Below are 144,179 nucleotides of genomic sequence, written 5' to 3'. Positions count from 1 at the left end.
CTAACGTGCTCGCAAACAGGGCGACCGCTCTGTTATGAACGTGATAAAGGCCAAGCCCTCCACGATCCGGAGGAAGGGTGAGACTTATTTGATCTTGAAAATCATTCCTTAACTCACAAATGCCTCCAGCATACGGCGAGCTAACGTCACCGTTATAGGTAATAGCTGGGCGATGTGCGGAATGCGTGACTCTAAATGTGTGTTGACATACTGGGTCCGTTGGACGATGTCCAGTGCTCGTAGGCGGTCGTTGACTATTCCAGTTCGAACATTTCATAAAAGCCGTCGACAGTTGTGAGCAGCGGTTTGTCATACATCGTCTGTGAAATCAATGCCGAGGCATTTCAAAGCATCTCTGAGTTATAGGGGGGTGACGCTGTCCTCAGGCAGTCCGACCCCGATGTTCATCGCCACTGATTTTGCGACGTTGATACGACTACCAGTGGCCATGCTATATGTAGCTGTCCAATTCAGTGCGCTGGCGGTATCGTCGCCATTGCAGATGACAGTCACCAGGTCGTCAGCATAAGCTTTACATCGGAAAGTGTGGCCCCGTAACGTTCATACCCGTTAGTCGTTGGCGCAGGCCGCATAGGAGTGGTTGCATGGCCACAGCGTAAAGTAAGGTGGACAGAGGGCAGCCTTGGCGTATCGATCGAGAAATGGTGAGGGGTTGCGTAGGTCGGCCGTCGACGGTTACATTGGATGTCGCGCCATGGAGTAGTCGCATGACGACAGTGACAAATGCCTGTAGGTATCGCGTATGTTGGAGGACTGCTTCCAAATAGTCGTGGTCTACGCTATCGAAAGCTTGACTGAAATCTACTGCCGCCAGCGCACCCTTCAGACGACATGCCCTCGCCTGTGAGATCAACTCACGATATTCACTGAGTGCTGTTTGGATGTTCTTGTCGCCTCCTAATAACGTGTTGTCGGGTGAGATGACGTGTTGTAAGGTCTGGTGTATCCGCGCAGACAACAGTCGAGAAAATATCTTAAGTCGCAATTCAAGCGTCTGAGGGCAGTAGTCCTGCATCCGTGAGCCACCGGACGGTTTGTGAGTAGGAATAATCATCCCTCCTACAAGGGCCACAGGGACTGGCACATCTGAGGATAGTCGTCCACGACTGATGTCCGTCCATCGGGTGGCCAGTAAATATTAAAAAGTTCGTAAAATTCCAGGACCCTCAGACTTGTTTACAGTTCATTCTCTAATGGCATTGATCACTTCTTCTGCCGTAATTTCTTCCATCAAGTCGTTTCCATTGCCGGTTTGAGGGTGCCTCCAGTACTGTCGGATCAGTGGTCTGAGCTGAACAGAGCTGGGAATAGTGATCGTAGAACGCTGTGCTTATGTCTTGTTGTGTGGTGAGGCGACGACCGTCCTCCGTGTCGATGAAGCGTATCAGCGCTCTCTGGCGTCGTTTACGTTCACGAAGTACGTGGAACATAGACTGACGTTCGCTCGCTATCCTATCCTGCGGCCTCTGGCGTATGACCTCCCTCTCCAGGTGGCGTCACACATTAGCAATGATCTGAGCCTTAGCACGGTGGACCACCATTTGTCGTTCCGGGGACGGCGCCATAGCATCGCAGTCTCGCCGTATCCTGAAGTAAACATCGAGTGTATGTCTACGTCAAGCAGTGTGGTCGCGACCGTAGGTTGTCAACATTCGCCTCAGTGCAGTCCAATCACCAGCGGATCGTTGTGGTATATGCGCGGACGTGATTTTCACACAAATGTCAGATATCCTCAACGGCTTGGTGACAATCCGGGTACGACAGGTGAGCGACGTTAAATTTCCAAGGGCTGCGGCTTCTCCGCACTTGTTGTCGCCGTCGGGCGATGGCATAGATGTAAGCTGAGTGGTGCGAGAAAGCTGCAAGTCTCAGTTCCGCATCCTGTGTCCCAGTGGCAAGAGAGCGTGGGCCGGCCGCTGTGGCCAAGTGGTTCTAGGTGCTTCAGTTCGGAATCGCCCTGCTGCTACGGTCACAGGTTCGAATCCTGCCTCGGGCATGGATGTGTGTGATGTCCTTAGGTTAGTTAGGTTTAAGTAGTTCTAAGTTCTAGGGGACTGATGACTTCAGACGTTAAGTCTCATAGTGCTCAGAGCCATTTGAACCATTTGAAGAGAGCGTGAGACATAAGTCCGGTCGATGCGACTGGAAGAGTGACTCGTAAGTGTGTGAATCCCGGTTGTCCACCATCTGCAGGTCTCGGATTAGCGTCGCGAGTTCCGGGCACGGATTACGTCCTGGGAGTTGGTCTCTGGGTGCTAGTACGCAATTATAGTCACCTCCAAACACCAGCTGGTCGTCGCGGCCTTGGAAGAGCGGGGAGACGTCATTGTGAACGTTCGCGACGTTTGTCTGTCCCGGAAGGTTCGTAGATGTTAAGGCGGTCACCCAGTACTGTGAGTGCCATTCCTCTTTCCCCAGGCAGAAAGAGTTTATCGTCTGCCCTTATGCCTTCCTGAAGAAGTACAGCGACGCCGCTGCTTGTGAGGGAAGCTGGAGAGACGCATGCGTCATAACTGTACATTGCTGGGAAGTCGTCGACGTACACCTCCTGGAGAGGGACTATATCGCTGGAAGCAGGATCCAACATATCCTGAAGCAAGGATAACTTAGCGCACGTCCGTATAGTGTTGATGTTTATAGTCGCAACACGATAAGCTTGAGGTCTATCCATAGCACCCGTGTTGGGCATCAGCACCCTTGTAAGGGGTGTGTGCACATGACGTCAGGCTGTCTCATTGCTGTCACTCATGGTGGAAAAGGATCAACAATAGTGGGGTGAATTCCCCCGCGTGAGCAAGGAGTTTTACTCACCGTCGTCCGCCCAGTTGCCATGAAATAAAATCAGCTGTTGGTGGCTGTTGGTGGTTGCTGCGGCACTCGGCGCAGACTCCGTCGGTGCTACTGGCTGTTAATCGGCAGCGTCTGTCTGCATGTGATCCTGCTTTTCTGTGGAGTCGGAGGGACTGAAGCAGTCACCATGGAGATCTGTTGGATTGGATGTTACTGCGGCCTCTCTACCGCCGGTACCGTCGTCGGATTGTACACAGTCCATGACAGAGGTTCGCTGCAAGCATTCGACCGATGGAGCACTCCGCCGTCTCTTGCGTTTCCGCGGGGAAAGTCGGCACAACCGGTGGGTCAATGTCCATACTGACATCCGTGGTTTCTTGCAAGGTCTACCCCCACGAAACCGGATTAGCGCATACAACTGTGTTTCGCATCCTTAAGAAACGTCTGGGTATGCGAAAAATTGCATCACGATGGGTTCCACATGACTTGACGGAAACTGAAACGCCAATCCATCGAATGACGTCATTACGGGTCGAAAGCCCCAGTATGGTGAAAGATATAGTGATTCTCGTGTACGACTGTGACGGTGTTATCCTTACGCATAACGTTTCTCTATGGCAGGACGTCAGTGCACAGTATTACTGTTCGTTTTTGGAGCACCACCTGCGACCAGCTTTTCGAAAGAAGCGGCGACACTTTCTGCGCAACCAACTCATCATTTTGCACGACAGTGCGCGGGCACATACAGCGCAAGCTGCTGGCTGCTCTGTTCGGTCGATGGGACTGGGAAGTACTGTACCATCCACCATACTCCCCGGACTTAAGTCCTTGTGACTTTGATTTGATTCCGAAGATGAAGGAACCACTTCGTGACATTCGCTTCAGAACTGTTATAGAGATTCTACAGGCAGTAGACCGCTCCATTCGCATCATCAACAGAACAGGCTCTGCTAACGGTACACTACGCCTTCCACATCGCTGCCAACGGGTTCTATATAACACTGGTGACTAGTTTGAAGACAGCAACAGGTGCTAACATGTAACTCTTCTGTATCGGTTGCGAATAAATAGTAGCCATTATTTAAATTCCAACATACGTTGTATTTCTATAAAAACATAGTCTAAATTTGGTGGCATTTGGCTATAGTCGGACCTCCCTGGGTACTTATTCACATCTATTGTAGGATACCACGTCACGGATAATGTAAGAGGAAACTGAAATGTCATGGAGATTAATATCTGGAGGTGTTTTAATGTTATAACAACCGGAAAGAGGGATAGAGAGTTCTCACAGAATATTAAAAAAGAGGAAACCAGTAGAACTGGAGAAAGGGTTCTGAAATTTGGCACACTACTCATTTACTTGCACTACATGACCCACAGTTCTCTCAAAGGGAACAAAAATACTCGGAGAAGTCCACAACACACACCAAGATATCTGAAAGATTATTTCATTAGACTAATTTAAGAAATTAATGTAGTATAAAAAGAAATATTTCTAATATACAAGTGGTGTCCCGTTTGGACAACAGCAAGTACTCTTTGAAGCCAGGAAAATACGAGTATGCAGTAATTCACCAGAAGCCAACAATTGAAATAGAATGTTGGTTCAAGGCACATAGGTACCTTTCAACATCGTACTACAATCTTTGAAAATTTAATTCCAGGTTCCACACAAAATCTTTGGATTCGTGAAGTCTTCGTGGAAGCACTGTAACACACTTTTGTGCGTAACGGAATTTTCTTGTCTCAGTAGATGTACAGCGTTCAGCTGATCTCAAAACAAAAACAGTGTTAGACGTTACACTACTATTTGCCCAGAACCTAGAAAAAAGATCGTATCGCCATACCATTTGCCGATAATAAGGCATTCTCTGTGCTAGGTAATGCCTGACCATACTTCATTGTACGTGGTAGTAAATTAGTCGCTATTGATTTTATACTTCTCTGCCCCGTTTAAAGTGTATGAATATTGCAACAGACGAAGCTGTTGTCTAAACCTTCGGTGATTATAACAAATGTTACGGGCAAATTATTGTGATATACGGCTACATCGGGTGCAGATATACTTGTAACGGGAGACTTGGCCCGTATTCGTTTCAGCCAGAATTAAACTTGTCCTTAGTCCGTAGGATTTGTTTTCTTTACATAATAGGAAGAAGTAATTTACTTCATTTTAGCCTGTGACACTTCAGCAAATATATGAGTAATATTATAGCTTGTGACTCGGGATGGTGATGTTGCTTGTAGAAACAATGGCTGCAAAGTAGAAATATGAAGTCGAAACATAAACTGAAATGTATGGATTTACTGACAACGAATAACAGAAAAGGAAGAACATACGTAGAAGAACACGTATTTATTAGATATCGTTTCCACTGTTATGGAGCTGATTCTTTGAATCAGACCATTCGTATTCAGTTTCTCCGTAGTCAAATTTAGGAATGATCCCTCTGAAAAAGGCAAAGCCGTTTTGCTTCCCTATCTTTCCCCATACGGAACCTTCTTTGTGTTTTCAACCAATCTATAATGACAAGAGCGTAAACACTATTCTTTCCTTCCTGATCCCACTTTGTACTATTAACAATTCGTCTCTGACTCCTCTTTCTTTCTGGTCTCCTCAGAATTTCGAACGCGTTGTCCACATTAGATGACACATGGCTTTCTCTAAGTCCACATATACCACGAAATTCTCCAGGGCATCTAATCTGCCAGAAAAACTAAGTACTACTTCGGATGTCACAAAGAAAGTGTCCTTGAAATACACTAATTAACTAAAAATTATAATTACCTGCTTGATAGAGAGTTGGTTCGCCTTTGGAACACAGGACGGTAACAACTCTGCGTGACATCGTGACATGGATACAACATGTCCTTGGTATGTTTCCAGATGTCTATCTACGTGCAGTTCAAACAATCCAGATAAATTAGGCGTCGAAGGTTTCTGGACATGGAGCTCGAGTGTCCCACGTGTGTTCCTTTTTTTTTTTTTTTTTTAACACTGCTGTTACTCAGCAACCGTAGCTAATTTAAACATCGGATTATACAGCCAACCGGTTGCACATAACTGTTAGATAAACTGACCTAGGTTTCGACACCTACTAAGGGTGTCTTCATCAGAAGGATATTTTGATAAATTGTAAAATTACGCCGCCGGAGTGGCCGAGCGGTTCGAGGCACTTCAGTCTGGAACCGCGCTGCTGCTACGGTCGCAGGTTCGAATCCTGCCTCGGGCATGGATGTGTGTGATGTCCTTAGGTTAGTTAGGTTTAAGTAGTTCTAAGTTCTAGGGGACTGATGACCTCAGAATCCCATAGTGCTCAAAGCCATTTTTTTGTTTTTTTTTGTTTTGTAAAATTACATTGCTATAAAGCGGAATTTAGAGCAGCTTTGCTCAAGCCAAAAGTAAAATAAAGCGTTCCAGCCTATGCCACGCAAGCCCAGCTGGGAACAACATCAGTCTTCAGTTTCATCTCAGCGTAGCGCTTGCAACATACGACCTCAATTATTTGCTGGATGTATCCCAATCTCTGCCTTCGTCTACAGTTTCTAACCTTTACAGCAGTCTCTAGTACCGTTTAAGTTATTACTTGATTTCTTAACACGTGCCCCATCACCTTGTTCATTTTTCTTGTCAGTGTTTTCCATATATTCCACCGAGCGAGGAGGTGCAATGGTTAGCACAATGGACTCGCATTCGGGAGGACGACGGTTCAAACCCGCTTCCGGCCATCCTGATTCAGGTTTTACGTGACTTACCTAAATCGCTTCAGGCAAATGCCGGGATGCTTCCTTTGAAAGGGTATTCTTCCCTCTCCCCATGGGATCGATGACCACACTGTTTGGTCCCCTACTCCAAATTAACTAACTATGTATCCCTTTCCCCGCCGATTCTGCGGAGAACCTCCTTATTGGTTACCTTATCAGTCCACCTGGTGTTCAACACTCTTACGAAACACCACATCTTAAATGCTTCTATTCGTTTCTGTTCTGATTTTCCCGTAGTCCATGTCTCACTGCCAGACAACGCTGTGCTCCAAACGTACATCCTCAGAATTTTCATCCTCAATTTAAGACCTATATTTCATACTAGCAGACTTCATTTGGCCAGTAATACTCTTTTTGCCAACGCTACTCTGCTTTTTATGTCCTCCTTGCTCCGCCGGCACGGTAGCTCAGCGTGTTCTGTCGCAGGCTTAGCTGCCCTCTGTAATAAAAAAACTGAGTTACTCGATCAACAACGAACTTAAACGGATGTCTTACGACGTCCGCCCCGAGCAGATTCATCGAACAAAAGCGGACAAAATGAGATTAAAAAAACAAAAAAAAAACAAAAAAAAAAACAGTCATGGATTGTTTTCCTTCCAAGTTATCAGAATTGGTTCAAATGGCTCTGAGCACTATGGGACTTGACTTGTAAGGTCATTAGTCCCCTAGAACTTAGAACTACTTAAACCTAACTAACCTAAGGACATCACACACACATCCATGCCCGAGGCAGGATTCTAACCTGCGACCGTAGCGGTCTCGCAGTTCCAGACTGCAGCGCCGTAGCAGAATTCCTTAACTTCATCTACTTCGTTATCACCAAATATGATGTTAAGTTTCTCACTGTTCTGTTTTCTGCTACTTCTCATTATTTTCGTCTTCCTTCGATTCACTCTCAGTCAACATCTGTACTCATTAGGCTGTTCATTCCATTCAACAGATCCTACAAACCTTCTTCACTTTCGTTGAGGATAGCTACGTCATCAGCGAATCTTAACATTAATATCCTTTCAGCTTGAAGTTTAATCCCAGTCTTGAACCTTTCTTTTATTTGCGTCATTGCTTCTTCGACGTATAAGGGCAGGAAATTACATCATTGTGTTACACCTTTTTTAATACATGCACTTCGTTCTTGGCCTTGCACTTTTATTGTCCCCTCTTGTCTTTTACACATATTGTATGCTACCCATTGCACTCAGCCTCGTGATGCTAATTGAGGGGCTATTCGACCGAATTTTAGCGGATCGGGTCACAGAAAACCATCATAATGACCGGGAGAGCGGTGTGCTGACCACACGTCCCTCCTATCCGCATCCTCATCTGAGGACGATAGGGCGGTCGGATGGTCCCGATGGGCCACATGTGGCCTGAAGACGGACTGCTGCTGCTGCTGCTGCTGCTGCTGTATACTACCCATTCGTTCCTACAGCTTCCCCCTATTGTTCTCAGAATTTCGACATCTTGCACCACTTTAGATTGTCGAGCGCTTTTTCCAGGTCGACAAATCCTATCAACGTGTCTTGACTTTGCTTTATTCCTACTACCATTTTTGTCAGCAACTTCGATGCATGAGTTGTTAAGCTAGTTGTGCGATAATTCTATTGCTTGTTGGCACTTGTAGTCTTGTGAATTGTGTGAATGATATTTTCTGAAAGATTCTGATGGAATGATATATATCCCATGTGTCTTATTTCATTTTAAGTTTCCCAAGCTCTTTTAAATACTGGATCCCCTATATCTTCCCTTTCGACTCATGTTCCTTCTTCTATCACATCATCAGATAAGTCCTCCGCCTCTTAGATGCCTTCAATGTACTCTTTCCATCTACCCACCCTCTGCTCTGCATTCAAAATTGGAACCTCCTCTGCACTCTTAATGTTACTGGCCTTGCTTTTAATTTCACCGAAGGTTGTTTTGACTTTTCTGTATGATGAGGCATTCCTTCCGACAATCATTTTCTTTTAGATTTCTTCACATTTTTCATGCAGTTATTACGCCTTATCTTTCCTGCCCTTTCTCTTTCATTCATTCCTAAGAGAAATGTGGAAGCTAAAATTCTTAGAGAGCGACCAAGAGATGAATGCAGTAAGCACATTCAGAAGGAAATGGGTTACAGAAGTTATTCGGAGACGAAGAGGCTCACACAGGATAGAGCACCATGAAGAGCTGCATCAAGTTAGGTTTTGGACTGAGACCACATCAACAAGTGAATATTGTTTCTGCATTTCTGAATTTCCGTGAGCATTTTTGTATATCCTTGTTTCGTCCATCAACTATAGTGCTCTTCTCTTATCCGTGGTTTCTTCGCCGTTACCTTTCATTTACTTACATTTTTCTCTTCAACTCCTGCGTTTACTCTTTTTAGAATGTCCATTCGCCTTCAACTGAACTTCCTACTGAGTTACTCAACGGCGCAGTATCTACTTCATACAACTTCAAGCGTATCTCTTCATTCTCTATTACTTCCGTATGTCACTTCACGCATTGATTCGTCCTGACTAGTCACTTGAATTTCACGGTACTCTTCATCACTCATCTGAGTCTATATCTGCCACTGGGTACTACTTACAATCCAATATCTGATTTTAGAATCTCTGCCTATGTTATAATGAAACTGAAATCTTCCTGTATCTCCCTGTCTTTTCCAAGTGTACCTCCTCCTCTTATGATTCTTGAGACAGAGTATTCGCAATTACCATCTTAGTCTTTCTCCTCTCTCATTCCTAATACCAAGCTCATATTCTCCCACAACCATTTCTTCTACTCCCCATACAAGGGCATGCCAGTCACCCATGACTATTATATTTTCATCTCCCTTTACATAGTGTACTTATCCGTTAAATATCTTCATATACTTTCTCTATCTCTTCATCTGTTGTTGCTGTTGGTTTGCTTGCGGTTCTGATGAGAAGAACCCTGTCACTGAACTGGTTACAGTGACTCACTCTCTGCCCCACATTCGTAATCACTACGAATCCTACTCTCGTTATACCATATTCTGTTGCTGTTGATATTACCCTATATTCGTCTGATCTGAAATCCTTGTTTTCTTTCAGTTTCACTTCACTGACACCCATTACTTCTACACTCCTGGAAATGGAAAAAAGAACACATTGACACCGGTGTGTCAGACCCACCATACTTGCTCCGGACACTGCGAGAGGGCTGTACAAGCAATGATCACACGCACGGCACAGCGGACACACCAGGAACCGCGGTGTTGGCCGTCGAATGGCGCTAGCTGCGCAGCATTTGTGCACCGCCGCCGTCAGTGTCAGCCAGTTTGCCGTGGCATACGGAGCTCCATCGCAGTCTTTAACACTGGTAGCATGCCGCGACAGCGTGGACGTGAACCGTATGTGCAGTTGACGGACTTTGAGCGAGGGCGTATAGTGGGCATGCGGGAGGCCGGGTGGACGTACCGCCGAATTGCTCAACACGTGGGGCGTGAGGTCTCCACAGTACATCGATGTTGTCGCCAGTGGTCGGCGGAAGGTGCACGTGCCCGTCGACCTGGGACCGGACCGCAGCGACGCACGGATGCACGCCAAGACCGCAGGATCCTACGCAGTGCTGTAGGGGACCGCACCGCCACTTCCCAGCAAATTAGGGACACTGTTGCTCCTGGGGTATCGGCGAGGACCATTCGCAACCGTCTCCATGAAGCTGGGCTACGGTCCCGCACACCGTTAGGCCGTCTTCCGCTCACGCCCCAACATCGTGCAGCCCGCCTCCAGTGGTGTCGCGACAGGCGTGAATGGAGGGACAAATGGAGACGTGTCGTCTTCAGCGATGAGAGTCGCTTCTGCCTTGGTGCCAATGATGGTCGTATGCGTCTTTGGCGCCGTGCAGGTGAGCGCCACAATCAGGACTGCATACGACCGAGGCACACAGGGCCAACACCCGGCATCATGGTGTGGGGAGCGATCTCCTATACTGGCCGTACACCACTGGTGATCGTCGAGGGGACACTGAATAGCGCACGGTACATCCAAACCGTCATCGAACCCATCGTTCTACCATTCCTAGACCGGCAAGGGAACTTGCTGTTCCAACAGGACAATGCACGTCCGCATGTATCCCGTGCCACCCAACGTGCTCTAGAAGGTGTAAGTCAACTACCCTGGCCAGCAAGATCGCCGGATCTGTCCCCCATTGAGCATGTTTGGGACTGGATGAAGCGTCGTCTCACGCAGTCTGCACGTCCAGCACGAACGCTGGTCCAACTGAGGCGCCAGGTGGCAATGGCATGGCAAGCCGTTCCACAGGACTACATCCAGCATCTCTACGATCGTCTCCATGGGAGAATAGCAGCCTGCATTGCTGCGAAAGGTGGATATACACTGTACTAGTGCCGACATTGTGCATGCTCTGTTGCCTGTGTCTATGTGCCTGTGGTTCTGTCAGTGTGATCATGTGATGTATCTGACCCCAGGAATATGTCAATAAAGTTTCCCCTTCCTGGGACAATGAATTCACGGTGTTCTTATTTCAATTTCCAGGAGTGTAGATTAAGCCATAGTGTTTTCCTTTTCAGGTTTTCTAGCTTTCCTACCACTTAAAACTTCTGACATTCCACTCCCCGATTCGTAGAACGTTAACCTTTCGTTGGTTATTCAGTCTTTTGCCCTTGGTCACCTTGCCCTTGGTAGTGCCCTTCCGGAGATCCGAATAGAGGACTAATCCGGAATATTTTGCCAATGGAGAGATCATGATGACCTGTGGATAAACGTTATGTGTCTCTAGTGCAGTGACTTCTATTGCCTTCTGCATTTTCATGACGATCATCATTGCTGTTTCTTCGTTTTAGGTGAAATTTTCCTCCCCCAGGGAAAGAGGGAGCCCTGAACCTCTATCCGGTCCTCCGGCCTCTTTGACTAATCTGGTGGTAGAACGAGGGTGACTTCTGATGCCGGAAGTCTTCAGCTGCTATTGCTGATGATTTTTTATTGAAAATACAGTGGTTAGGTTCGAACTCAGGACCGAGGACGGTGTGATTACCAATTAAACGACTCTAAACCTATACCACGGGTGCTGTCTGTTTGGTTCAGATCAGACGAATTTGGTGCAGTTCACTATTATGCTCTTCAAACTAATGTAACTTCTGGTCTTGTGTCACTGACAGCTGGTCTGCTGCAAAATGCCATCGCCGTCGGGGAAGACAAACATGAAGGTATGCAGGTGGACCGCAATGCCGTCCACATAGACCACAGCTGTCACGGTACGTTCGATTACAGCCACGGGCCACACTGAAGCCGAGATGAAAGTGTTGCGTTGTATATTACTGCCCCCAGACGTCACAGCACATTGCGCGGGGCTTGTTTCGAGCAGCCGTTCAGTTGGACAACAGGATATTCAAAAACTAACATTGTCCTGGTTTAACATGAAATGTGATTCAACCGACCACGCGACATGTTCCCATTGATTAACGGTCGATTGTCGATGATCACGTGCCAAAAGTAATCGTAATCGACAATGTCGTTGGGTGAATGTCAGAAGAGGTTGGAACCGTTTGCTGTGGAAGCCCAAGTTCAAGAATTTGCGCTGAACGGTGCGCTCGGAAACGGCTTTGTATCCACTAGCATTTGACGTCAGATCTGCCACAGATTGCCGCCTGTCTTGCTTTACGATGTGGGTAAATCTCAGTAGTCAGAAGCTGTTAGCTGTTAGCATTAGTGACATAAAAGTAGATATCTTAGGTGTTGCGAAACAACTCAAATCACTTAAGAAAGGCAAGTCTTCCGGTCCAGATGGTATACCAATCATGTTCCTTTCAGAGTACGCAGACGCAATAGCGCCTTTCTTAGCAATCATATACAACCGCCCACTTGACGAGAGGTCTGTTCCTGAAGACCGGAAATTAGCACACGTCACACCAATATTCACAAAAGGAAATAGGAGTAACCCATAGAATTACAGACTCATATCACTGAGCTCAATTTACAGTAGGATTTTGGAGCATATACTATACTCGAATATTATGAATCACCTTGATGAAAATGCCTTATTCATACATAACCAACATGGATTCAGAAAATATAGTTCTTGTGGAGCACAGCTAGCTCATTCTTCCCATGATGTAATGGGTGCTGTCGACAAGGGATCTCAGATCGATTCCATATTCCTATATTTCTAGAAGGCTTTTGATACCGTTCCTCACAAGCGACTATTAATTAAATTGCGTACATATGGAGTAGTCTCAGCTGTGTGACTGCATTCGTGATTTCCTCTCAGACAGGTCACAGTTCGTAGTGATAGACGGTAAATCACCGAGTACAACAGAAATGATATCTGGCGTTCCGCCAGGTAGAGTCATAGGCGCTCTGCTGTTCCTGATTTATATAAATGATGATAACCAGAGCAGCCCTCTTAGATTGTTTGAGATGACGCTGTTATTTACCGTCTAGTAAAACCATCAGATGATCAATTCCATTTACAAAATGACCTATAGAGAAATTCAGTATGGTGGGAAAAGTGGCAATTGGCAGTAAACAAAGAAAAGTGTGAGGTCATTCACATGGGTACTAAAAGAATTTCGATAAATTTTGGGTATACGATAAATCGCACAAATCTATGGGTGTCAATTCGACTAAATACCAAGGAATTGCAATTACAAGCAACTTAAATTGGAAAGATCACATAGATAATATTGTGGGGAAGGCGAAACAAAGACTGCGCTTTGTTGGCAGAACACTTCGAAGATGTGACAAACCCACTAAAGAGACAGCCTACATTACACTTGTCCGTCCTCTACTGGAATATTGCTGTGCGGTGTGGGATCCTTACCAGGTAGGATTGACGGAGGACATCGAAAAAGTGCAAAGAAGGGCAGCTCGTTTGGTGTTATCGCGCAGTAGGTGTGAGAGTGTCACTGATATAATATGCGAGTTGGGGGTGGCAGTCACTGAAACAAAGGCGATTTTCTTTGCCGTGAGATCTATTTAGAAAATTTCAATCACCAACATTCTCTCTTGGATGCGGAAATATTTTGTTGACACATACCTACGTAGGCAGAAATGATCATCACAATAAAATAAGAGAAATCAGAGCTCGAACGGAAAGATTTAGGTGTTCCTTTTTCCCACGCGCCATTCGAGAGTGGAATGGTAGAGAAGTAGTATGAAAATTATTCGATGAACCCTCTGCGAGGCACTTAAGTGTGAATTACAGAGTAACCACGTAGATGTAGATCTTCTGCGATCAGTTGTCGACGTGCAAAATCTCGTCGCTTAGTCGTGGTTTCGCAGTCCATCGAAAACTTTCCATAGACGGCCACAACAATATCACTTGACCTGCCGATCAACTTCGCCATTTCTGAGAAGCCCATTCCCTGGCTACGGGCCAATACATTCTACACTTTCTCAGCGTTGCTTACATCAATGAATTTATCTATTTCGTCTCTAGAATCATGCCGCATTTCCGATTATATATACCTTCTTTAGCGCGTCTTCCTCCCGCGACGGTACCTGGGTTCATTCTGCCGCGCGGTGTGCAGTGGTCGCAATGTTTTCACTGATCTGTGTACTTCACGAATTTGTCCCGGACACCTTAATTTTCAGAGAAAGTGTCCTTGACATATTCCGTAAGTTGTCTAAGAATGAATAATTTAGCTCCGTTATTATAGACACGATTTCTATCGCCAGATGGTGTCTTCATTAACAGCTAAGTGGCGTAATATTTGACGTGAATCTGCACGCGTAGAGCTTGGTAGGACTTGTAAGAGAAGCGTCCAGAAAGAGCAGAACGAACCGAGCCTGCGTCCCGGATGCGATGGGCCCGCCCAGCACTGGGTGCCACCTCGCGCCTCTTGGCGTGTAAATTCGCTGCGTCACTCGACTCTGAACACACAGCGCACACCGTTCCGTGGAAAACGACTCGTCAGCGTGAAACGCAATCACACCGTGGCGAGATCGTGACTCAGTAGATTCCTCCATGAATTTTCCATTCCATCAAAGAGAGTTCCATAAATACCGTTGTGTAAGGCGAGCTGATTTCTAACAAAATTATTGCCTGCTCATTATTTTGGATAAGTGAGACCTTTTTACTGGTCACACACGACAGCAAACGATTGACCAATACCTTTTTACTATCGAAGTGACTCTGTGGTTAGCACCCTGCTCTCTCTTTCTATGCGAGTGGGCTTTACATGGTGCCCTGGCTGTTGACCATTTAAGAAGGGTAGGACGCCAAACGGGCAGACTTCGAGCAGGAGATAAAGCACAGGACATTTTTATTTCCACTGCCTATACTTTTACAAACATATTCATAAAACTTTGTCAACATGACCAGGAATGATTCAGGATTCACACTCATAGCCGTGGAAGTTCAAAAACATAACTAAATATTTTTTTTACATGTGAAGTTTCATCATTTCTTCACTTACTATTGGCTTTCAGGGAGGTGGTACCCCTGCTGCTGGGTATTTCCTGTGAGTCAAACGTAGCACTACCAGAAGGAGCCGCAGTATGTCCAAAGACCCAGTGCCTGAAGCTAGTAATGATGATTCGGCTAATTGGCAAAGATATCTTCGGTGATGTGTGATAAAATTGAGTTCCTGACAGAGCAAAAGGTTGAGTTTAGGAAAAGTAACGGCACCAAGAGGCACTTATGACGTTGTACGTGATAATGCAAGAAAGAACTCAGAGACTTCAAGAAACATTCGTAGGATTTTTGTACCTATAAATGCGTTCCACAATTTGAAATAGTTGAAATTCTCAGGGAAATAGGTGTCAGGTACCATTCACTATGTATACATAAACAGAGAGGGAAAAATAAGAATGGAAGACCAAGAATGTAGAGACCGGATTGAAATGGATGTAAGACAGGGATGCAGTCTTTCTCCCTTATTGTTCAATCGAAGAAGCAGTGACGAAAATAAAAGAAAGGTTGAACAGTGTAATTAAAATTGAGGGTAAAATAATATCAATCATAAGATTCGCTGAAGACATCGGTATCCTCAGTGAAAGTGACGAAAGAAATGCAGGATCATTTGAATGGAATGAAGAGTCTAACGAACACACACTATGGATTGAGAGTAAAACTGAGAAAGAAGAAGGCTATGAGAAGTAAGAGAAATGAGATTAGCTGTAAATTATCAAAACTCTTGATCATGAAGTAGACGATTTGAAGGAACTCTGCCGCTTTGAGAGCAAAATAATGCAAGACAGACGAAGATAGCAGGACATGAATCATGGACTGTAGAATCTAAACGTTTGAAAGGTGTTGTAAAAAGAGTTTGAAAATTAGTGGACTGATAAAATAAGGAATTGTAGATTCTTAGCAGAATCGATGAGGAGAGGAACAACTGAAAAATATTGACAACAAGAAGGGACAGGATGACAGGACGCGTGTCAAGACAAGAGGGAGATGTAGACCTCAAAAGCTCTAGGGTAAGACAAAAATTGCAACATATCCTACAAATAGTTGAGAAACTTCAGTGTTTGTGCTACTCTGAGATTAATAAAGTGTGGCACAGGAGGGAAATTCCTGACAGATTGCATCAAAACAGTGAGAAGGCTGATGACTGAAGAAAAAATATTCCTAAAACTTAAATCGTATAAAATTATTAGATGCTTTCAAAATGTAATAGTAGAAGTTCATCCAGATCAAAATAAAATGCTGCGTTTTTTGATACTGAGATCTTGATATTTTGCCAACGGCCGCAATGGTACTAACTTGACTGTAAGTGACGGGTAGTATTTTCGCATATGGATAGGGGACGCAGCTGAATTCAACCTAGTTGTATAGACACGTTTGCAACGAACATCAGCTATGGTTGAAATCTTGCCAATGCAGGCATTGCCGGCAAGGGACACAGTTGCTTTAGCAATGAATTAAATACAAATCGTTAAAGGCCCCGTATTAAACATTTATAGTTTTCTAAGAAAATATACATTGAGCAACCAGAACATTATGACCACCTTTGGCACGGATAACAGCAGTGATGTGAACTGGCGTGTAAGCAATGAGGCCTTGGTAGGTCCCTGGAGGGAGTTGGCACCACACTTGCACATACAAGTCACCTAATTCCCGCAAATTCCGGGGAAGAGAGCGATGAGCTCTGCCGTCACGTTCAATCACATCTCGGATGTTTTCGATCGGGTTGACATCTGGCAAGTTTGGGGGTCATCACATCAAGAGGAACTTGTCGCTACTGTTTTCCTCGAACCATTCCATCACATTCCTGACATTTTAACATGGCGCGTTATTTTGTTGAAAAATACCACTGCCATCAGGAAACATGATCATCATGAAGGGGTGCACGTGGTCTGCAATTTACAACATTACTTCGCCATCATGGTGCCTTGCAGGAGTTCCACTGGACGCATGGAAGCCTGAATATTCCTCAGAACGTAATGGAGCCGCCGCCAGCTCGTTTCCGTCCCACAGTACAGCCGTTAAGGAGTTGTTCTCCTGGAAGACGACGGATTCGCGCCCTCTCAAAGGTATGATGAAGAAGGTATTGGGATTCATCAGACCATGCAACGCTCTGCCACTGCGCCAACGTCCAGTACCGATGGGCACGTGCCCATTTGTATCGTAGTTGCCGATGTCGTGGTGTTAACATTGGCACCTGCATCGCACGTCGACTGCGGGAGCTCATCGTTAGGAGTATTCAATTCACTGTGTATTGAGACACATATGTACTCTGCTCAGCATTAAAGTCTAATGTTAGTTCCTCCACAGTTCGCCGCCTGTTCTGTTATACCAGTCTGCCTCGCCTACAACATCCGACGTCTGTAAGGGGGACGTTGCCCACGTCTGGACCGAGCGAGGTGGCGCAGGGGTTAGTACATTGGACTCGCATTCGGGAGTACGACGGTTCAATACCGCGCCCGGCCATCCTGATTTAGGTTTTCCGTGATTTCCCTAAATCGCTTCAGGCAAATGCCTGGATAGTTCCTTTGAAACAGCACGTCCGACTTCCTTCTCCATCCTTCCCTAATCCGATGAGACCGATGTCCTCGCAGTTTGGTCTCCTCCCCTCAAAAATCAACCCAACTCAACGAGGTCTGGACGTGGTTTCACATGTTGAAGACATCGCAACACTCCTCGAGCACCCGACAAGTCGAACAATTCTCGAAAGGTTCGGGGCAAGCCTCCACGACATCACAATCTGCCATCGGTCAAATTCAGACAGATCGCGTACCTTCCCCAGTCTACACACGGACAGCACACTCACAAGACACTACGAGCATGGTGTGTGCGTCTGACTAGCAGCCATTCCGCGCCAGGTGACGCTGTTATCGCCTGGACGGGTTTATACCGATAGTAGGTCGTGGTCATAATGTTCTGGCTAATCAATTTCAAAACAATCATGGTTGTAATTTTATTTTTTTATTTTTCAACTACGCGTTTCGCCTTATTTAGGCATCTTCAGGTTATCTTTTCTAGATGGACGCGAGTGACACCAGGATGTGTATAACGCGTTCCCGTTCACAGAAGGAATATGCATATATGTATTTTCCATTCTATGCTTCAGTAAGTACACCTCCGTGTTCAGTAAGGTCTTCGAGGCCAATCTCTCTCGCCGTATTCACCGCCACCTTAACCAGCACCGCCTCCTTCCTGTTATACAATGTGGCTTCCGGCCTTCCTTCTCCGCCGACAACCAGCTCCTTAACCTTACCAATCTTCTTTCCCTCCAACTTAACTCCTGTCGCTCTGCTATCTTTGTTTCCCTTGATCTCCAGAACGCCTATGACCATGTCTGACACCCTGGGCTCCTCTTCAAACTGACCTATGCTCAGCCCATCAACTTTGTCCATCTCCTTCCTCTCCCATCGTCCCTCCTATGTGACTATCCACAATCCCAACTCCCGTACTTTCTATCCCTCTGCCGGCGTGCCCCAAGGTTCTGTCCTTTCCCCTCTCCTCTATATCCTGTACACTGCTGATATGCCCAAACCTCCCCCTCCTGTTCATCTTCTCCAGTTCGCTGATGATACCGCCTTCCTAGCCCTTTATCCTACCCTTCAACAGTCCCAACGTACTCTCCAAACCCACCTTGACCAATTCACTGCTTGGTGCAACCAGTGGTTCCTCCGTGTTAATCCCTCCAAGACCCAGGCGATCATGATAGGCCGCACCACCCGCTCCTTCCACCTCCATGATTTCTACCTCACCACTTAGGGCCGTCCTATCCACTTCACTCCTACCCTAAAATACCTTGGCCTCCAAAACAAAGCTCACAAGCGCCTCCGCCTCATGAAACTCCTGTCCGGCCGGACATGGGGTCTGCATCCTTCCACCATCCTTCACACCTACAAATCCCTGATCCGCCCCATCCTTTGTTATGCCAGCGTCGCTTGGATTTCCGCCCCTCCCCAGTTCTATAAAGCCCTCCAAATCCTCGAACGCCATGGGCTCCACCTCGCCTTCCACATCCGCCTTCCGTCTCCCACGCGCATCCTCTACGACCTCGTCCCCTTCCCCCACCTTCTCCTTTTCCTTGAACACATCTGCACGCTATATATTGTCTACCGCCTTGATCCCCCTCACCCCCTGGTGACTCCCTTCCTCTCCACCCCCAACCAGTTGCTGCGCCTTTAACGTTGTGTCCCACCCTCTCTCCATCTCCACACCCTCCATCTCCTTTCCCAACACAACTTCCACCATCTACCCCTCCCGGATGATGAGCTTCGCCCTGACATCTACCCTTCCTACCAACTCTAACCCCATCTTCCTGCCTCCTCCTGAGCCGCTTCCCCCTGCTACTCCTCCTCGATCTCTTGTGCCTTCTTTCAGTGTCTCTGCGATCCCTCCTGCCCTGTCTTCCCTCTTCCTCTCCCGCCCCACGTGTTTCCTGTCTCTTCATGAACCCACTGATGCCCCTCCTCTCTTCATCCCGCCACTTCCCCTGCTGCCCCATGCTCTCCCCTCCTTTTCCATCCTCTCTGCCCTTTCCCTCGGCAGTCCCAAATGGCTCTGAGCACTATGGGACTCAACTGCTGAGGTCATTAGTCCCCTAGAACTTAGAACTAGTTAAACCTAACTAACCTAAGGACATCACAAACATCCATGCCCGAGGCAGGATTCGAACCTGCGACCGTAGCGGTCTTGCGGTTCCAGACTGCAGCGCCTTTAACCGCACGGCCACTTCGGCCGGCTCGGCAGTCCCGCCTGGCAGTTTTATTATTGGCTGTGTGTGCTCCAAGTGGGTTTTAAGTGTGTTGTTCTGGAGTGTTTTTACTACTGTGGCCGACATTTAACGTGTGCATGTCCATTCAGTGTCTTCTCTGCTTTTTGAAGACTCTCCAACTGTGTTTTTTTTTTAATTTTCTGGTGACTTTGAACTGTCCTCCATGAATGTCTCTGTGTTAGTCTATTTTTCCCTCCATTTTCTCCCATTATTATGTTTTAAGTTCCCCTTTCTTGCCTTATGTATGTAACATTTTATTCTTATTTTAAGTTGTTATGTCACTCGGCTGAAGAGCGGTGGATTGTGCCACTGACAGCCCTCCCCTGCCCATATGGGGCATAGGAATGAAATCACAATAAAGAAAAAAAAATTCAGTAAGTAGAGCAGGTTGTTAAGAGTTCTGACGAGAGCGACGGTGTGGTGCATTGCATATTGTCTTGTACGTGTTGCAAGCCACTTGCGAGTTATGAGGATCTGTAAACGAGCAAATGGATGCACATGATCTGATTGTAGGTTACTGCAATGCACTGAAGGCATTCACGGTCTGTGTTTACTAACGTTTCGCCCCATCTTCTGAAGACACCTTCACAAGTGAAGTTACCAATTTTATCTCCCCTAAGATGTCACTCGCAGATGGGGACGAAACATTAGCAAATATTTTACACATTAATGACGTCCTCAACTTGGAAGTTTTTATAGTACTAGATAACTGTATTTTTTGCTGGGAGACGTTATGACGGAAATTTCAGAGATCTATTCCTTCCCTTCTAAACATTACCCACGTAAGAAGACATCCACAACTGCGTGAACAAAGTGGAAGCTATCGCCTCAAGTGTTTCGATGTATTCGTGTTCTGCCGTTGGTTTGTACTAGTATGTAAAGCGATTGATCAGTCCAGGAGAACTATTCCCATACTTCGAACATCCAGTGGCATTATTCTTGCACCCGTCAAATCTTTCTGCCCTGTGACTTTTGATGACCAACTACACGCATATGACACGTTTGGATCGGTATGCCGTAGCCAGGAGATGGTTCTGAATGCACGGACGCTCGCTGGTTGTTGTTTCGTTCAGCATTGAACAAGCGCTTAATTTGCTGCTCTGGGGAGCGTCTGTCCGCTGTTATAAGGAAAGATATCCCTTGATGACCCCTGACATCAACACATTTTTCTTGTTTCTCATGGCATTTTGACTTTTTCCACTTCGAAGTACTCGCAGTACACCCTAGATAGTTTAGCAGACGAAGAACACAGTAGCTGCATAGCCTTGGAGACATGGAGACATGTGCGGTATGAGGTCCCCCAGAGTTTGGCCGGGATCAAAAGCACTGCTACCACAAGCCTTGTTCTTCCTGCTCTCGACTGTTACGTCGTTTATGACGAATTAATTAAACCGCGCGGGTTAGCCGAGCGGTCTGAGTCGCCCTGTCACGGTCCACGCTGCTCCCCACGTCGGAGGTTCGAGTCCTCCCTCGGGCATGTGTGTGTGTGTTGTCCTTAGTGTAAGTTAGTTTTAAGTTAGATTAAGTGGTGTATAAGGTTAGCGACCGATGGCCTCAGCAGTTTGGTCTCATAAGACCTAACCACAAATTCCCAAAATTTTTTACTAATTAAATTATTCTGGAATGCACATATAAACTGCAACTGCTCTTGTGTATAAGAATACTAATATCAATCTAAACAATAATGTACTTCCTCTGTTGCAACTGAACGTAATGCGGATGTACCCTGACACCTCCTGAGGTATAATTGTACAGGGTTTAAGGGGCACAAGTGCAAATATTTCTGTTAGTGCCTGAAGGCAGTGTACTGAACCACGTTACGTCTGTATCTACTTCATTCGCAGAATAGTAATTAGAGCCATTACAAGTATGTTTTTAGGTAGGTTAGTACTTCCAACTACTTGTAGCAAGCGTATTTTCCCCAGGACAGCAGGTCCGGTGCTGAAGTGTGGACATGTGGATGCAAAATGATTAGCCTACGCTGACAGGCGGTGTACACTTAGTGGAGCACTTGCAGCCTTGCAGAAAACATCAGACTGTGAAGTATGTGGCATGACTGTTCTACAGATAGGTAAAAAAACCACCACAGTAATGTGTGTACATATAAAGGAGCCATGTAGAAATATATCTGCACTTATACACATTACATCATTTGCAATCCGTAACGTAAAGTTACTGATTACTCAGGATGCCTACCCTATATTTCAAAAGATACTAATAGATTCAGGTTCAAGTTCTTAAATACAAAATGACTGTACCTGTCTTTTTAAAAAATAGCTGAAATATATTCACAACGGCGAATACGAACTACTAGCAGCTGTATGATGGAATAACTACAGTGAAAGTGTGTGACGGACGAGGACTCGAACCCGGATTTCCCGCCTATAGCGAGCGGTCGCCTTTCCATTTGACTACCAGAGTACGACTCACAGCTAGACCCAAACTTACACATGTCGTCAACGACGTGTGTACATCTTGCACTCGTGCATCCGTTACGTATATTCCCTTACAGGGAAGACATACTTGAAAGTCGCTTGCCCGGTTTCGGCCGATAAATACGATATTGAATGCCTGTGTAATTCAGCGGCGCAAATTTGTGCAGTGAAACGTGTGTCCAAGCCACAGAAACATAACACGACGTAGTATTTACAAACGAACAGCTCCGCTACACAAAAACATGTTTGGTACATCAAAACAAACTTGCCACAACTTAGGACTAGCAAAATACTACAACGATCAAATGGTGTACTAATTTAGACCTGTGGCTGATTTTGTTTGGCAGCCACAGAACACACGCAATGTAAAGCAAAAGAAAGGTAATGAAAAGAAAACCCTGAAGATGGCATAAGTGTGACGAAACATGTCTGGGTGATAAAACAAAGGACAATAATTTGTGTACTTGCAAAAAGGGGGACCCACCCTTAATTCATTATTATCAGCGATTACGGTGTCATGCACGGAGCAGTAACTTTTTCGGTGTGGCAGGGGGGGGGGGGGGAAGGGGGCGGGGATGGCGGTCTAAAGAAACTGCTGCAGCCTTACACTAGGAAGATTGTTACGTTCTCTTGACGTCAATTTAGGAACCTAGGAACCTAGAAGACTAACTCAAACAACCATATTGGCATTTGGACCCCGCTCTTAATGCCACTGCACATCAACTGATGACATGTATTTTCTCGCACGACTAACATAGCGAAACACTGTCTTTACATAGTTTAAGCTTCCACTGTTAAACATTTCAGCAATCATAAATACCTTAAATTATGCGTAATCTATGCTGCTTCCAACAAATTTTGCGACGCTGCACCTGGGTGATACAAACGTCATGCAGTGTATGTTGGCTGGCAGTTATCTAATCTTAAGTTCATGGGAATTCGTCTTTTCATTGTTACAGGTTTCTCCTCACAGTTTGAAGCAAGAACGGTGGCCTCCACGCCTAATGGGGCCTGTGTGAAAAATATTATTGATTGGCGACTCCATGGAGTGTCCTGTGCACCGCGACCAGATAATGGATATACTTGGAAGGAGACACAGCATTGATCGTATTTTTTTTTTTTTTTTGCTTTTTGTTTTATTAACCGCAAAATCGATTTTCGGTCACTTAGTAACCATCCTCAGTGCTAGAAGTTAAAAAGTTTCACATAACGATCAGAGAGTATAGAACAGAAAATCACAACTACATCTGCATATGCACCTAACAGTTGGTAGGAACATACCTGTAATATACAATTTAAATTAGTAGGCACTGGTGTCAACAAGCTTAGAGCGATCACATAAACTGAGGCCGCTGTTTACATGCACTTGTTCAGCAGACCTCGGTGTGACAGGTCTTGGAACGCCCTCTATGTGACATGTGTCACGTGAATACTTAATATTACTGGTTTTGCGAGATATTAACACTAAATAACTCTTGTGCATTTGTGAATCATGAAGTAACTCAAATTTAAAATGTACATAAAACACATAGCAGACGAAGGGGGAAGGAAACATACAAAATACATTGGCGTATTGTTTTTAAAAAACAAACTTACAAAACATAAAACCGATCGATAATAAGTTGTCAGAGTGCAGGACAGATAAAAGAGAAAAAGACCATGAAAAAGAATAATACATGAATAACATGAAATGAGGTATACCACAGGTTTTTAAAAAACATAATACCCACCATCTGGCGTGGGAAGTTAGAAGTACAACGTTCGTGATTTACGTAAAATGTTACGTTAAGACTAAGGAGTCAAATATATATATATATATATATATATATATATATATATATATATATATATAAAGTAATAGTACGAAACTGCCATTACGCAATAATTAAAATGTGTTTCACGGTATTCCTATTTCAAGTGTTGGTAGAGTTCTTGGTGAAGTTCAAGCTGCTAGAGAATTTTTTGTGACTCTAATAAGACACGGCCGTGCTATCTTGTTAGGGAAAGCGTACAAATCTATTTTTCGAAGTTGCTTAGAAGGCAATAGTATACATGCGTCTTGACTAACACAACCTCCCGACTTAACGTCTATGCATTTGTTATTGCGCGGGAGGCGTGAGGTACTATGTGTATCCGTCACCAGCAGACTCTCTTCAAGATGTAGTTCCCTGCGTTGTTCAAATTGTAGACATGATGAATGTGTTACACAGTTGTCACTATGTTGATGTAAATTACGCTTTAGTGTACAGAGTAAGCAGCTTCACCAACAGCGAACACTAAACGCAACTGACCACAGTCTCAGAACATAAATTAGTAGTGCGCTACTTCACATAGAAGCAGTGTATCTCGTAACCTCTGTATCTAGGCACAAATCCAAAAGGCACATCTCATGTAAAAGCTTTTATATTTTTCCGTATAATACTCTCCAGATTTCTTAGCTGCCTTGAAGAGAGTAAAGTACAAAAAGTAATGCCTCAGAATTTTTTATTCTGTTCTAAATATCGGTTGAGGTGTCACACGTCATGCATATTACTGGGTCGACCTTAGCACTTCGCTGACGCAAGTTGCAACCCTCTACCGCTAGAGGCTCGGAATTGTAGCGCGTGACATGGCAGTGTGTTACGCATCTATGTCGGTAAATGAGAAATAGAGTGCTGGAATCGAATTTCTAACCACAGAAATGTTTCGAAGAGATAGTCCACACATGAAGCATTCTCTCCTTCAACATGACAATGCTAGACCACACACGAGCGGTGCTACTTCTTCAACAATCCTTGCCTTTTATTCACTGTATCGATCATCCTCCGTACAGTAGTCTCGACTTCACCCCGTCTGGTATTCATCTGTTTTCATAACACAAAGAACACTCTCGAGGACTTCACTTTGATAGTGATGGAGCGATGTAAGCAGAGGTGAGGTTTTGGCTCCGTCAACACAATCATATATGCAACAGTGACGGAATTAACAAACTGGTCTATCGTTGGGTGAAATGTGTTCCTCGTGAGGGTGACTACGTTGAGGAATAAAAATATAGCGTGAGGAATATAGATGTAGGGTGTTAATAATGTTGTATAAGAAGCTTTAAGAATTTTGCACATAAAGAATTTATAGGCATTGAAGCACGTCCTCGTTATATGAACATTTCAGCTAGGATAGCCTCCCATCCGTAGGCTGACCATACCTGCTGCCCACAAGAAATCTGACACGGTTCGTGAGTCCAAAGGCGGAACAGGCAAACCGCAGAGAGTTGAGTGAGGATATATATATATATATATATATATATATATATATATATATATATATATATATAGAGAGAGAGAGAGAGAGAGAGAGAGAGAGAGAGAGAGAGAAATAACTTCCACAAAGAAAAAAGTAACAGAAAGACTGACTTTCCAAAATCCAAAATATGAGTTCTAAAATATTCTCTCTTACTAATCTACCAAAAGCATTCTGCAATCATTTTGCCAAAGTAACGTATCAAAAGCATTCTGCACTCATACTGACAAGCTAATCTACCAAAGGCGTTCTTCATATTGACAAATTAAAAACACATGTTCAGAAATTGTTGGTTTCCCAGAAGTAATGCAGCTTAGTTAAACATCAGAACTGTCCTCTGACGATGGTGCAGAGCGTCCGAAACACGTCGTGTGCTCTTAGTCCGCAAATTTCGAACAAATTCTTTTCAGTTGATCTGTTTCCCAGAATTTCAATTTCTTGGAAGTTAGGTTAAACGACATACTAAGCAATGATAAAAACAAATTATTAATGTATTAAAACTACTACCTACTTCAGTTCGATACAGAAACAACCAAATTTGCAGGATTCACTGTTTGTTTAATTGATTACTAGTTTCAAGTTACTGGAACTCATTAAATTATTTACAGTATACCATATATACTTCTCAAAATTTCGGACAAATTCTTTTCAATTGATATATTTCTCTGAATTTCAGTTTCTTGGAAATCAGATTAAACGACATACTAAGCAATGATAAAAACAAATTACTGATGTATTAAAACTACTACCTACTTCAGTTCAATACAGAAACAACCAAATTTGCAAGATTCACTTTTTATTTAATTGATTACTAATTTCGGATCACTGGAAATCATTAAATTAATTACAGTATGAGATATATCTTCTTCTCAAAATTTCGGACAAATTCTTTCCAATTGACGTACTTCCCTGAATTTCAGTTTCTTGGAAGTTAGGTTAAACGACATACTGTTACTGTTGTGGTCTTCAGTCTTGAGACTGGTTTGATGCAGCTCTCCATGCTACTCTATCCTGTGCAAGCTTCTTCATCTCCCAGTACCTACTGCAGCCTACATCCTTCTGAATCTGCTTAGTGCTTGGTCTCCCTCTACCCTGCCCTCCAATACTAAATTGGTGATCCCTCGATGTCTCAGAATATGTCCTACCAACCGATCCCTTCTTCTAGTCAAGTTTTGCCACAAACTTCTCTTCTCCCCAATCCTATTCAATACTCCCACATTAGTTATGTGATCTACCCATCTAATCTTCTGCATTCCTCTGTAGCACCACATTTCGAAAGCTTCTATTCTCTTCTTATCCAAACTATTTATCATCCATGTTTCACTTCCATACATGGCCACACTCCATACAAATACTTTCAGAAATGACTTCCTGACACTTAAATCTATACTCGCTGTTAAGAAATTTCTCTTCTTCAGAAACTCTTTCCTTGCCATTGCCAGTCTACATTTTATATCCTCTCTACTTCGACTATCATCAGTTATTTTGCTCCCCAAATAGCAAAATTCCTTTACTAATTTAAGTGTCTAATTTCCTAATCTAATTCCCTCAGCATCACCCGACTTAATTAGGCTACATTCCATTATCCTCGTTTTGCTTTTGTTGATGTTCATCTTATACCCTCCTTTCAAGACACTATCCATTCCATTCAACTGCTCTTCCAACTCCTTTGCTGTCTCTGACAGAATTACAATGTCATCGGTGAACCTTAAAGTTTTAATTTCTTCTCCGTGAATTTTAATACCTACTCCAAATTTTTCTTTTGTTTCCTTCACTACTCGCTCAATATACAGATTGAATAACATCGGGGAGAGACTACAACCCTGTCTCACTCCCTTCCCAACCACTGCTTCCCTTTCATGTCCCTCGACTCTTATAACTGCCATATGGTTTCTGTACAAATTGTAAATACCCTTTCGCTCCTTGTATTTTACCCCTGCCACCCTCAGAATTTGAAAGAGCATATTCCAGTCAACATTGTCAAAAGCTTTCTCTAAGTCTACAAATTCTAGAAACGTAGGTTTGCCTTTCCTTACTATAGATTCTAAGATAAGTCGTACGGTCAGTATTGCCTCACGTGTTCCAACATTTCTACGGAATCCAAACTGATCTTCCCCGAGGTCGGCTTCTACTAGTTTTTCCATTCGTCTGTAAAGAATCCGCGTTAGTATTTTGCAGCCGTTACTTATTAAACTGATAGTTCGGTAATTTTCACATTTGTCAACACCTGCTTTCTTTGGGATTGGAATTATTATATTCTTCTTGAATTCTGAGGGTATTTCGCCTGTTTCATACATCTTGCTCACCAGATGGTAGAGTTTTGTCAAGACTGGTTCTCCCAAGGCTGTCAGTAGTTCTAATGGAATTTTGTCTACTCCCGGGGCCTTGTTTTAGTGCTCTGTCAAACTCTTCACACAGTATTGTATCTCCCATTTCATCTTCATCTACATCCTCTTCCATTTCCATAATATTGTCCTCAAGTACATCGCCCTTGTATAGACCCTCTATATACTCCTTCCACCTTTCTGCTTTCCCTTCTTTGCTTAGAACTGGGTTTCCATCTGAGCTTTTGATATTCATACAAGTGGTTCTCTTTTCTCTGAAGGTCTCTTTAATTTTCCTGTAGGCAGTATCTATCTTACCCCTAGTGAGATAAGACTCTACATCCTTACTTTTGTCTACTAGCCATGCCTCCTTAGCCATTTTGCGCTTCCTGTCGATCTAATTTTTGAGACGTTTGTATTCCTTTTTGCCTGCTTCATATACTGCATTTTTATATTTTCTCCTTTCATCAATTAAATTCAGTATTTCTTCTGTCACCCAAGGATTTCTACTAGCCCTCGTCTTTTTACCTAGTTGATCCTCTGCGGCCTTCACTACTTCATCCCTCAAAGCTACCCATTCTTGTTCTACTGTATTGATTTCCCCCATTCCTGTCAATTGTTCCCTTATACTCTCCCTGAAACTCTGTACAACCTCTGGTTTAGTCAGTTTATCCAGGTCCCATCTCCTTAAATTCCACCTTTTTGCTGTTTCTTCAGCTTTAATCTACAGGTCATAACCAATACATTGTGGTCAGAATCCACATCTTCCCCTGGAAATGTCTTACAATTTAAAACCTGGTTCCTAAATATCTGTGTTACCATTATACAGGGCTATTACAAATTATTGAAGCAATTTCATAAATTCACTGTAGCTCCATTCATAGACATATGGTCACGACACACTACAGATACGTAGAAAAACTCATAAAGTTTTGTTCGGCTGAAGCCGCACTTCAGGTTTCCGCCGCCAGAGCGCTCGAGAGAGCAGTGAGACAAAATGGCGACAGGAGCCGAGAAAGCGTATGTCGTGCTTGAAATGCACTCACATCAGTCAGTCATAACAGTGCAACGACACTTCAGGACGAAGTTCAACAAAGATCCACCAACTGCTAACTCCATTCGGCGATGGTATGCGCAGTTTAAAGCTTCTGGATGCCTCTGTAAGGGGAAATCAACGGATCGGCCGGCAGTGAGCGAAGAAACGGTTGAACGCGTGAGGGCAAGTTTCACTCGTAGCCCGCGGAAGTCGACGAATAAAGCAAGCAGGGAGCTAAACGTACCACAACCGACGGTTTGGAAAATCTTACGGAAAAGGCTAAAGCAGAAGCCATACCGTTTACAATTGCTACAAGCCCTGACACCCGATGACAAAGTCAAACGCTTTGAATTTTCGGCGCGGTTGCAACAGCTAATGAAAGAGGATGCGTTCAGTGCGAAACTTGTTTTCAGTGATGAAGCAACATTTTTTCTTAATGGTGAGGTGAACAGACACAATGTGCGAATCTGGGCGGTTGAGAATCCTCACGCATTCGTGCAGCAAATTCGCAATTCACCAAAAGTTAACGTGTTTTGTGCAATCTCACGGTTTAAAGTTTACGGCCCCTTTTTCTTCTGCGAAAAAAACGTTACAGGACACGTGTATCTGGACATGCTGGAAAATTGGCTCATGCCACAACTGGAGACCGACAGCGCCGACTTCATCTTTCAACAGGATGGTGCTCCACCGCACTTCCATCATGATGTTCGGCATTTCTTAAACAGGAGATTGGAAAACCGATGGATCGGTCGTGGTGGAGATCATGATCAGCAATTCATGTCATGGCCTCCACGCTCTCCCGACTTAACCCCATGCGATTTCTTTCTGTGGGGTTATGTGAAAGATTCAGTGTTTAAACCTCCTCTACCAAGAAACGTGCCAGAACTGCGAGCTCGCATCAACGATCCTTTCGAACTCATTGACGGGGGGGACATGCTGCGCCGAGTGTGGGAGGAAGTTGATTATCGGCTTGATGTCTGCCGAATCACTAAAGGGGCACATATCGAACATTTGTGAATGCCTAAAAAACTTTTTGAGTTTTTGTATGTGTGTACAAAGCATTGTGAAAATATCTCAAATAATAAAGTTATTGTAGAGCTGTGAAATCGCTTCAATCATTTGTAATAACCCTGTATAATGTATCTGATACCTTTTAGTATCTCCAGGGTTCTTCCATGTATACAACCTTCTTTCATGATTCTTGAACTAAGCTATGATTAAGTTATGCTCTGTGCAAAATTCTACTAGGCGGCTTCCTCTTTCATTTCTTAGCCCCAGTCCCTATTCACCTACTTCGTTTCTTTCTCTTCCTTTTCCTACTATCGAATTCCAGTCAAACATGACTATTAAATTTTCGTCTACCTTCACTACCTGAATAATTTCTTTTATCTCATCATACATTTCATCAATTTCTTCATCATCTGCAGAGCTAGTTGGCATATAAACTTGTACTACTGTAGTAGGCGTGGGCTTCGTGTCTATCTGGGCCACAATTCCCACTATATCTAACTTTAAACTATCCATTTCCCTTTTTAAATTTTCTAACCAACCTGCTCGATTAAAGGATCTGACATTCCACGCTCCGATCCGTAGAACGCCAGTTTTCTTTCTCCTGATAACGACGTCCTCTTGAGTAGTCCCCGCCCGGGGATCCGAATGGGGGACTATTTTACCCAAGAGGACGCCATCATCATTTAATCATACAGTAAAGCTGCATGCCCTCAGGAAAAATTACAGCTGCAGTTTCCCCTTGCTTTCAGCCGTTCGCAGTATCAGAACAGCAAGGTCATTTTGGTTAGTGTTACAAGGCCAGATCAGTCAATCATTCAGACTGTTGCCCCTGCAAATACTGAAAAGGCTGCTGCCCCTCTTCAGGAACCATACGTTTGTCTCGCCTCTCAACAGATACCCCTCCGTTGTGGTTGCACCTACGGTATGGCTATCTGTATCGTTGAGGCACGCAAGCCTCCCCACCAACGGCAAAATCCATGGTTCATGGGGGGAAAGCAATGATATAAACAAATTATTAATGTGTTAAAACTACTACCTATTTCAATTCGATACAGGAACAACCAAATTTGCAAATTCACTTTTTATTTAATTGATTACTGGTTTCGGGTTACTTGAACTCTTTTTCAAATCGTACTGGGAGATGGAAAGTTAAAATTACAATTTATCCTACAAACTGAAACAAAAGTTACTAAGATCATGTAACGAGATATAGAATGTATCGTACCAGGATAAAATAGTGTTTTCCAAAATAGCATATAAACCATGACAATATTATAAACATATGTGCAACGAAATCAAATTTAACCATTATCCTCTCTTCTTCTCTCCCCTTCCATACACCATGCTTCAATCGTCGTATAGTTTGTGGCATGTATCCTAGTTTATTCCCCGTCGGTTGTCCTTTTCCTTGTTTATGTCTCGGCTTTCTCAATAATCTCCCCCTCCCCTCCCCTCCCTCACTCAAAATCGCCTCACTCCCGTTTCCCTCACTCCCACCATTAGCAGTATTTTGGATATGCTTCACTTCTGTAATCTATTAACTTACAATCACTCTTGGTTGATTATCAGCTTTCCTCCCAGATGGGGCTTCATGGCTGATCCATTAATTGACGAAATCAGCCTTCGATTCCACTGTACGATACAGTCATTTGGTGCCTTCTGGTTGCTACACGTTCAAAGTTATTATGTTAAAAATGTTTTAGTTTAGTTCGGTTTAGTGTTAGTAAAATAGTCTGGGCCCTTTTTATTAACATATGGTTAATGTAAGAACTGTCCGCAATAAACTACGTGAATAATTTCCCGTGGCATTCCTCAGTATGTTCTATGGATCAAATGGCTCGGAGCAATAAGGGACTTAACTTCTGAGGTCATCAGCCCCTAGAACTTAGAACTACTTAAACCTAACTATCCTAAGGGCATCACACACATCCATGCCCGAGGCAGGATTCGAACCTGCAACCGTAATGGTCGCGCGGTTCCAGACTGTAGCGCCTAGAACCGTTCGGCCACTCTGGCCGGCCAGTATTTTCTATGGTTTTTAATTAATCGTAAGCAACGAACTGCATGATGAAGGATTATTTCTCCAACTGTTAACAAGATTATTCTCGCTACTGTTAGTTTTAGATTATTTTATATTTCTGTCAGGCTCTTCGTACGGCTTTCGTGGATTTCAAACGAATATCTGTCCTGTGCCAAACCTTTCATCTCACAGTAGCACTTGCAACCTATGGCCTCAATTATCTGCTTATGTATTCCGTTCCGATCTCTGTCTTCTTCTACAATTTTGGCCCTCTACAACTTCCTCTACTACCATAGAAGTCATTTCCTGAGGTCTTAACAGATGTCCCTTCTCCATATCAGTGTTTTCCACATCTTCCTTTCCTCTCCAATTCTGCGCAGAACTCCTCATTCCTCACCTTATCAGTCCACCTAGTTCTCAACATTTGTCTGTAGCACCACATCTCAAATGCTTCAATTGTCTCCTGTTTCGGTTTTCCCACAGTCCATGCTCCACTAAACCATACAATGCTGCGCTCCAAATGTACATTCTCAGAAATTTATTGCTCAAATTAAGGCCTACGTTTGATACTAGCAGAATTCTCTCCGCCAGGAATGCCCTTTTTTCCAGTGCTAATATACTTTTAATGTCCTCCTTGCTCCGTCCGTCACTGGTTATTTTGTTGTCTACGTAGCAGAATTCCTTAACCTCATCTACCTCCTGACCATCAGTCCTGATGTTCAGTTTCACTCTGTTCTCATTTTGCTACTTCTCATTACTTTCGTCATTCTTCGATTTACTCTCCTTCCGTATACTGTACTCATTAGACTGTTCATTTCGTTCAGCACATCATGTAATTCTTCTTCACTTTCGCTCAGCATAGCAATGTCTTCAGCGAATCGTACCCTTTCACCTCTAATTTTAATTCCACTCCTGAACCTCTCTTTAAGTTCCATCATTGCTTCTTCGATGTACAGACTGAACAAAAGGGGCGAAAGACAATATCCCTATCTTACATACTTTTTAATCCGAGCACTCCGTTCTTGGTCGTCCACTGTTATTGGAATTCGTCTCTCCATACACCTTGCCATATTTTTCTCCGATTTTGAACATATTGTACCATTTTACATTGTCAAATGCTTTTGCCCGGTCGACAAACCTTACGAACACGTCTTGATTTTTCTTTCGTCTTACATCCATTATCAACCTCAACGTCGGAATTGCCTCTCTGGTGCCTTTACCTTTCCTAAAGCCAGACCGATCACCATCTAACACATCCTCAATTTGGTTTTCCATTCTTCTGTATGTTATTCTCGTAAGCAGCTTGGATACATGAGCTGTAAAGATGATAGAGCGGTAGTTCTTGCACTTGCCGGCTCTTGCAGTCTTCGGAATTGTATGGGTGACATTTTTCGAAAAGTCAGATGGCTTATCGCCAGACTCGTACATTCTACACACCAACGTGAAAAGTCGTTTCGTTGCCACTTTCTCCAATGTTTTTAGAAATTCTGATGGAATGTTACGTATTCCTTCTTCCTTACTTGATCTTACAAAGCTCTCTGAATTTTTTATTCTAATGCTGGATCCCCTGCCTCTTTTTAATCGACTCCTGTCCCTTTTTCTATCTCATCAGACAAATCTTCTCCCTCATAGAGACCTTCGGTGTACTCTTTCAACCTATCCGCTCTCTCTTCTGCATTTAACAGTAGAATTCCCGTTGCACTCTTAGTATTACTACCCTTACTTGTAATTTCACCGAAGGCTGTTTTGACTTTTCTATATGCCGAGTCAGTCCTTCCGACAATCATTTCTTATTTTAATTGCATTACATTTTTCATGCAGCCATTTCGTCGTAGCTTCCCTGCACTTCCTATTTATTTCATTCCTGAGCGACTTGTATTTCCCTACTCCTGAATTTTCCTGAATATCTTTGTACTTTCATCGATCAACTGAAGTATTTCTTCTGTTACCCATGGATTCTTTGCAATTACCTTCTTTGTAACTATGTCTTTCTTTCCCACTTCTGTGATTGCCCTTTTTAGATATGTCTATTCCTGTTCAACTATACTACCTACTGGGCTATTCTCAATAGCTATATCTGTAGCCTCAGAGAACTTCAAGCGTATCTCGTGACTCCTTAGTAATTCCGTATCCCACTTCTTTGCGTATTGATTCTTCCTGACAAATCTCTTAAACTTCAGCTTACTTTCAAAAATTGCTCAAATGGCTCTGAGCACTATGGAATTTAACATCTGAGGTCATCAGTCCCCTAGAACTTAGAACTACTTAAATCTAACTAACCTAAGGGCATCACACACATTCATGCCCGAGGCAGGATTCGAACCTGCGACCGTATCAGTCGCGCGGCTCTAGACTGAAGCGCCTAGAACCGCTCGGCCACATCGGCCGGGACTTACTTTCACCACTACCACATTGTGATCTGAGTCTGTATCTGCTCCTGGGTACGCCTTACAATCCAGTATCTCATTTCGGAATCTCTGTCTGATCATGATGCAATATAACTGAAATCTCCCCTTCGCTCAACGTTTTCCAAGTTTATCTCCTCCTCTTAGGATTTTTATTGCCTAACATTTTGGGTAGTTGGCAACAATGCCTATTCTATGGTCCTGTATCTTCTTGTCATCCGCTTTTACCATTGTCCTGTTTTGACTCTTTCCATTTTCCGCACTTCCTCTCCGCCCAGACCTTCCAGCTCCCTCTCCCTACCCCGCCCCCCTTTCTGGCCGGGAGTTGTTCCTTGCCTCTCGCCGGTATGGCTGCTATCCTTTGGCCTTTTCCCTTCATATATTTTAGGTATCTGATATCCCTACTTTACTGTCTGATTACGTAGATAAAACAAGTTATTATGGGCCGTTGTGGGCCGTAACGTTTGGGATAGCGTATGGGACAACCTAGCGTTTAATTTCTGTCCTTACTTACGAAGGGTCATTTAAAAGGGTTTTTATACGCGTAGTTGTTATATTGTGTTAGATCTGTTTCTGGTATTTTAAGGGGAAGACTATTTCGGTAGGTGATGACGATTTTTCAGTATATACTATTTTGATTTCTTTCACACTGTTTTATGGTTCCCAGCGAATAATGTTACGTGTCGCTAAACCATAGGACTTTTTTTTTATACGCCCGATACGATGTTGGTGCTGTTTACTGTCCATTGGTTTTAGGCCCTGCTGTCCTTTAAAAAGTTTTGAAGGAACTTAAGTGTGGCAGTTGACGTGTACTGATGATTGAAAGTTTTAGTAAGGACATTTCTTACATCCTGATAGGGTGTCCCTAGCTGAGGATTCCTTATGGCAGTGGAGGAAGTAGTCTACCAGTTATGTGTTTTTTCAGTCACTCTTCAAAGATCAACAGACTTCGGTATACGTGTATGTATAATCTTGACATGATTTATATGCTATTTCGAAAAATAATACTTTGTCTATCTGGTACATATATCCTGTTACAATATGTTCTGTATCTTGTTACTTCTACTCAATAATTTTTGTTATATTTTAATGGATAAATCGTAATTTCATCTTCCGTTTCGCAGGATGATTTGAAAATGGGTTGAGGTAACCCGAAACTAGTTACCTATTAACGAGGAAGTGAATTTTGTAACTTTGACTGTTTCTTTATTTTATGGCTAACTCAAGCCGTTGTCCTGCAAATAATCCAGCAAACTGGAAATCCATATTACATATTTATTATTATTTGAATCGTAGGGATGTGCCACACGCTAACGGTATGGGTGACAATAAACTCTGTTGGCGTTGGGGGAGGGCCTGTAACTTATTAAGAACCCCCACCCCAGGAGCGACAGCTGACTAAGCACCGACCTCTGTCAGTCGTAATGCATGACTAACGAACTTCACAGTTTTAATAACAGAAGCGAATATACCACCCTTTCGTACTAAATATGTAACAAATTTTGAAAGAAAAATCAACTTATCGAATAGGAGGAACTGTCAAAAAGGAACGTTAACAGTTTGCTTTTCGCGTTAATTTTGCAATACCTGATATTTTATGATTTCGGAGGTGTGGTCTCAGTGAGTGATCGATCATCAATGAAGTGATCAGCTGCTGCAACATTCAGGAGGGTTGAGCAGCGCCGTGGGCCACAGCAGGTGTCCTCAGCAGCAGCAGCCGTAACGGGATGCCGCGGCGAACCAGTTCGCAGCAGGCCCTGGTGCCCAGCTCGATGGTCGGCAAGTGTCTGCCGGCCATTTCCGCAAACGAGACACCTGGAAATCCCACAGCAGCCGGTCTCAGGCCTGCGCCGTTCAGTTCTTTTCCACTGACCCTCCTGTGGACCTTACAACCCCTCTAGTGCCTCGCAGATGTTTCATCAGGGCCGGCCGGGTTGGCCGAGCGGTTCTAGGAGCTACAGTCTGGAACCGCGTGACCGCTACGGTCGCAGGTTCGAATCCTGCCTGGGGAATGGATGTGTGTGATGTCCTTAGTTTAGTTAGGTTTAAGTAGTTCTAAGTTCTAGGGGACTGATGACCTCAGAAGTTAAGTCCCATAGTGCTCAGAGCCATTTGAACCTTTTTTTTTTTTTGTTTTTTTGTTTCATCAGGTACATACGAAACTTTCATTTATTCATTTTGTTATGATGTAAAATAAATCCTGAAGTTCTATTTTGATGCCTAATAGTCAACATCCACTGCATAAGATTTAAGTACAAATATAAACACAACGTAACTAGTTTGTAAATTTTAAGTTTTATTTTATTTAAGAAGCATTTCGTAGGCTTTACGCAATCATTAGGTAGCAGTTCGCTCCCTGGCTCCATCTCACTAACCCACCAGAAACATCCTTCAATCAACATAATAAAGTGGAAACACACTAGATATTTCGACATAGTTGTTTCTCAGGAGCAACAGCTTTGTTAAACACCTGACGATGGAGGAAAGGTTCCGAAAGGCGTCGTAAATTCAAAAAAAATAAGTTATTGATTGGTTATCTTGTACCTAAAATTAAAACATTGGAAAAGCTACCAACCATGTGACGTGAAGTGATTTGCTTTTAAACTTTTACTGATGTCGGTCAGAAAGAAATCCAATTCAGCCGATGTCGATTTTCAGTTATCAAAAATGAAGCTCCTTCGAGCTTCAGGGCCAGAAAGTGTTGCAGATTCCATGTTGAACTACATAACACAGAAAGAAAGTGAGTCAGTTTGTTATGTAGGTTTCGCACTCGATACTTTTTCATTTGCAGTGAGCTAATTTCGTTCAACACTGCTGCCATTACGTGATGTAAGCACATAACCTATCTCTTTGTGTTATGTATAATTTTTATAATATCATATTGTTTGTAATTTATGTTTTGTTACTTCCTTGCTGCTGTTAATAACTTGTGTTATTGTTGTTACCACCAAATTGCTTGATGACGCCCAAGGGGATGGAATTAAATTGTTTTATTTCAAAAAAAATGGTAGGCAAACAACTTCTTTCAAGAAGTTTAAAACGACTGTACACCCTAGAATAAGAAAGACTATATATTTTCCGAAATATTAAAATAATATTACTCCATTCGCTAACATTTGAACAAGGTAGATTCACACATGTTGTTTTGACGATCACTAAATTTTATGAGCCTGTTGCAACACCGAACGGAACTCTATTTCACTTGCTCACGCGATCAAGGTTTTTATGAAGCATGTCGAATGAGGACATACCAAACATTTAAGGTACGAAACACGAGTGAACAAATATGAAACAGTAGTGTCCAGAATAAATGCGGCGACTGGCTTGCTTTCTGGAATGCATAGTTTATTCGAGCGAGTAGCCTACAGTTCATACAAGATAATTTTATTTTCAGTTCCAGTCGCAGATAACTTGTTCGGCAATCAACAACGTTTCGCCACTGTATTGCCAGTTTAACATTTCGTTCAACGGTGAAGTGTCATTACAGAATATGCAGATAGTCTGTTTGAACGCGTGGACTTTACACGTATCCGTACACCTTGAACAATAAACTTATATATATATATATATATATATATATATATGGGCCTTTCAATATCATATGCATATTAAGGATCATATTGTACAAAATTATCTCTTATTTGACATTTTTGGGCTCTCTCAGTTGTAGAATCTATCGTTTGATCACTTTACGTATTAAGTGTGTACACATCTCTTACTCATTTACTATCTCTCAAAATTATCAATAATCTTTACTTCCCCAAAGTGGCTTTTTGTTGAATCAGATTCATACAAACTGCTAATGACACAATGCAAACAAGATAATATTTGATATTCTTCGCATACCTCATAATTATTTATTGGGATGGCCTCCTTTATATAGATTCTAATATTGTACCCAACCACAGTTAACCATTGTAGCCAAGTGATACGTTTATCGCAGAGCTTTTCTCTTACTTCGTAGGACAGCTACGATAATATTCCGTGGACGAGTTTCCAAGCGGAAAAATTTTGTTTGGCATGAATTTCTAATAGAAGTTACGTATTTTCCTGACGAGAAAGGGATAGCCTTATATCGAGGAACAATTGGTGACCTCTAGAAATATCCTTGCAAATAGTGAACCAGATAATAAAAAACACGGAAAGTGACCCGTCTTGCACAGTACAGTGGCTTGCCTTGGACAAGAAGGGACACGATCATAAACTGTGTTCTCCAGGGAATGATCTCAAAAGTATATACATTCTCCGTTTAAAAATCAGGTAGAACTGTGTCTTAACTATTATCCGAATGTCTATCTCTCTCGCAGTAAAATCCTGAGTTCTGATTTAGTACTCACTAGAAAATTCTAGGAAAACGTCCGAAACGTTCCAAATATTGTATATTGATCATACGATGTGAAACGTAAATGAAATATGATGAAATCATTTTCTATCAAAATATTGTCTGGAACATTTAATAATATGCAGATCTTTCGCTGATGTATGAAAAAGGAGAATTCGGAATGTAAAGACAAAAAGGTTAAATGTAAAGGTACATACAGGAAATAGATGAAATTTTTAGGTCATATTTTCAACAAAATCAAGTTGCTAATTTAGTCTTTCATTGGCTTATTTCATGTCGACTTATCACACCGTCCACACCACTCAACAAATGTTCTTCGGATAGATGGTACCTTCTTTCCATAGAATTCTAAAATCAGTGCGTGTTCTGATCTTGTCTTTGGTAAAACTTGGATGGCGATGGAAATAGAAGAGGATGCGCATCTAAGACATGTTTCACGAAGTTCGTGTGTCAGGATATTTTACAATTGTTCTTGCAGTATAAGTAGTCACAAATCAGATTATCCACTAAAAATTTAGGCGAAATCAAATTTGGCACCCAAAAACTATATGCCCCTCGAAATCAAAAAGAGAAAGAAAAGTAACGCACCACGAAGAAATTATCCGATTGGGACGCAAATCGACAGATGTGATGTACATGTACAGGCAAACAAATGGTTACAATTTCTGAAAAAATTGGATGATTTATTCAAGAGAGAGAACTTCACAAAGTGAGCATATCAGTAACGCGTGTCAACCTCTAGCCATTATGCAGGTATTTACTGATAGAGTTCTGGATGTCCTCCTGAGGAATTAAATTAGAAATTCTTTGCAGCTGGCGTGTTACATCGCCAAAATCCCAACGGTTTTGTGGGGAGGGGTGGGAGGGGGAGAGAAGGAGGCGTTGCTGCCCATTACGCTCCAAACATTCTCAACTGAGAAGAGATCCGGCGACCTCGATGGCCAAGGTAAGGTTTGGTAAGCACAAAGACAACAGTACAAACTCTCACCGTGCGTGGACCGGTCTTGTTGAAATGGAAGCATAGGATGGCAAAAAAACGGGGCATAGAGTACCGTCGACGTGGTGTAAGGGTGCACAGATGACAACCAAATGGGTCCTGCCACGAACTGAAATCGCGCCCCAAACCATGTCCTGGTTGTCGAGCCATATGGCGGGCAACAGTCTGGTAGGTATCGCATTGTAGTCAGCGGCGTTTCCCGACAGTTTCCAGACAGGTCTTCTCTGATCATCGGGGCTCAGTGAAGCGGGTCTCATGACTGAAGGCAATTCTACACCATTCAATGAGAGTACAGGCTGAATATGCCGAATGCCAGTGCAGTCGAGCTCGTTGGTGTACAGAGATCAATGGTATTCGGCGCAAGGAATGCCGAGAGCTCAACCGCCTTTCTGTGAGCCGCGTATTAGTAGTCCTTGTGTTCAGTGGAGCACGATTTGCACGTCTGGATCAATGATGATGATGGTGATGATGAATAATTCATGGCCCTGAATGCCTCTCAGACGACTGTTCGGTCCTCACGTTCTGTCGTCTGTCTAGGCAGGCTACTTCCTTCTTGACGCTGTGTTCGGCCACGATTCACCCATTCCTGCCAACATCGTCGAATAGTGGTATCACTCCTATTCAAATGTCGATTGATTCGCCGATTCCTCCAGCTGGCTTCTTTGAGCTCAACTACACGTTATGCTGACATCTGCGTATACTGTTCACGCGCTTACTGTGACGCTTAGCTACTATTCAGCTGAGTACATGGAATGAAATTCTCAAAGACTTTATACTCTAGTTGCGACATGTTCCCTATTTACTATCCTTGATAGTTGTGCGGTGAAATTACTCTGCAATGTCACACATTTATCCATCAGCCACCAAAGTTTACAATTTTGCAATTTTCGGCGATACCTGTGTGAATATGAATTTGTGACCAATTTACGTAATCCTTATTTTTTCTGTCTTAAAGTGCATGTTTTTTGGCTTTCTTCGACCTGTATTTGTTGACAGTAACAGAAAGAAACGTGCCCCTGCAAACATGCTAATGACTATAATCAAATTATCACCATCAGAACTTTTCCATTCTCTCCGCGAAACCAGATGTTTCAAGGTGACTGCAAACAAACGCGTGACAGGAGCCATGCACTCGGCCTTTCACTCTGAGTGTCCTGACTCAATGTAACAGGGTTTTTCCAATTACAATAACAATTGTAGTGCATTACCTGACAGCGTCAAACCACCTAAATAATACTTCGTTACATGTACAGATTGTTATCTAGCCTGTCAAACGCACCTTCCATCTAGAATGGGTCAAACATAATTTTTATGTTGTATTACTACTGTACAGCACAAACTCTATAGAAATAAGTGTCTGATAGAGGTTATCATACAAGTGTAAGAATTGTTAGCCTGATATTCTGTGTTTCTTCACATCCATCAATCGTGAACTATGAGTTGTTACCATTAGCATAAATCCTTAAGTGCGTAACGTCGTAGTTCAGCTGTGGTTTTCTGGTTCCACTTGGTTTTGGAAGCTGTTATAGCTGTCAAAGTACAAAAAAGTGTAAATAAAGAACTAATATGGAACGTGAAGAAAATGAACTGCATAGAGACATATTAGGTTAACCCAAAAGAATATTCAGAACGGAGCTAGTTTCGATCAGGGTATTTATCAGTAGTTAAAGATCAAACATATCTAACTCAGAATAAATAATTTTATCATCTGTAGGAAATTGTGAGATCCAGCGAGGTATGGCGTAGGCCACCGTATCTTTTAGAAACTAGACGTTACACCTATCTACCGAAAGTATCGTACGTCTGTCAACTAAAATCAGTCGTATTTGTCATCAGAAATTATCCGCTATCGTTAATTATACAAAACTGTCCAAATTCAGTCTGCAGATCGCTTGTCTTTATTTTCACGTGACTTACTTCTGGTCAGCTGCCTATCTTCAAATCTGTTAGAATGAACTCAAATTGCAATTGGCTTAAATCAGAAACAGTTTAAGATTTATGTTTGGAAAGTTTCAAAATTACAATATAGCAGTTGAGCAACATGGCATGTGTTACAAAGTGAGCTGTCGGATATGGAACAGAAAGTTAACTGTCTTAATTAGCAATTCAGAAGCAAGCTGTGGCTTACTAATTCTTTTTTTAAAAAAAAACCTCATTGGTGCAACACTTTCCGCAATGAAAAGTGCTCTTTGTCTGTTGCACCAGTTGGGATTATTATCATTTTTTTTAATGTTTTGTATAAGTTTTATAATTTTCTTTTAATTCCACATCAGTTATTCATACTATACTTAGGAGCATTTTTATGAATTACATCAGTCCTCTTTACAGATAGAGGGCGCTTTTCAGCGCTGTAGGTGTTGCACCAGTTAGAATTATCAAAAATTTTTATAAAGCAGCAGGATACTGGTGTATGGCTAATTATGACAGTGAACTTTCAGTTCCCTATCCGGCAGCTTACCCTATAACTATAACATATGGCATGCAGCTGTTGCATTGAAACCACTTACGTGAGGTTTTCTAAACATAAATATCTGCGGCTGGTCCCTGCGGAGGTTCGAGTCCTCCCTCGGGCATGGATGTGTGTGTTTGTCCTTAGGATAATTTAGGTTAAGTAGTGTGTTAGCTTAGGGACTGATGACCTTAGCAGTTAAGTCTCATAGGATTTCACACACATTTGAAAATTTTTGTAAACATAAATCTTAGACCATTCGTAATCTAAACCAATCGTAATTTAAAGTTTTTATATAAATCTGAAAATGGACACGTGGCCCTAAAGAAGTCATGTCAGCATAGAGAAAAGCGACATGGAGACTGAACTTGGACAGTTTTGTATCATGTATCTTTTGAATTAGGTTTCCAAGTTGCACAACACTACAACAATGTCTCTATGAGACAGAAACATCTTATTTGATTGAACTTGTAACTAGAATTCTGTAGAGAGATCTACTTTTCGTAAAATAGAGAAGAGGGTCTGGTAAGATAAGAGAAACTCAAAAGCAAAATGGCACAACGCGAATAATGTAGAAAAACCATACGATTTACAAACGGATGTATGATGCACTGCACAGGTCCCAATAGACGAGAATTATTAGGCACGTGTATGGTTCACTGCCCTCTTCCATACCTAAAAGATAATTATCCACCTCATTGTAGAACGAGATACTTCTGTGATCCATGCTATATGGCGCTAAATAGGATATGAATGTGTTTGCAAATCTTCATTTGCTGCCCGTTTGCAAGCGAATTTTGAGCTGTTAAAAATTTCAAGAACACCGTCAACTGTAATTTAATCTGCAATTTATTGGCTGCCTGTAGCAAAATAAATTAGAGACGAAATTGCAGCAAACGTTCTTCCTGACATTTATAACATACGTATTTGTTCTACCATTGAGTAAAGCCCGAATGGACGCACCTAAGTTCTGAATCGGGATTCCAGTCCCGTACGTGATGGAAGAAGCTGTGAGAGAGATAGATTAAACTAGGAATTTGATCAACCTAATAAACTGTTAAAAATTTTAAATTATTCTGATGTTGCGCACTGAGGTGACAGAACACATGCGATAGCTATATTCACACATACAGATGGAGGCAGTATCATGTACACAAGATATAAAAGGGTAATTCATTGGCGGAGCTGTCATCTGTACTCGGGTGATTCATGTGAAAAGATTTTCGACAGGATCATGGCCGCACGACGGAAATTAACAGATTTTTAAGCTGAATGTTAGTTGGAGCTAGACGCATGGGACATTCCATTTCGGAGCTCGTTACAGAATTCAATATTCAGGGATCCACAGAGTCAAGAGCATGCGAAGAATATCAAATTTCAGTCATTATCTCTCACCACGGATAATGCAGTGGCCAAGAGACCTTCACTTACGCCGCAAGCAGTGACGTTTGGGTAAAGTTGTACAAACAGACAAGCAACACTGCGTGAAATAATGGCAGAAATGAATGTAGGACGTGCGACGAACTTATCCGCAAAATTTGGCGTTAATGGGCTATGGCAGCAGAGGACTGACACGAGTGCCATTACTAACAAAACAACATCGCCCTCGTGGTCATATCGGTTGGACCCTAGATGACCGGAAAACCGTGGCCTGGTCAGGTAAGTCCCGATTACAGTTGCTAAGAGCTGATGGTAGTGTTTGAGCGTGGGGAGAACCAATGAAGCCGTGGACGCAACTTGACAACAAGGTTCTATGCAAGCCGGTGGCTCCATAATAATGTCGGCTGTGGTTACATGGAACATTGATTGGAAATATATTCGGCTACTTGGAGACCATTCGCAGCCATTCATGGACTTCAAGTTTCCGAGTAAGTGCCGTGTCACCTGGCCACAATTGTTCCTGATTGGTTTGAAGAACATCCTGGACAGTTCGAGCCAATGCTTTGGCCACACAGATCACTCTACATGAATCCAATCGAATATTTATGGGACATAATCTGAAGGTCAGTTCGTGAACAAAATCGTGCACCGGCAACACCAACGCAATTATGGACGGATATAGAGGCAGCATGGCTGAACAGTGCCGCAGGGGACTTCTAACTACTTGCTGAGTCCATACCACTTCGAGCTGCTGCACTACTCCAAGCAAAAGGAGATCCGACGTGGTATGAGGAAGAATCCCATGACTTTGTCACCACTGTGTGCATTACTTGTTAGTTGTAATCTTTTTCAAAATATCTCTCAATCCTCCCATCTGCTCTTTCGTATCAGCCACATATAGTTCTTCTTCACAAATCGACAAAATATCCTTCCTAGTGAAACGTAATAACAATTGAAGCAGCACCAGAAAACTAGAGCATTATATGGCCGGACAGAGAAAATAGAGGACGATGATGCTGTATTTTTCAGCCTGAAGACTACTTTGATGCAGCTCTGGATGCTAGTCTATGCTGTGCAAGTCTCTTCATCTCTAAATAACTACTGCAACCTACTTCCAGTTCAACCATCTTGTTGTATTTAAGTCTTGGTCCTCCTCTACCATTTTTATGTCCCACACCTCTTTCATTACCACACTGACGATTCTTTGATGCCTCAAGATTAGTTCTATCAACCAGTCACTTCCTCTAGTCGTGTTATGTCATAATTTCTCCCTAGTTCGATTCAGTACCTCCTCATTCCCTACTTTTAAACTTTCCTTTGTATCACCAAAGTACAAAAACTTTTGTTTTCTCTTTGTCTGAACTGCTTATCGCCCACATTCCATTTCTGTACAAGGCTACCTCCCGAAAACACCTTCAGAAAAACTTACGAAGACTTTTATTTATATTCGATGTTAACAAATTTATCTTTTTCAAAATACTTTTCCTGAAATGACCTGTCTGTATTGTTATCCTCTTTACTTCGGCCATCGTCAGTTAAATTGCTGCTTAAATAGCAAAAATTCATCTACTACTTTTAATCTCTTATTGCTTGATTTATTTGCCTCAACATTGCCCGATTAAATTCGAGTGTATTCCGTTACCTTGTTTTTCTGTTATTAATGTTAATCTTATAGCCTCTTTTTAAGACCCTATCCATTCCGTTCAATGCTCTTCGAAGTCCTTTGCTGTCTCTGTGAAAATTACAAAGCCGTCGACAAACCCTAAAGTTTTTGTTTCTTCTCCCTGATATTTAATTTCCTTTCCGAATTTCTCGTTGGCTTGCATTACTGCTGGCTCAGTTTATGGACCGAATGACGACAGGAAGAGGCTACATTCGTGTCTCACACATTCTAAACAACTGTTTCCCTTTCATGCTCTTTGACTATTATAATTGCAGAATCGTCTCCCTACAAGTTGCCGATAAATTTTTGTTTCCTGAGTTTTGGTCTTGCTACCTTTAGAATTTTAAAGAAAGTAATGGAATCAGTATTACATGTGTGGTTCAATAACTAATGCAACAATTTCCTTTCTCGGTCAGTTTAGGTTGAAAAATGCGGAATTTACTGTGGGACATAGTGGAAAATTCTTGCTTCAACACCTATACTTTCGTAAAGTTGCGATAGGTAGCGACGCTATATATAGCCCTTCAAATGGCGTTTGTAGCGGAGATGCGTTCCATGAAAATAGTTTCTTTTGCCGGAAAACCAGACCATCGCAGCTATTCATAGGCGCTTGCAGATTATCCACGGAGACCTGGCGGTGAACAAGAGTACACTGAGTCGGTGGGCGAGGTGTCTGTCATCATCGCAACATGGTCGCGAAAACATGTTCGATCTCCGGCGTGCCGGTCGGCCGCAGACAGGTTTGGGTCCAGCAGTGTTAGACCGTGCGGACACTCTCATTCGAGGTGATCGACGGATCACAACCAGACACCTCAGCTGGACGTCTCTCTTCGTAATGCTGACACACTCGTCCACCAGTTGAGGTAATCAAAGGTTCCTCATCTACCTCACAGCCCGCATCTCGCTTCTTCCGACTTCCATCTGGTTGGCTCAATGAAGGATACACTCCACGGGAATCAGTACTTAGATGATGACGAGGTTATTGATTCAGCAAGACGTTGGGTTCGACGTCGACCGGTAGAGTCGTGCTACGCGGGCATAAAGGCCTTCCCAGTAATGTGTTATAAGGCCGGAAATTATGTTGAAAAATAGGGTCTTTTACCCAAAAGAGTAGGGAATTGTATACTGCAATCCTGAATAAAACCAACCTGCTTTCAGAAAAGATAGTGTGTTGCATTACTTATTGAACGGCCCTCGCGCCAAAGGTTCTCTTTAATCTACAAATGTTATACCATAGGTTTGACCTTCGCGAGTTTGTCTTTTAATGCAAGTCGTAAGGTCAGCATTACCTTGCAAATTCTTATATTTCACCGGACTCCATACAGTTCTTCCCCAAGGTTACCTTTATCAGTTTTGCTGTTATTCCGTAAATTATTAGTGTCAGAATTTGCAACCACGATTTATTAAACGGATGGTTCGGTAATATTCACACCTGTTAGCTCTTTCCTTCTTCGGAATGGAAATTATTACATTCTTCTTGAAGTCTGAAGGTATTTTGCTTGCCTGATATATCTGGCACAGAAGGCGGGATATGGCCGAAAACTAATAACACAAAAAAATCTGTCGATACAATTGTAAGGCGGTCGTGGCATATTCTGATCTTCAACTTACCCCTCGTTGAAACAGTCATTAGTTCGCTGAATGTTAAGAAATTCACAAGCTGTCTGAAAAGCTCTGAGTTGCCTATCCTTCCATTTTCTGGCGAAGGTTGTTGGGAGAGGATATTCGGAACCTCATTTTTCTGAAAAATGTAGAGAACGAAGTATGAATTGAAATTGACAGTGGACGTCGAATAGATCACTCGTTTTAAAATGTTGATTAAATGTTTAAGTAACGATTCATATAAATCGATAGCTTAATTTAAAGGCAATCGAAAGCATTAAAACGTCGAGCAGCCATATCAGTGGGTTCCTATACTTCTATCACCTCACTTTCAGATACTTACGAGATCAAATGAAATGATGAACTGTTCATTCCATAAGCTTTGAATTTCTTCGGCATGTCAGTGCACACCAAAACGACCACTGTGCATTGCAGATTTCCGTTAAACTGAAGAGACGTGAGGCACCTAACCGAAAACATTTAGTATTCTGAGATGAAGATACTGGCACAGTAGAAGAAGACGGGGGGAGCAAGTGCCTAGTCAGGAAACTTATGGGAAAAAAGTAAAGGAAACACGTTTGCCGACTTCTAACTTCTGCTAATGCATAGTTCCTACCAAACAAATTTAAGAAGACGTGTTTTTAAACGTCTTCTGCATTTTTTTATCTCCAGGAAATTTACTTATCGACATATCTGATTAATGTACAGCGTTTACAGTCTACATTATTTCATTATATCAACTGAAGAGAATGTCACATCCTTAGTCATCAACGGAGATATGTGTTTCCGGGAATTAACACTTTCTGCGTACAAGTTGACGTGAGCATAGCCGTCGTATTTACCGAGAAACTCAAACATTTACCGTGCTGCTCCACAGCATGTCTGTGTCGGAGACAAATAGTCATTGTATAATAGTGTGATAACAGTATGATGCTTTTCAGAAAAATGTATGTTCAAAACAGAAAGTTTCCTAGGTATGTAATTTTATCTGATACTAACATTACAAATGTGGTGTCCAGCCAGACTGTTAGCAGAGGTTCACAAAGCGATCCCCCATTTCCGATGGTAGAGTTGTCAGTCACTATTACCAGTATAGAACCTTATATCTCCACTTCTGCTACAATTCACATTTCGCTCCTTTTTCTTTTTAGGTATACACAGTTTACGTTAACAATAGTAATGGAGCTGTACCTTTACTGGTGCAGTCTGCATCGTTACCAAATTTCTGATAATGTCACTGATGATGCCATCTACCACTGTTGCCAGATTTCCACCTCACGCAGCCATGTCAATTGCCCTATTTATAAAATGGTAGGAAATTTAAAATGTTGTGGGAAATTAAAGGCTCATAGGCTTTTCCCCACTGCTCTGATGTCGCAGCTCAGAGCCCAAATGTCTTAATTATAAATTGGCTGTAATTTCAAAAACAGGCAACTGTCGTACTATTTGAACATCCAAGATAGTGGATCCGCATTGTCAGAATTTAAGATGGCGATCCAGTATGGCGACCTGGGCAAAGTAGGACATCCTAAGTATGTATGTGTCATAAGTTTAAGTCCGGTTGTCTTAATTTTATACAGACCCCCTCCATGTCACAGTTTGCAAGTTAAAATAATTTATCTCACCCCAGTTACTCTAAGTTTGAAACCAAGACGTGACTTGCCCTAAGCCTATTTGCCCATTGCTTAAACAATCCCCCTTTTTCCCCAACTGCCACCTCACTTGTACTGTGTAATAGGAACAGGATAGGAATTTTTTTTAACAAATGCCACGCTGGAAAGGAACCCACATTTTGCCGATGCTTGGCGCTGTGATTTTAGAGGCATTGCGGGGGGGGGGGGGGGGGGTGAGGGGATGAGTGTAGTACCATTACATAGGATATACTAATGGGAAAAGTTGGATCTTCTGTCTTGGACATTTGGTTTTCCCGCAATTTTTAACAGGCAGGTGCGTTCTTGGATCCTATACTTGAGACTCGGAACCGATGCTCTTCTTTGGAGGTGGCGGGGTGTGCGATGGCCCAGAACCAGGAACAGTCAAGCAGTAGGCGAGGCACTGTCAGCAAGAGTCGCTGGTCACCCAACACCAGCAAAGAGTGTCGTGATTCGGGACTTGGAGAGCAGCAAGTGTGGCCCTCCATGCGCAGTATTTGTTTAAATAAAGACGTAAACACTCCTATCCATTCCTCCCACATAGCAAAAGCGTGTTAGAATTTGGTGAGTAAGAATTATTTTAGAGTAACTCAAAGGCCTTAAACATAGGGCAAGTCAGCTCTTAGGATTCAAACTTAAGGTAGAAAAGGTGGGGCAAATTGTTTAAATATGCAAGCTGTGATTTCATAAAGTGAAGTAGGTTGTTTAAATTTAAGAGGACTGGACGTAAATGTAGGAGAGGATGTGGCATCAGCAGAAAACCCAGTAGTCATCTTGGTTCACCATCTTGATTTCGTGGCCCAACACGACACTTCGGTCTATCCTAGTACCAACAGATCGCGATCTTGGATGGCCATTTTGGTAAGTCTGACAACTACAGAGGCTGCACCAGTATCTCTGTACCTGCTAGCTTGTAGAGTCAAACAATTGGATAATTGCTTAGTTTTGCATTTCCTGCCAATTTCTACTTAAACACTTCGACACAGAGTAGTATTGAAAACCTGATTTTTTTTTTTACTTTCTTGCCTTTTTTTCTTTTCTTTTTTTTTAATTTTCCACCCTTTTACACATAGAGTAACTGGCCTATAATACCAGAGGGGTGGGGGCAGTGTGAGGGTATATCTGGCAAGCAACAGTGCAGACTGCTTCAGTAATCGTATATCCCCGACGCTAACCACCTTCCACATTTGGTTCGCTTGTATAACCCACCGAATCCCACATCAGCTGCATATTTTTAAGTTCAACATAGCACCACTCTGGAAACTGAAGAAAGAACACTACTCGACCATTGTCGTTGATTTCAAATTCACTAATATGTAAGGTGTATGACATCATACGGTAATAAAACATTACAGTTCGTATCATATCATTATGTAGATTTCTTATTATTTTCCTCAGTTATGTACCATTTAGATTAAAGTCATAACCGTTGTTATGAATAGTGCTACACTGTTCAAAAAGTTACCAATGTAACTTATCATTATCAAATTTTTAATGTTTCTCATCTGGACCTTAATCTATCTGCGTTTATTGCCATGTATTCAGTAAGAACAAGTGAATGTAACAGCAGATTGTGAATCCACAGTTGGTCCAACGACCTCATTTCTACAATCCAAAAGGCCGAAGGCCATAAAAGAGCTTGTGTGATTTTATACTATTGCTTCATTCGGAATTTCTGGAAATTTGATAAATAAAGCTGATATTACTTTATTTGATTAATGCAGGGAGGAAGAAACAACAGTGGTCTTTTGCCCACACCAAAACTAAATTTATTGGCAGTTTCACTCCCTGTTATTCTAGTAAAGATATCCTTAAAAATAGTTGGATACCGTTTACTAGTTACCTATTAGACACAATTTCTTCAGGCTTTAATAACCCGAATAGTCTGTATCTTTTGACGTCCTTAACTTCGCAATGGAAGATCAGATTTGGTACAGTTTCATCCTCCCCATCACATAAACTACGCTAGGCTCTTCTTCTCTATATCCATCAAGTGTAGGTGTTTCTTAAAGATTCCATGGCCAGTCATGAGGCCTATCATTATTTTGATTTGTCTCCTGTTCAAGTTCAGGATTACACAGCTTCTTTCGAAAGATGGTTTTGGCATCATTACCTTGCAGTGTTTCTGTTTTTGAATTACAGCCCGATGTTCTGCGTGCTAGTCCCTGATCCAGCTATGTAGTTTCTGTTCCTTCACACACAAGTATAAGAGCACCCTTGTCCAGATAGACTCTCCTGAATTTGGGGCCTGGACTTGCATCCTCCCCAGCCTTATTAAAGAGAGCCACATAAGCAAGCACCACCTGTCGCGAAGCTACATTGACCAGCGGATATCACTGTTTGATAACCTCCATCCTGAAAACCGAGGCTACAGTGCTACAGCTCTGTTTCCCTTTTTCTTGTTTCAGTTTTTTCTGGATCCGTTTATCCTGAGAGATGGGAGAATTAGACTGCTCCCTTGATCTCTGGTTTACTGCCTTAGAGATAGAAGGAGTCTGATTACCCCTTCACTCTGAGCCAATCCTTTTTTTGGAGGTCTTAGGTTCAAGACGTTTTAGCTTCTTCCATTTATGTTTAGCAATCCATTGGGCCTTCCTTTTCATTATGTTTTTTGAGAAGTTTCCTCATCCGACCCGAAGACAAGAATTTAATTTCGAACTTGTCCAATTTTGCAGCAACAGCTTCCACTTCTTGGACTGGCCTATCGCCCAATCCAATCGCAAAAACTACTTCTATCGACGATAACCCTGATGCTTGTTTGTATGAGGTCTGATCAAGCCCCTCAGTATTTGTTTTATTTTCAGTGTTCTCCATTCCACGAAAACTGGGGATCTATTCGGTCGACATCAGGGAACTCCACGCAACACAAGGATAATTACTCAGGGAGGTTGCCCGACATAAGAGAGAGATGATGCGTTGTGGGACGCCCTTCGTCTAGTTCATCAGCTGAAGCCTGTCCAGCAAGGGAGACTCTGCCACCACAGCTGGCGCAGCCCTCGGCTTCATGTGATTAAGCAAGCTTCTACGCGCACACGGTAGGTACTCCCCTGGGGAAGATAAATATTCTCATACCGTTTCACTACAGTCGAATGTGTACATGTTTGACCCATTAAAAGTTTTGTTTATTTTACAGTGTTTGTCTGACTGCGTTTTATTAAAGTGTCTTCACAGTCACACACAGACCAACGTCATTTACGAGTCATCGTATTTCAAGATATTAAAATCCAACTTAAATTTTATTAGCAGAGGTAGTTTTCTTAAAACACTTCCTTGCTGCAACAGGAATACTTAATGTCTATGACTCTCATACAAAATTTACAAAACTTCAGCGAATTCTTTTTTATTTCTAATAATTGTTTGGCATCAAACATGCTGTCATCTTTTGGTACCTATATTTACATCGTGTAGGCCTATTATATACTCTTAAAAAAAAGAAAAAACTTTTCTTAAATGTCTTCCAATGTGAAAGATATAATGATAATTTGGTAAGAGAAATACCTGACAAACTAAAAGTGTGCAGACGGAAAAAACAGAAACTTGTGCAGGGTGGGCATCAAATTTCGTCTGGTAAGTTAGCAGAAGGCTCAGGGCACAGAAACTGAAGATAGAGTAAATTTTAGTATCTGTTTTAAGATTTCCATAAGTTTTTGAATAGTTAACGAGATGAATCAGAAAAAAATATGTTCAAAACGGACATAATGACATTTCAGAATTAGTGCAAAATGAAATGTGTAATGCCAGTCAGAGTATAAGGAAACGAAAGGAGGCTGAGCTTCATGGTGTTTGAACATAAATGGTCCAAGTTGGAGTCAAAGTGATACAAACAGAAATTTGAAAATCGTTTGCAGATTTTTTGTGAAAGGAGACAATGCACCAAAGCTAAAACAAGGATATAACTGTTCCACTTCAAAAGGAAGAGAACAACCGAGACAAAAAAAAAACTGTGCGCTCATGATCCTACTTTCCGCAGTGTACAAGACAATGACTAAAATTATCGCCATCAGCACTGAAAAAATATTAGGTTTAGCTCTGAGAAAGGAACAAGCTGTGTGCAGAGGTGGATATAGCGCTGTCGACAATTTGCCTGTCGCGGTCGAAAATATGTACCGGAAGAGTGTCTATGAATCATCACTTTGAAATGAATAAATTTTGAGAAAAATTTTAAGTCAAAGAAATCTGAACCAACAGGTCCTGAGAAACAAACTTTTGTTTCAACACTCGTTAACACACTCAAGAAAATATATACGTCAGTCAGAACAGTGGGAATTGAGAAATTATAAAGGAGACGGACAGGTGACTCCCATACAAAAAAATTATCTCAGCACCGACAAAGGAACTAAGACCTTGAAAACGGTTAGCGGAAAGCAACACGTGCTAGTAGAACATATGGCAACCATCTCCGTTTTGTTTATGTACTGTTTGCTTCACGTTGATTAATTTGTTATTTACATCTTCTGCAGGCCATCTGAAAGTTTTTCAAGGAAATAAAGGTTTCCAAGACAAGCAGTTATATGAAGTCCACGTACGAGACAAGGACGAAGAGAAGAACATAAGAGTACATTTGAATGCAGGCGTGAAAAATCAACTGTAATAAATCCAAAATAACTTGCAAGGAACACATCGAACAAAAAACTAAAAGAGCTAACAATTAAGTCATAGAACGTATTGATAATGTAACATTTTTAACTTGTAAAAAAGACGGCTCAATAGTTATAAAAAACGGAAGAAAAAATAGTTTAAGTGCTTTTCGTATATACGCTTTACAAAACTAAATTTCCGAGCTACATGAAAACAAATCATCCCATTTAGTGTATATTCTCATTGTTCTGTTATAGTGTTGACACGTTGAGTTTAAAGCAAAAATCGTAGCAAAGCTGAGGATTGTTCGGTGAGTAATACGTACACGCAAGTTTGGAACTATGCGCAGGGACTATAAAAGTAAATAATAACACATCAGAGAACATAATCAAATAGATAAATTAATCTTGACTGTACTTAATCGAAATGGAGACGGGTGAGACATACACATCGCCGAATGAACAGAAGATTGACCAATGAAAGCCGCGACGAGGACCTAATGGAAAGTGGCTAAATAACATTGGAAAACGTGCAGGAACAACAGTGATTCCTGCTTACCTGAGGACCATAAAAATGGCTGGAAGAGAGAAGCCCTTTATCCTCCAAAGGATTTCAAATCGCTGACGACGACAATGATATTTATATCAGTTTCACCATCGGAAAAGCAATGACCATTTAGTACAACCTGCAACATCAACAAACACTGCAAGCAGTGCGTACAGCACACAGAATGTTCAAACAACCACCTGAAACTGTCAGGAAAGACCTTCTTTGAGACGTTATTCATCTCGCACGTCAAAGTCACACCTTCGTCGGTCTTGGCGAGTCATCAGAACCAATATTGCAGTTTGTCTTTTGTGGTAGCTTCGTACTCATAACACCGTGATGATTTTTACAGAAAATAATTGTCTGCGTTTTTCACTTTGATTAAGTGGCAGCAAGCGTCCACACGTCGTTTCTGTTCGGGAGTCAAGCTTTCCCACTCCTAAAAACATGCTAGAGAATGTCTCGAGAGCCTGATTTAGAGATGTTCAATTCGTTGTTCCATTGCGATTCACGACAAAACAGCTCTGACACACTATGGCGCACGTCCAGTAGAATGAACACCAGTTGCTTAGAGTTGTTAGCTCATGTTGCCTTTCTAATTACTGCGCCGAAATCGCTTAGGGGCAAGGAATAAAATCAGTCTCTGGAATTTTTGGACAGAGGGCGTGTTTTATACCACTGAATACTTGGTTCAAATGGCTCTGAGCACTATGGGACTTAACATCTGTGGTCATCAGTCCCCTAGAACTTAGAACTACTTAAACCTAACAAACCCAAGGACATCACACACATCCATGCCCGAAGCAGGATTCGAACCTGTGACCGTAGCAGTCGCGCAGTTCCCTACTGAAGCACCTAGAACCGCACGGTCACCAAGGCCGGCCACTGAATACTCTTCGCAATTAATTCAGTTGCACACAGACGTAACCGCAAAATCATTAATATACTACGATATTCTTCATTAGAATATTCTTTTATCTCTGCATTTTTCATTTTTATTGAAGAAACGAAGATGTAAATTTAACGTTTATGGACTAAATTCTACAGCGTATACATTTCTGTTATCATTTTCCCTTTATCCTCTGTAAAATAATACAACGATACATATTAGCACGTGCGATATTTTCGCAAACATTGCGGTGACTTCAACAAGAGGACAGGCAATGAACTCTAAAAACCAAGTAATTTTTTTTTAGTTTCTCGTTTCTTTTCTTAACGTTTCTGGAGGACTCAAACTGTAAATTACAAATTAATCATCCCGACGATCTCCGCTTTTCTGTCCTTTAGGAGCCGGCCGGAGTGGCCGTGCGGTTCTAGGCTACGGTCGCAGGTTCGAATCCTGCCTCGGGCATGGATGTGTGTGATGTCCTTAGGTTAGTTAGGTTTAATTAGTTCTAAGTTCTAGGCGACTGATGACCTCAGAAGTTAAGTCGCATAGTGCTCAGAGCCATTTGAACCATTTGTCCTTTAAGTTTTCTTGTATGCTCGACAGCCAGTCATCTGATGCTGGTAATAAGAGAATACTTCGATATAAAAAGAGGATATGCAATGGAATCATCTTCTTCTCAGTTTAAAGTTTATACGATAAGTTCCAGCGCTCCAGCTTCATCCATCACACATCTTTACAACAGCCTCCCAGCCATGGTTCAAAATGTTATCTCACGGGAGCGTCTTACGAAATATATTGTATCCTGCTTTAACACATTATTTTCAATAGCAATAATTGTTTAACTGCTAGTTAAAATGTCATGTGACTAGGGTCTCCCGTCGGGTAGACCGTTCGCCTGTTGCAAGCCACTTCGGCGACTTACGCGTCGATGGGAATGAAATGATGACGATTAGGACAACACAACACCTAGTCCCTTAGCGGAGAAAATCTCCGACCCAGCCGGGAATCGAACCCGGGCTCTTAGGATTGACATGCTGTCGCGTTGACCACTTAGCTACCGGGGGCGGACAGTTGCTAGTTGAGAGAAGTACTCCCGATATTACCAAATACAGACATTTTTTAATCTGCGACTAGAGCGATAGGCTGCTGAGAGTCGGTGTCAGTTTTTCATTTAGCAACTGAGCAATAACACGAATTGTACGTAGATTTTCAGCAAGCTAATTTTTATCTTTGCCTTAAGAGGACGTCCTTCTACGTGAGTTTATCTCCATAACAGGCTTTTCATTAGCAGTCCAAGACCGTAAAGTTCTTTCATATATTGTCGGTTTCGGGTTTACAAACATTATATCTTAGTTCTTTGACATCTGATTAATTCCTTGTATTTACAGTTTAAGCTCCGCGGCAGTTGGTACGTGCAGTAGTGGCTTCACGAAATAAAATATTTTTTCCCAGCTCCTTGCACTCAAACTATCACTACTATAAATCATCTAATGTGCTAATTCTGATTGGGTTCAGCAGTGCCACACATTCTCACAAAGCAAACGATGAATATCAACTTTGTGATGTATATTCTTTCAACAAATGATTTTTAGTGCACTTGCTTGTTACCTCTAGTGAGTCTGTGTTAGAGATATTGTCCTTTGGAGAGTGTGTAGGTAGTGTGTCAGCAGGTCACTTCCATTTAGCCTCATCCATTTGTGGCTAGGGTTCGCTGCCTGCTATCGTCATATCGAACACCTTCCTTAGGTGCACACAACAGTAAACAATTAGGAAAATTAGTACACGACACGTTCGGTTCTGATTCTAAATATGAAGTCCTTATAAAATATCTTGTTGATTTTAAACCATATCATTTTGTTGACCACTTTGGTAAGCACCATCACCTAATGTCATCAAAAGATCGTTGCATGAGGGCAGAGACATATCCCACAGTTTTTTTTTCTTTTTTAAGCTTCCCTGTTAGGCGACTATTTCGCAACACCGACTAGAATCCAGAAATCAGTGCTGGAAGTTCTCGGTATTATTTCCTTCTGTGGACGGCATAGCTCTGGAAGAGTTACTCTGAATAAGTTACCAGTTACCTAATTTTCAACATTTGACCGCAGCACCAAATCTCAAACGTTTCGATTGTCTTCTTTAACAGTTTCCCCACAGTCCACGAATCACTTTCACTTAATGCTGTGCAGCAAATGTACGTCCTGAGACATTTCTAACCCAGTTTAAGTCCAATTTTTAAACTAGTAGACCTGTTTTGGCCAAGAATGCCCTCTTCGTCTATGTTACAAGGTAACAGAATTCCTTCATTTCGTCTTTTTCGTTGCCTCCAATTATGATGATAAGCTTACCACTAATCTTATTTGTGCCATTCCTCATTATTTTTGTTTGTCTACGGTTTTACAATCATTTCCCCGTGTGTTCATCAGTCTGTTCGTACCATTTATTGGGTCTTGCTGTTCACCCTCTCTTCCCTTGAGTATAGCAATGACATCAGCAAATGTTATCATTGTTATTGCTTCGTCCTGAATTTCAGTACGACTCTTGAATTTGCTTTTGTTTCCGTCTTTGCTTTTTCGATGTGTAGATTGAACATAAGACACGCAAGACTACATTTGTGACTTAAACCCTTTCTAAGCCAAATCTTCGTTCTTGATCTTCCGTTCGTATTTCTTGCTCTTGGTTCTTGCGCATATTGCGTATTTCCTGTCTCGCCCTAAGGCTTACACCTATTTTCCTGGAGATTTCAACCATCTTGCACAGTTTTACGTTCACGAACGTCTTATCTAATTCGACAGATCCACGAATGAGCTTGATTTTTCTTACATCTTTCTTCTGTTATCAAGCACAAAGCCATAATTCTATCTCTGATGCCTCTCCTTTCCTAAAGCCAAACTGAACGTCGGCTAACAGCTCCTCAAATCAGTGAAATCGGATGAATCTTACACTGCTTTGAATGAAACATACACTGAGGCGACAAGAGTCATGGTACACTTCTCCTTTAATACAATGTCGGACCTGCTCTTGCCTCGCATAGTGCAGCACTTCGACGTGCCATTGTCTCAACACGTCGTTGGAAGTGTCTTGCAGAAATACTGAGCCACGCTGCCTCTGTAGCCAGCCATAATTGCGAAAGTGTTGCCAGTGCAGGACTTTGGGCACGAACTGACATCTCGATTATATCCCATAAATGCTCGATGGCATTATGTCGGGCGGTGTGGATGGCCAAACCATACGCTAGAATTATCCAGAATGTTCTCCAAACCGATCGCGAACAATTATGGCCCGGTACATGGCACATTATTAGCAATAAAAATTCCATCGTTGTTTGTTGCAAATGGCCTCCAAGTAGCCGAACAAAAGCATTTCCAGTCAATGATCGGTTCAACTGGACCAGAGGACTCAATGCCATGTGCACACGGCCCACACCATTACGGAGCCACCACCAGCTTGCACATTTCGTTGTTGACTACCTGGTTCCATCATTTCGTGGTGTTTTCGCCACAGTCGAACACTATCATCAGCTCTTACCAACTGAAATCAGGACTCGCGTTACCAAGTCGCGGGTTTTCAGTCGTCTAGGGTCCAACCTCTACGGTCACGAGCCAAGGAGAGGCACCGCAGGCAATTTCGTTTCGATAGCAAAGGCACTTACGTCAGTCGTCTGCTGCCATAGCACATAAACGCCAAATTTTGCTGCACTGTCCTAACGGATGCGTTCGTCCTACGTCCCACATTGATTTCTGCGGTTATTTGATGCAGTGTTGCTTATATGTTAGCTCAAATCTACGCAAACACCGCTTCTCTCAGTCGTAAGTGAAGGCCATCGGCCATTGTCTGTGGTGAGATGAAATGCCTGAATTTTAATATTCTTGGCAGACTCTTGACATTGTTGACCTCGGAATAATGAATTCGCTAACAATTTACGAAATGGAGTATACCATGCGTATAGCTTCAGCTATCATTCCGCGTTCAAAGTCTATTAATCCCCGTCGTGTGACCGTAATCAGATCGGAAACCTTTCCATCTGAATCACCTGTGTACAAAATCACCTGAGTACAAATGACTGCTCCGCCAGTACACTGCCCTTTACACCTTGAGTACGCGAAACTACCGCCAACTGTATATTCGGATACATCTATCACATGACTTTATCACCTCCGTGCAGTATAGTGTTACCAGTGGCAAAGTCCAACCTCCGCTTCTGCGTTCTATGTTCGGCCGTGACGGTCACGAGAGCGGCTTAGCCGCGTGGCAATGAGATGTAAACACACCGGTTGCTGCTGGCCTCGCAGGGATATAGCGAGGCGGCCGCGAGCTTCAGTCAGTAGCTCGCCGCCTGCGACCGCGGGCGCATCCTCTAGCGGACACTGCAGATACTACAGCAGGTAGGTGCCGCAGAGGGCTGCTGCTGGAGCGGCGGACGTCACGGCCGTGGAGTGTATTATAATACCTCGAGTAGTAGCAGTGCCTTATTTCTTTTATATGTGGTACATTATACTCTAGATCTAAAGGAGGCATACTTATCTCGAGTTGCAACACGTATCTGTCGAGCTCCAACCACCTATTTACGAAGTATAGAACGGCATCTAATGGAACGTACTATGCATTACTCTGGCATGTTGGTGCACGCATGTCATTAACTTTACGCAAATGGAACTGATATGTCTACTTAGAAATGTAATGTAGGGAATTGCAATGCTGCAAACATATCTTCTTTTTTTCACGTATCTTGACTTCTCTCTTTGACAGTTGACTATTCAACAGTGACACATTGTAGCACCAAAAAAAAAAAAACACATCAATTTTCACAATCTTTAAAGAATGCGAAAACACTGGCGTATTATTTAATTATTGGCTTTTGGGCTCAAAGGATACAGCCATCTCATAATTCTTTAAGACTTGTTTGGGGATTTACATCGTAAGATTACATTTATTTACAAGTTCCATAGTTATTTTAAAAAAATTTATTATTTTGATAGAGAGCTGCTATATTACTTGGTGAGGGTTGATGGGACCCTATTAATTGTTGCATGAAATCACTTTGCTGGCTGCACGAAATTTACATTTAAAAAAATGTGATAGATTTACTACATCACATTAACATTCTCGAGTATGCATTTAGTGAAGATGACTGGAAAATGATTCGTGAAAAAATCTCATGCGAAGTGTTATTTTCCTTAACCAGGGAATCAGGACTTCGAGCGAACCTTTTCCGATATTTGTCTCTATCATTTACTGTTGTTGTGTATCGATGATTGATATTCGTCTTCCCGTTGGCGTCTTGCTCTTCTATATAACACAACTTTTATGTCTGTAATAACATGTTTTATAATGCGCCATTTCTAGAGTCTGTCTTCTCCAAATCATCGACTAGTTCATCACATTTAATGTTAGCGTGTCCTTCGATCCATATAAACTTTATCTTCTTCCCTAGATGTTCGTTTTTCTTAGTGTATTTTCTAATCACATTTAATGAGAACGGTTGGCGGCTACATATATTGGAGCAAGTTTTTACAATTCCTTAAAATCAAAGTGATTTTTACTGCGATTTTCTTCAAGTAACGCCAGCCGGAGTGGCCGTGCGGTTCTAGGCACTGCAGTCTGGAGCCGAGCGACCACTACGAATTCTGCCCCGGGCATGGATGTGTGTGATGTCCTTAGGTTAGTTAGGTTTAATTAGTTCTATGTTCTAGGCGACTGATGACCAGAAGTTAAGTCGCATAGTGCTCAGAGCCATTTGAACCAGCCATTTTTCAAGTAACGTGGAGCTGCACGTATAGCTAAGACTTCTGCAGAAAAACTAAAAGTCCCAATGGGAAGTGAAATAAGACCTGTAAACAGTACAAGGACTCGGGAATGTTTAACCCTCCCTGTCATTACTTGTGGGCTTTGGAGCCATATGTATTACATCAGGGGAAATTATAGCTATGCAAGATTTTTACTAATTGTTTAGCTTCATCAAATGTTTCCGCTGTTGGAAAGAAGAAAACTTCGCTGCTAAAATTATTTTGTTATACTGGTAACCGGAGATTATGTAAAATTTGTTTTAAATTTATAAAGCTCGTACATAACTCTAGTTTTTGTGACGTGTTTATTCTCTGTCTATCCTTTAAAATATTACTTAACGTATTTATGGAGAGGCTAGTTTATTTAAGAAATGCTCTAAAAGTAGCACATTTACTGCCGTAATCGTGTTATACCTCACATAGAAAACGAATGCTTCTAACGTTGCTTGAAATAGTGATGCTCTATGTCTGTAGAAGACTGAGCTACGTAGTTGATATAGCGAGCATTAACCTTTGGAAAACAGTGAGATGTACTACACATTTTCCTTACTTTAGTCGGAAGAATGGGAAATTAAATAGCAAGTAATAAAAGCAATGGAGGGAAAGATAATGTGCAGATTACTTTTCGGGTTGAAATGTAGATAAAATCCTGTTGAGTGTCTACGTAACGTAAAATCCTACCCAAAACCTGACCACCATTCATTACAATCCTAACTTTCATTTGTCACTGAACAGCGGAAGGATAGTACTAATTGCAATAATGAATGTAATTTTCACCTACAGCTCGAAACAATTTCCGCGAATACAGAAACTTCAGATTGCTAGGTTTGTCGATAGAAATTATTTTATACGAAAAATTCTGCACTAATTTTAATTTTCCTTAACTAGCCACTGTCAATTTTCCTTAAGCTCACGTCGTCACATAGGTACGTAGTCAAAATGTAGATCGTCAAAATATCAATATTCTCGACCCAATTGAGAAACTATATTATCATGTTTCTTCAGTAGACACTGAAAAAAGAGGGAAAAGTGAAAATGCGTCCCACAGATAGTTCAAATTCCGAAATGCCCGAAAATATGAATTTGTTCCTAGCGAATAAGTTTTTTTAAATTTGTTCTTCTGTTATTAAATGTTTTCCGTCACGAATTTCTTGCAAAAGGATGTTATTCCTTCGCTGTGTAGATGTTCGTTTATACGGTACGAAAATGAGAAGTACATACAAGTAGAACAAAAGAACCAGTTCATGTTGTCCTATACATGAATTTCTATGCAAACTCAGCTATATTTTATTTCATTACTTAAAGTAAATCTACTGCAAACTACACATTTATTTAAATAAAGTAGAAAACAATGATAAAGCTGCAATACGCCTTTTCAAATAGAAAAATTCCTTCCAATTATTATCCTATCCAACATTGTCTACTCCTAAAAGATGCAAATTCGTGTTCTGCGCTTCAGACACAACAAGAAATTTGTCACCCTTCTGTCCTTTGACACCATCACCCACATTTAGCAAAGTGTGATACCTTGGCCCTCTAGATACTGCATGAGAAAGACTGTATTGCTGATGATCAAGTAAAATCATCAGCCGTAGCAACATCCAAAGTAAAGTAATGTCATATTTTATAGGATTCTTCTCGCACTTCTTGGTAGAACAATCTCATATTCTAGATTGAAAAGCAAACTAATTGCGTTCTTGTTTTACTAATATATTTTTTCTTACTTCCAACTGGTTTTTGGCTTATAAGATCATCGCCAAAAAAACCAGAGTAGCGTCCACAAGAGACGCTAGAGTGTACGTAACAAAGGTACTGTCAACATCCACAGGGTATTTGACCATTATATTCGGTGAGACAGGTCAAACTGAGCGTCCTTCACTCATATTACACACCAAACATGATAAACTACAATGCTAAATTACAATTTACGAGTTGGTAATATCAACCACACTATATAACAAAATTACCTAAAATGAAACTGTAAACTGTCTAAGTTGTACGGAAGAATTTTTAAAGTTTCTAAGGAAAATCAAAGAAAGGCATCGTGACTATTCTATTGTGATACAAGTTTTTGGATATGAATGTGAATTCGGACTGAGGCCTGTGGCTGTGTGGCTAGTTGATGGGATTAAGTGAAGCTTAAGAATGGATATTTTCTCAGCTGTAAATGATCACTTGCAACCAGAGGTGTTGATAAAATCACTTGCACTGTCTGTTTGTATATTAGTGAAACGGAGCAGGACTGTAGTATCTAGACTGACTGAGAATGCACAGAGCTGCAGATTGAACAAGTCTGCTGAACATTTGTTGAAGGAAGGCTATATACAGAAACACAGATGGGCTTAGTATCGCCAATAGACTTATTAGAAGCAGCTGCGACAAATAAGTATTTAGCTCAAAACCATCAATTGCTTGTAAACGTTTGTTTCAATTTCAGACATGACAGTAAGGGTTTTTCTTTTGCATGATTGCCAGGATTGCCTGTTTTTAGTAATCTTAGGATAATCGTTGGTAGCAAGTGAGCCACGCCAAGTGCTTCACGATTCGAGATGAATATTAATAGAGGAAACATTTCACGTACTTCAGCTTCCATCCCTAGAATCCCGATATCCATTATGTAACTTACTCCCTTAACGAGGTTTTCGAAGTAAGCCTACGTGCGACGGGACTCGTACTCTTGAACTGTTTCGTCATTTTATTACGATGTCCCGGGTGCGGCAAAACACGCGGAGTGCCACTGTCCCCATCAGTGCCGTTTCCCGGCTATTAGTTATCACACCTACCAATGACCGGTCGTTAGACGGAAACTGGAATACTTTGCAGCTAATGCAGAAATAAAGGAGCCACATGTAGCTTACTCCGTAGTTACGCGGTTTCAGCTGTTGTGTCCAAAGCACTTTACACACCGTAGCTTTATTACATACACTGGGTGAAGAAAAAATTATATATCTGGTGATTGGCATGCGATTCCTCATTCAGATCAAGACATAAGTAAATCTAGCAAAATCAGATTGGGTGTAATTCAAAAACACGTTTATGGAAACGACGTCCGTTCCCTAGTTCTCGTCGTTTATTGTCAAATAATAATAGCCTGTCACATGACTGATCCATTAAACTGCATCCATGTGTCTATTGACCGCGCAGTGCACAACCATAACCGGTCCTGTCAGGTTCATATAAGACGGCTTCCCGATGGAGTATACAAACGGTGATCATGTCCATATACTTTTGGTGCTGGGTGCATCCGATAACCAAGCTGCTCTTATTGTTCATGTGTGTGCTGCACGATACCCTCAAAGGCGCTGTTCCGATAAGTACGTTCTTCATCGCCTGGAGCAAGGCCTTCGGGAATCCGGCAATCTTCGCCACAAGTAATGGACAGAAATCGTCCAAGAATTAGCCGTACTCCACAAACAGAGGACATGATTCTTGAAACAGTTCACCAGCAACTTCAGCAAAGTGCCGGTGGTATTACAAGGCAGTTTCAGACACCTCAAAGACTGGTTGTGGAAGTATTGCACGATGAGGAACAGAATTCATATAATGGAACGTTAACTCAACACCTGATGCCAGAGGACTGCACTCAACAAGAACACTTTTGTGAATGGCTTTTACACCAAGTGGAAGATAAAGAAATTTTATAAAGAACGTGATATAGACTAAAGAATCTAGCTTGTCTCGTGAAGGTATTTTCAACCTCCACAACAGCCGTTATTGGTGGGAACACAACACACGTGTTACTTGTGAACGTGGCTCTCAGGCACGCTTTGGCATAAAAGTGCCAGCTGGAACCATGCAACCCGTGCTTTTGGGCCTCTGCCTGTTGCAAGACAAGTTGAATGCGCCCCTGTATCATACGTTTCTTTACAATATTTTTCCAGACACACTGAAAACGTTCCACTTGCGATTCGCCGACAGCTATGGTTTCAGCACGATGATGCACCGGGACACTTTAGAATAATGTGCGTAACTGTTTAAATGAGATGCTTCCTGGAAAACTGATTGATCGTGGAGGCCCAGTGTTCTGCCCTCCACGTCCTCAGGGACATTGATCTGGTAGACCTTTATTTGTGGGGACACTTAAAGGTATAAGATCTTTGTACTCCACCCATGGATGTACACGACCTAATAACTAGCGTGCATGCCATGTCGGCAATGGTGGATGCAGGTGTGTTGTGTACGGTCCAGAAAAGTATGATCCAGCGAGTATCTAAGTGCTTGCAAATGCAAGATAGTCCCCTTGAACATCTCTAATGTGAACATCGCTCATACGTGTATGTAACGGTTCTATAAAGATAAGCCTGGATCTCAAACGAACAGAATTGAATTATTGGGCAAGCAGAATGTGGATTCTAGTGTAGCCTTCCTGTTGTGTTTTTTGTACCTAATTTGACACATCCCATGTTACTGTACCCATTATTAACTTCTATTGGCTTTAATTGTGTCACGGAAGAAACAGTTTGTTTACGTCATGTTATGTCTTAATGCTTAAATTAGAGTAACAGTAACAGAAATAAATGCACAAGACATCGCTTTGTGGAGGCGTGCCGGCCGGAGTGGCCGTGCGGTTCTAGGCGCTACAGTCCGGAGCCGAGCTACCGCTACGGTCGCGGGTTCGAATCGTGCCTCGGGCATGGATGTGTGTGATGTCCTGAGGTTAGTTAGGTTTAATTAGCTCTAAGTTCTAGGCGACTGATGACCTCAGAAGTTAAGTCGTATAGTGCTCAGAGCCATTTGAACCATTTTGTGGAGGCGTAAAGTGGATAAATTTGAGGCTTTAACTGAAAAAAAGAAATGTTTAACTGCCAATGCTTTTCAAACGTCGGCGAGTCTACATGTCGTTCGTTACGGCATTGCCTAGTCTCGCTGATCTAATGAGACAGTGCAGAGTTCATGTTACCCGTTTTTGGCCATGCTGCACGCAGTTACGGCTTTGTAAGAGCCTCGTTTTCGTAAACTGCATGTCTATTAATCCTGTTGGTGGCACTAGGTTTTGCTAGACACGCTTTCGTCTTGAAATAGGATGAAGAATCGCGTGCTGACCGCTAAGTGCGGAATTTTCCTTCACCCTTCATACTTTGTTTTTTCATTCCCTACCTTTGAAACGTCGGAGATAGTTTTGGTAGTCTCTCTTAAATAACATTAGTGTAACGCGTTAGTACTTACATCACTGTTGTTGAAGTTCACATTATGCATATTCCACTGTGGGGAAATAATTTCAGATATTATTGTTCCTTTTGTTGCGGTCTTCAGTCCGGAGACCGAATTGAGGCAACTCTTTACTTTGGGATATCCTGCATAACTACTGCAAAATGCATTCGTTTGAATGTTACTGCTGTAGACGAGCCTTGGTCCCCCTCTATAGCTTGGCCCCACATTTTTCTTTTAGATCCAAACCGACAGTTCCTTGATGCATCAGAATGTGTCCTATCAACCGAGCCCCTTGTTTTGTGAAGTTGTGCCTTCGTAATTTCTTTTCCATTGAACTCGAATCAGCGCCTCTTCATTAGTTACATGATCCACCCATTTAATCTTCAGCAGTCTAGCGACAGACTCCTAAAGCTTCTAATCACTTCTTGTCTGGACTTTTAGTCATCCTTATCATCTTTTCACTTCCGCATGAGCCTGCACTCCAGACTAGTACCTTTAGAAAAACTTTCTAATCCTTAAATTTATGTTAGATGTTATCATTGTCTTTTTTAGCAAGCCTATACTTGCTTTTACCAGTGTACAATAGGCAGTTATTTCTCTGCCCAGATAGCAAAACAAATCATCAGCAGAATTAATTCGACTACATTAAACTACCTCTGTTTTGTTTCTATTCATCTGATAACTTCAAGACTCCATTCATTCCGTTTAACTGCTCTTCTAAGACCTGTACCGTCTCTGACAGAACTGCTGAGTCATCGGCAAGCCTCAAAGCTGTTACTCCTTCTTCCTGCACATTAATTACCTTTCCAAATTTCTTCTTGAATCCTTTAAGTCCTTTACTGATAGATCAGTGAATATGTTAAATAACATTGTGGATTGCTGAAACCTTGTAATACTCCACCCTCAACTACTGTTTCCCTTCCATGTTCTTCAATTCTTGTATCTACAATCTGATTTCTTTTCGCTGTCTGTGTTTCATTTCTGCTACCTACAATGTTTCAAACAATCTGTTCCAGCCAAGATTGTCATGGACCTTTTCCAGATTTACGAATGTTAATTATGTAGGTTTGCTTTCCTATATGTACCTTATAAAATAAGTCGTTTGGTCTCTAATATCTCTCGTGTTCCTATATTTCTCCGCCTGCCAAACTGATCTTCTCTGAGGCCGGCTTCTACTAGTTTTTACACTCTTCAGCAAACAATACGCGTCAATATTTTGCCATGACTTATTAAGCTGATTTGTAATACTCACACTTGTCGGCGTCCGTTTTTTATTACACGATCCATTGAAGTAATTACCTCCACATCTCGGTTTAAGATCGATAGCAACTGAATATAGTGTGCTAGTTCATGACTGGCACTATTTGTCTACCGTGTGTTTTACGTGCGAGGTGACGTCTTTGAGCAGATCGTAAGTGTGGTCGGGTAGCACCCTCTATTAATGACAATAAATGTTTAAAGCAGTATTGGGAGTTTTAACAACACGACATAACTAATAAAATTATAAAATTACATATATTTATTCCTCCAAAGTCGTTACTTGAGCGTTAGTAAAATGCTCTCTAGCTCCTTTTTTACGCCCGAAATTCAGAAGGACTCAGATTAATCAAAAACGTTGAAGGATTTATCTATGAACATTTTTGTCATGACCTCCTTCATGGATGTATTATATTTTCTCAGAATGCTCCCTACGAATCCCACTACGGAACCTGCCTTCTCACAATCATATTTATGTCGGTTTTCTTTACCATAAATCGCCCCGAAAGCATTCCCCTATATATGTTTGACGTTTGTGAAACAATCCACTTCATTTCTGATTAGGCGTGATGTATTGTATTATGTGGAGCGTCTTCCGCCATTGTTTACCCTCATGAATGAAATATATGCCAAGAATTGTTAAACAGAAAACTTTATCGTGAAACCGTAACAGTTATACAGTGACAGTTGGAAGTTTTTAGAGAACAAAAATTGTTTTCTGCTTTTGTAACCGGAGTTACCTCTGGTTTACGTATTGCAGCTAAATTTCAGCGTAGTGTTTGCTCAGCATTTTTCATTACACATACTGAGACTATCCTACAACGTCAGGAAAAATGAAGAAATTCATTTTGGCCAAAGACGTGGCCAACACTTCCCCCTGATCCTGATGATGCTACATGCAGAAATTTGTTTCGATGAAGTATTTTGAGTCCAGTGGTTCTGGCATACATGGAAGCCTGCTGCATTCTTATCTAGGCATATGTAGATTTATATTAGACAATTTTGTAGGCTGTGTGTTATCACTCTTAAGAAACGAGCTTTTGAACTGACTACTAGCAAATAGTTATCCTAATTAGAACACAGCTTTTTGTATACTACAAAAACGTATTACGTTTATGGTATCTCACACAGTGAGCAAATTGAGGGCGAATCCCAATCTTTCTAAAACGTTCGGAACTGCCTAAAACAATTTATTTTTATGATCTGATAAATAATTCTTAGAATCTAATAAAAATATTAATAGTCAATAACCAGTACTACTTAGAATGGCTCTGAGCACGATGGGACTTAACTTCTGAGGTCATCAGTCCCCTAGAACTTAGAACCACTTAAACCTAACCGACCTAAGGACATCACACACATCCATGCCCGAGGCAGGATTCGAACCTGCGACCGTAGCGGTCGCGCGGTTCCAGACTGTAGCGCCTAGAACCGCTCGGCCAACCGGCCGGCTACTTAGAATGAAACCTATTTAGAGATTTAGGGCTGTTATCACATGGCTAACTCAGCCTTTTGATCAAGTTTTTACTCGTGACCCGGACCTTTGGATGGATGATAACATCTAGACTGGACGATAAGATGATGTCTTATGATTAAAAATTTTCCAGTTCATCTTGTAGACCTAATACCTTACGCTTCAATGTTACTGAGTTAAGTACTACTGTCGTTATCCAAATAACGCAAGGGGAATGATTATCGTCGATAAAAACAGACTTGTTCTATATAGCCCCAGTCAGTTCACTTACAGTCGGCACATAAATGCAGTAGTATCTGTTTCCTTTGCTCTCAAGTGGAATAAGCCAGTCATATTACAAAACCTTTGACACAGCGGATACTGAAGTTTGCAGTCGAAGTTAGCAGTACCCCTGACAAACACAAGAATTATAGCCTACATGGAACCAAGTTTTAAGTACTTCTTGCCATTCACTCTACGTTCGAAAGGAATATGGTAGCAGTCCCTCAAGCGGCTCACAAGAATCAGGTTTACATGTTTCTTCTTATTCATTCGTCATTTCAACCACTTGGATCAATTCTTCCTGTATACTTCTCTGCCATGGTTTCCGGGCGTTGGTCCCACTTTTGTCGTATTAACATCATATTCGAAGACCCGAAAACTTAAGCTGTGTCTCCTGCTGGGATGAATATCTATATGAGTGTTTTGCCTTGTGGCAGCCTCATTACATTTTCTCCTCTGTTGACTTTGTTCATAACGGTGGGTTGTGAAAACCCGTCCATGCGTTCGTCATTATAACACTTTCCATGACTGAGCTCCAAGATCTGTTTCAGTAGATTTGCTCAGAAGAGGCTGTTCAAACTATATTCCTTTTTATCTTTCTTCTTACTTTTAACAGAGGTACAATACTTGTTTAGAAAATCAGTGTAATTTAGAAAATATGTCAAAGTGATCTCTTACTACGTGCGTGTGTGGGACTAAATGTGCACCGGTGGTTATCGACATTTCCAGAAATTACTTTTGTTTTTGTTTTAAGAAAAATTTTCTGAAACATATTCGTTGACGATTTCAAATTTTTAGGGCAATGTGTACATAGGATATGGATTACTGAGGATTGCAACCTGTTCCTCTTATTAAATGTGCTTAGGAAAAACTTTAAGGCGTTTGTTAAGGTGTAGAGAGACTACTAACTTCTGAGAACTGAGATGTGTAATGTGACTCACACTGTACGTTGGCTGGCCTCGTTGCAACAGTATTACTTGGAAACCATAATGTCTGAAGGAAAATGCTTCTGAGAAGGACGTTCACTCAGGCTGGCGTCATGAGCGATTTGTCTCAGACATTAAGAATAACAACACATGAGCCTCAGACTGCAGACGACATTAGCAATACCTTCTCAAATGTTGAAACAATAAGCTCGAGCCTTATTAAAATAACTTGTTGTTGACAAATAGCTTTTACAGAAAATTAATCAGGCAGAAAAGAACAACATCCTATGCACAGTCCGCTAAACCAGACTAATTATCAGAAATGCCTCACATTTTTCGGTGACAATTGTTGATATTTTTGTATAATGCGGGAAAAATTACGGCATACACTCCGATTTACAGCTAAATGGGGAAAGGCATCGTTACCAATTGGCACTTAATAAGCCATGCTAAAACGTTCCCTAGGAAGAGTGTGCAACTAGAGAGATCAGGTAGTTCAGTATTGGACAGATGTGGGATGCTAGTTTCCCATCATTACTCTGTCAAACGCTAAATTATTTTAATATTATAACGTCTCTCCCCGTTTAGAAAAACTAACATCTGCTTAGCCCTTTGTTTTGGATATCACAGTGTTTTAGTAGGCACGCTTGTATTAAAGGTGATAAGCCCCTATTTTTCTCTGACCACTGAATTGATTTACCCAGCTTGTTCAACGGTACAATTTATCATTTTCACATACTGACAGGGCGTTGTCGCAAGTGAAAGAAGCGACATGTGGCAGAAAATAACATTATAACAAATAAGGACTGAACTTTTGGACTTGTAGTCCGACACTTAGTCACTCCGCGACCTATCCGATCACTCGCAGTAGAGATGCGCAACATACGACACTACATCTCCTGTATCCGTGGGTTATACAGAAGGAAAAGTACAGCAAACACAGAGAGCAAAATAGAGCAGAAGGTAAACATTCATTTCTCCGCCATGATATAGCAAAAGAGTGAAGACGAACGCTCAGGTTCTTACATGCGATACGCTCCAGCAAATGTGTCCAGAATTCTTGCACACCTCTGGAAGATGGAAGTGCAGCATATGTCACCAATACGTGTTGATGTCCACTGATGCTTCAGGCACGAGACTCGGTCATTGTTGAATCAAAATACAATGCAGGACAAACTACAGACAAGTCGTCACATATATGGGACAAATAGCAGTTAATCATAAACGGGGGAGGCAAAAATGAAATATCGAACTATCATAACTAAAGGTTCATCCAGAAGCTTTCTTTGCCTCATTTCGCCTCCATCAAGCGGTCACCAGAAGTACAGCGAGTTGTCGTTCTGATGAGATCAGCCGCTGTCATATAAGGAAGACAAAAGAATGGATGGAGTCTCATTCGCAACACGTCGTCATTGCGGTTGTTAATTGCAGCTGCAAGACACTCACAGTTGCGTGTGACCGCGCATGCGTGAGCACGCATCCGCTCGGCTCTGGCGTAACCCGACATCCCCCGATCCTCCGCCCATTTTCCCCCTCCCCTCCCCCCACACGCAAACACCTTGGCGTTCTTCTTCGTACAATTTCAAGACGGTCACTCGCCACTTCCTACACTGTCGTCACTACGGCCAAGAACCGGCGAAACGCCATGCTGAGGTTTTCTCCGCTGCTTTTCTGAGCATCGGATTTGTCTGTTGATGCTGCGTGGACCTCGACTGATCACCACAGTGTGGTAGTACCTTAATCCGGCACTACCTATATACGGAAAAGTCTACGGCATCGGTTCTACACGTTAAATATCTCGCCTTCCCTAACAACAACCAGCATCTCCTACACCAAAATACGTAATTATTTCATGTACACCGAAAGACCAAGTGCAGTGGCTAACGCACTGGACTCGTATTCGATAGGTATAAAGTTCATATCGCTGGCCACCACACTGTTTCCATAAATCACATGTCGTGAAAGCTGATTTATTTATTATTACCACTTCTTGTGAATGTTAATTTATTGTTATTTCATACCGCGCTTTGAAGCAAGAAGAACCAGTAATTGTCTTTAATTTTCTTGTTTTCTTCTTAATCTTTTTCGTGTCACTATGGGTCTGTTGCAGTGCCCGCGCACTTTTGAGTTCCTGAATTCTTCATTTTAGATATTTTGACGTGAGCTTGTAAGAGTCGGTCTCCCGTAATCTGTCGCCAATGCATTTCGGAGTGTGTCATCAGACACTGACTGAGATCCTCTTGAGTGTCGGCTGGCCATCGTATCAAGATTTTTTGGGGCCCGTTTATGACGGCGAAGATTGTCTTTGATAATCATCATTCGTCCTTTCGTACTATTTGTTCTCCTCTTACGATGAAGAACAGTACATGGGCTCCAAACACGCAGACATGTGTTGCCTCACGTCAAGATATGATAACACCACAAAGGTTCAACACCTCAGGTACCTGGGTGTGTTTGTCACGAACACTGCAATTAAAAACGCAATCAACTCAAAACTGAAACTGCATGACCTAGATGTTAAAGAGATTGCCAAAGTATTCACATACTAAGAGAGGAACAGAGATCAAGCTTGATGACACAGACGTATATGACAGAAAAATTGTTGACAAAAGAAAGCAATTGGTCGTCAAGGGGAAAGATACAGACGACGAAGAAGAGAAAAGAAAGAAAAGATACATAAAAGAAAGAGAAAAAGGGAGATATTCGATAAGAACATCAAGAAGAGGAAAGGTGTCCCTTGACTTTCTCACTTTCGTTACAGCTTCGTACCTATCCAGCAACTGTTTACTGCTGTACAGTAAGAAATAAAACTTTTAACTTTTCTATAGTTATAAGCATGTAGATAAGGAACATTTATTACTGTAACTCAACTGAGCAACCAGCATTAAAAACAAGCAAAGGCTAGCGTCTTTGACAAGTAATCCAAACGTCATCGGTTCAGGGTACGAACCCAGCAACAGCATAAATTATGAATGAAAATTATCAACAGTAGCTTCTGATGACGTTCACTTGTCACCTCCGTTTTGCCAACGGCCTTGTCTAAGAGGGCGTAGGAGCGGAAGAGGTTCAGAGCAGTGTCTCGCGCTTAGGATGGGAAACTGTCCCTAAAGACAGAAGAATCAGCAATGATCAATGGCATGAGGCTGCTGAAGACAATGGAAAACATTGCATTAAAGACACATAATGTGTATCCTATACGGATTCCAGGAGAGAGCTGCCAAGGGGGAGGTGACCACGAGAAAAATGCTGGAAAACCAGCGAAAGGATGTTCTATGAATTGGAGCGTGGAATGTCAGAAGTTTGAATTTGGTAGGGACGCTAGGAAACCTGAAAGGGAAATGCACACGCTCAGTCGAGACATAGTGAAGGTCAGTGAAGTGAAATGGAAGGGAAACAAGGATTTCTGGTCAGACGAGTGTAGGAGAATATCATAAGCAGCAGGAAATGGTATGACCGGCGTCTGATAAGTCATGAAGAGGAAGTAAGAGTTGAAAGTAAGTTACTAGAATCAAATAAGGCATAAGGGATAGATAATATTCCTTCTAAATTTCATAAATCCTTGACATAAGCGGCAATCCTGCGAGTATTCAAGCTGGTGAGTAGGAACTATGAGTCTGGAGACATATCATCCACACATTGCTGAATATAGTAAGTACAAATCGCACAAACAGCTTAATAGCTCATGCATCCAAATTGCTGAAAGTAAAATATACAGAAGAATGGAAAGAAATTGAGGATCTGTTAGATGACTATTAGTCTGGCTTTCGGAAAAGTAAAGGCACAAGAAAGTTAGTTCTGACGTTCGACTGACAATGGAAACAAGGCTAAGAAAAGTCGTTAGACGAATAATAGCAAGATGTTACAAATTATGAGAAAAATGGATAAAATCTCTAAGGAAATACGGGTGATAAACGCAACATGTACAAGAACTAAGAGGAAAAGAATAATAATGGAAGACCAAGAACGAAGCGCTCGGACAGAAAAGGGCGTCTATTTCACCCTTACTCTCCAATCTACACATCGAAGAAATAAGGACGGAAAAAGAAAGGTTCAAGAGTTGCATGGAAATTCACGGTGGAAGGTTATCAATGATTAGATTCGCTGATGGCATTGCTCTCCCCAGTGAAAGTGAAGAAGAATTCACCACTTCAACAGTTCTATCATTCCGGAGACTCCCACACGGTCAGGTTCCCAGAAAAATGTCACTTGCGCTCAATTCTCGTGAAGGCGTAATTTCTGTTTATTTACTTTTTTTCACTTCAGACAAACGAACATATGTTTAGGTCAAGCAGGTACTTGTCTCACCCAGCTGTTCCATGCGTTACTGAAATATTGCGCTGAGTTTGACAGTACCAAGCTATTTGACTCCAAGCTCGCATTTTGTTCCAGAGACTGACCGAGTAGCCGACATGGCGAGAATCGCGACAGTGCTGCTTTTAGTGACGGCGGCAGCCGCCAAAGATGCTGTTATTGGCATACCAGGGGTGAGTACCTACATTTCCGCTCTGCACCACCGTAACTCACACTTGTATTAGTATAACTGCTGCACTTGTAGCTCCATCTCCCTCATAACCTGTTTTCTGATCTTATGCGATTCCCTTCGTTACGTGATCGTTGAGCAATTGGTATGATCTTTGACATAATTCACTCTCACGGCTGCGTTGAGCAGAATATCGAAAAAACTTGCAATGATATTTAGCGTCTTATATTAATATGAACGCCCTAATGGACTTAAGAAATATTTTCATTGGTAAGAATACTAAGCGAAAGTATTTAAAAGCAATAAGAAAAGAGTTTATTGAACAGCAATAAAAGCAAGCTCTGTAAGACAGAGGAGCTCGAGTTATGCTTGAAGTCGTGGCATCCTTTCTTAAGGCGGTTGCAGATATGCGGTAAAAATAAGGTTTTGTTTCACTCACTTCGTTAGTCGTCGAATGGAATCATTACATATTTTTCCAGGAATTATGCGTGCACTATGGCACCCGAGAATTCACTTCATGGTACTGTTTGTCTCACTATACTTCTGGCCTTACTTTATCTTCATTTCATCCTCCGCTTTTTCCAGATACAGGGTGGTCAGAAACAATCTGAAAAGCTTGTAACTATAGGTTATCCTGAGAACTCAACAAATTCGATACGTTGCGTCGTTTATGAATTAATTAGCACTGAAGTTACCCATCAGGCTGTTGCGCATGCAGACTCAAGGGTCCCGCCAGAGACAGTGTTTTCAGACGATCTTCATTTGGTTTCCTAACACTGAACAAGAGGGTAATACAAGAATTAGATTTGAGGAGATCGTAAGGATCGAAACCGAGCCGAAGGCGAATCAGTCTTTTGCGCTGTCATCTACGCTTGAATTTGCTAGCAACAGCCTGATTGGCTAACTTCAATGATAGTAATCTCGGAAACGGCGTGACATATCGATTATTTTTCTTAACAATTATTTCTCAACACAACTCACCTTACAAAGTTTTCATACTGTTTATGACCAACCTGTACATTTACTTACTGATCTTGACATTTGACCTCTTACCTAACTATTGTGCACGGCATGATACAAATATTATTACAATTTTGTACTGATTGTACATGTACTTTAAACAAAAATGCTATGTTTCTCTGTTAGTAAACTGTGTTTTGTGATAATTACCTGGAGCGATGGTATATGAGAGCACGCTAAGAGGTATTGTCCCCGAATTTTTAATGTGAAAACTCGGAAAGCTTTTTAAATAAAACTGACGATATTAACATTCGACATCTTTATTCATTACTGAAAATATCTGTAGACCTCTGGCCGGCTGCTGTGGGCGAACTGTTCTGGGCGCTTCAGTCCGGAACCGCACAGCTGTTACGGTCGCAGGTTCGAATCCTGCCTCGGGCATGGATGTGTGTGATGTCCTTAGGTTAGTCAGGTTTAAGTAGTTCTAAGTCTAGGGCACTGATTACCTCAGATGTTAAGTCCCATAGTGCTTAGAGCCATTTTTTGCATAGCTCTGCCGCTAGATGGCTACGAATTGTAGCATGTAAGAGGGCGGTGCGTAACGTAACTGTGTCGGTGCGTGACAAACAACGTGCTATAATCGAGTTTCTAAGAGTTCAACCACACATGGAGCACCCTCTCCTTCAGTGTGACAATGCCAGAACGCACACGAGCCATGCGACATCTGAAACAATACGACACCTTGGGTTCACTATCACCGATCATCCTTCATACAATTCCGACTTGGCACCATTCGATTTTCATTCGTATCGAAAACTTAAAAAAAACCTTCGACTACTTCACTTTGATAGCGATAAATCTTTGCAAGAAGAGGTGAGGTTATGGCTCCGTGAACAAAGTCAAAAATCAGTGAACCAGTCTCTCGTTTGGAGAAATGTGTCCATCGTCAGGGTGACTATTTTGAGACATGAAGAATAAAGGTGTAGATCGTTAGTATCGTTTGTTTTACTCAAAAAGCTCTAAGAGTCTTCCCATGAAAAAAATTATGGTCATTACCTTTAGCATGCTCTCGTGTCATTACTGAACAAGAAGTACAATGTACGGGTATCTAACATTGTTGTTGTTGTTGTTGTTGTTGTTGTTGTCTTCAGTCTAAAGTCTTGTTTGATGCAGCTATCTTGTGCAAGTCTCTTCATTTCCAAATAACTACTGAAACCTACATCCTTCTGGTTTTGCATACTATATTCATCTCTTGGTCTGCCTTTACGATTTTTACCCCTCCCCACTACACTTGTCTCCAATACTAAACTGGTGATCTCCTGACGTCTCAGAATGTGTCCTATCAACCGATCCCCACTTTTAGTCAAGTAGTGCCACAAATTTCTTGTCTCCCCAGTTCTGTTCAGTACCTCGTCATTACTTACGTGATCTACCCATCTAATATCCAGCAATCTTCTGCAGCCGGCCGGATGAGGCCGTGCTGTTCTAGGCGCTACATTCTGGAACCACAAGACCGCTACGGTCGCAGGTTCGAATCCTGCTTCGGGCATGGATGAGTGTGATGTACTTAGGTTAGTTAGATTTAAGTAGTTCTAAGTTCTAGGGGACTGATGACCTCAGTAGTTAAGTCCCATAGTGCTCAGAGCCTCTTTTTTTTTTTCCTTTGGCAACTTCGCGACGTTGACTGCCTGGCGTGCTATCGGTAGTGTACGATGCTAAAACCGTAGTATGCGTGCAGCTCTATAAACTCACCTGTTGTCATATTTGAAGACAAGAGTGTCCACTTAATAATGACCGTGAAGATGGAGAAGAAATGTGAGCACTACTTCACCATGAACGTTGAAATAAACCTCCTGATCCGTGTTCACGATAACCTCAGTGAGTGAAACCAACTCGCGGTAAAATAAACATCAGCCACACATTACATAAACACTTCCGACTTGAACTACTCTCTCCACTCACTGCGGTCAAGCGCTTCGTTTGACTATCGGTGCACTCAACGCCTTTCATAATTCTAAAAGAGAGAAAATCGCGATTCGTCGGATCCCACTACTACTACCCGATTTCCTTGTTCGTTAGATATGCAACTTGATTTGTGACTATGACCAATGGTCATTACCGGGGCTTCAAGTAATGCAGTACAAACAGAGTCCTTCACAACACTGGGTCGGAAACTGAGATGCACCTGCATTCACTGACAGTAGCAATTCCAGACGGACGTGGAACCGTCTGCTGTTGTCGAGGCGTGACACCCGTCTCCAGTCGCTAGCAGCTAGAATACTCTTGCGAACATCGTTCTTAAGTCATGTTACGTAGGTGCGAATGGTACACTACTGCTTGATACGCCAACAAATCGGGCAAATAAATTTACTTTGTGTTCCTGGACATGACCGTTCACGACAGCTCCTTGCCACCATTCTAGGAAGGCGCGATCAAAAGTAACACCTCCGAATTCTTATGTGAAAACTCCAAAAAGATTTTTAAATAAAAAAAGTTTATAATATTCTACATCTTTATTATCCATATCTACATTTTTCCCGTCAGGTACTCATCCAGGCGACGAACGCATTTCTCCCAACGAGAGACCAGACTGCTTGCACCGATTCATCACTATCAAAGCGAAGTCCTCGAAGGTGTTCTTTAAGTTTTGGAAATAAATGAACATCGGATGGGGACAACTCATGACTGTCTGTAGGATGATCGACGGCGGTGAACCCAAAGCAGGGTATTGTTGCAGATACTGCAGCGCCCGTTTGTGGTGTGACATTTTCAAGCTGAATGAGAAGTTGGCTCATGTGTGGAGAGCTGTTCTGCTGCCAGAGACCCGATAACAGACCGCTGCTTGTCTCGCACCAACAGGGGCTCAAGAGAAATACAGTCTCCGCAACGAACTTGTGATGTCACACTCGACGGCTTGTCCGCCACACTTCGGAACTGTCGGTTCCGTGCGAGGCCCACGGGAAATTGACATGTAGTTGAAAATGTACCCATCAAAGGTGTTAACTTTGTCGTGTGCTGTTGAGAGCTTGAATGCATTTAAACGCGTCTGAAATCGTTAGTCGCTCCCTGCCGGAGACGGCTGCTGGCACTCTTAACACCTGCCATGTCACGTGCTGTGACGTACGCGCCGTGGCCTGTCTTTTATCGTGGATCTCGACACCGACATAATTACTTTACACACCTCCGTGTTTGACGCTGAAATTCGTAGCCTTCTAGCGGCAGAGGGTTGTAATTGTGTTGGTGAAACGGTAAGTCGACCGAGTAATAAGCATTACATGTAATACCTCAACCGATATTGAGAACAGAATAAAATTCCGAGGTGTTACTTTTCATTACGCCTTCGTATCACGTTCCCACGGTTATCTGTCATACGGTGCTGGTTCCACTTAGCTGACTGGCACCTACGCAGCACATCATTGTTTGTCATGACTTTCATCAAAGGTGGAGAGGCTACGTAACAGCCTGGTGACAGTTCTACACCGTAAACAGCGCTGCAACAGTGTCCCGCTTACTTGTCGCACCTCATCGACCTTCTCACCTTTAACTTTTTGCTGTCACGTCACTTCGTGTTCTGTGCCACACTGTCACTCCTTTCTGCTGCTGATCCTCAAAAAAACTGAAGATGTTATCTGGAAGCTTTTGCCACTGCCGCACAGACATTCTCTGGGATGAATTGCACTGTGATTTAAGAACGCTCACTACGTTAAACTGGACGGTAGCGTTACATAAGATTATTCGTAACTTATGGCCCGATAAGGCGGATTACACTTTGTTTTGTCAACCAAGAACTATACTTTACAATTGAAAGTAGACAACGAAATCAGTAATTGTATGCTTAAACAAACCAAAAACGAGAGTTATGTCTGGTTAACTTATAAATGTTCATAAATGATTTTCTTCCTCTACATATTATATCTTCTTATCTCTTCGTAATTGCATTGATGTGCTACATAATAAATGTCCAGAGAAAGAACCTGTTTTGAAATTGTTTGGAAAACCTACCAACATAGTACTGTTCTTCGGAGAGGATGTTGTGAGGATTGATACGTGTCTCCCCATTAGTCTATCTTGTGCAACCTATAAAAATTTGAAACTGCTTACTCCATTCAAGCCTTGGTATCCATCTACTCTGTTTACCCCTACACTTCCCTCCATGGCCAAATTAATTATTCGTAGATAATATGGAGTTTATCCTATAAACGCCCATATTCTGGTCAATTTCTGCTGTAAGTTTCTTTCCTCCCAAGCTGATTCAGTACTTCATTAGTTATGTGATCTACCCATCCCATTTTCATTATGCCTCTGTAGCGCACATTTCAAAAGTTTCTAATCCCTATTTATCTGATCTGTTTATCCTATACGTTTAACTTTCGTGAGAGGTTACAATCAATAAAAAGAAGTTCAGAAAAAAGTGTTCCTAATACTAAACTTGTATTCGAAGTTAGCGAGATGCTCTTTTTTGAAAATGCCTTCCTCGCTATTGCCAGATTGCATTTTATACCCTGTTTATTTCGGCCATCATCAGCTACTTTGCTGCCCAAATATCATAGCGCATCTACAGCTTTTAGAGTCTCGTTTCCTAACCTACATTCCACTACACCTGTTATACTTCCATTAATATTGATAACTTCTTCAACTAAACTTCCAAGACCTTTTCCATTTCAGACGAAATTGTCATCAACAAACATTAAAGTTTTTATTTCTTCTCCATGAATCTTAATTCCCTTTCCAGATTTCTTCATGATTTCCTTTTCATCTTGCTCGTTGTAGATATTGAATAAATTAGGGAATACACTCCAAACCTGTCTCTCCCCCTTCTCCATTAATTCTTGCTTTTAATTTCCTTTGATTCTTATGATTGCTACCAGGATTATAAAGAAGTTGTGAGTAACATTCCTTCTCCTTACCTCCTTCAAAATTTGCGTGAAGATAAGAATATAGATAATCACCCGTATTACCTGAACAGTGCTTTTCTTTCTCTGCAGCTAAAAAGGACATATACAATCACAACATATTTAAATTACATTCACTCACGATGGGCACTCGGAACTCAATTTACGGTTTAGGAAGAAATGATATAAAGTGACATCATGCATGCCGGCGGGCAAATATAACGAAGGAAACCAGAATAAGATTTAAAGCCACATCGGAGACGGTGTCATTACTGAGAAGGTTTCGACGTGGGATCACCCCGGAATTAGCGTTATGTGATTTAAGGAAACCATCAAATATACGAATCTTGATGATCAAATACAAATTTGAACAATTATCCTCCCGAATGCGACTCCAAATGCCTTACAACTCTGCCGCCTGGCTGGTTATGATGATTCAAATGGTAAAATGGCTCTGGGCACTAAGGGACTTAACATCTGAGGTCATCAGTCCCCTACACTTAGAACTACTTAAACCTAAATAACCTAAGGGCATCACACACATCCACGCCCGAGGCAGGATTCGAACCTGTGACCGTAGCAGCAGGGCGATTCCGGACTGAAGCACATAGAACCGTTTGGCCACAGCGGCCGGCTTGGTCATGATGCAATGTGTTGGTTAGTGTTGTTAACGGAGGGAGATTTTCTTAAGAACAGCTGACTCATCCCGCGAGCTAATGTGGCTTTCACTTCCGTGCTCGTCAGCGCATTACGTGTAACGAGCCCCCCGGGAAAGGCCACCGGCCACCGTGAGACAGGTGCTCTCCAGCGTTGCGCTCACAGCAAATGTTTGTCCGTGGCAGACGTGAGTCCGCCCTCTCGTCTGCCAGCCTCAGACCAGCTGCTCCGATGTCGCGTCTGTATCACCGGTTCCAAGCGAACTCCTAACCTTGAAGAACAAACAATCATTTACAAGAAAATGTAACCCTCGAGAAAGTGGAGAGACACCAATATTACTACATAGGGTACGAAATCATTATAGAGATCGGCCATCAGAGTTAACATCCACACATAGACTTTCTCAAGAAAGTCTTACCCCTTCTGATGCATTCCTGCCACAGCTATCACCAGGTAAAAAATATAAATGTTAGGATAGATACAATGTATTTCGTAACCTATACGTCAGTGGTATCCAGAAATTCTTGAAATGTATTAATTAAAATTTTTATGTGGTACCTAAACGCTATTCAGCATCATAACATTCAAAATAGTCACCTTAGGAGTGAATATGCCGACATCAACGTTTCTGCCCCTTTCAAATGCATTCTGGTATTTGTCTTTTTTAGGGAATTTATTACCCTCTGTGATTCTGTTTAAATTTCCTCCATGTCGTCAAATATCCTCCTTTCAACTTACTTTTGCTCTTGGTGAAGAGAAAGAAGTCACACAAAGCTAATGGTAAGTATGGGAGGAGAGGAACAACTATCTTCATGTTCTTACTGAAAAACTCCTGCATAAAGTAGGCAATATGCTCTCGTGAATTGTCATGCTGGTGCACCAAGTCAATCATATGTCATTCCTGTTTCTTCCATATCTCCTCCCTCAAAAATTTCAGAACATCGTAAAATAATTCTTTACTTACCTTCTGACCAGAAGAGACGAACACTTCATGATAAAAACATGACGTAATACAAAAAAAAAACAAGAAAATTGAAGACTGAATATTACGTTTCACACGTGTAGGTCGACCTGGAGAAGCACTCTTCCATTGCGAGGAGTGCTGTTTAATTACAGGATCATAACCATAAACCTAGCTTTCTTCACCAGCGGTAAACGTCAACGAAAGCTTGTATCGTATTAACGTTAAAAAAACAAAATTATACAGAAAACTTTGTATCGCCTATACCGAAATTTACATTAGACAATTAAAACATGACGATTATAATCTGTTGTGTATAACAACCATCTTCAGAACATAAATTCAGTGAAAAAACAGTCTAGATCGCGATGATTATTTTATTACAATGACCCGTTTCGTCATAATCAGTGTTTTTTTACTGATTTTATACAGCTCTCTGTATACGAGATCTGTTTCCCAAAAATGTTACCAAAAATGTCATCGTCATATCGTTCAATTCGTAAATGCAGTTGAATATGCACTTAACAGTACCGCTAGTTATGTTAAAAGCATCATTAAGGGCGAACCTAGTCGTAGCCCATGATCTTGCGAGATATGCTAGTAAAAACGGGGGGGGGGGGGGGGGGTGGAGGGAGGGGGGCCGCATTTGCGTAAGTAAAATTTCATCAGTCATTCATTACATTCGTTTATAACAGGTGATACAGTGAAAAACTTTATGCAACAACAAGAATTTAAAACTGTTCCACGCCCTTGTTCACAAGAGAGTAACCCATCTAACATACAAAACAGCCAGTGTTGCATTCTATAATTTCTGTCAACAACGATGGCTATTCTGTATGTTACGATGCAAAACCCAACCAGGGAGGGGAAGAGATTTTAATTCTTGCTGGCGGTGCGTAAAGCTTTCTCGCTGTATCACCTGTTACAAATGATGAGTCTAATTTTATTTGTACCGTTGCTCCCCCCCCCCCCCCACCCCTCCCCTTCTTCTTCTGCATCACGCAATACTACGAGCTACAACATGATTCGAACTTGATTATGCTTTTAACATCAATACTGTCATAGTCTTCTTGCTTTTTAATATGAATGCATGTTTTGCATGATGTTTACTATCAAAATTGTTCAATGCATAATTACTTGCATTTGCGATCTGAACGCTCTGAAAATGGTTGTTATACACAACTGAATCGCGTTTTAACTGTCCAAAGGAAATTACGGCCTAAGTAGTAAAAATTTTTTATATAATATTCTTTTTTAATTTTTAGTAAATTACTTGAAAACCACTGTCCCCTTTACTGATAATGTCTGCCTACACGAAAGTTGTATCGTCTTCATCCCAATTCGTCTTATATCCAATTTTTCTGTCAGGATACCTTCATGTTAGCACATCTTATCCCCCAGGGGTTATAGAGGTCTTGGATTGTCTGTTTACGATAGCAGAATCATATTCCTCAATTCATGAACCTTTTTTTGTTGGGATGCTAGTAAATGGTCCGCAGGAATGTTCATCACCAGTCGATGTTCCTCAGTTTCTGAAACGCCTATACCAGTCAAAGTTTGTGTCAAACCTAAAGTGCCGTATTCAAAAGCTTGCTTCAATTTTTGGCGCGGTTCTGTTGTTATCAGACCAGAATAAAGTTTTATAAAGACAAACTACTCTTTCAGATCAGCCATCTCAAAACCGTAAACTGATGGAAACGTACTCATCGGCAAGTAACCCAACCACTCTGCTCACAGCCACTTGAAATACTAAATTTAGATGTGTACTAGTAACCATTGGTGAGCAAAATTAAAATTTCGAGAACTTTGGATACCACCTTGCACACTTTATCGATATTTTTTGGTGATGGCTTTGAACGTAACGCACGAAGAATGATAAACACAATGCGATCTGGACAAATTTTGTACGTAATTATTACAAAAATAGTGAACTGAAACGCTGATAATCTGTGGCCTATAACTCTCACCAAAATTGTCAGCAAATGATAACAATTGGCCTAGAATTTCATCAGAATTAACATAAAACCAAAGCCAACGACAACAGTTCAGATATAAATGGTTACATCACCAGCAAAAGGTGAAGAGAGAGAGAGAGAGAACATGTATGAGAATACTGAACTTGTAATTCACTACGTCAAAGGAGATAATGTGATAATCAAGGAGAGACTGGAACGCGGTAGTAGAAGAAATAATAGATGAAAGAGTTACAGGATAATATGGGCTTTGTGGTAGAAATGAGAGACAGTAATTGAGTTCTGCAATAAATTTCAGCTAGTAACAGCTAATACACTGTTCAGAAATGACAAGAAAACAGTGGGAAACACCTGGAGTTACAGAAAGTATCCAGTCGATACATCTTGATCACACAAAGATTCCGAAATCAGACACCGATTTTAACTCATACACAGGAGTCGATATAGACTTGCATTACATCTCAATAGTGATGAAAATTGGTTGATGTTTAAGAAACTCGTCTGGATGCATCAGTGTGGAAAGAAAGCGAATACTGTTGTACCGAGGGGGTGAGATACGTTTGAAGTTCTCTGAGACTGCAGGTACTGTGATAATGACCATAGTAGGCAGTTCAGCTATAGAGGAATAGCCACATCAAAAAGGGCAGACACAGAATTTAGACAGACAAACATTGGTACGAGGAACGTCACTGCGAATAAATCTTAGGTAACGGAAATAATTTTATCGACAAAAGAAGGAAGAACAAAAATGTTCAGAAAACTTCAGGAATACAAAAATGTAAAATAAATAGGAAATGCAAAGAAGTCAAGGTGAAATGGTTGCATAAATAACCTGAATAATTCGAAAAAAGATATGGTCTTTGGCAGGTATGCTTCTGCATACAGAAACATCAAAATAACCGTCGGTGAAATTAAAAGTCAGGACGTAAATGTGAAGAGTGCAATGGGAGTGCCACTGCGAAGTGCAGATGAGAGAGAGAATAGGTGGAAGTGTGGGAGTTGGAGAATATGGAAACACATCGAGAAGAGCATGCTTGAACATAAATGCAGATGGCAGCCAAGCCTGCAGGCTGTGCTGTTGTATTTGACCACGAATGGCACCTATGCAAGTGTCTATCTTGGTCAGGATAGTATTCTGTGTAGTGGGTGAATTACGTCGGAGCTACGTGAATTGCAACATGGGAAAATTGTTGGTTCTCGTATGGTGGGCGCTTCCATAACCAAGGGGGCCCATGCATTTGGTGTTTCGAGACGGACCGTGTCGAAGATAGCGCATGAAAGTTTGTATTGAGTGATCTAGGCTGACGGCTGTTGAAGAGAATTCTGACAAAAAATACGTGGACGATAATGGAAAAAGTCGCCGTAGAACTGAATATCGCCCTTGCAAGTCTTGTCGGCACCAAAACAACAAAATGGCTCTGAGCACTATGGGACTTAACATCTGAGGTTATCAGTCCCCTAGAACTTAGAACTACTTAAACCTAACGAACCGAAGGATATCACACACATCCATGCCCGAGGCAGGATTCGAACCTGCGACCGTAGCGGTCGCGCGGTTCCAGACTGAAGCGCCTAGAACCGCTCGGCCACTCCGGCCGGCCCAAAACAACACAAAAGGAGCACCATAACCAGGGAATTTCAGGGCGAGATGGGATTCCTAAACGACGCATAAGTGATGCAAATGCTCGTGACTGGTAAACGTGGTGCCGAAGCCATAAAACCTGGACTATGGTGCAGTAGAAGACAGTAATTTCGTCGGATAGGTCTAGTTACAAATAGTTTTCAATTTCTGGCAGAGTTAACGCCCAGAGAATTTAAAATGGCGGTGTTTCGGTCATGATTTTAGCAACCCTGTGTAGGTATTCCATGGGCCCCATGGTTGCTCCGCAAGGTTTCGTTACTGCCAGTGATGATTCGATCATTTTGGCTGATCATGTGCACCCCGTAGTACAATGGCTGTTTCCCAGTGGTATGCTGTGTTCCAAGACGTCAGAGCCTCTGTTCAAACAGCTGACATTGTTCAAAACTGGTTTTGGGAGCACAAGAATGAAAAGTCGCATATCCCATGGCCACTACAGTTACCAGATCTCTATATTAGTGAACAGCGGTACTTTAGTTTTGAGAGAAGGATGCGTACCAATATTTTGCAATGAGGATGGTATGAGGATCCCTTGAAAACCATACTGGATCTATGTTTATCCTTTCCGAAACGATTGCAAACTGTTTTGAATGCCATTGGTTTTCCAACACCGCATTATGCAAGGTAAAGTGATGCGTTTTTGCTGTTTCCATATTTTCATCCAACTCATGTATTAAACTGAAGGTCCTTGCGTTGGAAAGAACTCGTCTGATAACGTGATTTAGGAAGAAATTAGAGTCGATATAGAATGCATGGGGTCCGGTGTCAAAATCAAATAGAGCTTTAGAAGACTTTAGATCAAATAAGACATAAGGGATAGGTAATATTCCTTCGTAATTTGCTAAATCATTGAGTAAAGTGTCAGCCAAGTGTCGATTCGTATTTGTGTGTAGAACTTTGAAACTGGAGACATACCATCATACATTCGGATAAATATCATCCACACGAGCAAGAAGATATGAAAGGCAGGTATGTACGAGAACTATGGCACAATTAGCTAAACGGTTCATGCATCCATGTTGCCGACAAGAATAATACGCAGAAAAATGGAAAAGAAGAGAAGCAGTTCAGATGTTACAGTTGGTAACGGAAGAAAGAGTTAAGAAACAACAGAACAAGTTAACAGAATTTGATTTGTCGACCATGTAAAATGGTGCATATATTAATAATTCCGAGATAGGTTGTAGTAAGTTACAGGACTAGATGGATAATGTAACAACCAAGAGGAAACAATAAGAATGGCAGGCCAAGACAAGCTTCTCAGATTGACGTGTTTAAGGTAGAGATGTAATCTTTCACCTCTATACTGTTTAGTCTATACGTCGATGAAGCGATAACGTAAATAAAAGATTGAAGAGTAGGGTTAAAATTGAAGGTGTAAAGATATCTATAATAAAATTCGCTGATAAATTGCTATCCTCAGTGACAGAACGTGCTGAATGGTAGGAACTGTCTAATGAGCACAACGTGGATTGAGAGCAAACGGAAAAATGATAAAAGTAATGATAAGTATCAGAAATAAGAATAGCGTGACGTTTAATAGCAAAACTGAGGACTACGAAATAGATTAAGTTAAGGAATTCTGTGACTTAGGAAGAAAATTAACACATGTCGAACGAAGCAAGGAGGACATAAGAATTAGATTAGGACAGGCCAAGAGAGCTCTGCAAGTTTGGTCTTCATCTGAGGAAAATTTTGAAAATGTGCTTTTATAGCACGGCATTGTATGGTAATGAATAATGGATTGTGGCGTAACCGGACAAGAAGAGAAACGAAGCGTTTGAGATGTGGTGCTCTACAGGGTTGTTGAAAAGTAGGTGGACTGTTAAGAGAAGGGATAGATAGATTCCCCGCAGAATCAGGAAGACAGGGTACTCAATGAAAACACTGACAAGAAGAAGGGACAGAATGGCAGTTTTTGTCTGAAGACATTGCTGGTTAATAAAGGGAGATATAGGAGGTAAAAACTGTAGGGGAAGACTAAGATTGCCACACATGGAACAACTAATTCAAGGCGTAGGTTGCAAGAGCTACTCTGAGTTGAATAGTATGTGAAAGAATGGCAAAAGTTATTTCTCTTTCACAGTGACGGAAATTCACATTTAGTCATGGCGGTGGATTCGTGGTCGGAAGGAACGAGCCTCAAATCGCCGTCTAGTCTCCCACATTTACGTTTAACAATGTTTCCTCAAAACCCTAAGAGGTTCTACAATAATACCAGGACTTTACCATCAGAAAAGTAAGTAGTCAATGACTTCTATCTTCCTCCTTCTGATATACTGCATTGGCTCCAATGATATTGACAGTTACAACAAAAATGTAAATACACAATTATTTTTCAGAGATCGAAAATGTTCTGACAAACAACATGGTCGATTGATGTCAAGAATTTAAAATTTAAAAAAAATTCTTCATTGAAAAGAAAACCTCATTACAAGGCCTTCCGCCTCCCAGTACATTTATTCTTTTTTCTGGACTCCGCTTACAGAACATTCTGAAAGATCAACATGTCTAGTCTACTCAGTTTCTCATAGAAAATACACTACATACTGTACCAGGGAAAACCCTCCCGAGTTAATTCAGTCTCGTATACTGTGCTGAACAGGATACAAGCATTAAGTGACTAAAATTGTAGAGGGACTAGCTTAGGCGCCCGCTGCTTCGCTCTTGTAGACAGTACGGACAGCAGAGTTCTTTTATTTTTCATTTAATCTAATTTTTGTGTTGTTCACAAATTGCGACACCTTCCAAGCTTTTCACGTCGATTAAGGCCATATAAGCGTGGTCTTCCCCGAATGTACTTCTGACCAACAAGCGATTCTGTTATCTGGAGTCTAAGGTTTTTGTTTATCATAGCTTTTGCGTTCTTCTGGAGATATTTCCATAGCAAGTTCCATCCCCTAACAAATATTTCATTATATCTAACAGAAAAGTCAAATACAAATTTTCATTAGTTTAGCTTTAAAATTTTTTAATGTAACAATAGTTTCTTAAAAATTTTCATCCCCTATTGCACTCCCTTACGAGTTTAATTTCCAGAAACACAAACGTGTAATTTTTTTATTTATGACCGACAAGTCAAATACTAGTCGTCATAGATGTAGCCTTAAAAATCCTTTAGGAGTTCTTTAGCAATTATTTATTTACAAAAAGCTTTCACTCACTATTTTACTCCCTTAATGGCTTAATTCCCAAAAAAGGTGAAACAAGTATTTATTTTTAATTTCTGACTGAGAAACGAAACACCATTTTTCGTAGTTCTAGGTTCAAAATTCCCTTAATAGTGACATACATTCAAAAAGCCTATTTCACTCTCTTGGGGGTGGAATTACGGACAATCCCTTCTTAAACGCTGCCTACGGAATAAGATCCACACCCTCTCCAAACTTCGAGTTTCTGTCCTTAGCAGTTTGGGCTGGGCGATGATGAATCAGTGAATAAGTCTGACCGAATTTCATTCCCTTAGGACATGACTTTCCAAAAACAGTGACACACGTGTTTTTTCATCTTTAACCGAGAAGCCAAACACTAATGTTGAAAGATTTAGCTTCAAAAATGCTTTCGCAGTGAAATATGTTCACAAACATTTTACTCCCTATTTCACCTGAACCATGTATTTTTTTATTGGTAAATACCGATGTTCACAGATGTTGCTTTCAAAAAACTTTAGTAGGTCTTTAATACTGAAATACTTTCGAAAAAAGCTTTCACCCATTATTTCACTCCCACAGGGTTAAATTTCCAAAATTGTTGGAATAAGTGTTTTTTTTTATTTCTGACCGAGAAACCACATACCGATTTTAGTAGTTCTTAACTTCAAGATTGCCTTAATGCAGTCTTTTTCAAAAAAAAAAAAAAAAATCATCCTCTATTTATCTCCCTTAGGGCTTAAATTTTGCACAATCCCTTCTCAAACGACGCTTACATTATACGATCCATGTCTTTCCCAAATTTCAAGTTTCTGTCCTTAGCGGTTTGGGCTGGGCGATGATGAGGCAGTCAGTCAGTCAGGACATTGCCCTTTATATACAGAGATGATAATCCCTTAAATATCTCGTGTGATAGGAGAGACCGGTATTGCGCCAAGCTCAACAGGTGCAGATTAGTTACACGAAGCGTAATCGGTATAGCATCTACTAAGTTAGCTATACGTGTGCGGAATCGGCGGGTAGAAGAGGACTGCAGAAAAGAGCGGATACTCGGCCGCATATACGTAGCAAAGCGTAAAATTTCGTTCGTGTTGTTCATTCGATTCTGAAGAACTGCCCGAAGTATGAATCTACTAGCGTCTACCATTCGATCCGTAGTGCGGTTCTGCCGTGAGTATTATCATTCAGGATTCGCGTCTGGAAGAACGACAGTTCAAATTCCCTCCCGATCAATCAGATTCAGATTTCCTTAGGGACATTCCTCTTCACAATCCTAACATACGCTCCGTCTCTAATGACCACATCGCCCACTGGACGCTGTACATGGAAAGCTAAACATATCAAAAATTATCTGTTATTTACACTGTATATCGATATGTATGTTCATTTTTCTTTATGTCGATCTGAATTAATGCAAATATATTGTTTTACTATTTTCCATACCTTTTACCGTCAGGTCACTTCACTTACTGCAGTGACGGAAAAAAGTCGCAAACAAAACCATAATCGATGTAGAGTAATGAAATTTCGGGAATGTGTTTGTCTAAGTAACCTATTTTAGGTGATTAATATTGTAAGATCTCAGGTTAAAGTAAGAGATAAGCCATTGCAAATGTGAAGTTATAGTACAATAGTAGCCGTTGTAGCTGCCAGAATGTTGAATGGAAGCAAGCAAACGTGCATGCATTGAGCTATACGTATGCTGGATGTCAGTTTGCGGGATGGAGTTCCATGACTTTGCACCTGATCCGTCAGTATAGAGACGGTTAATGCTGGTTGTGGATGACCCTCGAGTTCTCGTCCGATGATGTCCCATATGAGCTTGATTGGAGTCAGATTCGGTGATCGGGCAGGCCAAGACAACATGTCAGCACCCTGTAGAGCATATTGGTTTACAACAGCGGTATATAGACGAGCGTTATACTGTTGGAAACAAGCCTTGGAGTCCTGTTTGTGAATGGCAGTCGCGCGGGATTAGCCAAGCGGTCTTGGGCGCTGCAGTCATAGACTGTGCGGCTGATCCCGGCGGAGGTTGGAGTCCTCCCTCGGGCATGTGTGTGTTTGTCCTTAGGATAATTTAGCTTAAGTAGTGTGTGAGCTTAGGGACTGATGACCTTAGCAGTTAAGTCCCATAAGATTCCACACACATTTGGACATTTTTATTTTTTTTTTTTTTTTTTTTTTTTTTTTTTTTGTATGGCATACAAATTTGCATGGCGTAACCAAGAGAGTGGTTCTGCTGTCATACGAAATCAGACTCGAAACCTTAACTCCATCTGTATGTGCACTGTATCGTGCAGGCAGGCTGATTGCAGGACCTTAACTGGACTTCCTCTAACCAACATATGACCATCACTGACGCCGCGGCAGAACCAGCTTTATTCAGAAAATACAACAGACTTTCGACCTGCCGTCCAATGAGCTCTCACTTGACACCACGGAAGTCGCAAATGGCGGTGGTTTAAGGTCCGTGGAATGCACGAAACACGACGTCTAGCTCCGAGCTATCCTTGAAGTAAAAGATTTGTAACAGTGCCTTGGGTCACTGGGTGATAACTGCCGCTGAAATTACTGCCACATATGCACGTATGCTGTTCACCCGTATTCTACAGGTAGTGTCTTCGAAGAGTATTCAAACCATCCTCGGCTCCGGGTTCGATAACCGTCACCGCTTAGAAATAATGTTGATTTATAATCAGCACTGGCGGTCGAAGACTTCTGGCATAAAAAGTCACCCTCATACTGCCAATGGCCTTGTCAAAGAGGGCGAAGGAGGGGACAGAGCTTCAGGACACTCTCTTGTTCTTGGGAAGGAAGACTGAACCTAAATACGGAAAAATCAGCAATGATCAACGGCGTTACGATACAGAAAACAATGGAAACCACTGCATTAAGGACACACAACGTCTATCCACAGGACATGTTGCCTGTAAGTGGAAAAGTGTCATGATGATCTCTCCAGTGGCAAAAGATCCCGGAATATCTCCTCATTCGGATCTCCGAAAGTGAAGTGCCAAGGGGGAAGTGACCATGAGAGAAAGATTGAACAACCAATGAAAAAATAACGTTACACGAGTCGGTGCATGGAATTCCAGAAGCTTGAATGTGGTATAGAAGCTAGAAAATCTGTAAAGGGAAATATAAAGGCTCAAACGAGGTATAATAGTGGTGAGTGAAGTGAAATAGAAAGAAGACAAGGATTTCTAGTCAGATGATTATAGGGTAACATAAACAGCAGTAGAAAATAGTATAACGGCAGTAGGATTCGCTATGCATGGAAAGATTGGCAAAGACTGTGTTATAGCGAACAATTTAGTGGTAGGGTTGTTCTTATTAGAGTCGACAGCAAACCAACACCAACAACGACTGTTCAGGTATAGATGCGACGTCGCAAGCTGAAGTGAAGAGATAGAGAAAGTACAGGATAGGGAAAGGGTAATACAGTACGTAAAGTCAGAGGAAAACCTAATGGTCAGGAGGGACTGGAATAGTGTTGTACTGGAAGGAGTAGAAGAAACGGTTACAGGAAAGTATGGGCTGCGGCTAACGAATGAAAGAGGAGAAAGACGAGTTCTGTAATAAATTTCAGCTAGTAACAGCGAATACTCTGTTCAGTAATCTCAAGAGGAGGAGGTATACTTGGAAAAGGCAGGGTGATAGGGGAAGATTACATTACATCATGGTCAGACAGACATTCCAAAATCAGATACTGGGCTGTAAGGTGTACCCAGAAGCAGACATAGACACAGATCGCACTGTAGTAGCGACGACGAGTAGGTTGAATTTTAAGAAATTAGGAAGAATCAATACCCAAGGAGGTGGGATACGGAAGTACTAAGGAACGACGAGATAAGCCCGAAGTTCTCTGAGGCTATAGATAGTGTGCTAATGAATAGTTCAGTAGGCAGTTCATTTGAAGAGGAGTAGACGTCTCTAAATAGGGTAATCACAGAAGTTGGAAAGTAAAACATAGGTACACATATGCTGTCTGCCAAGAAACCAGGGGTAACAGAAGAAATACTTCAATTGATCGATGAAAGAAGGACAAAAACGTTCAGGGAAATTCAGTAATACAGAATTACAAGCTACTGAGAAACGAAATAACCAGGAAATGTAGAGAAGCTAAGACGAAACGGGCGCAGGAAGAGTGTGAACAAATCGAAAAATAAATGAATGTCCGAACGATTGACTCAGCATACAGGAAAGTCGAATCAACCTTCGGTGACATAAGAAGCAAGGGTGGTATCGTTAAGAGTGCAACGGGAATTCCATTGTTAACAGACAAGAGAGAGCAGATATATGGAAAGAGTAAATTGAAGGTCTCGATCATGGGGAAGGATTTGTATGATGTGATAGAAGATGAAACAGGAGTCAATTTAGAAGAGACAGGGGATCCAGTGTTAGAATCCGTATTTAAAAGAGATTTTGGGGACTTAATGTCAGTCGTGCGGTAGCGTTCTCGCTTCCCGCGCCCGGGTTCCCGGGTTCGATTCCCGGCGGGGTCAGGTATTTTCTCTGCCTCATGATGACTGGGTGTTGTGTGATGTCCTTAGGTTAGTTAGGTTTGAGTAGTTCTAAGTTCTAGGGGATGTTAAGTCCCATAAGGCTCAGAGCCAGCCACTTAATGTCAAATATGGCAAAAGAGATGGATTACACTCCATCAGAATTTATAAAACGATGAGGAGGAAGTGGCAACAAAACGACTATTCACGTTGGTGTGTAGAATGTATGTGTCTCGCGAAGTACCATCTAACAAGTGCGACAAATATCGCACAATCAGCTTAACAGCTCATGCAGCCAAGTTGCTAACGAGAATAATATACGGAAGAATGGGAAAGAAAATTGAGGATGTGTTATGTGACTATCACTTTGTCTTTAGGAAAGGTAAAGGCACCAAAGAGGCAAGTCTGACATTGCAGTCGATAATGGACGCAGGATTAAGGAAAAATCAAGACACGTTCATAGAATTTGTCGACATGGAAGAAGCGTTCGACAATGTAAAAAGGTACAAGTTGTACGAAATTCTGATTAAAATAGGGATAAGCTACAGGGAGAGACGGGTAATATACAATATGTGCAAGAACCAAGAAGGAATAGTAAGAGTGGACAACCAAGAACGAAGTGCTCGGATTAAATAGTGTGTAAGGCGGGATTTAGTCTTTCGCCTGTATTGTTTAATCTGTGCATGTAACAGTCAATGATGGAAATAAAAGAAAGGTCCAGGAGTAGAATCAAAATTTAAGGCGAATGATACGATTCGCTTATGACATTCCTATTCTGAGTGAGAGTGAAGAAGACTTCCGGGATCTCCTGAATGGAATGAACAGTCTAATGAGTACAAATATGGATTGAGAGTAAATCGAAGAAAGACGAAAGTAATGAGAAGTAGCAGGAATGACCGCAATGAGAAACTTAGTATCAGGATTGATGGTCACGAAGTACATGAAGTTAAGGAATTCTGCTACCTAGGCAGCAAAGTAACCAATGACAGGACATCAAAATGCAAACTAGAACTGGCAAAAAGGCCATTCCTGGCCAAAGGAAGTCTACTAGTATCTAACATAGGCCTTGATTAAGAAAGTTCTGGGAATGTACGTTTGGAGCATAGCATTATATAGTAGTAAAACTAAACAGAAGAGAATCAAAGCATTTGAGATGTGGTGCTACAGACGAATGTTGAAAATTAGATGGAGTGAAAAGGTAAGGAATGAGAAGTTTCTGCGCAGAATCGGAGAGGAAAGGGATATGTGGAAAAGTCTGACAAGGAGAAGGGACAGGATGATAGGACATCTGTTAAGATATCAGGGAATGACTTCCATGGTATTAAAGGGAGCTGCAGAGGGCAAAATCTGTAGAGGAAGACAGAGACTGGAATAAAACCAGGAAATAATAGAGGACGTAGGTTGCAAGTGCTGCTCAGAGATGAAGGGGTTGGCGGAGGAGAGGAATTCTTGGCGAGTCCCATCAAACTAGTCAGAAAACTAATGACTCAAATAAATAAATAAATAAATAAAAATGCTCTACGATGCGACAGAGCCACACGCGGAACACGACAGTCTTCCCTCTCGGTAGTGCCAAGTGAGCATCCGGAGCCCGGTCTTCTTGCGACCGTACATTCGCGTGACTACCGCTACCAGCCATTACGTACAGTGCCCACATTCCTGCCAAGTCTTTCTAAAATATCGCAATTGGAATATCGAGCTTCTCGTAGCCGTATTACAGGATCTCAGAGAGCTGCTAATAATGGAGTCTTTGTCGTCTTAAAGGCATTTTTGATCCGCATCAACTCACCACGTCCAGTCGCAAAGGTAAGTTCCGGTCGCGCCTGTCACAACGTGTATTTAAGTCAAACCTGAGTTTCGTCCTCATAGTGGCGCTACTAGCTCCACTCGTACGCGAAATCATTTTTAAGATGTAAGAACACGTCTACCAATTTAGTTTAGATCGCGAACCCCTTCTTGTCGTCGCGATTTCTTTTTCCGTCAGTGTATGTTCTCTTGGGGATAACATACTGGCTTATTTTATCACTACCTATGAAAATAATCTACATTTCATAGAGTGCACACCACACACACACACACACACACACACACACACACACACACACTCAAACACACACTTTACAGGTTACAAAATATTCCGAACACACACATGTTTTTACATCACACATTCTCTTGGGAAGGTAGGTGACAGTGTCTCTCCCTCTCTCGCTCTCTCTCCTTTTCTCTCTCTCTCTCTTCCTCTTCCCTCTGTCGTAAGGTAAACCAGGCACTGTGTTGCAACACAGGGCCCATCTGTCTCGCTGGGGGCTGGTGGAGTGTCGGCTTCCTTCGGTGGCTTCACAGCAGGCGCCGGCATCGGACCCGGAGGCCTCCACGCGGGGGCGGGAACTCCCGGCGGGCCGAGCGCCTCCGCCGGCCTGGGAGGCGGCGCGTCCTCCGGGTCGTCACAAGCGGCAGGCGGTGGGCTGCACGCAGGGGCGACAGTGGGCGGCGGTGGACCGAGCGCTGCCGCTGGACTCGGTGGCGGCGCCTCGAACGGAGGTGGCAGCTACAGGTCAGGAGGAGCGCTGTACTCCGGAGCCACGGTGGGCGGCGGAGGACCCAGCGCGGCGGCTGGGCTAGGGGGAGGCGCCGCTGCTGACGGCCTGGGCTACAGGGCCGGGGGCGGCCTCTACGCCGGGGCGACTGTGGGCGGCGGCGGTCCCAGCGCCGCGGCTGGAGGAGCTGGCGGAGCTTCCGCGGGCGGCGGCGGGGGCGTCGTTTACAAGGCAGGCGGCGGGCTCCACGCAGGAGCGGGCGTGGGTGGCAGCGGCCCCGCTGCCGGTGCCGGCCTCGGGGGTGGTAGTGGCGGGGGCGGCTACAGCAGCAGCAGTAGCAGTAGTAGCAGCAGCAGTAGCAGCAGCAGCAGTGGTGGTGCTGGCGGTTACGGTGTTGGCGCAACTGGTGGTGGAGGCGGCGGCAAAGTAGTCCACCACCAGCCTGGAAGGACACTGTTCGACGATATTTTCAACGTAAGTTTACGGCGCAGCAATTTGTATTAATCAAAGTCTTAACTTTAAGCCATATACACTATACGACAAACAAAGTGAAATGTCGAGAAAGGGACGAGGAAATGAAATGAAATTTCACTGACGTTGTTTCAGTGATTACAAAGTAGATTCAGATTTACGAAGAACTTATCGGTGTGAGTCCACCCCCTCTGGGCTGGATGCATGAACTGGTTCGGTTGGGAAGATAGCCGTAAGGCCCTTCCCCACCCTTTAAACAAGCTGCCTCACAACAGCTGTAACTTCATTCATCCTTACCATGAGATACGACAACCAACACAGATATAAATAGCAATAAGTAAACCAATAGCTGTATTTTCATCTCTGATATACTCCAGATGCATCCGGTTTCAGCATTCCATTGTACCACCATAAGGCCCTCTATGGAACATAATGGCTGACCTATTGCTGTTGTTGTTGTGTCCTGGTGGTGGAAGGTTCTCCCGTTAGAATAACTGCAAGCATTTCCTAGAGAGCAACATTTTATCACCGGAGTTATCTTCGGGGGGGGGGGGGGGGGGCACCTTGCTTGTATCCAGTAGCTGAGCTTGTATTACCAGACAAAATATCGTGCAGAAGCGAAACAGTATCCGCGCCATATTGCGTAACACGACTGTACACTCGTAAACAACCTTAGCGCTCAGATTTCTTACGAGTGTATAGCTTTTTAGATAAGCTGGCACGGATAATGGTTCGCTTTTGGATGATATTTCGTCTGGTAATACAAGCTCAGCCACTAAGTTACTATAGAGAACCTGATGATGGCATAATGGAATACCGAAACTGGATGTCTCTGGAACAAATCAAGGATGAAAATACAGTTTTTAGTTTATTTATTGCTGGTTACATTCTTGTAATTGGTCCTTGGTATAGTGGATACGTCCACTGAGACGGAGGTATCCTCCCTACGATCATAGCCTTCCGCTTTTATAGTTCCCTTTAGCGCAATAAGCGGAACACACCCTAACCACGAAAAACACACTCATATCGTAACGCTATCTCACCCATGTTTCACATTTGGCACTAAACATGATGGCAGGTAACGTTCGCCAAGCACGTGGCACACTCAAACCCTTAAATCAGATTTCCAAGGAATATGACGTGATTCATCACTCTAAATCCCTCATTTCCATTCATCCATTTATCCAATGGCGTCACTTTTTAACCTTTAGCGAAGATAAACTGCTTATTGTTCAAGTTTCACTTTCGTGCAAATAAAATACTTCAGGAAGTATTTGCACTTAATTTATGTTGAATGTTAACGAATTTCTCTTTTCCGGAAATGCTCTGCTTGCCATTCCCAATCTGCGCTTTACATCCTCTGTACCTCGGCCATTGGCAGTTACTTTACCACCCAGTTTACTAATGTAATTCTAGCACTATTTCTTGATTTAATTTGTCTACATTTCGTTACCCGTGTTCAACTCTTGTTTTGCTGTTCATTAACACAAGGCCGGTGCAACCATAATCTTAATTGTTACGAATAAAATTCGCCAAGCAGCCGTACGTTTTTGTAAGTTATTTTTTTTTTTATTTAGACAACCAGTTTCAGCATTTCAGTACGCCATCTTGAGGGCCCATGTGCACTTCAAGTGCAGACAGTCAGGTGTATCGATATTAGCATACTGCAGCCATCATCATCTGGATACCGTGAATTCGCTATTCGAGCGCTTCCTTCAAGGACTTGACAACACTGAGCACACCTGCAGTCCGAGAATCAACAGAGACAATCTTAACTGGAAAAATCACAGTTTCCAGCATCATCATTCAACGTGTACCTGAAGTCTTCTAATTTAATCTATTGGTACAGGAAATTTTGGTGCTTTCTATAGCTGCTTTTGGGAGACAATCAGTTTGAAGAATCTTTCTAATTTACAGGAAATACTGGTCATAACTTTTCGGAACATTAATATCGACTTTGCCCTTTTCTTTCTTTCCACATTTACATCTGCATTTACTCTGCACAAGTTATTGCACCTTATGGTTTACGTTTGATGACACTTGTGATACCACTACATTTCCCCCATGATCTCTTTTACAGTTGCGAATGGCGCAGCGGTAATCCTCCGTATGAGCTCTAAATTCCCTGAGTCTCTCGCTGTGGTTTTTTTACGAGACATATGTGACGGGAAGTAGCATGTTGCTCAACTATTCTTTGGACGTACGAACTTAGACCTTCAACGGTAAAATTCTGCGAGATTCGCGCTCATCTTCTACCATCTGCCACTGGTATTGGTTGAGGATCTCTATTAAACTCTTTCGATAACCAATTATATTCTATTAATACAGCCTGACGCAGGTTCAGGAATAATGATCCTTACTCAAGAATCACTATAATAAGGGTTTTGTAAACCATTTCTTTCATGGATGAACTGAATTTCCTTATGAATCTTAGACCATAGCCTACAACTACGTTATGTGGTCTTTCTTGTGGATCAACTGCATTTCCTTAACAGCCTTCCATAGTATCTTAGCCTTGCATCTGTTTTTCCTACAACTAGTTTGATGTGCCAAGAAGAGCTGAGCATATTCGGTCGGTATTACTAGCTATTTGGTTTCCAGTGAATAATCGCCAATAGCTAATTTGAAGTGTAATGGATATCTTGGCCAAATTTTGCGAAATACGTTACATTTATTTATTATCACCGACAACTGTCTGTCCCTGCACTTATCGCCGATTCTCTGCAGGTCTTTTGGCATTTCATTACGGTCTTCGCTGCCTTGAATTTTGTTCCGCTCTTGGCTTACAGTGATGTACTTGAAATACTGTCAAAAAACCGGAGTATCAACTCTAGATTACTAAACCCTCGTAAAATTTACGATTGCAGCTCGTACCAGTTCACGGTTCCCGCCAATCTGTTATTGCACTTACATTGTAGGTCACATCCACTGGAGGCCTTGTAATTAACTAGCGCGTAAAACTGTAAATTATGTCTTTCCTTGAATAAAATATGGAGTAGTAAAATTTACAGTGTTATAGCAACAATGTAACATTTTCCCCATTTAGTGTCCTAGGGCTACGTTAATTGAATCCTTATCAAAGGGTTTAAATTGCTGAGATATTCGTGTACAATCCATCATTGTCTGTATCCTGATACGACTGTGCTGTCAGCTAGTATGTCATCCATTTCAACCGCCAATCGTCTAGTACCAAAATGTGTACTTTATTGATCTTGTCATCTGTGGTTGCCGTCTTTGGCTCACCGTCCTCCACGCAGATCACCTACAACAATATAAATACAGCGCGTTCGAATAGAACAATTGATTTTTGTTATTCCCCATCATGTACCAATACAACAAAAATAAAAAAGGCACACTGATACCACGACCAAATTTGTGTCATGTCGAAAAGTTTCACTCTGTCATCATGAGAAAAGCAAATGACAATGTTGTGTTGTAATAGTACGAAAAATTTGCTGAACGTGGAAATGCAATGAAAAGCTCTAAATGCCATACTTCAGCTGAAACATAGTAAACCATTACTCTACTTTCGTAAAACTCCATGTAGTCATTATTTGTGAGGTACTGCAACATTTCCATCAAATCTCTCTTCCTTTCCTTCACAGACATCCAGGGCAGGTAGCTGAATTTTCCTGATTTCCTATACTCTACCACTTTTCTCAAAATAGGGATACCTTCCCAGGCATCAATTTCATTTAAGCTTCTCCTGCTGTTTACTACACGAGGCCTGTGTCTATCTAACCATAGTCACTGCACATTGGATATGTTTAGATTTGCTTTGCTTATATTACAATCTGCTGCTTACTTGATATCTAAGAAGTCAGATGCATTCATGGTACTGACGCTAAGTGGCTTTATTTATCTTGATTTCTGTATCGCACCCTCGAAATCTTGTGGAACAATGCATTTGGTAACTCAAAAATAAACAGTCTGTTCAGTTATGGTTTAGGTTAGCGATCAGTAATGAGACTTACGTCCTGTGCTGGATGAACTTTCGCAAGAATACCTTTATTATTTGAACTTACGTATTCATTTCTTCCAGTTTTCAATTTTCTCCTCATTGTTGCCACACAACCTTCTCCTTTAATTCGCCGTTTCTTTTCACTCAAACTGTTACAAACATCTGCTGCCTTCGCCAGTTTAACACTGAGGAGTAATCGCACGGAACATGAAGCCTTACATACTTTTACAGCAGTGGCTGCTAAACCACGTGCCATCTGTCGATTGCATTTGGTACAACATTTTCATTCGTGCCACTTTGAGCTTTTATGCGTTATTGGGCTTGGCATGTGGATCGTATTACACAAAAAATTCAAAATTCCTTATTATTATTGCACCTAGAGCTTTTTTATTTCAAATCTTGAACTAGTCTTTATAAATTCTAAAATAGTGTTTCAAGTCATTATCAATCACGACGGCAAAGCGTGTTAAGTCGCTACATCTCCCAGCAACCTACCGCATTCCTGCGAACGATGCTCACAAACACACCCGTAAGTCCTGTAACTTCTCACAGAACGGCTAACAAGAAGGGGAAAGTACGAGGAACGAAATGACGTAAGAAAATTAGATCCCGAGAGCTAACGTAATACTGCATAACACCACAGGTAGTTTCCGTGAGTGTGCACTTGTAGTTGTTTGGACCACTGCTGATACTAATGAAACCACATACATACCTCAGTCCCCGGAATTTGAGTAAATATGTTGTGTTCATCTTGCCGATATGATTTATAGAACCTTATTTTGAAAGAAGTAACTCCGACGTTCCGAGACTCGAACTGTTGACTACAAGTTGCTTCGGCTAAGACAGTATATTTGTATGTCAATGATCCTCAGTTCACAATGTTTATTAATAAAATACTAATGTTTTCCTGTTGATATTCTGTTTCAGAATGGTGTGTCACTCACTTGCAGTATCTGCTTTAAATGTATGATTCCTTCATGATACTTCAATTTTCAGTTATGTATTACCGTTTCCCTGTTATCATCTATTACACAACAATCACGAAGAATGTATTCGTAGTACATCATAGGGAAATCAAGTAAAACATTAAATGGTTGTCATCGCAGTATCATTAATAACCATTGACCTTAAGACGCTATAGCAAATTTTCCGCGAAAATTTTCGGAGAATTATGTAACCTCTGATAATAATTGGTTTTGTAAACAAGTATGAAGTTTTTTTAGGGAGAGATGAGATAAATAACAAACAAATAAAGTTTATGGTGATAATTTTATAAGATGACCCAAGTGTCACTTAGTCAGTGATAATCACGATGTCGACAACTCTTTATACTGTGACCCAAATATATATAAAAGCAATATTCTTGACGTTCATAAAGAAATTCACACTAGTGGATGCAAGAATGAGTTACTTACCGAAAAAGATCATAACAGCAAAGAACTTGTAGTATTACGCGAATAGTACTATCAACGTATTTCTCATTGGGCCTTGAAATTTAATTTGTAAGATCTGCGCATTAAGATCTAGGTTCACGGGATAAAATATTACAATATTATAGTGCCTGTGTTGTTAAAAAGAACGATGCAATGTTCCTTCGGACATTCATACTGTTCTTACCCAGTGTTACACTGCCGCGAGCGATATACCAATCCCTGTATACACGTTGAACAACCTATGTTGATACACCAATAAATAGTGCGACTTCATTCATAGTGTTGTCTGGGAACGTAGGAACACCGTATGCACCGCAGTATCGTATTTATCCACCGATACCAGGCAGCGACTCAGTTAAAATGCTCTCCTGTGTATGGTAATTACATAACGTATGTACGAGTGTAGGTTATGACGTCGTAACGACGACATATGGAAGTTTTGGTCTGGCCGTGAGTCGTGCATGGATAACCAAAGCGGTTAAGGCAACCTCTCGCGTAAAGTGTATCATGGATGCGACAGTTTGTTGGTAGGTTTGTTTAGGTAGATGGCATTAGATGTCTACCCACAGTTCATGTAATTCGCATCATAACGGGCCACTGGTTTACGTACGGGGTGATCGTGACCGTTAGCGACCCACATGGTTCAAATGGTTCAAATGGTTCAAATGGCTCTGAGCACTATGCGACTTAACTTCTGAGATCATCAGTCGCCTAGAACTTAGAACTAACTAAACCTAACTAACCTAAGGACATCACACACATCCATGCCCGAGGCAGGATTCGAACCTGCGACCGTAGCGGTAGCTCGGCTCCAGACGGTAGCGCCTAGAACCGCACGGCCACTCCAGCCGGCGACCCAGATGGGTTCCAAAGGATTTACATCAGGCGAATTTCGTCGACGAGACACCAGCATCACTACAATGCTCCTCAAATCACTGTAGCACGGTTCCGGCTCTGAGAGACGGACAGTTATACTGCTGAACGATGACATCGCCGTCGGGGAAGATATCAAGGATGAAGGGATGCAGGTGGTTACCCTGCTGTCAGCTTGTCTTCGATGACTACCGCATGTCCCATGCAAGCGTATTAGAATTTCGCGCACCAGCATTGTGTCTTTTGGCAGAGATGCCTCAGAATACCATCTATCCTACTTAACACAGCAGACAAGCCTCCGAAACCCACGTCTTGTGAAGAATCGTGAACGTCCAATCATTTAGCACCCAGTGCAGTCATTCTACCTCTTTCCGTAGGTGCTCACGACAGTAGCACGTGAACATTCGACGAGCTTCGCTGTTTCCGAGAGGCTCGTTCACAGGCTTTGCGTAATAATAATATTCTGCCCTTTGTCAAACTCGCTTATCTCAATAGATTTCCCCATTTGCAGGCTATATCTTCGCTATGGTGATCCCCTGTCCGTGTCTGCCCAGCTAGTATACTTTTGCCTCCAGGCGGCGTCCACCGTTGCGGTGGGCAGTCATAATGATTTCGATTATCAGCGTAAAAGTAACAGAATGGCGGAAAGGGGCTACTGTATTCCGACGTTTCCATACGACACACCGAGAATGGAGTTGCTCGATTTGTTGGTGTATCAACATCGGCTGTCCAACGTGTTTACAATGAATGGTTTACCACTCGAGACCATGTATCACGGCGTAAGAGCAGTGGTCGTAAAAAGATGCTAGCTGATAGCGACCGTGGACGGGTTTCAAACCATGTCAGTGACAATCGGCTTTAGTCCAATGGGAATTTCTGTTGTCTGTAAATTCTGGTCCATCTCATCCAATTTTCGAAAGAAAACTGAGAAGCAAACTGCATGCAATAAACTTAAATAGTGGAGTAGCCCTCAAAAAGCAATTGCCCATAGGAGCATATGAGCCTGCCGGAGTGGCGGAGCGGTTCTATGCGCTACAGTCTGGAACCGCGCGACCGCTACGCTCGCAGGTTCGAATCCTGCCTGGGGCATGGATGTGTGTGATGTCCTTAGTTTAGTTAAGTCCCATAGTGCTCAGAGCCATTTGAACCATTTGAGCGTATGAACTGCACGTCTTAAGTGGGTCAAGAAGCAACACAGATACATACAGCAGCTTACTGGGAGCGGGTAGTGTAGTCAGACGTGTCGCGAGTCGTCTAGTCCACAGGATTTGAAGGGTACAGTGGTGTTCTCACATCATGACTTGTGCCCACTCATTCAGGTTACCATGAACACGAACCGGGATGTTTATTTCAACATTCTCTGTGACTAAAAGTTGCCCATTCATATACATCTTCGTGATGAGTATGCTGGTTGCACTTTCGAGTTCCAAGATAACATCTGTGTTCCTAGAACTGTACAGGTACGTCATTGATTTCACGATCACTCGACTGGCCCGCCAGACCACCCGATCTTAATGCCATGGAAAATCTCGGGTACTATCTGGCACAGTGGGTGACACATACCAATAAATATTCCCGCAATTTCATAGTTCTGCGAAATGTAATCGTCAATGAATGGTTGTGTATGGCGTATGTGAAGAAAGTGGAGTCCCTTACTCGCCCAATTTAAGCCGTTATATATGCTACAGACAGTGCTAGACGGTGTTAGCGTCATGTATATCTCCTGGAGATTTTTTTTTTTTTTTTTTTTTTGTGCAGTGTGCTTGTAACTCAAACACCGTGTGGTTATAATTAAACTTTCACTATTTAACAAGTTACAACGTGGAAACCAATTACCGTACGAGGACCAAACATGGTAGCGTTAATTTCAAGTTCATGGGGAAGAGAAATAATGTAGAATCACTTCAATTGAAACACTTTTAATGTGCTGTTACGGTACATCATACCATTACATACCGGTTCCAGTACTGCTACAAGAGGGTTTTAATATGGCTCCCGTCAGTGACCAGAGGATACTGAAAGCGCTGGATTGCATTCTGCACAACAGAATGAAGCATGTCCGTTGGTATGCTGCTACCTCTTTTGATATGCTGCGCTTCAGGGCGGGTATGACATGCTGTCAAAGCATATCCCAGTAATGTTGGACAGTCACACTGCACGTCTTTGATCCTTGAGGGCCAACCTGTTCAAAAAAGAATGGGCCAATAATGAACGTAGCCCTGAAGCCACATCGTATGGTGACACGTTCACCACAGGAGGAACTTCAAGCACAATGACTTGACGTGAAGATGCCCAGACTCGGTAGTTCTGTGTGTTCACTTTTCCCGTCAGAGAAACATGAGCTTCGTCTGTCCATAGGATGGTCCACGGCCAGCCCCCTCAACCCTTGCGAGAAAGTGGAGAACGAAGCCAACATGTCGTAGTGCGTCCTGTGGTGCAAGCATATGGCTCTTGTACGGTAGCATTTGAGAATGGTTCGAACCACCTTCTGTACAGTGTACCACGGGATGTTCAACTGTCGCGATACAGCACGCTCACTGTCTGACGATAGGGAATTACGCACAGCGTTGTCTGCCATAGCAACAGCGATTTCATCGACCACCTGAGGTGCAGCCGGTCTTCGGCCTCTTCCTGGAGTTCATCATGCTCCGCACCGCAGGTGGAGAAGAGGGCCCTTTCGGAATCCTTTCAGCCGGAGATATTATCGAAGTGCAGGTGCAGCATTACTGTTGTTTTGATAACAGAGCTTTACCAATAATGCCGTGCTCCTTTTATCCAAGCTCATGTTCACACGTCAACAAGTGCACTGCGACTGGTCAGATGTGAGAGAGTATGGTTCACGTTGACTGATCACGGCACCTGGTGGCCATAGGTGGAACTGGGTGGTGGCGCTGTGACGCATTGAAAACATTATCCCAACTCTGGACATTAATGCTACCATGTTTGGTACTCATACAGTAATTAGTTTCCGTGTTAAAACGTGTTAAATAGGGAAAGCACCCGGTGTATGAGATCACAGTATTCTTGACCTCAATAAACTATTTCAAAAGCGTGTAACATGAGGTAAATTGCCAAAACGCTACCACAACAGCAGAGGAGCTGTAATATGACAGGAATATCACCAACGTATTGTTTGTTTGCACGTTGTTGAAATGACAGTTTAGTCACAAAAATGTTCCAACCTTGATGAGCGAGTAGTGCCAGTATGAACTCAAATTGCTAGCATAATCACTGCAAACATTGTTAAGTGTCATTTGACTTCAGTTGAAGGTTACTACGTTTAAAAATTAAAAACATCAGCGTCAGCGCGAGCTTGTATACTGGGTGATCAAAAAGTCAGTATACATTTGAAAACTGAATAAATCACGGAATAATGTAGATAGAGAGGTACAAAATGACACACAGGCTTGGAATGACATGGGGTTTTATTATCACCGAAAAAAATACAAAAGTTCAAAAAATGTCCGACAGATGGTGCTTCATCTAATCAGAATAGCAATAATTATGATAACAAAGTAAGACAAAGCAAAGATGATGTTCTTCACAGGAAATGCTCAATATGTCCACCATCATTCCTCAACAATAGCTGTAGTCGAGGAATAATGTTGTGAACAGCACTGTAAAGCATGTCCGGAGTTATGGTGAGGCATTGGCTTCGGATGTTGTCTTTCAGCATCCCTAGAGATGCCGGTCGATCACGATACACTTGCGACTTCAGGTAACCCCAAAGCCAATAATCGCACGGACTGAGGTCTGGGGACCTGGGAGGCCAAGCATGACGAAAGTGGCGGCTAAGCACACGATCATCACCAAACGACGCGCACAAGAGATCTTTCACGCGTCTAGCAATATGTGGTGGAGCGCCATCCTGCATAAACATCGTACGTTCCAGCAGGTGTTTATCAGCCAGGCTGGGGATGATGCGATTCTGTAACATATCGGCGTACCTTTCACCCGTCACGGTAGCAGTTACAAAACCAGAATCACGCATTTCCTCGAAGAAAAAAGGCCCGATAACGGTAGATGTGGTAAATCCAACCCATACCGTGGCTTTCTCGTCGTGCAATGGAGTTTCCACGACAGTTCTAGGATTTTCGGTAGCCCAAATTATGCAATTGTGGGCGTTGACAGACCCTCGGAGCGTGAAACGAGCTTCGTCGGTCCACAACACGTTACTCAACCAATCGTCATCTTCCTCCATCTTTTGAAACGCCCACGCCGCAAATGCCCTCCGCTTCACTAAATCGCCAGGTAACAGTTCACGATGCCGATGGATTTTGTACGGATAGCATCGGAGGGTACGCCTAAGTGCCGACCAAACAGTAGTGTATGGAATGTCGGTGTGACGTGTGACTGCACGAGCGCTGACTTCCCCGTGCATAAACGAATCCGCTACAGTCTCCATTTCTTCCTGAACTGTCTCAGCAGCATTACGCCTTGTGCTCGGTCGGCCACTATGGGGTCTATCGTCTAAACAACCCGTGGCTTCGCACTTCGAAATCATTCTCGCTACAGCTGCATTTGTCAACGGACCTTTACCCGTTCGAATCCCCTTCCTATGGCGATAGGACAGTAACACTCAATTAGCACATTCCCCATTCTGACAATACAGCTTCACTAAAAGCGCCTTTTCAGGTAACGTCAACATGCTGCGACTGCTGGCGCATCTGATTCTCTCTCTCATTACAGCTCCTTTCTCTGACGTTTTGCTGTCCAGTGCCATCTGTCGGACATTTTGTGAACTTTGCTTTTTTTTGGTTAAAATAAAACCACATGTCATTCCAAGCATGTGTGTCAATTTTTACTTCTCTATCTACATTATTCCGTGGATTATTAAGTTTTCAAATTTATACTGACTTTTTGATCACCCGGTAGATACACGCGCTCGCTCTGACATTTGTGTGTGTGTGTGTGTGCGTTAAGATCAATTTACAATAAACTAGTTTCACTTTAAGCTGCCAAACGAGGTTCCTCTTTTGCCCCGTTCGCCTGTGCGCTATCATAGCATTGCCTCTCATTGACTCCTTTTGTTTTCTTCCAGATCCCGACATCGGTGCTGAAAGCCGTGAACCAGATGCTGAACAATAAACAGGGCAAGTAGCCAGGCCTGGGATCTGTGGTCATGACAAGTGAAAAGCACGCTCTTCGTTCCTATCCCTCCGCATGGGAATTGGGCTTTCTGTTCCTGAATGATTGTTTTCCACTTTACTGCAGTATACAACACTTAGTAGTAGCTCTCATAATTTCCTTTCACACAACGGACAATACTCCCACTGGTCATTATATGCAGCATAGTTTTGAGAAATCGACAGCTCTCTGCGGAACATGAATGTCTGTTTCAAATAAAATATTACGTATGTTGGGTCTTCTAGCTACCTAAACTTTTATGTCAACACCTTGAAGATTGTACCTGCGACATTAACCGAAAGTGTTCAATATTAGTCTTCGGCCAACCATTACAACAATCGTGAAACGTTTTCTACGTAACTTCCCAAAATTCCCTGAAAGTCTGTATTAATGCAGTAACATGTCTTGCCAAATGATGACCGTACTCAAATATGAGACTTGTATAGAAAAAATTACATTAAATCTAATTTAATAAAAAAAATGAAACAACGGACGTCGTCATTCTTTCGACATTAAACACTATCAAACTTTCCCCAATCGCGTCCTATGTGACTTAAGTGATCATTTTTCCGACTTCTTGTAAACAATCTCACCAAGGTTAAGATGTCACTTTACAGAAACGTTAGATAGGTTGTAAGTTGGAGAGATGAACATGAATAGTTCGCCTGACAAACCTGGCCGTTCGTTGATAAATCATGTAAAGCTTGAACTACAGTGAAGTCACTGTTAATGGTACCTCACTAAACACAACCTTACAACTCAAATACACGGCTGCAGCTCATGGTCAGTTATTACTTTCATATTTGAAAAGATTGTCTGAACACCGACGCTAGTTCTTCCAAAATGTGCAAACGTGTTGCTAAAGACATTGTTATAATGCAATACAATAATTCATGAACCATTTTAGGCCAACACATGTAAGCATTTCTAGAGTCGCCTAGAGTAGACCACGCATTGCCCACCCATGTCAAATACATTCGGAGTCCTAAAAACATCTTCGCATCTCATAGGATCAGATTTTGTAGTATGACACTATCCCTGTATTGACAACTATGCTCGTTACACTGACTCAAGAGTCGACTTAAGGTACACGCGACATATATCGTCGTCTGGCGCTACGACTGTAAGATTTCCATACAGAATGTATCTTAATTAATAGCGGCCGCTTGGAGCGATAAGCGGAGAGGGGCGCCAGGGCTGCTCAACTGCAAGATTATCATACAGTGCGTATCACGAATAGTAGCGAAACCTGACGGCTGGGTGTGGACGTCATAGATAAATACATACATTTATTAACCAAGTATCAAAACACTACTTCACTCTCCCTGTGTCCTTCACTTGCGTATTTTTCTTCCAACGAACACGTGCATGATTTTCGCCCAGTGAATATTTTTGTACATTCGTGGACGATAAGAGGCTGTTGTAAATTAGGAGGATACGCCCTTTTCCCCTCTACTCTTACTCTGTTTTGTTTAAACAAACTGTATCTTTGTGTGTGTGTTGCCTTTGTTGCATGTTTGGTAGTATAAGATGCTACTAATTGGATCTGTTGTAAATATCTGTAAATAGAACGTTACGTTAATTCAGAATATGTTAAATGTTACGAACCAACTTAAAGCACTATTTTTACAAACAACTTAGGTAGATACGTTAAGAAAAAAATTGAAACTGTTTACCGGAAAGCTGAAAAGTAAATATTGGGGAACACAAAGTATCGATTATGTTTAACACCCTTAAGTAATGTCTTTGAGTATTACTGTACATTGTTTTCAAATGTTCATAGTGCTATAAGCACGCACATATTGCGTTTTACGTATCCTGTTCGTTTATGGACACTTCCAGTATGCAGATTAGCTATCAATATGATTAACTGTTCAGTGACACACTTATTAAATATTGTAAGTCGATGAAAATTGTGTTTGGTCCATTGAGTTTCAAATAACAGCGAAATTTCTCATCGTGGCTAACAACAGAAGAACGCCTCACTGGCGGTGGCACTTGTATTGTTTCATAATTAAGTACTGAAAGGTACCTAGAACAACAATAAATGCGAGTAGTGTTGAATTAGACATATTGTTTTCTTAACACTAACGTGTTGCCGATATCAAAATAACATACACTGCTGGCAGTCAAGTTTATTACTTATCTAGTTTGTCTTGTGTGCTATGCGTTATAGGAAGTAATTCCCATTCTCAGCTGTTTTTATATCTTACGTCTTAATGATATTACTGTGCGTGAAATGTAGCATTGACCTCGTAATTTCACTAATATATAGTTACTTGTCCGATAGGTTCTAGCAATGTAAAAGCATATTTCTTTTGTGTAAATAATATGCAGAAAGTCACTTCTGGCCATCATCGCTCACAGAAAACCATAACAAGAAAGACAGGGAAAAATAATGTTAAAATTCGCCATAAAGCATAATTATTACTTTCACGGAAAAGGTACACTTCAGTAACAACATAAAAAATAAACATTATTTACTATGTAGCACATACATGTCTACTTTTTTCTATCATTATTGTTTTAATTTATTTTTTATTTCACAACAGTATCAAAGAATCTGGAGAAATTTATTAATTTGCTTTGAAGTTCTATGCTTAGGAAGCTGTCTTCTGATTTCGATAAAATACCAGTGGATCTGCACATTTTGCAACGTTTTCTTTGTATGGATTTTGTTTGTCTGGTGAAGTGCTTCAACATTTAAAGTGAATTAATTCGTGGAACAAATTTTGCACAAGACAAAATCCTGAGTGGCATTTCACTTTAAAATTTTAGTTGCTGTTGCAGAGCTGCAGCAGTCATTTGTAATAGACAAGAAACGCCAAATTTTATTGATGCAGAAACAGTAGTACCGTTCAAACGCGCTTCATAAATGAAACACATTTTAAGAGAGGATTAAGTTTTCTCGCAGCATTCGTTCTAGACATAGAAAGTGTATTTCTGTTAGAGTAATGTCTGGCTGTGTAACTTTAGAATCGGTTCTCAGCTACAATAAAACTGTAATGGAGTCAACTGAGACCTACAGGATGGTTGTAATTAAACTTTCACTTCTTAAACAAGGGTATAAGGAAAACGCTTTACACAATGGGTACCCAGCTTCATAGGAATGTGTGCTGCAGGATTTGCGTTGTTAGTAGTGTTGGTGTTAAGATTTGTCGTTAGGTGCCGATACTAGTACGACGACACAGGGATGAAACACAAGCATCAGTTTCCATTGCAGTTGCCGACGGTCAACATGGACAAGGAGGGCAGGGCCTTACTTGTAAAGCTGTTTTATCAAAACAACAGCGTCTGCTGCTCCTCCTGAGTATAGGCGCACTAAAGGAGTATGGAGAGGTTCTCTTTACGTATTGGGGCTGAAGAACGTTATTCGGAAGTTCTAATTAACTGGCGAATTTGGAATTGCTCGTGGGGGAGGCCAGTGGCCAATTTTGCCACAAGTTGTTGAAGAAGTTACTGTCGCCATGGCTGAGACATCTGGACACTAGGCTGACGATGAGCACAGAGGAGAGGTAGCCAACATTTCACCTGAGACGTTCCGGGCAGCAGTAGTGCAGGCTGTCGTGTGTGTAAATGGTCGTCACATTGAGCGAAGTCTGTTACCTGGAACGTAAACGTGGTAAGCAATTAACAAACGTTACAATCCCCTGTTGAAATTTAGATGTGTTTCTTTAAACGGTTTATTCCTTATTTCTCTTCTCCATGTCAATAAAAATGTTCCCATAAAGTTTAATTGTCGTAGGCTGACCGGCCGGTGTGGCCGAGCGGTTCTAGGCGCTACTGTCTGGAACCGCGCGACCGCTACGGTCGCAGGTTCGAATCCTGCCTCGGGCATGAATGTGTGTGATGTCCTTAGGTTAGTTAGGTTTAAGTAGTTCTAAGTTCTAGGGGACTGATGACCTCAGATATTAAGTCCCACAGTGCTTAGAGCCATTTGAACCATTTGTACTAGGCTCACTCATTTTTCCTGGGGGCCCTCTCAAGTAGCGAAAGCTTAATTGTAACCATCCTATAAATATCCAGCGAGCGTTGGGTAGAATACACAACTGGTCTCCTCTAGGTCATTATGGAGCTATACTTACTACACCTTCCGATACACATATTGGAACAATAAGGTTGTGGTTGTGGTTGTCGATGACTAATGGGTATGGACTTTACTACTACGTTCGTGTTGTTATATGGGAATGAAATGAAAGGATACTATAGGACGAAACCTGGTTTCGTCAAGCGACATGATCATCTTAAATAGCACCAAATTGGTCTCCGATGCTGCACCAAATTGGATCGCTGATTCGCTATCAACAGTGTCCCAAAAGCTTACTCTAGAAGACACTAAGGAGTGGTTTGGTATCCAACGCGGGCTAATAATCTTGAGCTGTAAATCACTCTTCATCCCCTTGGGATGAAAATTTGTTCCGTGATTAATATTCGAAGCAGCTACTGCCTCATCGACTGATATCGTACTACAGTGAAGTTCCTCGGCTAAGGAGACAGGTTTGAAATAAACGAACTCTATAGAAAGGGACTGATTGTGTTATGTATCTTTAATGTCACTGTAGCTCAAATAAATACTTGATGAATGTGTTATGTGGAATTCACGTTCCACACATTATGACTGCTGCGATCTAATAAGATAATATTCGTTTAAATATTAACTAAAATTTCCAAAACCTATTTGCGAGGCCTTTTCCCGATGAAGAACGTACGTGGTAACGTTACAAGATAGCAATAAGAAGCCACTTACAGTAAATTGTAAAGTCTGGTTAAAATGAGAGGAAATCAAAAGGATGTCTAATAAAATACCTTGATGCAAATGAAATCTTTTTAAATTTCGGTGGGTGTCACAGAACATCCATCTTTTACGAGTGATATTTCTGTTTCGCATGTAATAAATTTAACAGCTATCTAATGATATCCCTATTCTGTATTGGCTTGTAGAAACGTTAGCGATTAAATTTTTAACTTCAGTTGTACTGTCGCTCTCAATTGCGTGTAGTACTATCTGGATAATTATCAGTTCAGTTCCATCTAATTACGTATAATTAAAGTAATTTCTGGTGCTACATGCGTTTCGCCTTTATTATTTGAAAAGCAACATCTGCTGCAAATTTCGTAAATGATATTCTACATGTGTTATTGTTCCGGTTTCTGATCCAAAACAATAAATAAAGTAGATGGATGTTGATTTACTAGTGCTGTAGAAATGAAATTTCGAATGGTAGTAAGCAGAGGAACAGCTCTACAACCGGGAATGGAACACAAGTAGAGCATCATTATGAAATTTGATACTGATGATGCCTTTGAAATAATAAAGGCATACACATATCGCACGAAAAATTCATTTTATTCAGTCGTAATCAGACTGACCTAAAGTGATACTATCAAGATAACATCAGTGATGAAATAAATACCTACTCTAATATGCAAACTTTAGGCATAATCCAGAAAGAAGAGAGAATTTTCTGAACTGGTTGTTGAAGGACAACGCAACTAGATAAATTTAGGAGCAAGATATACCTCTAAAACGTTATCCAAAAAGTGTGTTAAAATAAGCACTCTAACAGAAGATACACGTTTACAAATAAGTAACAAGACATGATAATCTACATAAGAAAAAGAACACACTCAATAAAGGATATTGTGACCCCAGTCGGTTTTCTTTCTCTACAGCGATATGACGCACACAGTATGACGTGACGCAAGAGGAAAAACACTGCTTAGTTGTGAAAGAGTGCTTGGTAGTGGTGGAGAGGCTGTAGAACGCCTCTTCAATGCAACGCAGACTAGCTATATCTACACGATTTACATCTAAAGAGGCTACTGTTCAGTCCTCGTTGTGGATATTTCCGGAAATAAAAAATCACAATTAGAGCAGGGGCGAGTTGTCAGCCTTCATCACTGATGAAGAGAAGTTGAAGCCAGCTGCACTTGTGGAAACGTTCAACTGGTTGCAGCGTCTCATCTCACTAATTCTGAGGCTTAACAGACGTTCTCCAGCGATGTATGGAGCTCCGTATGCGTTTGAAACACGATACCTTAGAACACAACCACCTACAAATTGACTGGTTTCCACGATGTTCATGTGAAAGTACCGACGTTTTCTCACAGAATAAATATGCGATGAGAATCCCTTAACTAGACCTGAACAGGTATGTTAGAAACAGATTCCTCCGATCTTTATGGTTCAATTTTTACGTCGCACAATCTGTTGTAAATGAGTCCTCCACTACACACGCTTCCACACTTTGGGATACAGATAAACTGCTTTGAAAATCTGGTACTCTGTTTTCTGAAACTGCAGATTTTGTGGCGGCTGTAGGTATTGCAAATGGCTGCATGTGTACATTTTGGTTGATTGTATTTGAGGCATTAGTAAAAACATTAAAAATGTATTTGAGATCTTAGTAAAAAACATTAAAAAAATTGTTCATGTAAACATACAAATTCGTACTACTCTGAAATCATAATTTCACATGACATTGATTTCGCATTCAAGACAGGAGCGTAACGTGAGAACCGAGCTTGTAACCCGAAAAGTATGTCATGTGAAATAAAAAGTAGTGTAACACATTAAAAAATTTATCATCTTGTCTAAGAGTGATTGCATGCATAGCTGAATTTTGTCGCGAGTTAAAGCCATAAGTCGGACCCTGTGGAGTGGTTACACTTGGTCGACACGTTACTTACGTACGTAGAATATTTCCTATGTTTCGTCGAAACCGACAATAAGTCCTTGTACCTACACTGTGTGGTACATTCAACACTGTTGGGACTGCGGTCTACTTGTTGGCTGTTTGTCAGGGTCCCAGAATTCTGTCTAGTAGACCCGGCAACGAATGATGCCGTCGTAACATTAAGTTGCTTATATTTCTTTTATTTAGCTTGGGTTTATTGAAGCACACTGCTGCCAGCTTGAGACAAATGTGAAATCGTATAGAAAGCGCAATCACAACAGCAACAGTTTGAAAGCTGATTTTTAAATTACGAGCAAATTCCATGTAGGTACAATATAGCAAAGGAATCAGAGAATTCAACACAAACTGAGAATCATACGTTTTGAGATCAGAGGCTTTGTATCTTTGATGATTTTCATGGTACAATAAAACAATAGCACTTGTTGGAAGGATTGCCTTCCATTTCACAAGGTTTTGCAGTAAACGGTTTTACTGTGCTTCGAAGAATCTGCTATAAATAGTATGTACTCTAAACACGCTTCTTCATTAGTCTGACTGTCGCAGAAATTCTTACGCGTGATGCCTACCCTATGTAAGTGATAAGGAGTTGAACTATGGTTTGTACCAAGGCTGTTAGCATCTTCCTGCCGGCCTTAAATGTTCGATGCCGAGGGGGGGGGGGGGGGGGGGAGCTTCTAATTACTGGTTGGATCGCTTCGTAATATTGACCTCTATGGCAGGTTGAAAGGCGTCAATCTTTATCATTTTCTTCCTCAAACAGTTTTCGCTTCCGTAACTTGTGATCGGATGATGGTGGTAGACTGACGTTCATTGTAGGGCTCTCAGAAACACTGATTTCCTGCTCAGTTGGCTGCTTTTTTCCATTGTGAAACAACTCTACTTGAGCTGGGAGCCCACAGACAGGAGACACTCATACCTCTTCATTAATTTAGAAATGATTCTCGTATACTTTCCAGTACGGCAATATTAATTTTACTGCTCCGCTTTTGGTTTTCAGTAGATTGCATTACGCTGACACTAAATTGGAAATTTGTGGTAAGGTCTTACGGGACCAAACTGCCAAAGGTCATCGGTCCATAAGTTTACACACTACTTAATCTAACTTAAACTTACGCTAAGGACGACACACACACCCATGCCCGAGGGAGGACTCGAACCTCTGACGGGGGGAGCCGCGCGGACCGTGACAAGACGCCCAAGACCGCGCGGTTACCCAGCACTGCACGCTGACACTATCAGCAGGTTCTGGAACCGCGTGTAACAAGGAAACTAGTGAGCCTCTCGAAGCACTATCGCTTCCATGTAAAATTTAGCAGTATCGAGCCAGACGAAATTACTTGAAATATTTCGGCTTAGGGACAACAAACGCAAGTTTACTGTTGAAGTCTCTTGAATAGAGATATTAGTGTACACCTGAACAAAGTGCGACTGGTACAGATAACTGTAAGTGATGAAGCTGGAAATGATAGTGCCAAAACAATAGTGATTATCGGTATTTTTCAACCGATATCGGAATGGAAAGCAAAATAGGACTTCATAGCTGCCAATAGTGGAAGGCAAAGTTGGTACCTTTCTCAGGTAGATTTTATGAGTGGAAGATTATCTCTCATTTCATATGGAAGGATAATTATTAGTGGGCTAATAACTTTTGCTAAATAAATTTTCTTGCCAAGTACTAACATCTAATATACAATGGAGGTTCAGCAATTTCTACTAATAAGGTGTTTGTCGGAGCCGACCTCTTTGTTCCAAGGCGTACGCGCAGGCATCGGAATTGTATCATGTCAGGTTTATGAACTGCACGTCCATCAGCGCTGTGATACACGGAACATTTATAATCGATGACAGAGCAGACGAGGCCCTTGTACATGGTCAACAAAATGTTAGGGTCTAACCACAGAATCTGTCAACGACGAACAACATGTACATAAAGCATATGGGACGTAGTTACCTACATTTACATGATTACTCTGCAATTCACAATTAAGTATCTGGCAGTGGGTTCACCGGACCACCTTCAAGCTATTTGTCTAGTGTTCCACTCTCGAACAGCGCATGGGGAAAACGAACACTTAAATCTTTCCGTGCGAACTCTCATTTCACTTACGCGATTATGATGATCATTTCCCTCTCCGTGGGTGGGTGCCAAAAACAATATTTTCACACTCTGAGAAGAAAGTTATTGATTGAAATTTCATGAAAAGATCTTGCCGCAACTATAAACGCCTATGTTTTAGTGACTATCAGCCCAATTCAAGTATCATATCCGGTGTACTCTCTCCCCTATTTCGCGATAGTACAAAACGAGCTGCCCTTCTTTGAACTTTCTCCATGTTCTCCGTCCATCCTATCAGATACGAATCCCAAACTTCTCAGTAATACTCCAGAAGAGGACGGATAATCGTAGTGTAAGCATTGCCTTTACTATACCTGTTGCATTTTCTAAGAGTTCTGCCAGTAAATTGTGATCTCTGGTTTGCTTTCCCCGCAGCGTTGTCTATGTGATCGTTCCAGTTTAAGTTATTCTTAATTGTAATCCTTAAGTATGTAGTTTAACTGACAGCCCTTTTATTTTTGTGATTTATCGTATGACCGAAATTTAGCTGATTCATTTCAGTGCTCGTATAGATGACTTCACACTTTTCATTATTTAAAATCAATTGCCACTTTCCCCACCATACAGATATCTTATCTAAATCGTTTTGCGATTTTTTTCGATCAACTTACTATTTTATTTGACGTAAATAACAGTCACATCTACAGACAATGTAAGGTGGCTGCTCAGATTGTCTCCCAAATCGTTTTTGTGATGAGGAGCAGCAGGTGGCCTATAACAGTTTTTTGGGGAACGCCATATTTTGCTCCCGTTCCTCGCGATGAAGTCGCTTTTGGATAACGGTGTCAAAAGCATTCATTACTTCGTCAAAATAAAGAGCTAGTAGTGTTCCACAAGAAAGAAATTTTCTTTATCTGCGTTGGCTGTTTGTCAATAAATCGTTTTCTTTGAGATGAGTCATAATGTACACACACACTATATGTTCCAAAATCCTACTGCAAATCGAGGTTAGTGATGTGAGTCTGTCATTCACCGTATTACTGCTATTTCCTTTCTGGGTATTGGTGTGACTTGTGCTACTTTCCGGCCTTTAGGCACGGTTCTTTCGACGAGTGAGCGATTGAACATCATTGCTAAATATGGAGCTATTGTATCAGCATACTCTGCTAAGAAACTGTCTGGTATTCGTCCCTCATTAGGGGAGCTTATGGAAACAGCGTAGATAAGAGGTGTTGAGTCAGCCCTATCATCTCGTTAAGACAGTCCAAGATCGCAAGTGTAGGTAAATGTGGTGGTATACCTGCAGTTTAGTATTTGCAGGTAGATATCCACTTCCCAATCCCTTTCTTCTGATTTTGACAGTAACAGCTGTTGCTCTCGTAGCCGTGATTATGATCTCAGCATTTGACGATAGATAAATGATCCACCGCAAATATATGAAGCCAACTTCTACCTCAAAGCGTTTACGTCTTAATAGCAATGGACAGGGAAGTTGAAGTTGCAGTCCAATGTGCACTATAAATCAGCGTCGTTAGTTTACATCAGTCTTACAGTACATCCCCCAGTGTTTCTGCCACCTTCGAGGCAATAAACACAGTATCATTACTGATCACCTCATTCGATCCATATGCGACTTTTACCGTTAGACAGCTTTATACAAGACGAAAGGCACCCTAGTTGGAATTATTTACTGAAATTTTTAGTATATCCTATAAGAGTTATACCTTTAAAATACATTTCGTATGAAACAAAAATCAACAGGAGGCGATACAGTTTGTGTTTTCTCACAGCTTCACAAGTAAATCGTCTCTGTCATTGTTGGAGGAAACTACATCAGAGTCGCTTTTGTAATCAGTCTCACTTCTGCGTTATTTGTGTCGCATACAGTAACAAGACAGAAGTAGGCGGGTGGCAGTGACATGGTGATCGTCGGCCACCTTTCCATTTGCTTTGCGCAAGAAATACACTCCTGGAAATGGAAAAAAGAACACATTGACACCGGTGTGTCAGACCCACCATACTTGCTCCGGACACTGCGAGAGGGCTGTACAAGCAATGATCACACGCACGGCACAGCGGACACACCAGGAACCGCGGTGTTGGCCGTCGAATGGCGCTAGCTGCGCAGCATTTGTGCACCGCCGCCGTCAGTGTCAGCCAGTTTGCCGTGGCATACAGAGCTCCATCGCAGTCTTTAACACTGGTAGCATGCCGCGACAGCGTGGACGTGAACCGTATGTGCAGTTGACGGACTTTGAGCGAGGGCGTATAGTGGACATGCGGGAGGCCGGGTGGACGTACCGCCGAATTGCTCAACACGTGGGGCGTGAGGTCTCCACAGTACATCGATGTTGTCGCCAGTGGTCGGCGGAAGGTGCACGTGCCCGTCGACCTGGGACTGGACCGCAGCGACGCACGGATGCACGCCAAGACCGTAGGATCCTACGCAGTGCCGTAGGGGACCGCACCGCCACTTCCCAGCAAATTAGGGACACTGTTGCTCCTGGGGTATCGGCGAGGACCATTCGCAACCGTCTCCATGAAGCTGGGCTACGGTCCCGCACACCGTTAGGCCGTCTTCCGCTCACGCCCCAACATCGTGCAGCCCGCCTCCAGTGGTGTCGCGACAGGCGTGAATGGAGGGACGAATGGAGACGTGTCGTCTTCAGCGATGAGAGTCGCTTCTGCCTTGGTGCCAATGATGGTCGTATGCGTGTTTGGCGCCGTGCAGGTGAGCGCCACAATCAGGACTGCATACGACCGGGGCACACAGGGCCAACACCCGGCATCATGGTGTGGGGAGCGATCTCCTACACTGGCCGTACACCACTGGTGATCGTCGATGGGACACTGAATAGTGCACGGTACATCCAAACCGTCATCGAACCCATCGTTCTACCATTCCTAGACCGGCAAGGGAACTTGCTGTTCCAACAGGACAATGAACGTCCGCATGTATCCCGTGCCACCCAACGTGCTCTAGAAGGTGTAAGTCAACTACCCTGGCCAGCAAGATCTCCGGATCTGTCCCCCATTGAGCATGTTTGGGACTGGATGAAGCGTCGTCTCACGCGGTCTGCACGTCCAGCACGAACGCTGGTCCAACTGAGGCGCCAGGTGGAAATGGCATGGCAAGCCGTTCCACAGGACTACATCCAGCATCTCTACGATCGTCTCCATGGGAGAATAGCAGCCTGCATTGCTGCGAAAGGTGGATATGCACTGTACTAGAGCCGACATTGTGCATGCTCTGTTGCCTGTGTCTATGTGCCTGTGGTTCTGTCAGTGTGATCATGTGATGTATCTGACCCCAGGAATGTGTCAATAAAGTTTCCCCTTCCTGGGACAATGAATTCACGGTGTTCTTATTTCAATTTCCAGGAGTGTAGATGACATTGCAATACTCTCAGACGAAATAATGGAGACGAAATTGCAACCAGAAATTTCCGGATTATTGTGGAAGGACTCCCTGTTAAAGAAGTTGTTAAAAAACCACCGTCCGTCCAGACATCCACTTATTAAACAAATTAATACTAAAATATGAAATCAAGAACAAATCCAGGTGTAAAATGAAAGATGAGCCGAACAGCCTTGCAACAAAGCATGGAATTCGACGGAGACAGAATGTATATGCTGATTCATTAAAGAGAAGATCTTAAAAAAAGCAATACTCTCAAACTGAGAGTTGGTTGACGGACTACAGTGGCTCACTAGGTACGGTCCTATGAAGGATGCTGTCTCCTTGTAGTGACATGAAATCTACACTCCAAAGTGGAACTCTAAAGACGGAACGGACTATCATTTATCAAGTCTACGAATTATTTCCAATGCGGGAAATTATTTCAAACATCAGGTATTTGTATGGAGTGTAGCCATGTATGGAAGTGAAACGTGGACGATAAATAGTTTAGACAAGAAGAGAATAGAAGCTTTCGAAATGTGGTGCTACAGAAGAATGCTGAAGATTAGATGGGTAGACCACATAACTAATGAGGAGGTATTGAATAGAATTGGAGGGAAGAGAAATTTGTGTCACAATTTGACTAGGAGGAGGGATCAGTTGGTGGGTCATATTCTGAGGTATCAAGGTATCACCAATTTAGAATTGGAGTGCAGCTTGGACGGTAAAAATCGAAGATGGAGACCAAGAGACGAATACACTAAACAGATTCAGAAGGATGTAGGTTGCAGTAGGTACTGGGAGATGAAGAACCTTGCATCAAACCAGTCTCAGGACTGAATACCACAACAACAACAACAACAGGCAAAACGCCTATCAGATTTTGATAGTCAAAACATTTTTTTTATTTGCTACACTGATGGTTAAAGTACTAAGTCCAAATTGTTTTCGAGTTAGGGAGGGAGAAACTGACGTGGTAAGTGTAATTTTTGTATCCTCAAGAAATCTGAAGTGTTTGTCTACCCGTCCACTTTCTGGTGCATTGCTGATAACGTAGGCTTCCTCAGTACCTGCTGTAAGACATACCAATAGTATAGGAATAAACTAGATGACCAAAGTTCAGTCCGTTTATACTTTTCCATTGAAGAGCTACACCACTCGTCCATCTTCTCCACACACGTACTTGTTTAGCATACAGCGATATATATATATATATATATATATATATATATATATATATATATATATATATATATCACTGTAGACTGTATTTGCTTTACGAGGACACAGTTCAAATAAAAAAATAATTTTCTGTATTCACATTAACATCAGTACTCAGTAAGCCAGCTTACAATGTACGAGTAAAGAGGGTACATCGGATGCCTTTATCATTCCCCCTCCCCCTTTCTGATCATATTCGTCAATTATGTCGGTAAGCCTCGGCATGAGTTGCAATTTCTGGATATATTAGTTAGAAAGTAACAGACAGTCCCACTCCTCTTTAATGCACGCTCTCGCTATTGTGACAGCGTAACCTCTTCGTGATGCACGATGCCTCTCTAACAGTAACTGTCATGTGCAGTTTGTTGAGCATATCCGTGACGCTTTTGCGCTTACTGCGCGCACCCGTGAAGAAACACTCCGCTCTTCCTTACACCTTCACTGTCTCCTTTATTAATCATACCTGGCAAGAGTCCCAGACTGAACAGCATTAAGCAGGATTTGGCTTAAAAGGGGGTTTTATAAGGTGCCTCTTCCGTGAGTGAATACATTTGCTTAAGGTTCTCATAATCAATCGCAGCCTTGCATCTGCTTTCCGTACACAAAGTCTCAGATATACTACTGTTACTATTCGCGCACTCCATCAAGGCACACGGTGGCGTGGGTGATGGTGGTTAACTGAATCGATACCAATCAAAGGTTACTCGATCGATACTGACAGTGATTGCTCGCTGCTAACGTAGCCTGATCGGTAGTAGTATACAGCACTGAATGAAGCACGCTATCTGCTTCTGTGCACTAAATACGACATAATAAATTAAATTAAACTAAACTCCTTCCGAACAGGCCTTGTAGACCCAGCGGTGCCGACTGACCGCCGTGTCATCCTCAGCCCATAGGTGTCATTGGACATCGATATGGAGGGACATGTGGTCAGCACACCGCTCTTCCGGTCGTTGTTGCTTTTTTTGACCGGAGCCGCTACGTCCCCATCAAGTAGATCCTTAATTGCTTCCACAAGAGCTGAATGCACACCGCTTGCCAACAGCGTTCGGCAGACCGAATGGTCACCCATCCAAGTGCTAGCCAAGTCCGACAACGCTTAATTTCGGTGACCTGACGGGAACCGGTATTACCAGCGTGGCAAGGCCGTTGGTAAATAAAACGTGACTCGCGTAGTTAACATCTCACGATGTAAAACTCAGCACGTCGAAGACAACACAACATGGCAACAACAGAGCCAACCTACAATGAATTACACGCTGAGACAAGTTTAGTAGCGACATGAGAGTGGAAACTGGTCCAATGCCTAGCGACTTTTATCACTTCTGATATTCCCACAAATTATCACACCGTGTCGTCCAAAAGCGCGCGATTAGTAGTTTTCCGTGACTGACCTATTTCCCAGTATTCATTGAGGTTGACTGCCAGTTGCCATTCCTTGACGAAAGTATCGAACTTCTGCAGGGGTTGCATTATAACCACATCAGACAAGCAATTAATCGCCTGCAGAAAATGTCCCACTAATATCGTGTGATAGCGCCTCGATTTGGCGAGGAAGAGAGTGCGTAACTTGCTTTAGGTATCCCATGTTCATCTGAATCCTCATATAAATTATTAGATCCCTTAGGATCACAAAATTTGGAGAATGTCCGTTGCTAAGCTTGACCTACTGTTCCAAATAGGCACAGACATTTTCTATTGGAATAAGATCGGGTGATTTAACGGGCCAATCGAGGTGCGACCGAGTACATGAGTGTTTGTCAACCAGGAATGTATGCGTAAAGCATTGCGAACATATATGTTGTTGTCCTGAAAGATGAAAGGATTCACAGCATTCTCATCATGAAGATGCAGAAGTTAGGGCAACGCTTGGTCTTCGAGAAGTATCTTGTTTCATGTTCACGGTAACTGAGTGAGCCCAGCTCATGGTATGAAGAACACTCGAAAAACGTAACAGAACAGCCTCCAGTCTGACCATTGGACCGACGGCATGCTTGACGACTTGTCTCCTTTAAAAAGTGGAAAAACGGCGTATTTTCGTAACTCACTATACATCTACAGTCATTCGATGCCAATTTATGTGTTTCTTCGCCCGCTGAATAAGTACATTTTCATTTGTCGCTGTGAGTAATAACGTTTCTCAGAATACCCAAATCAAAGTTTCCACTGACCGGAGTTGTCATAGCAGTGTTTCCTCGGAAACAGCTTCAAATGGACCTGAATTCACTGACAGAAAAAAAATTCTTGTCTCTTTTTAATGACAAGGGATGACAGATGTCTCGATTCCCTGTCGATTATGAATTCTTTACGACCACTGTTCTTACTCCGTATTCAATGGCTGCGAGTGGTACACTGCTTCTTGTAGACAAGATGGCAAATCCGCGATGGTTCTCAAACAAATCTGGCCACTCTACTTCAGTCATGGGAAAGCCAAATCAGGGTAACTTCTTTCTGCCATTTTATTACGTCTCCACGTTGATCATTTTATTAACATCGGATTCCACATAAACGACAGTCATATACACCGATCAGCCAAAACATTATGACCACTGCCCAGTTAGACGTTGGATCTATCCTGGTGGCGTTGCGGGCACGTGACGCGGTACAAGATGTATGTAAGCGAAGCAGACACGGATGGGAATCATCCTAGCAATGATACGGACTGCAAATGAGAAAATCTATTGAAATAAACGACTTTGACAAAGGACAAATTATTACTATGCAGCCTGAGAACGAGTGCCTCGGAAACAAGCTGGTCGAGTGTTCACGTGCTACTGTCGTGAGCACCTACGGAAAGAGGTAGAAGGATAATGAAAGTTCCTCTAGGCACTAAATGGTTGGACATCCACGACTCTTCACAGAACGTGGGATTCGCAGGCTTGCCTGCTCCGTAAAGTAGGGCAGATGGTGATGTGTGGCATCTCTGCCGAAAGAACACAATGCTGGTGCACGTACATGTGTTTCGGAGCACATCGCTCATCGTACATTGCTGAGCATGGAGCTCCGCTGCAGACGACCCCTACGTGATCACATGTTGACCCAACGGTATTGTCAATTACGATTACAGTGGGCACGGGACCATGGATATTCGACCTTCGATCAGTGCAAACGTGTCGGCTCTTCGGAAGAATCGCATTTTTGCCATACTAGATCGATGGTCGTCTCCCCAAACGCTGTCACCGAGGTAAACGGCGGCTCGAAGAGTGCTGTGCCTCACGAACGCAGGATGATGGGAGCAGTATTTTGCTATGGGAGACATTCTTCTGCGCTTGAATGGGACCTTCGTAGTAATCGATGATACGCTGACGGCTGCGAACCACCTGCATCCCATCGTGCTTGATGTCTTCCCCCACGACGTTGTCATCCTTTACCAATACAGGTACCCGTGTCTCAGAGCCAGAACCGTGCTAACGTGGTCTGAGGAGCACTATAGTGAATTCACGTTGGTGTCTCGGCGACCAGATTCGTCTGATGTAAATCCTATGGCACCATTTGGGTCGCTGTCGGCGCCATTACCGCGTACGTAAATCAGCGGCCCGTTATTTACTCGAATTACATGACGTTTGAGTAGAAATATAATGCCACACATCCCCACAAACCTACCAACAAACTGCCGGATCCCTGACACCCAGATTCAGTGATATATTTCGTTCCAACGACGACAAACAAGCTATTAAGCAAGTGGTCATAATGTTTTGGCTCATCAGTGTACATACCATTTCACTGCTACAGGTTGTTTCAAAAATGACCGGTATATTTGAAACGGCAATAAAAACTAAACGAGCAGCGATAGAAATACACCGTTTGTTGCAATATGCTTGGGACAACAGTACATTTTCAGGCGGACAAACTTTCGAAATTACAGTAGTTACAATTTTCAACAACAGATGGCGCTGCAAGTGATGTGAAAGATATAGAAGACAACGCAGTCTGTGGGTGCGCCATTCTGTACGTCGTCTTTCTGCTGTAAGCGTGTGCTGTTCACAACGTGCAAGTGTGCTGTGGACAACATGGTTTATTCCATAGAACAGAGGATTTTTCTGGTGTTGGAATTCCACCGCCTAGAACACAGTGTTGTTGCAACAAGACGAAGTTTTCAACGGAGGTTTAATGTAACCAAAGGACCGAAAAGCGATACAATAAAGGATCTGTTTGAAAAATTCAACGGACTGGGAACGTGACGGATGAACGTGATGGAAAGGTAGGGGGACCGCGTACGGCAACCACAGAGGGCAACGCGCAGCTAGTGCAGCAGGTGATCCAACAGCGGCCTCGGGTTTCCGTTCGCCGTGTTGCAGCTGCGGTCCAAATGACGCCAACGTCCACGTATCGTCTCATGCGCCAGAGTTTACACCTCTATCCATACAAAATTCAAACGCGGCAACCCCTCAGCGCCGCTACCATTGCTGCACGAGAGACATTCGCTAACGATATAGTGCACAGGATTGATGACGGCGATATGTGGGCTTCGTCAATAAACAGAACTGGCGCATATGGGGAACCGAAAAGCCCCATGTTGCAGTCCCATCGTTCCTGCATCCTCAAAAAGTACTGGTCTGGGCCGCCATTTCTTCCAAAGGAATCATTGGCCCATTTTTCAGATCCGAAACGATTACTGCATCACGCTATCCGGACATTCTTCGTGAATTTGTGGCGGTACAAACTGCCTTAGACGACACTGCGAACACCTCGTGGTTTATGCAAGATGGTGCCCGGCCACATCGCACGGCCGACGTCTTTAATTTCCTGAATGAATATTTCGATGATCGTGTGATTGCTTTGGGCTATCCGAAACATACAGGAGGCGGCGTGGATTGGCCTCCCTATTCGCCAGACATGAACCCCTGTGACTTCTTTCTGTGGGGACACTTGAAAGACCAGGTGTACCGCCAGAATCCAGAAACAATTGAACAGCTGAAGCAGTACATCTCATCTGCATGTGAAGCCATTCCGCCAGACACGTTATCAAAGGTTTCGGGTAATTTCATTCAGAGAGTACGCCATATTATTGCTACGCATGGTGGATATGTGGAAAATATCGTACTATAGAGTTTCCCAGACCGCAGCGCCATCTGTTGTTGAAAATTGTAACTACTGTAATTTCGAAAGTTTGTCCGTCTGAAAATGTACTGTTGTCCCAAGCATACTGCAACAAACGGTGTATTTCTATCGCTGCTCGTTTAGTTTTTATTGCCGTTTCAAATATACCGGTCATTTTTGAAACACCCTGTATGAAGTACGCCATCGGTGCAGGGTCACTTCAATTCTAATCCATCTACAGCGCTCCAAGGAGACCGTTGTGTTTTTTCCTTTTTTAAGGAGTCGTTATTAGTTTTTCCGCTACAGTTTCCTAGCGTTGCGACTTCTCTATAAGTGATAGCGTTATAATGTAACAGCTGCACGTAGTTTCCGACATGTCGATGAGTTTTCTTATACATATCGACAGGGGTAGCCGTCCTATAGCACTCAGTCATGGGACGCCTGAAGTTACTATAACATCTAACCATTTCTTTGTTTTAACAACGATATGTCAAGTTCTCTCTACCCTGAATCATTTAATCCAGTCACATAGCTAGGCCGATATTCGCTAAGTTCGTATTTTCTTCACTGGGCGACAATACGGAAAACACTCTAGACGCATGCGGCTGTCAGCGGGTGCGGCGTGCGCGGGAGCTCCAATCAGGCTTCCTGGTCGGCCAGAGCAGGCTCTTTCCAGTGTGCGCACGCCAGGCCAAGCCGAGGCCGCGTTGCGCAGGCCGCGCCCGACCACATTCTCACATCGCTTTTTTCAGAGCGCTATTGTTCCTCCGACGCCTGACTACGAGCTACGTAGCTTTCATCCTCTGAACTGCGACCGCGACTCTTGCAACAGAAACGATAATGGAATAAAATGCTGCATCCTTTTGAGCGTGGGTATGTTCCGAGTGCTCCGGCCTTGGGACAGCATCTTTTACTAGTGATTAAAACTTCCTGGCCCCTGGAGTCGAATCTGCCCACTGTTTAGATTTTGAATAAATATCATCAGCAAGGGTGGCCGAAGACTCCCGGTAAAAGAAGTCATCCATGTTCGGCCACTGGCCTTATCAAAGAGGTCGGGTGAGTGGACAGATGTTCACGTCTCTCTCTCTTGTCCTTGGGGTGGAACACAGCTCCAAAGAATCGGCTGAATCAGCTACAATCAAAGGTGTGAGGATGCAGTAGACAATGGAAAGCACTGCATTAAAGACAAATAAAATGTACCCACAGGAAATGTGTCCTGTAAATGAAAAAGTGTCACGATGATCTCTCCATTGGCCAAAGATTCAGAATTAGTCCCCCATGCTGATCTCCGGGAGTTACCCGCCAAGACGAGGTGACTGTGAGGAAAAAATGTAATAAACGACGAAACGTAACGATCTACAAGTCGGGGAGTGGAATGTAAGAAGTTTTAGGGTGGTAGAGAAGATACAAAATCTGAAAAGGGAAATGTTGAGCCTCAATCTAGATACAAGGCAGGGGAACGAACACAAGGATTTCGGGTCACACCACTATAGTGTAGTATCAACAGCAGCAGAAAGTGGTATAACATGAGTAGGCTTTATTGTAAACAGGAAAGTAGGGCAGGTAACGAGTTAGTGTAAACAGTTTAGTGACTGGGGTCTTCTCGTCAGAATCGACATTAAACCAGGTATACATGTCGTAGTCGAAAACAGAAGATCAAGAGATAGGGGAAGTATAAGAGGATATTGAGCGTGTAATTCTGTATGTAAAGTGAGAAGATGACCATGAGGATTGGAAAGCAGTTGTAACGAAAGGAATAGAAGAAAGAATTTAGGGAGAATATGGGCTTGGTAGCAGCAATGGAAGAGAAGACTAATTAGATTCTGCAATAATTTTCAAGTAGTAAAAGCGAATCCTCTGTTCAAGAATCGCAAGAGGACGAGGTACACGCCGAAAAGTCCCGGATACATGAGTAGATATTTCAGCTGGACTACAGAATGGCTGGACAAAGATTCCGAAATAAGATTATCGATTTGAAGAGGTACCAAGGAGACGACATGGACTCATATCACAATTTAGTAATTATGAAGATTAGATTCAAGTTTAAGTGAATCGTATGGAAGAATAATTGTGGAAGTAAGTTGGATACTGAACTCAGGCGCAAGAATGAGACGCGTTTGTAGTTCGCTATAAGATGTCCACAAAGCGATACGGCTGGCCGCGGGGGCCGTGCGGTTATAGGCGCTGCAGTCCGGAACAGCGGGACTGCTGCGGTCGCAGGTTCGAATCCTGCCTCGGGCATGGATATGTGTGGTGTCCTTAGGTTAGTTACGTTTAAGTAGTTCTACGTTCTAGGGGACTGATGACCTAAGATGTTAAGTCCCATAGTGCTCAGAGCCATTTGAGCCAAAGCTATACGGAACACCACAGTAGGCAGTTCAGTTGAAGAGGAGCGGATATCTCTAAAAAGTTCAGTCACACATGGTGGAAAGGCAAACATAGATGCCAGGAAGGTAACTATAAACAAAACTTGGGTAACGGGTGACAGAAGAAGTAACCTACTTAAGTTGATCGACAATAGAAGGAAGAACAAAAATATTGAGGAAAAGACGGGAATGCTGCAATATAAATCACTTAAAAATGAAGTAAACAGAAAGTGAGGGGAAGTCAAGGCGAAATGGCTACATGAAAAATGTGAAGAAACATAAAAATTGTTAATCGTCGGAAGAATCGACTATATCATATAAAAAAGCCAAAACAACCCTCGGTAAAATTAGAAATAAGGAAGGTAAAATTAAGGGTTCAATGAAAATCTCAGTGTTAAAAGTGGAGGAGAGTGTGGCTGGATGGAAAGAGTACATTGAAGGCTTCTAAAAAGGGGAGGTTTTGTCTGGAATTGTGTGATGACGTGATAGAAGAAGAAGTTGCAGTCGGTATGAAGTAGATGGAGGATTCAGTATTAGAATCGAAATTTAAAAGAGCTTTGGAATACTTATGATCATGCAAGTCAGAAGGAATAGATAACATCCATCCCTTTGGGAAAAGTGACAACAAAATGACTATTCATATTGTTGTGCAGAATCTATGGGACTCCCGCCATGCCAGCAGACTTTCGGGAAAACACATCATCCACACAACAGCATCAAATTGCAACTGTGAGAACTGTCACACAATCGGCTTAAAAGCACCAGAGAGGCAGTCATGACATTGCGCTCAGCAAGACTGAAGAAAAATCAAGACAGTTGTCGACCTGCAAAAAGTTTTCCACAATGTAAAATGGTGCAAAAATATGAATAAACTGCAGAGAAGGAAGGGTAATATCAAATATATACATGAACCAAGAGGAAACAATAAGATTAGACGATCTAGAACGATGTGCTCGTATTAAAAAGAAGCAATGACGGAAATAAAACTAGTTTCATTATTGGGATTAAAATTCGATATGAAAGGATGTCTATAATAAGATTCGCTAATGATATTGCTACCCTTTAATGAAGGAGATGGAGAAGTACAGGACCTGTCGGATGGAATGAACTTTCTAATGAGTACAGAATATGGATTGAGAGTAGATCGAAGAAAGAAGAAAGTAACGAGAAGTAGCAGAGAATAGCAAGAAACTGAGCATCAAAACTGGTGTTACTAAACAGACGAAGTTAAGGAAATATGCAACATTAGAAGCAAAATAACCCATGATGGACGAAGGAAGGAAGACATAAGAAGCAGACTAACAAAAGCAAAAAGGGAATTCCTGGCCAAAAGAATTCTATTAGTAGCAAACATGGGCTTATTTCTGAGAAAGAATTTTCTGACATTGTACTTTTGAATCACAGCATTGAATGGTAATGTATCATGAACTGCGAAGGAAAAGTGAACAGAAGAGAATCGAAGCATTTCTAGGTGCGGCGCTACAAAAATTAAGTGGACTGACAAAATACGGAATGAGCAGGTTCTCTCCAGAGTAAAGAGAAAAAGTGTCGTGAATGGAGAACACAGAACACCAAAACATAAGCAGAGAACTGCCCCTGTTACGTCACGAAAACAGAACGACATGTGCCTAGCGGCCTGGCAGTGAACTTAGAAGATGGGAAACTAAGGCGTTAAAATGGTATAATACGAGTACTAGATAATAATATTTTCCATTTAGTGTCTCTGGGAAAGTTTTCGTGACCTTGTAATATAACATATTGAACAAATCTCAATCATAAACTTGGATTAACTTCTCGTAGCTGTGGTTCAGGATCATGCAAAATTTTGTAAGAAGGCAAAATGAAATTAAAAATAGGCGTGGACTACTGTAAAAATTCCAAGAGCTCGTATTCAATAAAGAATCAAGAAACATATCACTTACTAGGACATACGCCTCACAAAATGGTCCAACGGTAAAATCAGAAAAAATTCAGATCTCACATAGGTGTGGCCAAACTATATTTGCTGTCAAACTGGCTCGAGATATGCCACAGTGGTTGATACAGTATCGAGCCTGCTCGAACAGTCTTGTGACAATTGAGTAACGCAGCACGAGTGCAAGGGGCGTGCCAGAATCTAAGAAGTAGATATAACAGGTTGTATTTCTATTTAAAATTGGACAATTTCATATAGAACACAGGAGGAAATAACGTAAAATTCTAACAGCGTACAAACTTCTGTTGTACTCGTATTAAAACAAAGAGTTCTCACATAGTACATACGGATAGCCTGTAAAAGCGTGTCCCAGGAGGAAACGTCAATATTCAGGGATATGACAGGAACGCTCATCTGAAGCAAGAAACTTTATATGGACATATTGCCCTATTCCGAAAGCTTTACAATTTAGAATACATTCAATATACATTTTTTCTGTGATAGTATCGCGCACGTGTGTTTCTTACCAATCCAAACTCTTTAACATTTTGTTCCAGCCCACCCTGCCTCGTTGATTTTAACTTCTTTGCTCGGGATGTCTTTCTGCCATTAAATTAGCCCGTTAACTCTCAGCTGTCCGTGGTGTATTACGAGTAAAGTAGTGCGAGGAACTGAGTGTGTACCCGAGAGAAGCAAACGGTTAACTGTGTTTGTACACGAGCTGTATAAAATGCCACACATTTACACTAATGAAGACATTGCAGATAGGATGTATGGTTACTGCTTCTAAGCTGGTACTGCTCCTGCTGCTTTGGAAGAATAAATGGCACTGAGCACTATGGGACTTAACATCTTAGGTCATCAGTCCCCTAGAACTTAGAACTATTTAAACCTAACTAACCTAAGGACATCACATACATCCATGCACGAGGCAGGACTCGAACCTGCGACCGTAGAAGTCGCGCGGTTCCAACTGAAGCGCCTAGAACAGCTCGGCCACAACGGACGGCCATGGAAGAATACCATCGGCGATTTCCGACATGTCGAATTCCTCATCGTAGAGTGTTTACCAGGGTTTTCGGCACGTTTCGAGAAACACGTGTTCTTGTAAGTTCACATTTCCATCTCAACGGGCAGTTAAACAAGCTGTGCAGGAACAGCAACACACTGTTGAAATGGTTCTCTGTCGAGAACTCCATAAAGCGAATATTCATGGACGAGCTGCTATACCAAAATCATTAGTGACGACAACCAACGCAAAGAAGCGTGAAACATAGTGTCAGGAGCATAAATCGTGGACGGCTGATCAGTGGACGTTTTCGCTATTTGCAACATCGGATCGGGTTTACGTCTGGAGAATGCCAAAAGAAGCTTACAGTCCTGTCTGCTTGATTCCGACGGTTAAGCATGGAAGCGGAAGTGGGATGGTGTGTGCAGCCACATCATGGTATTCTGTTCGTCCCATCATTAGTCTCAAAGGCCGTGTTACAGCCAACGATTATATGAACATTCTAAGAGATCAGGTGCACCCTATGATTCAAATGTCGTTCATCAACAATGATGCCATATTTCAGGACGACAGTGCACCCATTCACGCAGCCAGGACAGTACAATCGTGATATGAGGAGCACGGAACTGAACTGCAACGTTAGAAGAGTTTCTGGATCGAAGAGTGGCATAACATTCCACTGGAGACTGTACAATCATTATCTGCCAATATTTCAAGAAGAATCGCAGGTGTATTACGAGCAAATTTGGGTCCAACCCCTTATTAATAAACCATTCCCAAGTAATAGCAAATTGGGGTCCAGCTCCTTATTAATAAACCATTCCCAAGTAATAACAGACGTTCATATTATTTTGCATATCCCCTGTACAGATATGAACAACAAAGGTGTAGAATATAATAACTAAGAGTTTTCACATAAAAAATTCGGAAACATTGCTTTACAGCCCGCCGTCGTACTAACGACTGTGAGACATTGCACCACATGTTCCGCAAATAATGACTGCTTAAATGTCTGTATGCGCGTTGCAGTCAGCATAATGTGTTTTTCGTGATACATTCAGAAGCAGTATGCGAGGAGCCATAGATCTAGATGTTCCAGTTAATAGTGGTACTTTGCGAGTTGCCTTTCTCGGGGTAACTGTCGTCTATATTCAGTCGTCTTCGAACTGAAGTTTTTCAGCATTTCCTGTATATTAGTGAAATTTGGATAGCAGAAAACCAAGGATAACTGGGTGCATTGTAAACGTGCCACTACACAACATTTAAAATTGCGCTGCACGTGTTTTCATCAGACTAACTAATGTTATTACGACTAGCTATGAAGTTATTCTTATCAAGGCGACCATTAGCTTTGGTGACGATGTTAGCTGATCTTTACATATTCACCTTTCAATGCTTCATATTTTTCCCAATGACGCTCACCTTCTTTGTAAACGTCTGCCTTTTGGAAATGCCCATCAGAAACAAGACGTCGTCAGTATTCTGGAAATGCTTGCCATTGAGTGGTTCCTTCACCTGAAGAGAGGGGAGGTAAGTTACTGTGTAGCATGTCAGGGAAATACGGGAGGGAGAGTAAAAATTTGATATTCCAAAGAAATAGCATGTGTGACTGTGTCATGAAGAGGATGAGCTCGGATGTTGTTGAGGAGCTGTTGATAGCTTTCCGTGACGCCTTCCGTAATATCGTCAGCTTTCGATACTATGCCGCTGTGATGGTTGGCGTCTTACCAGCATAATCTGTCAGCTCCACAACATAGCAGTTCCGAAAAGCACTGAGCAACTCTTTGCCCGATAATGGTTGCCTCTGCGTCGTTTTCGGTAGTTGTGAAACTACCTGATTCCACTGCTTTGCTTTTCTCCTTTATCTCGAGATCATAGTGAAATATCCAGCGCTCTTCTATGGTGATTCATATGGTCAATAAGTCATGCGCACTGGTCTGATCCAGTTGCAACATTTCTGTGGCTTTCTCGGTTCGGCCGGCTGTTTGAATCGCGCAAACAGTCTTGAAACCCAGCTGAAAATTGAGACATGATTGTCTTTCTACAGTCGTCCCTACTTTGATATACACGTCTTCGAGCACCTCGGCCTCCACATCTGTTGCAAATCCCATTTCTTTACAGATGGGTGGTCCTCCACTTCGCCCTTCATCTTTCATACTTTTCTGACCAAGCTTGAGGTGTCTGCACCTCAATATCATTCAATGGTGCACTTCGACCAGCTCAGAAGGAGCTGTTGTCCTTCACATGCGGGAAACGAATTGCAGCACGAGACTGCATCATGTCAATCGACGTCGCCACTTAGTTTTGGCTTCTGTAGCTGTGTGATAAGGCACGGTGGCGCAGGTATCTCAATATGTACCAGGGCTGCAGACATGTTCTTGTAAATGAACAAATTGTACCCTATCCCCGCCAACTTATTTCTTCCCGGGAGGTGCTTCATTTCTTGCCTCTCTCCGGGATGGATGTTTCTCTTTGGTTTTAACCCTTTATGTATTTTACGCATGTGACACCCTGCTTCACTACTGGTTAAAATACACATATCATGTTGTATACCTTTATGAAACATAGAATTTTGGACAGTGGAGGACACAACCAAGCATTTTAATTTCTGTTTTACCTATGAAGTCATTAAAAATATTTTCATTGGTGTGTATTCTGTTAGGTTTGCTTCTCGTTAAGTGTTTTATGAGTATGAAGTAATTAGAAAGGTAATGCTTTTTTCAATGTCATAGTATGTTTCTTTCCACAGCATTTATGTCTCACAACGAATGATGTTATCAGTCACCATAGTATACGACTTTAGTTTATTTACGCCGTATGTGGCGCTGCTGTTGTTTACTGTTCTTCGCTTTTCAATATCTTGCTTTTTTCGGAAAAATTTGTAAAGAGCTTTCAAAAGGCTTGCTGTTTCTGGAAAATTTTAAAAAACCGTAATGTGGTAGTTGACTTGTACTTCTAGAGTATTAATTTTTTGTCTTTGGTGATTGGTAATTGTAATAAAATTCACTGCATCCTTATGGAACGCCCCCTACCTGTCGTTTCCTTGTGACAGTGTAGGAAATAGACTATCAGTTGTACGTTTGCCCTGCTAGTCTCTACTGAAAAACTTGACGTTGATAGAAGTGTGTGTACAATCATAACATTGTTTGTATGCTGTTATCGAATATAGCATTTGGTCCGTTTGGTATAAATATCCTGTATGACATGCTCTGTATTTTGTTATATGCACTACATTTTAGTAGCCAGTTATTAGATAAATTGTGATTTTAACTTTCCCTACCACAGGATGTTTTGAAATTAGGTTCAGGTAACCTAAAACTTGTCATCAATTAAATACAGAAGCTATATCTTGGCTGTTTTCTACATAAAACTGGTTAACACAATTTGCTCTCCCGTTATTAACACAGCATGCTGCAAAAAAGTATCTTACCTTGCTCTACACCTTCCTCTGATGCAGAGCCAACCAGCTGAGTCATTCTTGGTGCTGTAATTAGTCACTGAAACTTTGCTTGTCTCAGTTACACGTTTTATTGGATGAAAATTGCTTTACGCATTCCGATACTACATCTTTTCCAAGGGTTACGAAGAAGTATATATAAGGTATTATAAGTAAGTAATGATTACATAAATGTCACAATGAATCTCCTAAAATTCATGGATATATCGTCCGAAATTTTAAAAATATAAAAAATGTTCATGTTAAAATACTCTTGAAACCGAGTACATTCTGTCTCAGTATCTGTTGTGAACCACAGCCAAGAGCAAACTGATCATAACGCTGCGTGATCTTAATTAAAGTCGGAGGCAGGAGGGCACTGGTGCAGTGATACGTTTGCCGATTACCCACACGATTGTGTACATAATTTTTTAAAAATTTTAAAATGTTAAGAAGTAATCTTAAAACCAACAAGCTGTCTGTTACAGTTTTCCTACAAGTAATTGTATTCTAACAGAAGTAAGTGGAGTTAAAACACAAACCAATAGATGGTGTTGCATTTAGAGAAAAAGTCCTAACCAGAGTTACATCACAAACCGATAGATGAGATAGCTTGAGACAAAACTCACCATTTACGTACACAGTAAATACGAAACTCATTATACATCTCTCATTTAAATTTACTTGCAAAAGCCTCTGATAGGCTGCAAATGCAAGAAGTGTAGTGATGAAATGAGTAAAATTACTTCATATTGTTCTTTAAGAGATCGATGTGAAAGCACAGTCCTTCATAGGATGTACATGGGTAAAATATCGTAGTGCACATACAGAGTTATTGATTTACTTATAAACTGTATACGACCGTAGCCTCATTGTAAATATTGACTGCTATATGCAGTTTATGATGGACAACATTATGAACCTACTCTGAGTATATAAAATTCATTAGTTAACGATAAAAGTTACATTTATCCCAGTAGGTGTGCATTAATCACTGCGTATGTGTACATGGAATGAAGGGAAGGAAGATAAGAATAAATCGTTAAAATTGGGGACGAAGATGGGGGTGGTTGGGGGGTGGGGAGAGAGAACAGACCTGTCGTGGGGCTGAGGCTGAGTACGAGGTATGGGAAAGGTTGAGATAAACGTGGGTAGCAGTGACGAAGCAGAATGAAGGAGAACGAAGGGAGTCCTAAGAGGCAAGGTGGCGGGAAAGAAGGGGAAATTACATTGGTTTTCAAAAGATAACATAGTAGCCATGAGGTTAGTGTAGTGTCAGTTACATTTGTCTTACAATTAAATGTATTGTGACCTTATGTGGATCTTCAGCCCATAGAAAGAGATGTCATTGCTTCTTCTTGTTGTTGTGGTCTTCAGTCCTGAGACTGCTACTCTATCCTGTGCAAGCTTCTTCATCTCCCAGTACCTACTGCAACCTACATCTTTCTGAATCTGCTTAGTGTATTCATCTCATTGCTTATGAAAACAAAATTCAGATGGGAAATACACAGCATGTAACTGACTCCACAGTTCAAACTTTTGATAAGAACGTGTGACACAATCAACTACCTGAAACTATGTGGTCATCACCTTACATCGATCATTTAGCAGTAGATGTAATTGCAAAGTTCTTCAGAGATACATGCATAAACTTTGCTATTATGAATACAAAATTGGTGACATTACTGTGAAATATATATATTCAGTCTAACTGTGGACAGTCACCACTATTTATCGTTCATCATGGACACTATCATGCAGATATTTCAATTACATGAAATCATGAAATATATATGCATTGTATTATGTATCTTAATTGGTTTGCACATATCACTGTATGTATTCAGGAATGCGGTATTGTACAGATGCATGTTAAGTGAAGAAAAGAGAAGGATAAAAACCAAACATTTAAAAATATATGGGTGTATGGGAGGGGGGAAGAGTGGCTCATAGTACGTGGATGTCGGAAGAGTGGGGAGAAATATAAGGATTTTCAATGTTAACAAAGTAACCTCGAGAATATCGTACTGTCAGTACATTTGTTATACAATTAATTGCATTGTGGCACTCCAATAGAGGGTGTGGCTGAGAAAAGCGAAGTTTCAAGTGGGCACATCTTATACTACGTTTTTGCATACTATCAACAACTGGTAATTTTTCTTGGATGTATTTAATTGTATGATAAGTGAAACTAGCAATGCGCTAGCCTCGAGGCTACTTTGTTATCTTTTGAAAAACCCCGTAATTTAACCCTCCTTTCCCATCTCCTACCAGCTAGCCCTCCCCACCCGCTCCTTAGTTTTTTCATCATTGGTACGCACGTATATCTCAACCTCCCTCCTCATCCTCACTTCAACTCTATCCCCACTACGCCACTGTTCTCTCTCACCCCACCCTACACCTCTATTTGTCCTAGATATTTATTATTTGTCACAATGGTATTGCCACCGAGTGGCTCAGTTGAAAATTTATTTCGTTGTGTTGGACTGTGCAGCCTCTGGAGGGGTGACGGTGGTGAAATACGGAGGCTACGGCAACTACGGAGGCTACGGCAACTACGGAGGCTACGGCAACTACGGGGGCGCGGGACGGCACTACCCCAAGAAGACGTACACGTACAGCCAGGGCAGCTCCAACAGCGCCAGCCATCAGGGAGCCGTGGGCTCGCGCTCGGGTGCCGCGTCCAGCGCCGGCGCCTCGGCGTCGGCCTCGGCAGGAGGCTCTGCAGGCGGCCACCCCGTCAACTACGACGCCATCTTCAACGTGAGTGCCACAATCTCTGCTAGTCTCCTTCTCCCAGCCGTGTAACGAGAAATAGGGGAAACACATTTACCTTGGAATATCACAGATGATTCAAAAAGTCTCACCTCTTAAACTGATGGTTTCTGCTGTCAGGGACTTTTCAGGACAAGTTGTAACTCTGCCGACTATAAGACAGGTATAACACTATTGGCTGTTCCCACAACAAGGACAAGATGCCAATAACGTTACTCTCGATACAGGATTTTAAGTTGGTCGTAATCGTGTACAGATGTTAAGGTATCGGACTTCGTTACGTTATCAGGTAGATTACTTATTGATAGTAAGCAATAGTTACACTAGTGGCCATTAAAATTGCTACACCAAGAAGAAATGCAGATGATAAACGGGCATTCATTGGACACATATATTATACTAGAAATGGCAAGTGATTATATTTTCGCGCTATTTGGATGCACAGATCCTGAGAAATCAGTACCCAGAACGACCACACCTGGCCGTAATAACGGCCTTGATATGTCTGGGCACTGAGTCAATCAGAGCTTGGATGGCGTGTACAGGTACAGCTGCCCATGCAGCTTCAACACGATACCACAGTTCATCAAGAGTAGTGACTGGCGTATTGTGACGAGCCAGTTGCTCGGCCACCATTGACCAGACGTTTTCAATTGCTGAAAGATCTGGAGAATGTGCTGACCAGGGCAGCAGCCGAACATTTTCTGTATCCAGAAACGCCCGTACATGACCTGCTACATGCGGTCGTGCATTATCCTGCTGAAATGTAGGGTTTCGCAGGGATCGAATGAAGGGTAGAGCCACGGGTCGTGACACATCTGATGTATAACGTCCACTGTTCAAAGTGCCGTCAATGCGAACAAGAGGTAACCAATGGCACCCCATACCGTCACGCCAGGTGATACGCCAGTATGGCGATGACGAATACACTCTTCCAATGTTCGTTCACCGCGATGTTGCCAAACACGGATGCGACCATCATGATGCTGTAAACAGAACCTGGATTCATCCGAAAAAATGACGTTTTGCCATTCGTGCATCCAAGTTCGTCGTTGAGTACACCATAGCAGGCGCTCCGTCTGTGATGCAGCGTCAAGGGTAACCGCAGCAATGGTCTCCGATCTGATAGTCCATGCTGCTGCAAACGTTGTCGAACTGTTCGTCCAGATAGTTGTTGTCTTGCAAACGTCCCCATCTGTTAACTCAGGGATCGAGACGTGGCTGCACGATCCATCCATGCGAATAAGATGTCTGTCACCTCGACTGCTAGAGATACGAGTCCGTTGGGATCCAGCACGGCGTTCCGTATTACCCTCCTGAACCCACCGATTCGCGCTGTGTTAGACGAGCGGTCTCGGGCGCTGCAGTCATGGACTGTGCGGCTGGTCCCGGCGGAGGTTCAAGTCGTCCCTCTGGCATGGGTGTGTGTGATTGTCCTTAGGATAATGTAGATTAAGTATTGTGTAAGCGTAGTGACTGATGACCTTAGCAGTTAAGTCCCATAAGATTTCACACACATTTGAACATTTTTTTGAACCCACCGGTTCCATATTCTGTTAGAGTCACTGAATCACGACCAACGCGAGCAGCAATGTCGCGATACGATAAACCGCAATCGTGATAGGCTACAATCCGACCTTTATCAAAGTCGGAAACGTGATGGTACGCATTTCTCCTCCTTACACGAGGCATCAAAACAACGTTTCACCAGGCAACGCCGGTCAGCTGCTGTTTGTGTATGAGAAATCGGTTGGAAACTTTCCTCATGTCAGCACGTTGTAGGTGTCGCCACCGGCGCCAACCTTGTGTGAATGCTCTGAAAAGCTAATTATTTGCATATCACAGCATCTTATTCCTTTTGGTTAAATTTCGCGTCTGTAGCACGTCATCTTCATGGTGTAGCAATTTTAATGGCCAGTAGTGTAATTTATCTGGAATGGAGCCAGTGCTATTGTGGTTGTAAAGTGAAACTGATGTCTCCTAAATAAAAGAGGGTAATTAGGCAATGTGAGTCCAAGTAAATACATTGTTAATGAAGAAAACTGACTACTGTTGTAGCTTTACATGGGTCTTAAATCTGCTTTGTAAATTGAACTTCAAAGTAACAGTATAATCTAGCAAGAATTGTGACAGGCAGCTAACCATGAGCAACACACATGAAAGTTTAAAATGTTTTAGCAACGAAGTATCTGTCACCAACGTGCACCGTCTGCACTAAAGCAAAAAAGACAGCGTTCATTACACACTAACAGTTTGTAAGGAGGACGCAAGCTAATCCAGATGTGCGGTGACTTTAATACTTTACTATTGAAAGACAGTATAGTAGAAATAAATGTCGAACTGTAATGCTAACCAACATGGTTATTATTTGTTTTCAGATGGAGCATTATGTAGAGCATAAGAGAAATCTTAATCTGTTACATTTTCAATAAGTTGTAGCCAGTTAGATTTACAAGAACTGAAATATCTCTAAAATGGTTGTTGCACTTCATAAACACGTCCGCTGTGAGAATTACTGAACTACCGGATCAGGGTGTCGGGGGAGGGGAAGTGATTCAGAGACTGCTCTACCTACTGACTGGGTTTAGGACAATCACTTAAAACAAACACAATAAGGATACACACATAAACACAATAATGTGAAGAAAAGCACTATTAAAACCTATTAATTAAATAATAACACCGAAAAAATTTAAACTGTAATGGCCTATAACCCTGCTTATAATCACAACAGCTGCCTGTTACCTTTAGCACTACGCAAAGATTCTATTAATAATGAAAATCAAACAATCTAATTACGACTTTTTGTTTCCACGAATTCTTTTGAAGTATATTAATTCAGAGCAAACCAACAAATCTCAAGACTTAACAGACAATATATATCCCCATCAGAACGATAATTAATTCAATCTTGCGGTTATTCTTGCTTGATTTAGCAAATCTGGTGTTAAATGGATGATTGCTGACCGCCGACTGTGTATGTCACAAAGACTTCTTGCGGTACTTCGCGGCAAACCACCTTCTTACATTCCCGCTTACAGTTTTCCCTGGTGGAGGGACTTCCATTCAGGTTATACATCTATATAAACCTACGTGCCACATGCATGAACCAATTTTACACACAATACTTTGATATATTTTTATTACATAGATACAAAACATAAAATTACAAATAAATTATTGTCAAATAACTTTACAGAAAATAAGAAGACTTATTTACACACATGTTGAACCAAAGAACATAGTAACACAGATATTACATTACACGTAGGAAAACATAGAAGCTACATGTAGCAAACACAATTAAGTCTAACATAAGTGTTACAAAGTCACTGATTTATTTATTTATTTAGCATATGGCTAACACATACATTTCATATAATTAAATTACGTAAACATATATACATATTTATACCCAAACTTAAGTTTGGCTTTACAACTGAATATTCAGTCCTTCAATCCAGCGCACTACATCAGAAGTTGCTAGCAGGAAGTCCTCTTCAGCACCGTGATAGGCTCGAATCCTGCATTCACTGACAATGTGGTGAACAGTCTGGTATGGAGCCCCACAGTCACAGGCTGGATTAGTCAGCTTCTTCCATTTAAAGACAGCATCCCTGCATCGACCATGGCTGGTACGGATTCTGTTGATGGCAGTCCAGGTCTTGCGTGTATAACTGCCCACGTCGTGTTGTGCCGACTCCACTGTAGCTTGAATGAATTTTTAAGTTTGTTTTATATGCCCGACTTCTAATTTACCCACACAAGTCTCCAGGGTTGAGCAGTTATTGCCCGATGACGACACGCAATACAGTTTGTTAAAGAGGAGTTCGCCGATGTTAATTATGTTTTTAGACTTAATATTATTACTCGTAAAGAGACTAACCGTTGCTTTAACAGCGCGTCGTCAAAATAAGTATGAAATGCTAATGTCTTTGCAATACATAATGTCGACTATCGAGTCAAAGTTCGTACCTACGTATTTTGCCATTTTAGAGAAGAGAAACCTTTAGCGCTTCTGCTTCTATAATCTCAGTATCAAATGTTCACTAATTTCATTTACTTCCTATCTCAGTTCAGTATTTAACACAAATTATATATCAATGTCATTTCAGAGATATTACGTCGGTTCCACACGAACGGAATAACACGTAATTGTCATTTAACATCACTTGTATTAATAATCCTTTTTCTTATGACGTAAATGTTAATGAACGATCACCATCTAGGAGGAAAGAGGGATTGATCCTAATCATGAGATAATAGCTTTTAATGAGCCCGCAATCGTTAATTAAATAAAAAGTCACGTTCAAGAATGATACGCGAACAAGTTTCGTTACGTCCGTTTTCACGTATCTGTCAAAACTAATCCTGTCGCCTACAATTCAAATTAACACTGACGTTAACCCCTTTTGTCGGAACATCGAATCGTAACTATTATGTGGAAGTTTATTTTAGTCCACGAATTAATTCCTTTCAGGTACGCGCACGACCGAACAGCAGAACGGAACACAAACGACTTGTTTTATCAACATTACGACAATGTCCGCCCAATGAACATCTCTTTGGCTTTATCTTTTCTACTCTGCTTAGTTAAATTATTGCTAATTACAATTTATTCAGCTATTTAACGAAAACATCTAACAAAAAATTAAATAAATTTATCCCAACGTAAAAGGTCCGTTATACGTGGTAGGTCGAATCCACTTGGAAGCTTAGCACCTAAGAAGATGTTGTGCAGGAGCTCATCGGTCACTGCTTCCCACCGAACTTTCCATTCTTCAAGGGATTTGAAATCCTTAGAAACCATGTCAGGAGCATCTCACAGAATTGGATGATGTGACTTCAGTCTCTTTCGATTTAAAAGTGGCAGGTCGCTATGCACAGGTAGATTAGAATTCCTTGAGATCTTGTGGAATTCCCTCATAAGGGCAGCACATTTGTGAAGATCAGCAGGGATTATACCAGTTAACAGTGGAAGCCAATAAAATGGAGTAGATCTGATTGTGCCAGATATTATGCGCATTGTCGTATTCACCTGTGTGTCAACAAGCCTTGTATGATGACTGTTCATCCAAACACATGCGCAATACTCAGTACTTGAGTACACCAAACCCAGAGCTGAAGATCGCAGGGTGGCTGCTGAAGATCACCAGCTAGTTCCGCATGGCTTATGGAGGATGTTGTTTCGAGTCCTCAACTTTTGGGCCAAGTTAAGAAGGTGTTGTTTGAAGCATATTATATGGTGCAGGATGACACCAAGATATTTTGGGCTCCAATTATGACGATGAATTTTTCCTCTGAAACTTACTTCCAGTTTTACGTTCACCAACCGATTATTTAAATGGAAGCAACACGCTTCTGTTTTACTCACGCTGGGTTGTGGCGTTTAGCCGTGTGATATGTCTTATTTCTTAGTGACTCAATGCCTTTTCTAATTATTTGTTACCATACATATCACTTACATAATCTGTTTGTTGTCACAGTATGATACAAGACGATAAGGGTTTGCATGGCAAACATCACGATGTAAGTGTCTGGTCCAGAACAATTTCTGCATGGTCTTCAACAATCCAGATCCACATTTTGCTCACAATCTAGTCTTTCAAGAAAACAACCAAACAGTTTCACAGAACTAAAGGATACTGACAGTGTTTCAGCTCTCCACTAAATGAAAAGTTAATGTTAATGCCCTGTAACTCTTCTAATGTGAACGACATTGTAATGAATGTTGAAGTCTTCATATGCACGTCAAACTGAGAGATGTTCATTAAAGAAGAAAACACTCCATGTGACTGTAGAGAAAAAAGTAACTAAGCATCTTCTAAGTCAATTCAATATGTTTAAATTTCTACCATGATTTATGTTGATAAGCAAATAAAATGTATTTTGCACTTCGCATATTCCAATTCATTGTCACACGACCACGGCAAGTTTTTGACATTGCTTGTAATTGTGAAGCCATTATTGGAGTCAGAAAAAGCAAATACTAAAGTGCAGTATATGGCAGTTGGTATATTTTCATCTTCAGTTCAATGTATATTCATGGGAATCATGCCTGTCAACAGCGATGGCAATACTCCTCATGGCAAAATATAAATACATTCATAATAGAGTATGCAAATTCTAAAGCACCTGAACCTTACAAGAATTTTAATTATTATTGTTGGAAAATATTGACAGGTAATGTTAGCAACAATTTACACCAAAATGAAATTTTATTTAAATAAGTTAATCATATACTAACCTTGCACAACGAAACACTGAAAAAGGCCAATATCAACAGTAGTTTATCGTGGTAATATCATAAATATTTATGTTTTGTTAAGCAAGTCAATAACTTTTATACAATTATCACACTTAACTGCACTCAGAAATTACAACAGTTCACAAAAACTATTTTTTCTCCGTAATTTTGTGTATAGCTGTTTGATATTTGAGACTCTGGTCCAGTAAGAAATATTTGATTAGTAGACGGTCCTTCTACTTAACTGCAGTCATAAATCATCATTTTTGAGTCGCGATGCAAGGGAAGAAATAGAGAGAGTAAAAGAGAAAGAGAGTTTTAAGTTTACATCGTAATGCATGAATCAGTATTACCTGAGCTACCACTGTTTGATCTGTTTTATTTCATTTTGTTTCATGTGCAACGCTGCATATTCATACTAAAGCATCACATTTCTCTCTTTCAGATACCTATTTCTGCACTGAATTCAGTAAATCGGCTCCTCAACAACCTGGGCTGAGAATGACGTCTTTATAATCAAAATACAACAACATATACATACACCAAATTATAGGTATCAAGTGACTACCTGTTTCCACATTTCAGGAATTCAATATCTGTGATACCTGAATTGGATTGTAAATCACCACCAATTTTCTATTTCTTCTATTTTGTAGAATATTTATTTACCTGTTTATTGTTTATTTTAGAATATGTACAATATACAAAATAAATAAAATAAATACATTTCCAAAATTGTTCAGCTTTTAAATAATATATTGGCAAATGGCATCCTTAATTTCCAGCAACTATAGTAATATTTCTCTACTATGAAAAGAATGTTTCTGAAAAAAAATCCTGAAGGATTGAGGGCAAGGAGATATAGCAGAAGTTGCCACTCAAAAAAATATTTGTTCCAAAAGTTATTTATTTTATTTACTGAATCCAGTACTCCACAAAAGAGTGAAATCTAACTATCGTAGGGCTTAACAACAAATACAAGAATATAATCACCTGCTAAACCGCAATCTTAAGACAATTTATAACAACAACTTCAATGCACGCAATTTACAGTCATGTGCTGGAGTCTGTCAACGGGACTGGAGACGCACTGCACCAGGAACACTTGGTAACTTCATACAGCAAACTGGCGACTCACGGTAGCTACAACATTCACAAGCCAATTCTCATTGAACGCACAAACGAATAAAAACAACAAATAATTAAAATATGAATACTGAC

The 144,179-nt window shown here is 42.0% G+C and overlaps 1 protein-coding gene across 1 annotated transcript; it reads left to right on the top strand.

The window, feature by feature from the left end:
* Positions 1-58,576: 58,576 nt before the first annotated feature.
* Positions 58,577-143,673, top strand: LOC126474168 (uncharacterized). The gene is made up of 6 exons (XM_050101627.1): positions 58,577-58,707; positions 73,567-73,661; positions 94,676-95,401; positions 106,707-106,758; positions 136,431-136,699; positions 143,404-143,673. Exons 2-6 carry the CDS (start codon positions 73,587-73,589, stop codon positions 143,455-143,457), a joined length of 1,176 nt encoding a protein of 391 aa, XP_049957584.1. The 5' UTR covers positions 58,577-58,707; positions 73,567-73,586; the 3' UTR covers positions 143,458-143,673.
* Positions 143,674-144,179: the final 506 nt, after the last annotated feature.

This window comes from Schistocerca serialis, chromosome 4 (assembly GCF_023864345.2).
Source record: "Schistocerca serialis cubense isolate TAMUIC-IGC-003099 chromosome 4, iqSchSeri2.2, whole genome shotgun sequence".
Taxonomy (NCBI): domain Eukaryota; kingdom Metazoa; phylum Arthropoda; class Insecta; order Orthoptera; family Acrididae; genus Schistocerca; species Schistocerca serialis.
This window is presented reverse-complemented; position numbering and strand designations above follow the sequence as displayed.

What these genes read in the sequence shown, in the direction of transcription:
- LOC126474168 (XM_050101627.1), top strand. Translation starts at nt 73,587, where the DNA reads ATGGCGAGAATCGCGACAGTGCTGCTTTTAGTGACGGCGGCAGCCGCC. An exon ending in GATGCTGAACAATAAACAGG is followed by an intron (nt 106,759 to 136,430) that starts GCAAGTAGCCAG and finishes TGGACTGTGCAG; the next exon opens with CCTCTGGAGGGGTGACGGTG. An exon ending in ACTACGACGCCATCTTCAAC is followed by an intron (nt 136,700 to 143,403) that starts GTGAGTGCCACA and finishes TCTCTCTTTCAG; the next exon opens with ATACCTATTTCTGCACTGAA.